General features: G+C 42.4%; 3 protein-coding genes and 1 long non-coding RNA gene across 5 annotated transcripts; all 4 read right to left on the reverse strand.

The window, feature by feature from the left end:
- Positions 1-22466: 22466 nt before the first annotated feature.
- On the reverse strand, positions 22467-43389 carry nat16l (N-acetyltransferase 16, like). 2 transcript variants are annotated; one of them, XM_014207188.3, is made up of 5 exons: positions 43295-43389; positions 37546-37744; positions 37263-37372; positions 36975-37098; positions 22467-23546 (listed from the first exon to the last, which is right to left on the reverse strand). In XM_014207188.3, the coding sequence occupies exons 2-5, from the start codon at positions 37732-37734 to the stop codon at positions 22965-22967; spliced, it is 1005 nt and encodes a 334-aa protein (XP_014062663.2). In that variant the 5' UTR covers positions 37735-37744; positions 43295-43389; the 3' UTR covers positions 22467-22964. The 2 variants fall into 2 exon arrangements, with proteins under 2 accessions (XP_014062663.2, XP_045577803.2); XM_045721847.2 differs by lacking the exon at positions 43295-43389 and adding an exon at positions 41307-41370.
- Positions 43390-50285: 6896 nt separating this feature from the next.
- On the reverse strand, positions 50286-58953 carry LOC106608944 (uncharacterized). The gene is made up of 7 exons (XM_014207187.3): positions 58619-58953; positions 56923-57096; positions 56549-56734; positions 56053-56209; positions 54220-54274; positions 51577-51801; positions 50286-51359 (listed from the first exon to the last, which is right to left on the reverse strand). Exons 1-7 carry the CDS (start codon positions 58683-58685, stop codon positions 51054-51056), a joined length of 1170 nt encoding a protein of 389 aa, XP_014062662.2. The 5' UTR covers positions 58686-58953; the 3' UTR covers positions 50286-51053.
- A 1037-nt stretch (positions 58954-59990) lies between these two features.
- On the reverse strand, positions 59991-65423 carry LOC145880024 (uncharacterized). Its single transcript, XR_014392905.1, has 2 exons — positions 64693-65423; positions 59991-60580 (listed from the first exon to the last, which is right to left on the reverse strand). It is a non-coding gene; the product is annotated as an uncharacterized LOC145880024 (long non-coding RNA).
- A 14556-nt stretch (positions 65424-79979) lies between these two features.
- nat16 (N-acetyltransferase 16) lies at positions 79980-110635 on the reverse strand. The gene is made up of 5 exons (XM_014207186.3): positions 110495-110635; positions 95153-95376; positions 92878-93102; positions 92341-92610; positions 79980-92033 (listed from the first exon to the last, which is right to left on the reverse strand). The coding sequence occupies exons 2-5, from the start codon at positions 95366-95368 to the stop codon at positions 91701-91703; spliced, it is 1044 nt and encodes a 347-aa protein (XP_014062661.1). The 5' UTR covers positions 95369-95376; positions 110495-110635; the 3' UTR covers positions 79980-91700.
- Between the last annotated feature and the right edge of the window lie 8532 nt (positions 110636-119167).

Genomic DNA, 119167 nt, shown 5'->3' on the forward strand with positions numbered 1-119167 from the left:
GAGAGGGAGGGAGACGGAGAGAGAATCAGATGGGTCAGACAGAGAGCTCTTATCACTTCTGACACATTTATCAGTAGCCTACTGTGTTTGTGTGTGTGTGTGCGTCAATACTCAGAATGAAAAAATGATTCATTATCTTGCTTCCATATCACTGTCAGTGTTTTGTTCCAGAATATATAACGTGATTGATTGCCCATCAATATATGTGTGTAATTTCTACATTAACATTTGTGCTTGTGTGCATGTCTGTCTGTTGTGCAGTTGTGTAAATAACCAGTATTTATGTGGATGACCACCTGTGTCCCTGTATCTATTTGATCTGATGAGTGTGTGTGTGAGTGTGTGTGTGTGTACACGCGCACATCTGTGTCCCCGTGTGTTATCTTCTCCTCCAGCCCAGCGCTGGTGACGCACGACACAGAGCTGCAGAGCTGTGAGTCATATTGCCCCCAGCAACCAGCCAGCTACACCCATCCCTCTCTCCCTCCTCTCTCTCACTCTCCCTTTCTCTCTCATTCTCTCCTTCCTTCTCCCTCCCTCTCTCTCTTTCCACTGTCTCTCTCGCTCTCCGCTATCCCTCTCTGTGTCTCACTCTCTCAATCTCTCTTTCACTCTCTCTCTGCTAGCTCTCCCTCCTTTTCTCTCTCATTCAATCACTCCTTTTGTTTCTCCCTCCCTTATTTCTATTGTGTCTGCCTTCATCCCTCTTTCATTTTATATCCTTCTCTGCATTTTCTCTCTCCTCCCCTACCAACATTTCCCTCCCTCCCTCCCTACCTCCCTCCCTCCCTCCATCTCCCAGTTTGAACACACAGCTACCTTTTCCAGATGGATTAACTAAGCTATTCCTTCAGGGTAGTATATCCCTCTTCCCCCTGAGAATAGGCTCTACAGATCCCCATTACTAGTACTAACATGTCTGTGTATGTGTGTGTGTGAGTGTGTATGCAGCCAGGTCATTCAAGAAGCAGGATGTCAGGAGATTACTTCAGAATTTGCCACTAGGGGCAGCGGTGAGCACTACTACCATCAAGTCGGCTTAGGTTTTGCTAGGGTTTTACTTGGGTTTTGCTAAACCGCGAGCTCCAGCTCAAAGGGTTGCGTGTTTAATACCACTTTTTTTTTATCCTATCCCAAACCTTATCCCTTAACCCCTTCCGCTTGTGGGAGTTGGCCTATATGGCTAGGGCTAAACTGAAATGTTTCTTATAGAAGAAATATGGAAAGCATATGTGTATGATAGACTATGGAGAATAAATATTAGTTCATCATAGGAGAAGTGTAGGTTCGCCCACCGGTGATATGGAGCAGAGCAAGCCAGGCAATCTCCAACTCTGAGAAGAAGTAACAAGAATAAAGTTAACTGCCAAAGGAGGCCAGATCAGACAGCCTTGAGCTTTTTCTCACCCAAGAGAAAGAGGATTCACCTGAGTCTACTCTCAGCTGGCACTGCCAGTCGGACACCTTGGGGAATAAGCATCGAGCCGTGGACGACGGAGTGCCGACCATGCGGAATGTGTACAAGGTTCTCGCTACCCAGTACGAGCCCCTTGGGTTCATTCTGCTGTATACCACTAGAGCCAAAGTGTTGGGGCAGCACCTCTGGGACTTGGATTTTTTAGAGAGAGCTACAGGTCCTGTCAAGCATCACCCTGTCTAGTTGCTACATACCTGCAGATGTCGACTATTCGAGTGTCACCAGAGAGGTCCATGTGTTCTGTGTCTGTTGCGTACCTGAGAACAGAAGATAGTCACGGCAAGACTTACCTGTCCTTCCTCAAGCCAGGTCCAGAGTTGTTCCTATGCGATACCTTCCATGCCAAGACTGGGGGTCTGTGCAGCCATCACTGGAGCCGAGCTTGCCAAGCTACTAGAGCTTACCTTGAAAATCGACCAGACCACCCTGTGGACACATTCCACAACCGTGCTGATGTGGCTGCAGTAGGAATCTTGCCGCTTCAAAGTTTTCGTGGACACCAGGGTACCCGAGATTCAAGAGCCTACAGACTTCCATGCATGGCGCTATGTGGACATGGCAAGGAATCCCACAGATTACATCAAGAGAGGCAAAAGTCTGCAAGACCTTGCAAACCCAACAGGTGAAGCCAGGGACTACCGTTCCTCCTTCAAAGTCCAGACGAGTGGCCAGCTAAGCCAAACACTTATCCTGAGGATGACGCGTCCGAATTCCAGAAGCTTACCTTCTGCGGTGGCAATGCAGTTGCTGGTCCCCAAGACCAAGATGTGAGCCAGTGTACACTTGGAAGGAGCTGCTAGAAGTCACTATGCAAGCGTTACACTGGGCTTCAGGTCAGGGTGGCGACCCTTCTGCCAAAGACTACCAGGAAGCTGGGACCGTCATCTTCAAGAGAGCCCAGCGAAGAGAGTTTCCCAGATGAGCTGCTTCTCCTGAAAGCTGGTAAGCCTGTCCCGTCCAGCAGTCGCCTACTTACCTTGTCTCCCAAGCTTGATTAGTCTTGAGAGCTCATCCAAGTTGGTGGAAGACTACGTCGAGCCGAAGATCTAGAACATACTACAGTTCATCCCAACGTCCTCGATCCTGTTCATCCATTCACTAGACTCCTGATCCAATATTTTGACAGCCGTCTGTGCATTCCTGGTCCTGAGAGGTTGTTCGCAGAGATCCGCCGCACATTTTGGATCCTCCGTGGGCGGGAACCTATCCCTCGCTTCCAACACACCTGCACAGAATGTCGTCGATGGAAATCCAGACCTAATGTCCCCAAGATGGCTGACCTGCCAGCTGCATGCCTGCGGCAATCCAAGCCAGCCTTCCACTCCACAGACATGGACTGCTTCGGGGCCTTCCAGGTCAAAATGAGGCAGCACGTAGAGAAGAGATGGGTGATAATCTCTCACCTCATTCTCTTCCTCCTTCTCCCTCCCTCTCCCCCTCTCTCTCCACTATGTCTCTCTCTCTCCGCTATCCATCTCTGTCTCTCTCTCTCACTCTCTCAATCGCTCTTTCTCTTTCTCTCTGCTAGCTCTCCCTCCTTTTCTCTCTCATTCAATCACTCCTTTTATTTCTCCCATCCTTCTTTTTATTGTGTCTGCTTTCATCCCCCTTTCATTTTATATCGTTCTCTGCATTCAATCTCTCCTCCCCTTCCATCACTTCACCTCCTTTCCTCCTTTCCTCCTTCCCTCCCTCCTTCCCTTCCTCGCTCCTTCCATCTACCTGCATGAACACACAAATAGACTGTAGCCTATTGCTGCTTTGATCACTTATGATTGGCCAACAAGCTACACGCTCCATGCTCCACTCTCGTGAAAAGTAAGAGCAGCATCATGAAAAATAAAATGTCTCTCTCTCTACTGCATGTCTCTCTCTCTCTGTACTGTTCAGATCTGTACAGGCCCTTCCAGACAGTTAAAATCAGTTAAAATTACACATACTTGAGACCCGTGACAATCATATACATCCAACCCAGACCTGTGACATTATTCAGAATTCTGGATCCGGACTCGCTCGGGTCCTGGATCGGGTCTCGGGTATTCAGGCACAGCTGGATCCGTGAAGACCTCTAATCCGGTGTTCCTCAGCAGACATCGATGAAGACGCTGCCAGATCCTGACAGATCAGCTACATCAGGCACTACCTACCCAGCTTGCAAGTCCGCCAGAAGTGGCATGCCATCTCTGCCGACCTCAAAGAAGACATGGTGGTTATGTTGGTGGACCCCCAGCTTCCAGGAGCCCTCTGGCCCATCGGACGGGTCATTAAAGTTTACCCAAGCGCAGATGGTCATGTGAGGTTTTCCGAGGTCAAGATCAAGTACAGAACCTACACCCGTCCTATCGTCCAGTTAATTGTCCTATCAGCTAACCCGGACAGAGAAGATGTAGCCCCTCCCAAGAGCCCTTAGCCTTTCTCAGGAGTCACAATTTGGGGGCGGCTGTACGAAAGGCTATGGAAAATAAATATTAGTTCATCATAGGAGCGCTGTAACTCCGCCCACCGGTGATGTGGAGTAGAGCCTGCTGGATGATCTAGAGAACTAAGTAGAGAAAAGTGAATTCAAGTGATAAGTTCCAGGCATCTCCTCTGATTTCCTTTAGTTAGCAATCTTTGTTTTAGCCAGTGTGCGTCCTTCAGAAATGTGAGTACATATTTCTTACTATTCATGTGTTTATGTTGTGGATGCCCTCGGCGACAATTATGTAATGAACTTATTTATGCTAATTAGCGTTAGTGTAATGTCCACTAGTGACTTGTAGCTATAGATATGTGTGCAGTATTGTTTATGTGGTTATTTTATTGTGGCTTCTGTAGAGATGCATTCAAATTCATGCAGTTGTGTGAGGATGATGGTGCTACTTTGTAGTGCTGTGTGGCTGCACCCCTCTGATATTTCATTATTGTAGTCACAGCCATGTCGTTAGGCTGTATTCTCCTGTGCAGCATAGCCATTTTTTTGTTTATAGCCTATGTAATTGGAGATTTGTTTGTGGTATGCCTTTTTTGCATGTTATTTTGGCATTAATACGTGTCACATATCATTTTTCAAACAATGTAATAAAACATTTAAAAAAATCATTGAGTTAATAAAGTCACATACAAACATGGTCTCTTTTTTGCTTTCTTGAGTAAGGCAGCTCCAAAATTATTACAGCCTAGCTCAGTGCTTTCTGTGGTGGTGGGGCAGCCAGCGGAAAATACGGAGCATAGGGGTTGGTAAAGTTCTCTAGCAGCACCGTGATTGGCTCAGTGTTCTGTCACTCATGAGGACATTACGTACCACAAAATCTATAGGTAGAGCTCTACAATTCAAGCCCTTTGGGTGCTGCCATAGAGTTACATTAGAAGTACCCATTCTAGAAGGCTCAAGGTCATTGGCCACAAATAAAATGACGTCAAATCACGTTATATCTACGGTAGCTTTGATTGGACTGATCATGTCAACATCATACTTTCAAAATATTAGCTAACAAGCTAGCAGTCATCATCATGAATCAAGTCGACAATCTACTGGCAAATCCTTTTCAATCCTTGTCATATGAAGAGAAATAATGAAGAGAAATTACAGATAAAACCTGTCAGTGCTTATCGGCCATAAACATTACACATCAAGTTGGAAATCGCAAATTCAACAATGAGTGTTTTGGAAGGAATTAGTGGCTAACTGCAAGCATTGCAAAGCCACCACTAGCCTGCTATTCAGTGGAGTGGGTGTGTGGTCCAAGTCTGGGTTTAAGGGTCTCTTTTCCAAGCTTAAAGGGATAAACATTCAACATTGGCCATGCTGTCAATCCAGCATGACTTCATCTGCGCTCAAGACAACTGGAAACTCAGAACGGGGAAATCTCAGACTCCAGTGAGTTCAAGACAACTGTGAAAATAAGTTTTGAATGGCCATCCAACTTGAAATTCCAAGTCAGGAGCTCTGGCCTCTTTCTAGAGCTCCGACCTGAAGATCACTGATGTTATGATTCAACTTTGTTTTTTTCAGAGTTCCCAGTTGTCTTGAAAGCACCATAGAATTCCAGAATTTGATGACAGTTTGATGACAAAATTTTCCCATGAAGGACTGCCGCGCCACTTTCCTGTTCAAGTGAGCACAGCACAAGGTGAATCCAAAAATGTTTTGTATGCTGCTGCATAAATGATGTCATATGCCAGGGAAATGTGTATACTGAAGCTAAGAAAGTAATACTAAGTGTATGTTGTGTAGTAAGCTGTTAGTAGCCCATGTGCCTCACCCAAATAATTTGGTCCCTTTTCCCCTCATAATTTTTCCTACCGTTCTGACTTGGTGCACATGTAGCCTGTGGCCTATTTTAGAGAAATGTAATCATCGGATATTGTAAGAGCTTTCATTGTCTGCTTATATGCCCCCTTTATTTATCGTACGGTTCTGACTTGGTGTACAGGGAGAATACTGTAAGAACGGCCCGTTTTCTGAATTCTGTCGCTGTACATTTCAAAGGTGCTGAACAAATAGTTGTATTGACTACGTCCGTCCATGCTCGCTCGTTAATGTCTTAATCGAAATTACAGATTGCGTCTTATCTGCTCGTCGTCTCCATATGCCGTAGTTTGTATATCTCAATTGTCAGTAGAAACCACATTTGTTAAAGCAAGTCAGCTATGTTTTGCATCTAACATTTTTGGGGGGGAGATTGCCCCACCAAGATTTACATGCTAAAATCGCCACTGCTTAGCCCATACATTGTGCTGTGCTGTACCATTCCTGCTCTAAGTGAATCAGCGTTATCAAACCACCTCAACTGGAATCCTATCTCTCTGTCATCTGTGTACCTGGGAGAGAACACATATGGCCCTCCTGGGCCATATGCAGTGTTCCTCAATGAGTTCCCTGAATTCCTATCGGATCTTGTAGTCATAGCAGATAATATTCTAATTTTTGGTGACTTTAACATTCACATGGAAAAGTCCACAGACCCACTCCAAAAGGCTTTTGGAGCCATCATCGACTCAGTGGGTTTTGTCCAACATGTCTCTGGACCTACTCACTGCCACAGTCATACTCTGGACCTAGTTTTGTCCCATGGAATAAATGTTGTGGATCTTAATGTTTTTCCTCATAATCCTGGACTATCGGACCACCATTTTATTACGTTTGCAATCGCAACAAATAATCTGCTCAGACCCCAACCAAGGAGCATTAAAAGTCGTGCTATAAATTCTCAGACAACCCAAAGATTCCTTGATGCCCTTCCAGACTGCCTCTGCCTACCCAAGGACGTCAGAGGACAAAAATCAGTTAACCACCTAACCGAGGAACTCAATTTAACCTTGCGCAATACCCTAGATGCAGTTGCACCCCTAAAAACTAAAAACATCTGTCATAAGAAACTCGCTCCCTGGTATACAGAAAATACACAAGCTCTGAAGCAAGCTTCCGAAAATTGGAATGGAAATGGCGCCACACCAAACTGGAAGTCTTCCGACTAGCTTGGAAAGACAGTACCGTGCAGTATCGAAGAGCCCTCACTGCTGCTCAATCATCCTATTTTTCCAACTTAATTGAGGAAAATAAGAACAATCCGAAATTTCTTTTTGATACTGTCGCAAAGCTAACTAAAAAGCAGCCTTCGCAAATGGAGGATGGCTTTCACTTCAGCAGTAATACATTTATGAACTTCTTTGAGGAAAAGATCATGATCATTAGAAAGCAAATTACAGACTCCTCTTTAAATCTGGGTATTCCTCCAAAGCTCCATTGTCCTGAGTCTACACAACTCTGCCAGGACCTAGGATCAAGGGAGATACTAAAGTGTTTTAGTACTATATCTCTTGACACAATGATGAAAATAATCATGGCCTCCAAACCCTCAAGCTGCATACTGGACCCTATTCCAACTAAACTACTGAAAGAGCTGCTTCCTGTGCTTGGCCCCCCTATGTTGAACATAATAAATGGCTCTCTATCCACCGGATGTGTACCAAGCTCACTAAAAGTGGCAGTAATAAAGCCTCTCTTGAAAAAGCCGAATCTTGATCCAGAAATTATAAAAAACTATCGGCCTATATCGAATCTTCCATTCCTCTCAAAAATTTTAGAAAAAGCTGTTGCACAGCAACTCACTGCCTTCCTGAAGACAAACAATGTATACGAAACGCTTCAGTCTGGTTTTAGACCCCATCATAGCACTGAGACTGCACTTGTGAAGGTGGTAAATGACCTTTTAATGACGTCAGACCGAGGCTCTGCATCTGTCCTCGTGCTCCTAGATCTTAGTGCCGCTTTTGATACCATCGATCACCACATTCTTTTGGAGAGATTGGAAACCCAAATTGGTCTACATGGACAAGTTCTGGCCTGGTTTAGATCTTATCTGTCAGAAAGATATCAGTTTGTCTCTGTGAATGGTTTGTCCTCTGACAAATCAATTGTACATTTCGGTGTTCCTCAAGGTTCCGTTTTAGGACCACTATTGTTTTCACTATATATTTTACCTCTTGGGGATGTCATTCGAAAACATAATGTTAAATTTCACTGCTATGCGGACGACACACAGCTGTACATTTCAATGAAACATGGTGAAGCCCCAAAATTGCCCTCGCTAGAAGCCTGTGTTTCAGATATAAAGAATTGGATGGCTGCAAACTTTATACTTTTAAACTCGGACAAAACAGCGATGCTTGTTCTAGGTCCCAAGAAACAAAGAGATCTTCTGTTGAATCTGACAATTAATCTGGATGGTTGTACAGTCGTCTCAAATAAAACTGTGAAGGACCTCGGCGTTACTCTGGACCCTGATCTCTCTTTTGAAGAACATATCAAGACTGTTTCAAGGACAGGTTTTTTCCATCTACGTAACATTGCAAAAATCAGAAACTTTCTGTCCAAAAATGACGCAGAAAAATTAATCCATGCTTTTGTTACTTCTAGGCTGGACTACTGCAATGCTCTACTTTCCGGCTACCCGGATAAAGCACTAAACAAACTTCAGTTAGTGCTAAATACGGCTGCTAGAATCCTGACTAGAACCAAAAAATTTGATCATATTACTCCAGTGCTAGCCTCCCTACACTGGCTTCCTGTTAAGGCAAGGGCTGATTTCAAGGTTTTACTGCTAACCTACAAAGCATTACATGGGCTTGCTCCTACCTATCTTTCCGATTTGGTCCTGCCGTACATACCTACACGTACGCTACGGTCACAAGACGCAGGCCTCCTAATTGTCCCTAGAATTTCTAAGCAAACGGCTGGAGGTAGGGCTTTCTCCTATAGAGCTCCATTTTTATGGAATGGTCTGCCTACCAATGTGAGAGACGCAGACTCAGTCTCAACCTTTAAGTCTTTACTGAAGACTTATCTCTTCAGTAGGTCCTATGATTAAGTATAGTCTGGCCCAGGAGTGTGAAGGTGAACGGAAAGGCTGGAGCAACGAACCGCCCTTGCTGTCTCTGCCTTGCCGGTTCCCCTCTTTCCACTGGGATTCTCTGCCTCTAACCCTTTTACAGGGGCTGAGTCACTGGCTTACTGGTGTTCTTCCATGCCGTCCATGGGAGGGGTGCGTCACTTGAGTGGGTTGAGTCACTGACGTGGTCTTCCTGTCTGGGTTGGCACCCCCCCTTGGGTTGTGCCATGGCGGTGATCGTTGTGGGCTATACTCGGCCTTGTCTTAGGACGGTAAGTTGGTGGTTGGAGACATCCCTCTAGTGGTGTGGGGGCTGTGCTTTGGCAAAGTGGGTGGGGTTATATCCTGCCTGTTTGGTCCTGTCCGGGGGTATCATCGGATGGGGCCACAGTGTCTTCTGATCCCTCCTGTCTCAGCCTCCAGTATTTATGCTGCAGTAGTTTATGTGTCGGGGGGCTAGGGTCAGTCTGTTACATCTGGAGTATTTCTCTTGTCTTATCCGGTGTCCTGTGTGAATTTAAATATGCTCTCTCTAATTCTCTCTTTCTCTCTTTCTGTCTTTCTCTCGGAGGACCTGAGCCCTAGGACCATGCCTCAGGACTACCTGGTATGATGACTCCTTGCTGTCCCCAGTCCACCTGGCCGTGCTGCTGCTCCAGTTTCAACTGTTCTGCCTGCGGCTATGGAACCCTGACCTGTTCACCGGACGTGCTTGTTGCACCCTCGACAACTACTATGATTATTATTATTTGACCATGCTGGTCATTTATGAACATTTTAACATCTTGACCATGTTCTGTTATAATATCCACCCTGCACAGCCAGAAGAGGACTGGCCACCCCTCATAGCCTGGTTCCTCTCTCGGTTTCTTCCTAGGTTTTTGGCCTTTCTAGGGAGTTTTTCCTAGGGAGTTTTTCCTAGCCACCGTGCTTCTTTCACATGCTTTGCATGCTGTTTGGGGTTTTAGGCTGGGTTTCTGTACAGCACTTTGAGATATCAGCTAATGTACGAAGGGCTATATAAATAAATTTGATTTGATTTGATTTGAACACATTAACTGCTAAGAAAACCCTAAGAATACACCGTCCGACAAGTCCTGCACTTCAATATGCATAACCATGGTAGCAATTAAAATAATAAAGGTGAAGACACAACAGTTCAACTGACACAATTCTGAATCCAAATATAACACTGTTGTTTTTCTGTGCATTTTATATTTACTATACTTTTTGCCACATTTGTTGATAACGAAATTTGAAAATACCCTGGATATATTCAGTAACATCATAATAATTTTGTTGGAAAATGTGAGGTAGATGCAACATAAAACAAAAAAATGAGAAGGGTTTGTGTGAGAGGTCTAACTGGTGTTTCCTTGTGGCCACACATCTCTCCTAAGTCATTTTAATGCACTTTTATGACTCAAAGAAGCATCTGCAACTATAAGGGGCTCTTTTGATCTCTCCGAGCTGTGCCATTGAAGAACTAGAGCAAACAAACTTGTAGTTGTTTTGTTTGGAACACAGCCCTGCATCCCCGCCTTTACACAATTACTGTTGTTGTTTACGCAATCCAAAAAACGGTCCATTATAAATCGCAATCTGGGTCAGGTGGGCATCATTTGAAAGCTGGTTCTATTGCCAAAATGACTAGCTAAATAATATAATACGATTTTACAGTGTTAGGCTTTCATAAGGCAATTCAAAGAAGCAGATTGTAATTTGGGAATGCATAGAATGTCATGAGTCCATTCAGATGTGTGGACTGCGGAAAATTGCCTTCACAATACAATAAACATAGACTCATTCTGTTCAGGACAACCCATGTCATCTTGCAACTGCACATACAACATAGTGATCATAAACTTTAACACTGTGTGTGTTTTAGTGTCTGTGCACTGTATGTGGGTGGGTGCCTGTAGGATATCCCTGTTCCCCAGAGACTAGCTCTCCATCTCCATTACTAACACCATGTCTCACTAAAGACTGGGATTCCCTGCCCCTGGCTAGCTTCAAGCAGACCTTTACACTCTGCTGGGGGGTATCCCCAGTATATTAACATAATAAGCTATAATGGTTAAGATGACAGGACGCACCTGCTAAAATCGGTTTCCTATCGAACATACTTCTTTCCGTACTAAATATTATAGTTTGATTACATTTTAGGGTATCTGAGGAGTAAATAGAAATGTATTTTGATTTGTTGAAACAAAAGTTTAGGGGTTTTAGATTAACGAGGGGGGAAAAAAATATTTAATCAATTTTAGAATAAGGCTGTATAACGTAACAAAATGCGGAAAAAGTCAAGGGGGTCTGAATACTTTGTGAATGCACTTTACTGGTATTCCCGTGCTGACTGGTTATTTTAAGTAAACACTTGAATAGACACCGGTTGGGGAAATCACCATTTGATACACATACTGTAGATAAATATAAATCCTCTCCCGGCTATGAGTCACTACCCTGCCTTTGGTACGTGTGGGAAACTAAGCAGCCTATATAAAATAATAATTTGCACTGAAGTAGGATAAGTTCCCTGCACCTGTCTCCTTACTCTAGAACCCATTGAATAAGACTGAAAACCACTGAGTGGAAAGCGTGTTCACGAAAGCAACTCTTTTCCCACTTCCAGCCTGTCTGCAAGCAAGCGCACGCATGCACACCAGCTGGGCGAGAGAAAAGGAGAGGAAGATGCAGAGTTTATTTACTTTCAAGAGGAATAGAAAAGGAAAACATGATGGTGGATGTGACAGCAGCTACAGAGCCAGACCAGGGGTGCACAGCTGTTGTCCATGTCAACTCAATCAGTCTGGTTCAATCATCAGTCTGGTTCAATCAGTCTGCACTCTTCATGTGGATAAAGTCTGTGTTCCCATTTCAAAATTCATCTGAAACAATTCAATTCAATTGAAAAGGGGCAATCTGCAGTTGCTGCATCTATTACTGGACTTCATGATAAATGAATGATATGTACCCTGATTCTTGAAGAATAGAACTTAGAAATGCCTCATGAGTTTAGTTCAACTGTCTTACCCCATCAGAACCCAAAATATAAGCTTATTTACTCCAATGTTTATAAACAAAGCAAATGTGAACAAGCACTATCTAGCCTCAAAACATGGTTAAAACAAACATTTGATATAATGGATGGTCAGTTCTTGCTTGCATCCATATACAGTTGAAGTCGGAAGTTTACATACACCTTAGCCAAATACATTTAAACTCAGTTTTTCACAATTCCTGACATTTAATCCTAGTAAAACTCCCCTGTCTTGGATCAGTTAGGATCACCACTATATTTTAAGAATGTGAAATGTTAGAACAATAGTAGAGAGAATGATTTATTTCAGCTTTTATTTCTTTCATCACATTCCCAGTGGGTCAGAAGTTTACATACACTCAATTAGTATTTGGTAGCATTGCCTTTAAATTGTTTAGCTTGGGTCAAATGTTTCGGGTAGCCTTCCACAAGCTTCCCACAATAAGTTGGGTGAATTTTGGCCCAATCCTCCTGACAGAGCTGGTGTAACTGAGTCAGGTTTGTAGGCCTCCTTGCTCGCACATGCTTTTTTGGTTCTGCCCACAAATGTTCTATAGGATTGAGGTCAGGGCTTTGTGATGGCCACTCCAATACCTTGACTTTGTTGTCCTTAAGCCATTTTGCCACAACTTTGGAAGTATTCTTTGGGGTCATTGTCCATTTGGAAGACCCATTTGCGACCAAGTTTTAACTTCCTGATGATGTCTTGAGATGTTGCTTCAATATATCCACATAATTTTACCTCCTCATGATGCCATCTATTTTGTTAAGTGCACCCCCACAGCAAAGCACCCCCAGAACATGATGCTGCCATCCCCGTGATTCACGGTTTTGATGGTGTTCTTTGGCTTACAAGCGTCCCCCTTTTTCCTCCAAACATAACGATGGTCATTATGGCCAAACAGTTCTATTTTTGTTTCATCAGACCAGAGGACATTTCTCCAAAAAGTACGATCTTTGTCCCCATGTGCAGTTGCAAACCGTAGTCTGGCTTTATTATGGCGGTTTTGGACCAGTGGCTTCTTCCTTGCTGAGCGGCCTTTCATGTTATGTCGATATAGGACTTGTTTTACTGTGGATATAGATACTTTTGTATCTGTTTCCTCCAGCATTTTCACAAGGTCCTTTGCTGTTGTTCTGGGATTGATTTGCACTTCTCGCACCAAAATACGTTAATCTCTAGGAGACAGAACGCGTCTCCTTCCTGAGCGGTATGACGGCTGCGTGGTCCCATTGTCACGACTTCCGCTGAAGTCGGATCCTCTCCTTGTTCGGGCGGCGTTCGGCAATCGACGTCACCGGCTTTCTAGCCATCGCCGCTCCATTTCTCATTTATCCATTTGTTTTGTCTTGTTCCATACACACCTGGTTTTCATTCCATAATCACTGCATGTATTTAGTCCTCTGTTCCCCTCCATGTCTTTGTGTGTAATTGTTTATTGTTATGTGGATATTGTCAGGCGCCATACTTTTGTTTTGTTCAGTGTTTTTGGCACGTTTATGTTTTTATGTGCTGTCGTTTTTGGACCGGAATTAAAGTGCGCCTGTTTACTACACTCTGCTCTCCTGTATCTGACTTCACCTCCCATACACACCCCTAACACCCATAGTGTTTATACTTGCATACTATTGTTTGTACAGATGAACGTGGTACCTTCAGGCGTTTGGAAATTGCTCCCAAGGATGAACCAGACTTGTGGAGGTCTACAATTGTTTTTCTGAGGTCTTTTCTGAGGTCGATTTCTTTTGATTTTCCCATGATGTCAAGCAAAGAGGCACTGAGTTTGAAGGTAGGCCTTGAAATACATCCACAGGTACACCTCCAATTGACTCAAATTATGTCAATTAGCCTAACAGAAGGTTCTAAAGCCATGACATCATTTTCTGGAATTTTCCAAGCTGTTTAAAGGCACAGTAAACTGAGTGTATGTAAACTTCTGACCTCCTGGAATTGTGATACAGTGAATTATAAGTGAAATAATCTGTCTGTAAATAATTGTTAGAAAAAGGACTTGTGTCATGCACAAAGTAGATGTCCTTACCGACTTGCCAAAACTATTGTTTGTTAACAAGAAATTTGTGGATTGGTTGAAAAACGAGTTTTAATGACTCCAACCTAAGTGTATGTAAATTCCAACTTCAACTGTATATATATTTGTAATGATGACAATTACAACAATACTGAATGAACAATGAACACTTATGTTTTAACTTACTATAAAACATAAATAAAATCTATTTAGTCTCAAATAAATAATGAAACATGCTCAAAAACACAGTGTTGGAGAAGAAAGTAGAAGTGCAATATGTGCCATGTAAAAAAAGCTAATGTTTAAGCTCCTTGCTCAGAACATGAGAACATATGAAAGCTGGTGGTTCAATATTCCCAGTTCTTCAATATTCCCAGTTAAGAAGTTTTAGGTTGTAGTTATTATAGGAATTATGACGCGTCGACTATTTCTCTCTATAACATTTGTATTTCATATACCTCTAATAGGTACTTTAGTATTGCCAGCCTAATCTCAGGAGTTGATAGGCTTGAAGTCATAAACAACGCTGTGAAGCAAGCATTGCGAAGAGCTGCTGGCAAACGCAGTAAACTTTGAATTAATGCTTACGATCCTGCTGCCGCCTACCACCGCTCAGTCAGACTGCTCTATCAAATCATAGACTTAATTATAATATAATAAACACAGATATACGAGCTGTTGGTCATTAATATGGTCAAATCCGGAAACTATAATTTCGAAAACAAAACATTTATTTTTTCAGTGAAATACGGAACCGTTCCGTATTTTATCAAACGGCGGCAACCCTAAGTCTAAATATTGCTGTTACATTGCACAACCTTCAATGTTATGTCAGAATTCTGTAAAATGCTTGCAAATTAGTTCGCAACGAGCCAGGCGGCCCAAACTGTTGCATATACCCTGACTCTGCGTGCAATGAACGCAAGAGAAGTGACAATTTCCCTAGTTAATATTGCCTAGCTAACATGAATTTCTTTTAACTAAATATGCAGGTTTTGTGTATTGATTTTAAGAAATGCATTGATGTTTATGATTAGGTACATTCGTGCAACGATTGTGCTTTTTTCGCGAATGCGCTTTTGTTAAATCATCCCCCGTTTGGCGAAGTAGGCTGTGATTCAATGATAAATTAACAGCCACGCATTGATTATATGCAACGCAGGACAAGCTAGTTAACTTAGTAATATCATCAACCATGTGTAGTTAACTAGTGACTATGTGAAGATTTAATGTTTTTTATAAGATAAGTTTAATGCTAGCTAGCAACTTACCTTGGCTCCTTTGTGCACTCGTGTAACAGGTGATCAGCCTGGCGCGCAGTTTCCTCGTGGAATGCAATGTAATCGGCCATGTTGATTACCGATTGTTATGAAAACTTGAAATTGGCCCTAATTAATCGGCCATTAATCGGTCGACCTCTAGCTGCAATAGCCTGTTTTAGGGCTTTAAAAGTCCAAGGGAAAATAATGAATGGAGAATGCAAAACAGAGAGCAGCGAGAGAAGAAGAAAATAGAGATTAGGATACAGAATCAATGCAAAGAATACATTTAATAGGAAATCTATACAATCATAGTTTAAACATCTGTCTAACCTCTCAACAAAACAAAAACAGGTACTTTAGGCTTCTGACTGACTGTGCGTTGGAAAGAGGGCCTGGTCAACACAGGGAAGGGGTGCAATGGAAAGAGTCCCCATCTCACAGCTGTTTCCTTCCAAATAAAGACGTGATGTGAACTGAGTTACATTTGAAGGTAAACTCTTTCCCGTCCTATAACCTTGGTTCTGTAGATTCTGAATTGAAGTGTTGACCTGTTTGCCCTCTCCTGCTGTCCTCTCCATCTCTCCTCTATCACCTCAATCTCATCTTTCTCCTCTTCATTTTCACCATTCTCTCTCTCTTTCTCCCTCGCTTCCCTCTATCATTTTCTCCTCTCCTTAATTTGACCACTCTTCCCTCCATCACCCCTCCTCACCCAAAATGTCCCCACCCTTCTCTCTACGCTCTCTCCATCTTCTTCTCCATCCATCTCTCCTTTCCTGTGACGCACATTTCACCTTGCTCACCCTCCATACCTACTCTCCTTAAATCTCTCCTCTAACCTCCTTTTTTCCTTCTTTTTTCTCCTCTCATCGCCCTCCACCTTTCATCTCCTATGACGCACACAAGTGATACATTTCGGTCTGCATCCCAAATGGCACCCTTTTCCCTTCATCGTGCACTACTTTTGACCATAGCCTTATGGACCCTTATGATCAAAAGTAGTGCACTATGGAATTTGGGACACAGACTCCGAGTCATCATAGAGCCACTTTAGTGTACCAGAAACTTTAAACTGTTTTTCGGGCGAGTTGACTCAGAGAGAGGATGGGAGCTAGAAGATAAGGTGTGTGTGTGTGTGTGTGTGTGTGTGTGTGTGTGTGTGTGTGTGTGTGTGTGTGTGTGTGTGTGTGTGTGTGTGTGTGTGTGTGTGTGTGTGTGTGTGTGTGTGTGTTAGAAGATAGATAAGGAGAAGATAATATGAGAGTGTAAGTAGGCGTGTTTGAGCTTCCTCGCCGTCCAAATTGATGATAATTTGCCACAGAGAGCAGTGTGTGTGGTGTCTGTGTGTGTTAGTGTGTGAGCAGCAACGGAAGTGTGTCATTACGTTCATCACCATCCTAAGTATCATGATTAGCTGAGGACCTGTCTCTCTCTCCCCGTCTTTCTCTCCCCCGCTCTCTAACCTCTCTCTCTCTCGCCTTCTCTCCCCATCCCCCCCTCCTCCTCTCTCGCTTTCTCTCTCCATCTAAGGGATGCGTCATTCTCAAACTGCCGGGTCAAGTGGGAAACCAGTGTAAAATTATAGCAGAGAGAATAAGGGGAAAAGACAGGAAGATTGGAGAGAGGACAGAGAGTTGATGAAGAGAAAGAAAGGGAGATGGGGAGGGAGAGAAAGAGTTGAAGAATTGAGAATGAAAGAGAGAGCGATAGAGAGAGAGAGAGGAGACAGCGAAAGAAAGGAAGAGATGAAGAGTTGAGAAAGAAACAAGAGAGAGAGAAGGGGAGATGGGGAGATAGAGAGAGGTAGAGAGAGGGGGGAGAGAGAGAGAGACAGTAAAAACAAATCAGCCCACCTCCTGCTACCCCTTTACATGCTCACGCTGCACCATCAACCCTCTGAAAGGCCAGAAGAATGAATCTGAAGAACCTGCTTCTGCTCACTTCCTTTCACTCTCACTCTCCATCTAAAACTATTCCCTTTCTCTTTCATTACTCCACTATACCTCCCTCCCTACCTTCCTCACCTCCGCCTCACTCCCCCCCCACCCCCTCTTCCTTTCTGTCTCACTTTACCGTTGAAAACCCTTTCCCTTTCATTACTCCCCCCTCGCCTACCTCTCCCCCTCGACTCCTACGCCCCCTCCGTCCCTTCCACCCTACCTCCATCCATCCATTCTGGCAGCTTACATTATCTCTCCCCACCAGCTATTATTTCTATGACTCACTACACTGCAACACCACCACACCAATACCGCCCTGACAAATTACTGTCAGACTCTCTGCTGCCCACTAGAGGACACACACACACACACACGCACACACACGCACATGCACACACACACAAGCATGCACACACGCACACACACAGACGCACACACGCACGCACACACGCACGCACACACACACACACACACACGCACGCACGCGTGCACACACAAACACACACGCACGCACACACACACACACACACACACGCACACACATGCACACGCACACTCACACACACAGACGCACACACGCACGCACACACGCACACGCATGCACACGCACACACACACAAGCATGCACTCACACACACACACACACGCGCACACACACACACGCATGCACGCACACACACGCACACACACAGACGCGCACACACACAGACGCACGCACGCACACACGCACACACACACACACACACGCACGCACACACGCACACGCACACACACAGACGCACACACACAGACGCACGCACGCACACACGCACACACACACACACACACACACACACACACACACACACGCACACACACAGACGCACACACACAGACGCACGCACGCACACACGCACACACACGCACACACACACACACACACACACACACACACACACACACACACACACACACACACACACACACACACCAATACCACCCTGACAGCTTTACTGACTGACTCTACTGCCCACTAGAGGTGGGGACTGCAGTCCATTCATAAAAACAGATGGGGGGAGGGAAGAAAATAATCAGAATCACCTAAATTCACCAAATACATTTGAATGTGCAAGAATTTGACTCTGTGAAATGGTGCTGCCACAATAAACAGAATACACAGACAGACAATAAATATGTGTGTGTATGTCATACATAAGATGAGGCCTCGCTCCGAGCCCCTATTAAACAATGCAGGCTTCCTACTCGTGGAAATTCTACGCTTGACCACTGCTACACGCCTTTTAGACACGGGTATAAGGCCGTCTCCCACCCTCCTTTCAGTAAATGACCATGATGACAATTTGCTGATCCCTGTCTACAAACAAAGACTCAAGAGGGAAGCTCCGGGGGTCAGGTCTGTACACCGTTGGTCCGACCAATCAGAATAGATGATGTGATACTGATAGTGTCTTTCAAAACAGACCCAGATCAAAACCCATGGATTGATAGCAGCCTTGTAGGGAAACTGCTACTTATAAACACGGCAAGGTGACCTGGGGACAATAGTATGGTTAAACAGTACAATTACGACGTGCGCAGATCGATAAAGATGGCGGAACACAAGTACAGGGAAAAAAGTAGAGGAGCAATTCAACGGTTCAGACACGAGGCGTACGTGGCAGGGTCTCCTAACGATCACGGATTGCAAAAAAGAAAGCCGTCCACGTCGCAGACATCCTACCGGACGAGCTTAACACTTTCTCCTCACGCTTCGAGGACAACGACGACTCTGAGCTGCCGAGAGCCCCCGAGGAAAACGAGGGCTATGTACTTCAGTAAGTCATTCAAACGTGTCAACCCTCGCAAGGCTGCCGAGTCAGACGGCATCTCTAGCTCAGGCCGCTATCCCCACCTGCTTCAAGGTGTCCACTGTCATCCCTGTGCCCAAGAAGTGCAAAGCAACTGAACTGACAACCGTCCCGTAGCACTCACCTCCGTCATCATGAACTGCTTCGAGAGGCTAGTCAAAGACCATATCACCTTGGTAGGCGGAATTGGAGACAAGCGGGTGTGGAGTTGCTGTGTGGGAGATAGAAAGATACAAGTTTTTTTTTTAAAGTCTAAATAAAACATAATAAAAAGTACATTTGAATGACACTGAGGGGCAGTGTTTTTACAACTAATGCCGGTTTGCCTGAGGCTGATGCCGTGCAGGTGATATGTACACATATACACACACTCTCATTCAAATAAACACATACAAGAACACACACATACATGTAATAGTGCCAGACATGCACACAAACATATACAGTAGGCATTGCTGTTATGATTTTAGTTGTCCTTGATGTCCTTTGTTTTAAATGTATTATTTTGTTTTATTATTTTCTTGCGTTGTTGTTTGCTGTTTTCTTCTGTCTTTTCCTTTTTTCTCTTTAGTTCATTCTCTTGGTTGTTGGTGCATTGGGGGGTTCTCGGGGGGGAATGGAATTAATTGTATTTTTTATTTTTCTTCTTGGGTGGGGGCTGTGGGAGGGGTCTCGAATGGTTGAGGGACAGCTATTGGGGAGCTGTGGGGGGGATCTTGGAGGCTTTGGGTTCATGTTTTTTGGCCTGGTGGTAGATCGGTCAACGTGCCATTGAGCAGGTCATTGACCTGGATGCTTCTGTGTGTCGCTCTGAATGGGAATCTGTTGGATGACTGGTAGGATGTAGTTGTTGAGCGGCTTCACTGCAAGTATATTGTATGTTTCGAATATTCACGAAATAAAATAAAAAAGACCATCATCACCTCGCCCACCCACGCTGACAAATCCACGGACTATGCAATCGCCATTGCACTGCACACTGCCCTCACCCACCTGGACAAAAGGAATGCACATGTGAGGATGCTGTTCATCGACTACAGCTCGGCCTTCAATACCACAGTGTCCTTGAAGCTCACTGCAAAGCTCACAGCCCTGGGACTGAACTTAGGTCTTGGACATCCTGATGGGCTGCCCCCAGGCGGTTAAGGTAGGCAACGTTACCTCCTCGACACTGATTCTCAACACGGGGGCCCCACAATGGTGCGTCCTCAGTCCCCTCTTGTACTCTCTGTATACCCATGACTGCGTGGCATCACACAGTACCAACTCCATCATCAAGTTTGCTGACGACACAACAGTAGTAGGCCTGATTGCCAACAATGATGAAAAGGCCGACAAGGAGGTAGACACTCTGACGGCGTGGTGCCAGGTAAACAACCACTCCCTCAACGTCAGCAACAACAAAAGAGCTGGGGGTTTGGTCGTGATTGACCTGAACAATTTTGCCAGCGGGGAGTCTTTGGAAGAGACCAGGGTAGAATGGAACAGCAATGATCTTTCCTGCACATTGACCTTTCCCTAGAGCTGTCCAGGACCTAAACGGAGGGCAGGTGGTAGCTGATAACCCTCTCAGCAGACCGGACAATCCTTTGCAGTTTGCCCTTGGACCGGGCAGACGTATTCCCTAACCAGACAGTGATCGAGGATGTGAGGATGGAATCTATTGCTGTGTTTACACAGGCAGCCCAATTCTGATCTTTTTTCCACTAATTAGTCTTTTGACCAATCACATCAGATCTTTTCAAATCAGATCTTTCTCAGAGCTGATCTGACGGTCAAAAGACCAACGAACGAAAAAAAGATCCGAATTGGGCTGCCTGTGTCGAACCATATCAGTATTGTCTGTGAGAGTTTGATAGCGATAGTCATAAGTTAAGACGTGCAGGTAGAGGATCTGACACACCAAGCTTATTCTGTAGACATGTATTAGAAATGATAAAGCTCTATCCTTTCCTATATTGCCTTAGCAAGGCTTTTACAATACACCAGGTATAATTGAAGAGGTAAGTCTAATATTATTGTTCCTCCTTTCCTTATATACTTTATTCTGTTTTATCCTTTGCTACTGTTTATGTTACCCCTGCCAGTACTTTATTTTGTTCCAAATAAAACCACATGAAAACACCACACAGCCCGTTGAGAGCTACACTGCCTAGGTTGCGCCTAATTGAACAACAATGTAACTAAATGTATGAACGCTATGTTACTCACAGAGCTATTTTGGATAGTAATGTTCTTTAATTCTCTTTGGGATCCAATTAGCCCTTCTAATTCGGTAAATACATATGTAAAGTGTTTTAGTATTCAGGAACAAGCACTCAACACACACACACACACACACACACACACACACACACACACACACAAACACACACGTTTTACCCTGGTTGAGAAGGAGGGAATGGAGTGTGTTTCTGATTGAACAGACAGACACCTAAACGCTGAAAGCTCTGTCCTCCAACCAAGGACCTTCCTTTTAACTACAATATATACTTTACTTTACTATACTATACACCATCCTGTTTCATTGGTAACTGTCAGATAACAACTGCCATTAAGATATACAGGTACTGTACAGTACATCTCAAATCAAATCAAATGTTATTGGTCACAGTCACGACTCCTACCGAAGGTGGCTTCCCTTCCTGTTCGGGTGGCACTCGGCGGTCGTCGTCACCGGCCTACTAGCTGCCACTGATTCCTTTCCCCCTTTCTGTTTATTGGTCTCACCTGTTTTGCTGATTAGTTGGGTTATTTTAGCCAGTTGGCCCCCCTGCTCTGTGTGCGGGATTGTTTGGGTGTGGCTACTGTGCACGCTTCAGTTTTTCATGTGTTCGGTCGTGGGCTTTTCTCCGGACTGTTTCAGTCCCCAGTGTTTGGGGCATTTGTTTTGTGAGCCTATTAAAGCACTACCCGGTACTCTCTGCTTCCTGCGCCTGACTTCGCACCCACTACACCCAGAGCCTTACAGTCACATACACATGCTTAGCAGATGTTATTGCGAGTGTAGCGAAATGCTTGTCTGGTCTGGTGTGACGTCAATTATGATTTCACACATATTGATATGCTACAGAAGTTACTGGCTGATAATGTATCATAAACTAAAGCCACTGGATACAATTGTATTATAAGATAATGAAGAGTCAGTAACCATGCATTCATTGTCTTACAGAGAAAGATCATTGAGTTTACTGGAGCCCCAATATCCAGCTCTTTTCTCTGTGAGATGTAGTGAGTCAGTAACCATGTTTTGTGAGAGCCACTGTACGGTAGTCTTCATTCAGTTCATTGAGTTCAATTATCTGAATCAACTTTTACCTACAGTACTGAATAACAGACATACTGTATCGATTAGACAGCAACTGGGACACATAGAAGTGCTTTTATTCATGTTTTCCATGGCCCTTTCATTGCAGCTGACACACGCACACGCAAGCACAAAAACACACACACACACACAGTTATAAATGGATACAGTAATGAGAGAGAGACAGAGAGAGAAAGAGAATGATCAGTGACATTCTATTCATTTATTCTTATTGATACTGATTTGCATTTCATAGTCATGATGAATCACAGTGATTTGGTAGACTTGTCTTTACAAAAATGTATAATGATTAAATAAGAAAACATTTATTCCTGTAATGCCCCATTATAAATTCTTGCATCATCCCAATCGTTTTTTAAAAATCATATTAACTTCTAAAGTGCTGGCTTTGTGCCAATCAATCAATTAAATCAATATAAAAAGTATGTTACATACTGTATGATATATTATGTATATTGATTACATGGTATGTTTAGGGGGGTATGTTTAGTCTTGTCCCTAGCACTACACAGCTGATTCAAATAATCTAAGCAAGATAATGTGGAAAACCCTTCTCTAAGTCTCGTGTGCGCACTTTCTCACTGTCCTCTCTTTTGCTATCCTCTGTTCATCTATCTCTCTCCCTCCATCTTTCTCTCCCTCTCTTTCTCATCCTCTCCACATCTCCTCACATCCCTCTCTCCAGAAACAGTTGTTCCCAGTACTCTCTACACCTCCTCACCCCTGTGTATCCCTCACAGAACTCCCTCAACCCCTCCCATAGCGACTTATTCAGATACACATGAACCATCACCCTCCCCTTCACCTCCCTCCTCTCACTCACTTTCTCAAAATGGCCGGCAAGTGCCCTCTTTGCTGAAACTAGATCAGTTCCAAACATATCGATATTGAATCTCAGCGATCCTCCCTTGTACGGGATTGGATAAGGCGGAGTGTAAAAGCTGAGGAAGGCAGGTCTTTCCGGCTTGTCGGCCAACCAGGTGAGGTTTCGCCTTGCTAAGATCTCAAGGTTTCCTTTGATTGGTTGTAAGGGCTGCCAGTCTTGGATAATGGCACCACCAGGAAGTTGAACCCTGGAGGGGAGTTCAGGATCAAGGAGGATGTTCTTCAGTTGTTGCTCATCCTCTATCAGAACCATTTGAGGGACGGACACACCTGGCTCACTTCCTGTGGTGGAATGTAGTTTGTTCCTCAGGTGTGAGATGAAACCCTCGAAACTGTCGGCCTCCCCGATGAATGAGAGAGCAGCCTAGAGAGAGAGAGAGAGACAGAGGGAGATTGAGAGGGGATGGGGTGGAGAGAGAGGGGGGGAGGGAGATAATGAGGGAGTGGGAGAGAGAAATTAAGAGAGAGAAAGAAAAAGAGTGGGTGAAAACAGTGCACAGCACTATAGACGAGGGGGATGAAGCGGAGGTAGATGTAAAAAGAAGAAAAAGAGGGGTGGTTTGATACCTGAATTACGAGTCCATTGTGGTGTTTGTCACCTTGTGAAAGGTGCAGCAATAGTTTGTGTGTGTGTGTGTGTGTGTATCTGTGTGTGCGTGCAAGTCTCTTAGCAATAGAAGCACAGCCTATCCCAAACAAGCTCCCTCAGAAACTCAATGAATAAATCATCCATTCAACTTTATTGGCCCATAGGCCTGAGGTCAAAAGTAGAGCACTATATGGAACAGGTTCCATTTGGGACGCACACTTTGACTCATTAGATATAACCTGTCTCCATGTGGTCCGCGGCCCTCAATGGGACTACTGCTGCAATAAACCAGTCTAAGTGTTTCCATTAGTACACAGCACTGTTTCGTATTGTATTCACCACACCAGTACCCATGTCACAGGCTACATCCCAAATGGCACCCTATTCGCACTGTAGTGCACTGGAGCCCTATGGGCCTAGGTCAAAAGTAGTGCACTATATAGGGGATAGGGTGCCATTTAGGACAGAGACACATGCTGTTTCTTCCATTAGTCAGGTGTTCTTTGAAAGGCAGTTGTATAGAGCACCACACAGCCACACGCTGAGACAGACTTTTAACCACTGTGTTTCCAGGTATGACATTTGGGCTGGTTTCTAGGAAGAAATAGGAAATGCAGACAGACCGTCTGCACATTTGCCTTTCAAAAGGCTTTGACACAGAAGTAAAAATTCTAAAAGAATTCAGAGAAATACAATTTACAGAAGTACTGACTATTTCAACCACTTTTATCAATAGAATAATATTGTCTGCACAGAAGGAGGAGCAGCAGGTATTCAAATACAATTCAGAGAAGTACTGTGAATCCACTTTGAGATTATGTAAGGCAATGTACACACTGTGTAATGTACACATTTTTTGACTGGGTGAACTCAGCAGAAGGTTGCTAGAAGATTATTATCCCAAAGGTGCATTTCGTCGATTAATTAATGTCACTAAGGTTAGGGTTGTGCCAGAAGGTGGACACTAGGGTTAGGGTTGAGCCAGAAGGTGGACACTAGGGTTAGGGTTGTGCCAGAAGGTGGACACTAGGGTTAGGGTTGTGCCAGAAGGTGGACACTAGGGTTAGGGTTGAGCCAGAAGGTGGACACTAGGGTTAGGGTTGTGCCAGAAGGTGGACACTAGGGTTAGGCTTGAGCCAGAAGGTGGACACTAGGGTTAGGGTTGAGCCAGAAGGTGGACACTAGGGTTAGGGTTGAGCCAGAAGGTGGACACTAGGGTTAGGGTTGAGCCAGAAGGTGGACACTAGGGTTAGGGTTGAGCCAGAAGGTGGACACTAGGGTTAGGGTTGAGCCAGAAGGTGGACACTAGGGTTAGGGTTGAGCCAGAAGGTGGACACTAGGGTTAGGGTTGAGCCAGAAGGTGGACACTAGGGTTAGGGTTGAGCCAGAAGGTGGACACTAGGGTTAGGGTTGAGCCAGAAGGTGGACACTAAGGTTAGGGTTGTGGTTAATGTTAGTATAAGAATATTTTGAAGATAAATGCACAACGCAGAGAATGAGAGGACTAGGATTAACGATCAATAGGAGTTGGTTTTCAGTTTAACATCGGTTTAGGATCTGTGGGATGTCAGTCTTGAACTCAGAGCTATGTGTGCTACATTCTGTAAATTGAGTCAGAGGCAGGATGCTTGATATTTGGTCATTGGCTCAATTGTCCTGCAAGGACTTCTGATTGGTCAACCCCAGCAACATCTTGATTTGTCCTCTCTGAATAAACCTATTTTTCTCCCCCTGATTTGCTTTGGAGTTTGTGTTATTGAAGAACAACATAAATTGCTAACACTTGGTGCCGTGACCCGGATGAATTGGTCTGAACAACAACAAGAAAAACGTATCAACTGTGTGTTGATCCAGAGGAAAGAGAAAAGACAGTGTGCAACCCACTTTGGGGAGTCAACTCTTAATCTCCTGATTGATGGCAGAGATGCTGGTTGAGTCTAGACCAATATCATTTTAAAAGAACAAAATCAGGTTAAAATAGTGCATGCAATAAGTAATATGTATCTGAGTTTAGTCCTTTGTTTACTCTATTAAAAGGTTTGAGGCCGTACTCTATTAAAAGGTTTGAGGCCTTACTCTATTAAAAGGTTTGAGGCCTTACTATTAAAAGGTTTGAGGTCTTACTCTATAAAAGGTTTGAGGCCTCTGTTTTTGTGAAACCTTCTTGTTGTACAGAAGTGAGTTGCTAGTGAAGTAGCAATTTTTACACATGTGGTAAATGTAAGCCTTGTAAGCATTCAACAAGGTTTGAGTGAACATAGGTTATGGGTAGCCAGGCCCTACAGAAACAATTTGTGTTCTAGAAGAGGTTTGGGTCCTCAAAAGGGGACCCACATGGGTTAAATAAATATATAAAAATAGAGATATATATTATACAACTTTTGAAGTTAATGTAATGTTATTGTTAATTGAGAAAACCACTCTGGAAAAGGGTGTAACAACTCTTTCTCTTGAGCATGAAAGAGATTTTAAATTCACTGTCTAGCCATTTCAAAGTAGAGCAGGAGACACGGGTGGAAAAAGTCCGACGTGACCTCTGTCCCCTCTATCTATTCTCGCACTGAATTGGGCAAGGCAGATCAGGTTTCAAGCAACTGGTCAGCACTGCCTGTCTTTGAGTCAACAGATTCTGACAGCAGTGACAAACGATGTCTTAGGCCAACCAGGACACAGGCTGTAAAAGGAAGTAAAGACAAACTTCTAGAGACAGTAATCACACATGAATCAGCATCTCCAAAACAGTTGGATGAATGGTCGAAAACTTTTAAGCATCCACGAGACGTGGTTATCAGAGTTGTGCAGGTTCCGAGTGAAACCAACAACATTATTCGTTCAGTAAAAGAGAAAGCTGGTGTATGTCATTGTTGCGGGATTTTTGGTCACTGGCAATGAGAATGTCGGAAAAGAAAATGTGATTTTATGAGAAGTGGCCAGGAGAAGAAGGGTCCGTCTTAGGGAAAATGGAATCAAGACAACAGCCCCAATAACACAATACTTGTGCAGAAATGTAAGAAGCTCTCTCTGGCTCAGCAGCACAGTTTGCTAGATGCTGTGGAGGTAAACTAATAGACTCCTTCTTATGTCCCATCTCAGCTGGTATATGAAATAGGATGGAATATATATGAACACGATGGTGTACTTTGCAACTTTGCAGTAGATTTTTTTGTAGATAAGGGTGCTGAAGCCACTGTATTTCCCATATCTTATGCAAAACATACAGTGGGGAGAACAAGTACTTGATACACTGCCGATTTGGCAGGTTTTCCTACTTACAAAGCATGTAGAGGTCTGTAATTGTTATCATAGGTACACTTCAACTGTGAGAGACAGAATCTAAAACAAAAATCCAGAAAATCACATTGTATGATTTTTAAGTAATTAATTTGCATTTTATTGCATGACATAAGTATTTGATCACCTACCAACCAGTAAGAATTCCGGCTCTCACAGACCTGTTAGTTTTTCTTTAAGAAGCCCTCCTGTTCTCCACTCATTACCTGTATTAACTGCACCTGTTTGAACTCGTTACCTGTATAAAAGACACCTGTCCACACACTCAATCAAACAGACTCCAACCTCTCCACAATGGCCAAGACCAGAGAGCTGTGTAAGGACATCAGGGATAAAATTGTAGACCTGCACAAGGCTGGGATGGGCTACAGGACAATAGGCAAGCAGCTTGGTGAGAAGGCAACAACTGTTGGCGCAATTATTAGAAAATGGAAGAAGTTCAGGATGACGGTCAATCACCCTCGGTCTGGGGCTCCATGCAAGATCTCACCTCGTGGGGCATCAATGATCATGAGGAAGGTGAGGGATCAGCCCAGAACTACACGGCAGGACCTGGTCAATGACCTGAAGAGAGCTGGGACCATAGTCTCAAAGAAAACCATTAGTAACACACAACGCCGTCATGGATTAAAATCCTGCAGCGCACGCAAGGTCCCCCTGCTCAAGCCAGCACATGTCCAGGCCCGTCAGAAGTTTGCCAATGACCATCTGGATGATCCAGAGGAGGAATGGGAGAAGGTCATGTGGTCTGATGAGACAAAAATAGAGCTTTTTGGTCTAAACTCCACTCGCCGTGTTTGGAGGAAGAAGAAGGATGAGTACAACCCCAAGAACACCATCCCAACCGTGAAGCATGGAGGTGGAAACATCATTCTTTTCTGCAAAGGGGACAAGACGACTGCACCGTATTGAGGGGAGGATGGATGGGGCCATGTATCGCGAAATCTTGGCCAACAACCTCCTTCCCTCAGTAAGAGCATTGAAGGTGGGTCGTGGCTGGGTCTTCCAGCATGACAACGATCCGAAACACACAGCCAGTGAGACAGATATGAAACAGACCAAACCATTATCAATTTCTATTGGTCCAATGAAGATTGATGCAGGAATCTACAGTTCAGAACCATGCTATTTGGACTATGAAGAAAAATGAGTGTGGAACTTTGGATATCGAATCAGTGTGCTTGACAGGTGTTGCCCCACCTTGCACAAAACAATATCCCATTAGCAAGGAAGCTATGGACGCTACTAAAGTAGTGAGTAAAGAACTATGGGACATGGGTATAGTTGATAAGACACCATGTAATCCAGCTACTCTGATGCTTCCTCCAGATACCACATTACTTGAACACGACTGTTGTGAGTCATTTTGGATCAGCTCTCTGATGGGTTTATAGAGTCATTCGTTGGAAAACCCTGAGTTTATCTTATACACAGACGGTTCAAGCATTGTGGGGGGAGGTGTGAGGCAGGCTGGGCATAGGTAGTTACTACAATGAACAATGTGATAATACAAGGCACGTTAGATTTGAGAATAGCAGATGTTCACTTTATGAGTGACACAATGCTTACCTATTGCATACAACTCATAGATCACAGATCACTGCACCTGTACATAGCTCATCTGTAATATAGCCCATCCAACTACCTCATCCCCATACTGCATTTATTTATTTATCTTGCTCCTTTGCACCACAGTATCTCTACTTGCACATTCATCTTCTGCACATCTACCATTCCATTGTTTACAGTTTTTCTCAATTGTTTACACACAAATACTGGTACTTGAGACACAATGACCACAACATGTAACTCATGCACCAACCCCCTGAACCAATTCTGCTAAACTACAAGCACAATTCCTGCTTTATACTCAAATTGCAGTTCTAAAACACACTTTTTTCTAAACACTACACACAATTCTTTGCATTTGGCACAATTTTCATGCAGAAAATCTCTTGTTTTCACAATGAACACACTGCCATTCAAATATGCACACTGACTCATCACATGGGCAAACACCTGTCACACAGTTTTACAATTAGCAATCAGAGCCTTAGCATAAAAGGGCAACAGGTGAGCTCTTCTGTTTTGGAGCAATGGATGCCAACATTGGAAACAGAGGCAGAGCCAGAGGAGTGAGAGTAAGAGGAGGAGGACGGGGAGGACAAGGACGAGGAAGGCCAAGGACCGTAATCTCTGATGAGATCCGAGCCACTTTGGTTGATCATGTGGTCAACCATGGTCTAACAATGAGGGAGGCTGGGCAAAGAGTACAGCCAAATTTGAGCAGGTACACTGTAGCATCCATCATCCGGACATTCCGAAATGAGAATAGGTAAGAAATCTACTCTCACTAGAAAATTGCAGTACTGCATATCAATACAGTACTCAATGAGTACAGTAGTACAGTATTGCCTGTAGACTGTTCTGTAGGACTGTAAAAATAAAGTATGTTTCAAGTATTTGGGAAATGTATTCCTACTTTGTATTTACAGTATTTTACTATTTGTTTGGCAGAACTGAAAGATTACCAACACAAGGTGGTCGGGAACGTGTTCTGTCTCCTGAACAGGAAACTGAAATCATGAACATGGTCCTAGAAAATAACGCCATAACATTACGGCAAATACAAAGAAAAATAATAGAAAACAATGATATATTTCAAAATATTGATAGGGTAAGCTTATCAACACTGGACCGTGTCTTGCGCAGAAATAATCTCAGGATGAAGCAGGTCTACAGGGTGCCATTTCAACGCAATTCAGAAAGAGTCAAAGAATTGCGATATAACTATGTGCAAGTGAGTCCTATACAATCCCACAATTGATGCATACTCTCAACACTGTATAAATTATACATATTTCAGTATTGTAATCATAATGATCGTGCTTCACAATAGTGACCACTCCATGTCTATTTCTGATATTGTCATGTGTGTTTCAGAGAGTCCTTGAGCTAGAGGTGGCTGCAGTGGAGCAACAGTTCATCTTCATTGATGAGGTTGGATTCAACCTCACAAAAAGACGAAAGAGGGGAAGGAATATCATCGGCCAGCGTGCCATTGTTCAAGTCCCTGAACAGCGCGGAGGGAACATCACAATGTGTGCAGCGATTACCCACCACGGCGTCATCCATCACCATGCTACCCTTGGCCCCTACAACACCGCCCATCTGATCACATTCCTGGACACCCTACACAACACACTCATTCCACCAGATCAGGTAGATGGCCCAGAGCAGCTCAGGTACGTTGTCATTTGGGACAAGGTAAGTTTCCACAGGGCTGCTCTGGTTCGTAACTGGTTCACTGCCCACCCACGCTTTTTAGTTGTTTACCTCCCTCCATATTCTCCATTCCTCAATCCTATTGAGGAATTTTTTTCTGCCTGGAGATGGAAAGTGTATGACCGAAATCCACAAACGCGTATACCTCTTCTCCAAGCTATGGAAGACGCATGTGGAGATATAGCAGCTGATGCTTTTCATGGCTGGAATCACCATGCTAGGCGATATTTCCCCCGCTGCTTGGCCAGGGAAAACATTGCTTGTGATGTGGATGAGGTGCTGTGGCCAGACCGCAACAGAAGAGAGGATGCAGCATATTTTTTTTTTTTTTTTTTTTTTTTACTGTAACTGTATACATTACATTCTTCTGTTTTGTATGTAGACCACTGTATGTGCAACTTGTATTGGTTGGGAATGGGATGTACACTGTGTACATTGTTTTTGTGGGAAAAATAATATATATTTGTTACCGTGTATTTGTGTGTTCTGAGTATTAAAAACAATATTCTCAAATATTTTACAACACACTTATGTATGTACTGTCTGTAGTAATGGCAACACTGAACCAAAACAAGGCCTAAGTCATTATGATGAATGGAGAAGAAGTGTTTTCCATTCATCATAGTGTTTTACATTGAGCACATCAGTGTTCAACTGGTTCTTATGTCTATTCATATGATGGTTTGTGTGTGTCATTTGAAAACAAAATACCATTTTGATAAGAAATAACATTGTTTTAAATGTAAAGTTTCATTTTGCTGGAGAATTGAGGGGTTTTGCCCATTGTGTGTGTGTGTTTTTTGATTTTGTGTGTAGAGTTCTGAGAATATGAGGCATGCTTTCAGAAAATGTGTGTAAACAATCGAGAAAAGCTGTAATTGCCACATTGTAATTACTTCACCACCATGGCCTATTTATTGCCTTACCTCCCTTATCCTACCTCATTTGCACACACTGTATCTAGACTTTTTCTACTGTATTATTGGCGGTATGCTTGTTTATTCCATGTGTAACTCTGTGTTGTTGTATGTGTCGAACTGCTTTTGTTTATCTTGGCCAGGTCGCAGTTGTAAATGAGAACTTGTTCTCAACTAACCTACCTGGTTAAATAAAGGTGAAATAAAATAAATACAAAATAAACAACTGTCTAATGGGGAATAACTCCCGAGGGGGGACATAACGTAGTGCCAGGACAGTGGGTGATGGTAAAGAAATACGTGACAGACACATTAGGGCCAAAATGGGAAGGTCCTTATTAAGTTTTGCTCGTAACGAGGTCAGCAGTAAAAGTTCAGGGAAAATCACGATGGATACATGTCATTCATTGCAAGGTTGTCCATATTCATTGCAAGGTTGTCCATTTTGATGACAAAGCGGAGCCTGGAGAATAAAGAACTGATTGATTAGCAATCGGGGGCCAATCTCGGGTGAAGAAGCATTGTAAGATGATCAGAACCTGATAAGCTTCTATGTTGTACACCGCAGTCGTCATATTAGGGATATCTAGGTGAAATGTCCAACGTTTTTCCCGAAAATTGGGACATGCTTACTTTGGGAAATCTATGTGAAATATCAATTTCTCTTAATAAAACCAGGACATGTTACTTTCACTTTTTTGTTTCCTTCGTTACAGGTTATGAGAATCTACAGTCTGAAGCAATATCCTTCGATTCAAGGACTGTACCTGAAACGATACAAGATCACCGGTGAAGTGCAGCCAGTGGAACGGAAGAAGAATTCCTCATTACCGGCAGACTGTCAGAACATCATTTTTAATAGTTATCTATGTGGGACTGATACCCGTGTGGAAGCGCTGGTCACTTTTAAAAGACTTTGTGAATGATTACCGGGACAATAGGACGATTAAATATTATCGTCTTGCAGACAAGTGAAAGATGTTTGAAATCATTTTTCTTGTGAGTTTTCTCCTAATACAGGATGTTTCCATTTCTAACACAGAGATGCATCAGCAGGATGAGGGACACTCGGGCGTCAATACGTTTCTAGCTCTCTCTCTACACTATGCCACAGTAGTCAATCAAAGTAGTTGTTGGGTTTGTACGTATGCTCCATTCACATCAAGGGCAGGTATTCCATTAAGGGTTATTCCTTTTAACCAGAGTGAAACGTTGGGTATATGGCGAGATGTTGATTGGTATAAGGCGATTGTTTGTACTAATTTGGGTGAGAATGTCGAGTATCAACATGCGAGAGTACCTAGTTCTGCAGTACCTTCCTTCATTTGAGATTACCAATGACACTAATCCTCGACCACCTTACCTAGTTATTACACATGCCCCTGTTGGGGGGATATGTTTTAATAGGTCACTCTCTCAGGACGCCTTCGTCAAAGTAAGACAGAGTAAGTGTGATCAGACAACAGATCTACCTATCTGCCTGTGACAGTACTAAGGCTCAGTAATGGCACTATGACTACTTTTTATGCCAATACCTTGGGTAATATCATCAATAATGGTATGATAGCTCCTAATGGGACTTACTTTATCTGTGGATCCTATGCCTATTCCTGGTTACCAAAGTTGTGGCAAGGGTCATGTTATTTGGGATATGTTGTACTGCATGTAAGACATTCAGCGAATTCTCCTTTTTCACACCGTCATAAACGTGTGATTCAGGAAACGGAGAGATTCTTTGCGATTGCTTTTCCATCTTATGGTATTTCTGAAATAGCACGGGAAGTTATTAAATATGGCTAGCTCTTTGGAAATCCTAGCTAATAGTACAGTTGAGAGTCTTGCGTTAATTACAGCTGAGATGGTTGCCATTCGGACTGTGGTGATGCAAAATCGTTTGGCCCTGGGCTATCTTCTGTCCGCACAAGGGGTTACATGTGCCGTTATTGGTGTTGAATGCTGTACTTACATTCCTGATAATTCTGAGGAAATAACTAACCTAATCCAAAAGATCAGGACTGAGGGCGCTAAAATACCATGATTACAATTCCAGATGATTTAGGCTTAGTCATGTGGTTGTCTTCCACATTTGGTACATGGGGAAGTTTTTAGGTGAGCATGATATTTCTAATAGTGGGAGTTGTGGTTATTTCTCTTATCCTCATCCAGATTATCAAGTGTGCTATTGCCCGATGTTTGGCTGCTAAAATCCGACGGTTACGTGATAGGGGATATCATAAGATTCATCAACCGTGTCCTTTTGGAGATGGGTGTCAGCGGTGTTCACAGGAATGTGGTGGGGATCATAAGGGTCTTCATCATCACACCAAGCCTCATGATTGTGGTCAACGTGCCTGTGGTAACTATCCTCGGTGCTGTAGTGAACCATGCACCTCTCAGCTGTGGTATCACAACTGTTCATACCTGTCTTCTACAACTTTGTGTGAAATCTATTTCTTATTGCAACGGCAAGTACAATATGCCCTTTGTGTTTTAACGTCAATGATTTTATGTTTACTGCTAATGTTTTTTATTCTGTCTATTTTTTCATGTTTTCTATGTTTTCTAAAAATACATTTTATCTAGATGTACTTTTTAAATGGTCTAGGGGGGAAATATAAGAATATTTTGAAGATAAATACACAAGGCAGAGGACGAGAGGAATTTTTGGTTTTCAGTTCAACATCTGTTTAGGATCTCTGGGATGTCAGTCTTGAACTCAGAGCTATGTGTGCTATGTTCTGTACATTGAGCCGGGGGCAGGATTCTTGTTATTTGATTATTGGCTCAGTTGTCCTGCAAGGACTTCTGATTGGTCAAGCCCAGGCTAGGGTGGGGGGTTATAAATGGCATCCTGTTCCTTTGTTCGGTGGGGAAAAGCTGAGGACAGGGGACACTGAACATCTGAACATCTACCTCCCAGCATAACACCTTGATTTGTCCTCTCTGAATAAATCTATTTGTCTCCCCCTGATTTGCTTTGGAGTTTGTGTTATTCAAGAATAACATAAATTGCTAACATTAGGGTTAGGGTTGAACCAGGATGTGGACATGAAGAAGATAGGGTTTGGGTTGTGGTTGAGGTTAGGGTAAGGTTTGAATCAGGATGTGGACATGAAGCTATAGGATTAGGTTTAAGAGGGTTTCTGTTTGTGCTGATATCAAAACTTGGGTTGCACGGGCCTATTGCAACTTCCTCCTCGGTCTGCATGTGTATATGGAAATTCAGTCTGGAGAGGGTGGGGGAACATGGGGCGGTAAGTTTTTATTCAACACTACTACAAAACATAAAACGCGCTTCTTTCTACGTCCACTTGCGTTGCAGCTGCAATGAATGAGTAGCCATGTGTATCGATAGCCCTGCATTTTTATTATTATTTGCAGCCCGTCGTGTGCGACTCGAGTTTCGCCATCAGGTGGAAGACTGTGTCCTCTCTCTCTGGTCAGTCTCACCGGAGGAAAGGAAGGAGAGAGTAGAGACCGTGAGAGGTGGACCTCTCTGCTGCTCTCTCCCTCCCTCCCATGAAACTAATGCCGTGTTAAAAAAAACTGGGAACTCGGAAGTCAGAAATCTTTGACTTCCGACTTCAGTGCATTCAAGACAACTGGGAACTGGATTAGACTGGGAAAAATCGTTTTGAACGGTTATTCAACTCGTAAACTCTAACCAAGTTCCCAGTTATCTTGAAAGCAACATGACCATCAGATGCAGGTATCATCAGTCCAGTAAAATTAAAAAGCAAATGATTAACAAATTATTCAAATTTTTTCCCAGCTATGCCTTGCAAGTGTTATTCAAACTGATCTATTTTGTTATCAAAACTCGAGTTTTGAAATATAATATGGTCTGAGAATAACAATATTGTCATATAGCCAATATGCTGTGATAATGTATTAGGCCTACTTCACAAACCTCATTCCTACAGAACTGTTTTCATTTGGTTAATGTTACATTTTTTAAGTCATCGTTTTTTTTCCGGAGTGGGAAATCTGCGATTTGATCTTGACTCAGAAAAGGTTGGTGACCACTGGGTTAGGGGGATCAAGTAATCTGTTCTGTGGCTGAATTCAAGTATTTTTGTTGTGTTATTAAACTATGTAACCCTTGTGTTACATAGTTTGTAACGAGAGCCCACGAGTTCTGTTAATAACAGTTCTGTTATTGACAGCGCCCCCTTTCAACCTATCACAAGACCAATAAACGGATCTCCCTTTACGACTCTGAATGGCCCTGAGGAGGTCAGGAGATAGAAGACAGATGCCTTTGGCAAGTCAGCAGACCATCTTATGATCTGTATGTGTTACTGGATAAACGAACAATCAGGATTTGAGTACTAAGAGATTGCAAGGGAGAGAAGTCAGGGACTTTTTATTCCTACTCTTTGTCACAAAGAGAAAATGGCACCAATAGCGCAAATTACATGTAAACACGTTTTATAAACACTGTATTAAACTGAAGGACTCATGACATGTTGTTATAACTTCAAATATAATGTAATATTTCTCTTCTTATCCTCCTATGTCATAAAATAAGTATAACGGACATTTTGCCGTAACATGAATGTATGCACTTTTACACAAGGAGTGTTGTGTACCTACAGGCTACGCATATCATGTTAGAGATTGTGAAACTGACTTCTGTTCAAGAAAAACATGCTATGAACACGTATGAGTAAGTCTTATACCCTGACCACACCGCTCGCACTCGCGACGCGAACGTTGCAAAATAAATGTCGAAATCTATGTTATTCAATTATTGCGTCAACGAGCGTCTGTGTTGCCAAGGGCTAAAATAGAAATCAGTTCTATTTCTGACGCAGATCGCGCTGCAAGTTCTGCCTCTCCCATCTCCTCATTGGTTTATAGAAGACGAACTGTGTTGCCGGTCGTCGTGGTAATACTATGAAAGTTAAGATGCCAATCACCATATAAGTTCAAAGATGAAAAAGCCTGGAAGGAGGAGAAATGACTAGAAACGATTCGGTTGACCGTTTTATGTGTGGGTTAAATGTCGGAGTAGAGGACCTTGTGCATTTCAGGTAAAATAACAACTCAATGTTTATATCCCAGGACAAATTAGCTAGCAAGTGCAAGCTAAGTAGCTAAATTGCCATACATGTTTAATGCTTTTCGACCTGTCCCCAAATTAATGTCATTGGTTCAGAGTTTGTTTTGATATTTTAACCTGCATGTCGTGATCGCGTTTGGTGTAGGGGGACAAAATAAATGTATGCACAATGGCGCACGATGGTGCATGCGCACATCCGGTTTGGGTTCCGTGTCAGGTTTATCTCAGGCTGGGGATGTTGTGGTGGATTGTCTTGGTGAAGGTAAGCAGGAGTCTCACAATGGGCTCTGGGAAACAAACTGAGTGGGGTGGGTAGGAGGTAGGTGGAGAGGTTAGTATTGGGGAGGGTTCAGAAGGGAAACTGTTTGGTTTTCCCTTTGTTTTGTCCGATCATCACAACTTTCTCCACCTTTACTCCTTTCTCCATAGTCACCACCTCAGAGAGGTCTTGGGGTGTATTGGGTTGGGTCCCTGTGTTGGGTTGTGGTTGAGGGTATGGGTTAGGGTTGTGGTTGAGGGTTACGGTAAACAAAACCCTTCAAACAGTTTTCTACACCACTCAGATAAAAAAGTTGAAGGTTTGTATAGTATAGTAAATTATACAGAAGTATAGTATATATTAGTATAGTATGAATTATAACTCACCCGTCTCCCTAGCTCTGTGAACTTGGATAATGTCTGTGTGGGCCAAGCTGAAGGGTCGTCAGCTTTGGTTTGTCTCTTGGTCCTGACGCTGGGATACAGCTGCTGGATGTACTGGTCAGCAAATCTGTATATGTATACATTCCGTACATTTGAATATAATTTACAATGGACTTGAGCTGTGTATGTGACGTTATTTGGTGTTTACTATGTTTGTTGCTGTTCTTTTTTGCTGTTGTGTGTAAAAAAAAAAATCAATAAACAAATAAATCCTAAAAAAGATCAGCGAACCTCTGGATAACCCCAGCCACGCCGCGACCCCTCTCGCTGGGGCACACCCTCAACCCCTCCACCACCACTGTGCACCCCTCGTCAACGATTAGACCAGACTCCAGTGCCACCTGGGGGAGAGGGGAGGGATGACGATGGATTTAGGGATGGATGGAGGAGGCAGAGGGAGGGAGGGATGGATGGTAGAGAGGGAGGGATGGAGGGAGAGATAAAGAAGGAAGAAATACGGATGGATGGAAGTAGAGAGAGAGAGTGAGAGAGAGCGAGAGCACTGCACACTGACCAATTTGCCGTCTCTGCGTCCCAGTATAACCACTCTGTCAGGCTCAGTCATCCAACTGGCATATCGATGAGGCAGGTAGTCGTTCCCTCCGTAGATTTGAACAGAAATGGACATGACGTCATCGTAGTCCTTTTGTTCAGCCACCCAGAATGTCAGGCCGTCGCTCTCCCCAACACAGCTACCTGCCATGGTTTCTGTCCTGTAAAAGTTGTTGTTTACAAAGAATGGAGTAAAGAATTATTGGCAATATATCAGTGGTCACCAACTGGTCAATCGTGATCGACTGGTTGATCTCCAAGGCATTCCTAGTCAATCGGCAAACATTTCTGTAAAAAAATAAAAAATGAAGCCTTGCATTTGTTTTTATTTGTTTTTGCTTTTTTGTTGTTGTTGTTGTTGTTTTTAGGGGGTGTTGGTGGTAAGTGCAGCCGATTCAGCTGCCCTGCGCACTGGATAGGCCAAGTGTTCCCATTTTTTCCCCCGGAGGGTCCAGCGAGCAACTCAACTGCACTACAGGCCTACTGCTGGCCAATCGGATGGCTCAGATTACCGTGTCTGCAGTAACGCAGCAGGTGTAAAAGAAAGGTACAGCAAAGTTGATATTGTGAGATTTCAAAACGTTTAAAACCATGACTAGAGAGAGACTATCAATGAATACAGCAAAGAGCTGCTGTTTTTATGAGTGAGTTCATGTTTAACATCCAGCTCAGCACTGTCAACACTTTTTATTCAACACTTTTATGAGCAATAAAAGGCAAGCTCTTCCTAATTCCACTTGCGCTACAGCCAGCACTGCAGCTGTAATGAATGAGTAGGAAACTGTATCGATAGGCTTGCGTTGTTATTATTAGTGGCAGGGGTCTTTTTTAATATCGAGGAATATTTCACTCTCTGTTCATAGGAGTAACAACATTACAGCCCTTGCTGTCTCTGCCTGGCCTGTTCCCCTCTCTCCACTGGGATTCTCTGCCTCTAACCCTATTACAGGGGCTGAGTCACTGGCTTACTGGTGCTCTTCCTTGCCGTCCCGAGGAGGGGTGCGTCACTTGAGTGGGTTGAGTCGCTGACGTGGTCTTCCTGTGTGGGTTGGCGCCCCCCCCTTCGGTTGTGCCGTGGCGGAGATCTTTGTGGGCTATACTCGGTCTTGTCTCAGGATGGTAAGTTGGTGGTTGAAGGTATCCCTCTATTGGTGTGGGGGCTGTGCTTTGGCAAAGTGGGTGGGGTTATATCCTGCCTGTTTGGCCCTGTCCGGGGGTATCATCGGATGGGGCCACAGTGTCTCCTGACCCCTCCTGTCTCAGCCTCCAGTATTTATGCTGCAGTAGTTTATGTGTCGGAGGGCTAGGGTCAGTCTGTTATATCTGGAGTATTTCTCCTGTCTTATTCGGTGTCCTGTGTGAATTTAAGTATACTCTCTCTTTCTTTCTTTCTCTCTCTCGAAGGACCTGAGCCCTAGGACCATGCCTCAGGACTACCTGGCATGATGACTCCTTGCTGTCCCCAGTACACCTGGCCGTGCTGCTGCTCCAGTTTAAACTGTTCTGCCTGCGGCTATGGAACCCTGACCTGTTCACCGGACGTGCTACCTGTCCCAGACCTGCCGTTTTCAACTCTCTAGAGACAGCAGGAGCGGTAGAGATAGTCTCAATGATCGGCTATGAAAAGCCAACTGACATGTACTCCTGAGGTGCTGACCTGTTGCACCCTCGACAACTACTGTGACTATTATTATTTGACCATGCTGGTCATTTATGAATATTTGAACATCTTGGCCATGTTCTGTTATAATCTCCACCTGGCACAGCCAGAAGAAGACTGGCCACCCCTCATAGCCTGGTTCCTCTCTAGGTTTCTTCCTAGGTTTTGGCCTTTCTAGGGAGTTTTTCCTAGCCACCATGCTTCTACACCTGCATTGCTTGCTGTTTGGGGTTTTAGGCTGGGTTTCTGTACAGCACTTTGATATATCAGCTGATGTAAGAAGGGCTATATAAATACATTTGATTTGATTTAATTTGTGCACGAGGCAGAAATAATGCGGTGCCACTTGAGTTTTGCCATCAGCTGGAAGACGGTAGAGGTGTGCAGTTCGCAAACGATTCATTCTTTTTGAACAACGCTTTTGACCTGCTAGTGACTCGTTCATTTTAGTCGTTATTTTGGCCTGTTAGTGCTGGCCGCAATGAGTCCTTCAGCAGGATTAATGCACCCTCCTCTGGCTCCAGAGACGTGCTCCGACCACCAACTGTCTGTCATATGCGAGCAGGAAAATAGATCATGAAGATAGAAGAAAAACACATGTTTAGAACTGATAATTGATCGCATGGTGCAAGAATGACTGCAATTAATTGATTATTGAATGTTTTGTAGAACCAAAACATACATTACACAGCCTCTGCTCAACAAACTCAAACTCGAGAACGAATTGTTTTGGGGTTGCAGTTCGCGAATGACTGTGCTTATCATCTTGCCTGGCTACCCATACTCCTTGCTCTGGCCAACGCCCACGGATGTTAGTTTCTTCTCCACAATGAGAAGTATGTAGCGAATAACAGAGCAGCGGAATCATTTTGTGTGTCGTCAGGCTAATTATCATCCTCACGGCAGTCAAACAATGCATTCCGCCAAGAGTCATTCATAATCTAGTCTAGTTACGGCCACAACTAGACCTCATTTCAAATGTATCAAGAAATAATCGTGTTGGTATGCCTAGCAATCAACAAAGTATTCACACCCCATTACTTTTTCCACATTTTGTTGTGTTACAGCCTCAATTTAAAATGGACGAAATGTAGATGTTTTTGTCACTGGCCTACACATAATACCCCTAAATAAGTTCTAGAGTAAAAATTTGCTTAACAAGTCACACAGCGGACTCATGGACATGGACACATGGACTCACTGTGTGCAAAATTAGTGTTTAACATGATTTTTGAATGACTACCTCATCTCTGTACCCCACACATGCAATTATCTGTAAGGTCCCTCAATCGAGGAGTGAATTTTAAACACAGATTCAACCACAAAGACCAAGGAGGTTTGCCAATGCCTCGCAAAGAAGGGCACCTATTGGTATATTGGTAAAACAACTGAAGACATTGAATATCCCTTTGACCATGGTGAAGTAATTAATTACTCTTTGGATGGTTTATCAAAACACCCAGTCTCTACAATGATACAGCTGTCCTTCCTAATTCAGTTGCCGGAGAGGAAGGAAACCGCTCAGGGATTTCACCATGAGGCCAATGATGCCTTTAAAACACTTACAGTTTATTTGCTGTGATAGGAGAAAACTGAGGATGGATCAACAACATTGTAATTACGCCACAATAATATCAACCTAATTGACAGAGTGAAAAGAAGGAAGCTTGTACAGAATTCAAATATTCCTAAAAATGCATCCTGTTTGCAACAAGGCACTAAAGTTATAATGCAAAAAAAAAAATGTGGCCAAGCAATTAACTTATGGTCCTGAATAGAAAGCATTATGTTTGGTGCAAATCCAATACAACACATTACTAAGTACCACTCTCCATATTTTCAAGCATAGTGGTGGCTGCATCATGTTATGGGTATGCTTGTTATCGTTAAGAGATGGGGATTTTTTCAAGATAAAAATGTAATGGAATAGAGCTAAGCACAGGCAAAATCCTAGAGGAAAACTCAGTTCAGTCTGCTTTCCACCAGACACTGGGAGCTGAATTCACCTTTCAGCAGGACAATAACCTAAAACACAAGGCCAAATCTACACTGGAGTTGCTTACCAAGAAGACAGTGAATGTTCCTGAGTGGCCGAGTTACAGTTTTGACTTAAATCTTCTTGAAAATCTATGACAAGACATGAAAATGGTTGTCGAGCAATGATCAACAATCAATTTGACAGAGCTTGAAGAATTTTGAAAAGAATAATGGGCAAATATTGTACAATCCAGATGTGCAAAGGTCTTAGAAACTTACACAGAAAGACTCATAGCTGTAATTCCTGCCAACAGTGATTCTAACATGTATTGACTCAGAGGTGTGAAAACTTATGTAAATTAGATGTTTCTGTTTTTCATTTTCAATAAATTTGTAAAAATGTCTAAAAACATGTTTTCACTTTGTCGTTATGGGTATTGTGTGTAGGATGAGTGAGATAAAAACATATTTAATCCAATTTGAATAATGAATAGAAAAATGGTCTGAACAACAATGCATTGGCAGGGCAATTCAAGCAAAGCCAATATGCGGTGATAATATATTGGGCCTATAGTCTACTGCACAAACATCACTGCTACAGTACTGTTTTTAGGGTAATGTTGCATAGGCTTACATTTTTTAAGTCATTTACAAAAAAATCTGAGCAATAGATCTCGGCTTGCATTTTGACTCAGAAAGTGATCTTGACTCAGAAAAGGTTGGTGACCACTGCTATATATCATTAATTTAAAGTAAAAAAAAAATGAAATGAGAATGTTAAGTATTGCCGCTTGTTATGATCTAGTTAAATAAACGTATTTCCGGCATCTGTATGCTTGTCGATTTCTGACTTTATGCTTATGTGTCAGTGAAAGTGTTGAGGAGTAGTGAACTACATATAGTTCAACTGGTAATTTAACAACATTTTGCAGTAGCTTCCCACTGGGCAAAAACTGGTTGAATCAACATTGTTTCCACATCATTTCAACCCCCCAAAAAATATGTGATGACGTTGAATCAACGTAGAAAACGTATTCGATTTGCAAAAAGTTATCAACATAAGGGCATTTCGTCTTTTTACACCCAACTTTTAGCCTAAATCCAGTGGCATAGTGATTTTTTTGTTGTTGCTTTCATGTTGAATTCACATTAGTTGACAACTCAACCACATGTAAACCTGTGCCCAGGGGGTTGGTGGTAGTTGAACTAAATTAAAATCTAGGAAGTGTTTTCAGTAGTGAATAAAAAAAAAAAAATGTAATAAAACAAAGTATTGGTGAATTAGGCAATCATTTCCTTTCTTTTTCAGCTTCACACTGGCCTATTTCTCACTTGAAACATCGTTTTTGTGTTTAATAGTTAATAGGCTAAATTACAATGTAGTGAACTACTTTTTCAAAGTAACTTAAGTTAAGTCATAGTTAAGTTGGATATCATAAGGTGAATGCACAATTTTGTAAGTCGCTCTGGATAAAAGCGTCTGCTAAATGACTTAAATGTAAATGTAAGTCAACAGTATTTTTCTTATAGGTAGATTTAGTGTAGTTTAACTTCTTCCAGTGTGAAGTAATTGCTAACTTGGTAAACTGTATTTTCAGAGTAGCTTCCCTAACACTGATCAGTGTCCCACGTCGGTTCTAAAGCCATTCAGTGTCCTAGCTGTTACATTGCAACATCACCATCCTCAACAAGCCAAGGGTTTGCTAATTTATTGTAGGCTTGTAATCGCAGACAGCAGCCAGACAGACAGACAGACAGACAGACAGAGAGACAGACAGACAGACAGGTGTAGTTAGACATTCAACACAGGACAATACACGCAAGGCTATGTCAGCCAATATCGAAAACTAATCAATTTTAGGCTATATAGGGATCCGTTATCAATGCACCCCAATTGTTGTTGCAATGTTCCAATAAGAAGTTGTTAAACATAGGGCTAGACTTGCAAACACTGAACATTATCACAATAGCATTCGTTTTCTCATTGCAACTTTATCCGAAAAATAATATGATAAAAAAATATTAACTTTATGTGTAAAGAATCTATATACAGAGACTGAACAACGTTTCATACCCCGTGACTTGCTTTGAGTCGCCTGGAAATCCGTCAGTTCCGTGAGTTTACAAGAATTCTGCTAGCAGCACCAAAAACAACGTCATATTTATATCGTAATGAGAAACCTTCAAAATAAAAGCCCGCATTTCAAATAAAAGCCCGCAATATCGTTAAATCGTTCAAAAGATGTTTAATTTTCATCAATGGCCACTTTTATTGTCCCAACAATAAAAGGCAATTTGTCTCAGATAATGTGGGGTGGAAAATATTCAGTAGAGTCTCTACTAACCAAATATGGTTAGTTTTTGAGGGGGATTATGTCACACGGCCTGCTGCTGGCTTTTCACTCTATCCCCTCTATAGCCTCCAATGCAAAACACTGTTATTGTCACGTCCTGACCAGCAGAGGGAGTAATTGTATTAGTTTTGGTCAGGACGTGGCAGAGGGTTTGTGTTTTGTATGTATTTCTACGTTCTGTCTAGTTTAGTTATTTTATGTTTCTGTTGAGTGTTTTGCACCTGACAGGACTGATTGGCTGTCAGTTTTCTTATTTTTGTGTAGTGTTCTCTTTTGATCTAATTAAAATCATGATGAACACTAACTCCGCTGCGCCTTGGTCCACTCTCTCTCCCGACAGCCCTTACAGTTATAGACTGTACATGGGATACATATTGGCTTGTAAGAGATAACTTTTCTACCTGTCTCAGCTAAAGTGAGGTGAAAAATACTTAGTAGGGTCTCTACTAACCCGATATGGTTAGTTCTGGATGGGGATCGTGTCATACATATCCAGCAACACAGCTTCAAATGACGTAGCACTATCCATGGTCCTGAACTCAATACCCACTCAACAACAACAAAAAGAATCACAAAAGCTAAATGGTTTTTTTATCAAAATGAAAATTGAATTTATTTACAAGTTAAATGTAATGAATATTAACCAGGCTATTAGGAGACAGTATCATTTTTTATACTTTTTACCCCACGATATCCAATTGATAGTTACAGTCTTGTCCCATCGCTGCAACTCCCCTACGGACTCGGGGGAGGTGAAGGACGAGAGCCATGCGTCCTCCGAAACACGACCCTGCCAAGCCGCACTGCTTCTTGACACACTACTTGCTTAACCTGGAAGCCAGCCGCACCAATGTGTCAGAGGCAACACCGTCCAACTGGCGATCGAAGTCAGCATGCAGGCGCCCGGCCAGCCACAATGAGTCACTAGAGCACGATGGGACAAGGAAATCCTGGCAGGGCCAATTGTACGCTGCCTCATGGGTCTTCCGGTCATGGCCGGCTGTGACACAGCCTGGGATCGAACCCGGGACTGTAGTGCCTTAGACCGCTGGGTCACTCAGGAGGCCATAAGACAGGACTTCTAATAAGGCCAAGTAACAATAATTTGTATGCTTTGTAAAAGAGTTGTACTGCACCATAGTCCGATATATATATATATATATATATATATATATACTGCTCAAAAAAATAAAGGGAACACTTAAACAACACATCCTAGATCTGAATGAAAGAAATAATCTTATTAAATACTTTTTTCTTTACATAGTTGAATGTGCTGACAACAAAATCACACAAAAATAATCAATGGAAATCCAATTTATCAACCCATGGAGGTCTGGATTTGGAGTCACACTCAAAATTAAAGTGGAAAACCACACTACAGGCTGATCCAACTTTGATGTCATGTCCTTAAAACAAGTCAAAATGAGGCTCAGTAGTGTGTGTGGCCTCCACATGCCTGTATGACCTCCCTACAATGCCTGGGCATGCTCCTGATGAGGTGATGGATGGTCTCCTGAGGGATCTCCTCCCAGACCTGGACTAAAGCATCCGCCAACTCCTGGACAGTCTGTGGTGCAACGTGGCGTTGGTGGATGGAGCGAGACATGATGTCCCAGATGTGCTCAATTGGATTCAGGTCTGGGGAACGGGCGGGCCGGTCCATAGCATCAATGCCTTCCTCTTGCAGGAACTGCTGACACACTCCAGCCACATGAGGTCTAGCATTGTCTTGCATTAGGAGGAACCTAGGGCCAACCGCACCAGCATATGGTCTCACAAGGGGTCTGAGGATCTCATCTCGGTACCTAATGGCAGTCAGGCTACCTCTGGCGAGCACATGGAGGGCTGTGCGGCCCCCCAAAGAAATGCCACCCCACACCATGACTGACCCACCGCCAAACCGGTCATGCTGGAGGATGTTGCAGGCAGCAGAACGTTCTCCATGGCGTCTCCAGACTCTGTCACGTCTGTCACGTGCTCAGTGTGAACCTGCTTTCATCTGTGAAGAGCACAGGGCACCAGTGGCGAATTTGCCAATCTTGGTGTTCTCTGGCAAATGCCAAACGTCCTGCACGGTGTTGGGCTGTAAGCACAACCCCCACCTGTGGACGTCGGGCCCTCATACCACCCTCATGGAGTCTGTTTCTGACCGTTTGAGCAGACACATGCACATTTGTGGCCTGCTGGAGGTCATTTTGCAGGGCTCTGGCAGTGCTTCTCCTGCTCCTCCTTGCACAAAGGCAGAGGTAGCGATCCTGCTGCTGGGTTGTTGCCCTCCTACGGCCTCCTCCACGTCTCCTGATGTACTGGCCTGTCTCCTGGTAGCGCATCCATGCTCTGGACACTACGCTGACAGACACAGCAAACCTTCTTGCCACAGCTCGCATTGATGTGCCATCCTGAATGAGCTGCACTACCTGAGCCACTTGTGTGGGTTGTAGACTCCGTCTCATGCTACCACTAGAGTGAAAGCACCGCCAGCATTCAAAAGTGACCAAAACATCAGCCAGGAAGCATAGGAACTCAGAAGTGGTCTGTGGTCCCCACCTGCAGAACCACTCCTTTATTGGGGGTGTCTTGCTAATTGCCTATCATTTCCACCTTTTGCCTATTCCATTTGCACAACAGCATGTGAAATTTATTGTCAATCAGTGTTGCTTCCTAAGTGGACAGTTTGATTTCACAGAAGTGTGATTGACTTGGAGTTACATTGTGTTGTTTAAGTGTTCCCTTTATTTTTTTGAGCAGTGTATATATATATATATATTTTATTTTTATTTTTTTCTCCAAAGTTTAACACATCTTTGCAGGAGGACTATTATTTATTTTTTTAACTGCACTCCCCTGCTGCCAGCATAATGTCCTGCTGCTAAGAGAACAGTAATTGTGAGTTTGAAGCCTTTCCCTTTCCCCTGCTGCAACCTGGACTCAGGGGTAGATGTAACATAATATAAGCAACCATAGGAACTCAATGAGTACGGTATTTTACATTTGTAATGGTATGTTTTAATTTGTGGAAGTCCATCATCCATTACGTGTGATACAGTTGAAGTCGGAAGTTTACATAGACCTTAGCCAAATACATTTAAACTCAGTTTTTCACAAATCCTAGTAAAAATTCCCTGTCTTTGGTCAGTTAGGATCACAACTTTATTTTATGAATGTGAAATGTCAGAATAATAGTAGAGAGAATGATTGTTTTCAACTTTTATTTCTTTCATCACATTCCCAGTGGGTCAGAAGTTTACATACATTCAATTAGTATTTGGTAGCATTGCCTTTAAATTGTTTAACTTGGGTCAAACGTTTTGGGTAGCCTTCCACAAGCTTCCCGCAATAAGTTGGGTGAATTTTGGCCCATTCCTCCTGACAGAACTGGTGTAACTGAGTCAGGTTTGTAGGCCTCCTTGCTCGCACACACTTTTTCAGTTCTGCCGACAAATTTTCCATAGGATTGAGGTCAGGGCTTTGTGATGGCCACACCAATACCTTGACTTTGTTGTCCTTAAGCCATTTTGCCACAACTTTGGAAGTATGCTTGGGGTCATTGTCCATTTGGAAGACCCATTTGCAACCAAGCTTTAACTTCCTGACAAATGTCTTGAGATGTTGCTTCAATATATCCACATAATGTTCCTCTCTCATGATGCCATCTCTTTTGTGAAGTGCACCAGTCCCTCCTGCAGCAAAGCACCCCCACAACATGATGCTGACACCCCCGTGGTTCACGGTTGGGATGGTGTTCTTCAGCTTGCAAGCATCCCCCTTTTTCCTCCAAACATAACGATGGTCATTATGGCCAAACAGTTCTATTTTTGTTTTATCAGACCAGAGGACATTTCTCCAAAAATATGATATTTGTCCCCATGTGCAGTTGCAAACCGTAGTCTGGCTTTTTTATGGCGGTTTTGGAGCAGTGGCTTCTTCCTTGCTGAGCGGCCTTTCAGGTTATGTCGATATAGGACTCGTTTTACTGTGGATGAAGATACTTTTGTACCTGTTTCCTCCAGCATCTTCACAAGGTCCTTTGCTGTTGTTCTGGGATTGATTTGCTCTTTTCGCACCAAAGTACGTTAATCCCTAGGAGACAGAACGCATATCCTTCCTGAGTGGTAGGCCGGCTGCGTGGTCCCATGGTGTTTATACTTGCGTACTATTGTTTGTACAGATGAACGTGGTACCTTCAGGCGTTTGGAAATTGCTCCCAAGGATGAACCAGACTTTTTTTTGAGAGGTCTTTGCTGATTTCTTTTGATTTTCCCATGATGTCAAGAAAAGAGGCACTGAGTTTGAAGGTAGGCCTTGAAATACATCCACGGTTACACCTCCAATTGACTCAAATAATGTCAATTAGCCTATCAGAAGGTTCTAAAGCCATGACAGAATTTTCTGGAATTTTCCAAGCTGTTTAAAGGCACAGTCAACTTAGTGTATGTAAACTTCTGACCCACTGGAATTGAGATACAGTGAATTATTAATGAAATAATCTGTCTGTAAACAATTGTTGGGAAAATGACTTGTGTCATGCACAAAGTAGATGTCCTAACCGACTTTCCAAAACTATAGTTTGTTAACAAGAAATTTGTGGGGTGGTTGAAAAACGAGTTTTAATGACTCCAACCTAAGTGTATGTAAACTTCAGACTTCAACTGTATGTTACGAATAACAATTTATATGATTTGTTCTGAATTATGATTCGTATAATATGTTACGAATAGCAATTCGTACAATACGTTACGAATTTGCCATTCATATGATATGTTACAAATTCCAATTTGTTGTTGCTAATGTTAGCTAGGTGGCTAGGTGCCTAACACTAACGTTAGCTAAGTACTAACGTAAGCTGGGCTATGGGTTAGGGTTTGAAGTTAGGGTTAGGTTAGGGTTAGGGGTTAAGGTTAGGGCTGAGGTTAGGGTTAATGTTAAGCTTAGGAGTTAGGTTAACTAGATACAGCCGCCGGCTGATTTTTTTCTTGAGTGGATGGTCAGGGTGCCGGACCGTTATTACAAATAATAAATAAACTGCAAATTTACCGCAATGAGCCCAAACAGGCATAATATTTGACTAAAACATAATCATTTCCAACCTTGCTTACATTTGTGTACAATCACATACAGTACAAGTCAAAAGTTTGGATACCGACTCATTCCAGGATTCTTTTCTATTTTTACTATTTTCTACATTGTATAATAATAGTGAAGGCCCACCTGTTAATTGAAATGTTTTCCAGGTGATTACCTCGTAAAGCTGGTTGAGAGAATGCCAAGAGTGTGCAAAGCTGTCATCAAGGCAAAGATTGGCTACTTTGAAGAATATAAAATATAAAATATACTTTGATTTGTTTAACACTTTTTTGGTTGATACATGATTCCATGTGTTATTTGATATTTGTGATGTCTTCACTATTATTCTACAATGTAGAAAATAGTACAAATAAAAAAAAAACATTGAATGAGTAGGTGTGTCCAAACTTTTGACTTGTACTGTATAGCTCTCTATGCGTGGGAATGCTTCCTAATTTGAAATCACTTGGAGCTGATTTGCTGGTGTTTTTACATCTTTGCTGGTGTTTTTAAGCCTTTGGCAGGCCACCAGTTTTGGAACTCTGGGTTAAAGGGATTTATGGTTAGGGTTAGGGGGTTAGCTAAACTAGGCATTGGGGTTAAGGTTAAGGTTATGAGTTAGGTTAAAGGGTTAAGGTTAGGGTTAGGGGAAGGGTTAGCTAACATGCAAAATTATTGCAAAGTAGCTAAAAAGTAGTAAGTAATTGCAAAGTTGCTAATTAGCTAAAATGCTCAAGTTTTCCGTGAAGAGAGTTGAACACCCAACATTTGGGTTGCTTGACATTCGCGTTACTTGCCTTAAGTAACCATCTGTCTTATGTAACCATACCAAATGTAACATCTCATCGGCCCCTAGTAGTTTGAGTGTCCCAGCTTTTCATTTAGTATGTTATGTCTTGTCTGTGAGACCAGGCTGCCTAATAACACCAGGAAGAGATTGAACTTTAGTCCCATTTGGGGCCTTCTGTGTAACAGTTATAAAAGTTGACTTTTCACCTGGACTTGGACTGGAAATGTCAGAAACCTGTACTGCAATATAGGTCATTGTAACAAGCGCCACATATGCCATTGTAGCCTACTGCTATTCCCAATTTAGGCTAGCCTATTTGTTTGACTTATTTTCAAACGGTTTGTGGAAGAGCTACTGTATCTAGTATCCATAATTAATATTCTTTGCCTCATAGCACATTATTTTACATTCATTAGTCTGTTAGAACTACATGAGCCTGCTGAGGGGAGAAAAACGTATAATAATGTCTGGAACAGTGCGAATGGAATGGTATCAAACACCTGGAGACAATGTTTGATGTATTTGATACCATTCCACTGATTCCGCTCCAGCCATTACCACAAGCCTGTTCTCCCCAATTAAGGTACCACTAACCCCCTGTGGTAAGAACTATCCAAACTTTACCCAGTTAGGGATATCAGTTGATGTAAGAAGGGCTATATAAATACATTTGATTAGGTCACTCCCATAGAATTCTATGGTCACTCCCACTAAGGCCAACTTTGAATCATTGATGTGCGCACTGTGCTAAATTTCCTGGGAACGAGGTTAGTGAATAAATGGTCTTGTGTCGTCCCCCAGTGGCCAAAAAAATAAGCTGGCATATTCTAGATGTCAAGTGAAGGACTCAAACACTTTTGCAAGTCCGATTTTTAATTGAAACAAAAGTATAAACATTATTATAGACCTATATTATATACAGAAATTGCAATCACAAAACCAGATACACAAAATAAAAATCCCTCACTGTCTTGCTCCTTACAATAACAGATCAGTTGGCTATAACAGCTCTTCTTAGAATCTAAAGGTCATGCAACCCATTACTATATTTAAACGCAAAGTGTTCTATTCACATCTCACACTAAATTTGACCATACAGGAAATGTTATAAAAAAGCTCTGCTTGAAAGACATTCCCCTGCTTCTTCTGTCTGTTAACAGTATACCAGTAACTGTATGCCACACTGTTGTGAGCTCAAATGTGAGAAACAGCTGAGCGATGGCCGAGACGTCAAACCCCATTTACCAGTCTGTCTGTCTGTCTGTCTGTCTGTCTGTCTGTCTGTCTGTCTGTCTGTCTGTCTTCTGTCTGTCTGTCTGTGTGTGAGAGAGAGAAACGTCTGAGTGATGGCCGAGACGTCTAACCACATGTACGTTGTTCACAGTGAACAAAAAACCATGGCGATTACCTGTGAGTTTAAATTTCACTCTAAATTTCCCACTGGGGCAATAAGTATTAATCGTATTGATTGACAGCTAACCTTAGGAGGTCAGGGTTATTCACCCAATGTCAACAGTACATTATTCCTCCCAACACACACGTACACACGCACGGTCCGCACACACACAGACACACACAACAACACAACACACCCTCCCTTCATGAACCTCCTCGCTGAAGGGTTAGTCTCTGGTTTCTTCAGTTTCCTCCTTCTCTGTTCCCATGTCTGGTTCCAGTTCCTTCCTCTGTGCAGGAAGGGTTAATGGGAAGTTGGGTTCTAGTTCTAAATGACATTCTGGTTCTTGAACCTCCATCTGTGTTCCAGGTTCCAGGGCTAATGGATGGATAGGTTCAAGCTCAGTCTGTGGTTCCACGGTTCCTTCAAGGGTTGGTTGAGGGTCTTGTTCTTGTTCTAGATTAGGTTCTAGTTCCGGTTCTTCTGGTTCCTCTCTCTGTGACGCCCGATGATCCCCCAGAAGAAAATAGACCTGATGACGATAATGACTTTATCAAATACTCTACAGTATGTGTGAGTTCTGTGTTATTTCGCATGACCCACAGGCTTCAACAAACATTATTTTTGCTTTGTATTCACGTTGTATCATCTTTTTCAATTTCTTTCTTTTCAATTGACTGTTTTGTAAGGCAAGGTTTCCTTATGCATAGACATACTAATAAAAAAAATATATCTAAAGAAAGACATACCTTTTGTGGCCCTAGTTCTGCCCCTTGTTGTGGCCCTTGCTGCTGTGGTCCCTGCTGTGTTGTGGGGCCCCAGGCCTTAGCCGTCCCCTGGTAGGCCTTCCACAGCCGTCCATACAGCAGGTCCTGCTTGATCTTAGTGTACAGCTTAGAGGGGTCAAAACCCTGGAGCTGGTGGTTTGGGGGTGAGGGAAGGGTGGGTTGATGGGGTGGCTCCTCTGTGACCCCCTGGATGGTATAGAGAGAGAGGAGGTGGGGCAAGAGAGACTAGGTGATATGCATGTTGTTTTGAAAATAATTGGTAACTAATGTTTCAGTTGTCCTTTTATCCTATTCTATCATGTGTAAACACTATTCAAAATAATTGGTAACTAAATGATACTCTATGTAATGGAGCTTGTATCAGTTGTTGGATCATCATGTAGGCCGAATCATGTTCTATCATATAAATATCATTTCAATGTAATAGAAGTGTAATTAATGCAAATCTCTCAACCGTACAACTCTCTCGATAAGTCAATTTATCAAACAGATCACCGAACATTTCGAATCCCACCGTACCTTCTCCACTATGCAATCTGGTTTCCGAGCTGGTCATGGGTGCACCTCAGCCATGCTCAAGGCCTTAAACGATATCATAACCTCCATCGACAAAAGACAATACAATACTGGCCAAGGCTTTCGACTCTGTCAATCACCGCATTCTTATCGGCAGACTCAACAGTCTTGGTTTCTCAAATGACTGCCTCGCTTGATTCACCAACTACTTCTCAGACAGAGTTCAGTGTGTCAAATCGGGGGGCCTGTTGTCCGGACCTCTGGCAGTCTCTATGGGGGTGCCACAGGGTTCAATTCTCGGGCCGACTCTTTTCTCTGTATACATCAATGATGTCGCTCTTGCGGCTGGTGATTCTCTGATCCACCTCTACGCAGACGACACCGTTCTGTATACTTCTGGCCCTTCTTTGGACACTGTGTTAATTAACTAAACTCCAGACGAGCTTCAATGCCATACAACACTCCTTCCATGGCCTCCAACTGCTCTTAAATGCAAGTAAAACTAAATGCACGCTCTTCAACCGATCGCTGCCCGCACATGCCCGCCTACCTAGCATCAATACTCTGGACGGTTCTGACTTAGAATATGTGGACAACTACAAATACCTAGGTGTCTGGTTAGACTGTAAACTCTCCTTCCAGACTCATATTAAGCATCTCCAATCCAAAATTAAATCTAGAATTGGCTTCCTATTTCACAACAAAGCATCCTTCACTCATGCTGCCATACATACCCTCGTAAAACTGACTATCCTACCGATCCTTGACTTCGGCGATGCCATTTACAAAATAGCCTCCAACACTCTACTCAGAAAATTGGATGCAGTCTATCACAGTGCCATCCGTTTCGTCACGAAAGCCCCATATACTACCCACCACTGCGACCTGTATGCTCTCATTGGCTGGCCCTCGCTTCATATTCATCGCCAAACCTACTGGCTCCAGGTCATCTATAAGTCTTTGCTAGGTAAAGCCCCGCCTTATCTCAGCTCACTGGTCACGATAGCAGCACCCACCCGTAGCACGCGCTCCAGCAGGTATATTTCACTGGTCACCCCCAAAGCCAATTCGTCCTTTTGCCGACTTTCCTTCCAGTTCTCTGCTGCCAATGACTGGAACCATTTGCAAAAATCACTGAAGCTGGAGACTCATATCTCCCTCACTAACTTTAAGCATCAGCTATCAGAGCAGCTTACAGATCATTGCACCTGTACATAGCCCATCTGTAAATAGCCAATCTAACTACCTCATCCCCATATTGTTATTTATTTTATTTAGATATATTTTATTTTCTCCTTTGGACCCCAGTATCTCTACTTGCACATTCATCTTCTGCACATCTATCACTCCAGTGTTTATTTGCTAAATTGTAATTATTTTGCCACTACGGCCTATTTATTGCCTACCTCCCTAATCTTACTTCCTTTGCACACACTGTATATAGACTTTTCTATTGTGTTATTGACTGTATGTTTGTTTATACCATGTGTAACTCTGTGTTGTTGTTTGTGTCGCACTGCTTTGCTTTATCTTGACCAGGTCGCAGTTGTAAATGAGAACTTGTTCTCAACTGGCTTGCCTTGTTAAATAAAGGTGAAAAAATAGAAAGTGTGAGAAACTTATGAGCAATGGCTGAGACATCAAACCGCATTTACCAGTGTGTATTTGTATGTGTGTGTGTGAGAGAGAGAAACGGCTGAGCGATGACCGAGACGTCTAACCACATGTACGTCATTCACAGTGAACAACAGGAAACCATGGCGATAACCGTGGTGACAGTGCCCTGTGGGTTTTCATGGTAACGTAGGTTGCTATAGTTACAGAGGTCACTCTAGCCATAGAGAGAGGAAATGCTTCTCTTATCTCTATGACTCTGGAAAGGCTTGTGATTAGGGAGCCTACATTAGATGAAGTTAGGCCAATGTATTTTGGCAATGGTCCAAGGTAGCCTACTTTCAGTGACATCAATGACGTTTTCAGTGGGCTTTAGGTTAGAATTGCCTTGCAATACTTCATTTATTTTCCATTGTGTCAAAAATGTATGTAGGGGATGTTGTGCTGGAAGAATAGCTGACAGAATAACTTTACCTCCGAGTCTGTGTGTTGATCTGTCAGATAAGTCTCCACCTCGAACACTCGCCTCCTGGAAAGATATATAACAGCAGATAGCTGAGAGCTGATGACTTTTGGTGTTATAGTCAGTGCTACTGGAAACTTTACTGATAGAGAGAGAGAGGCCCGTCTTTCCATGTGAGTGTGAGAGAAATGAAAGCGAAAAAGAAGATAGAGAGGAAGATAAAGCAAAGAGTGCAGAAAGAGGGAGTGAGATAGAGATTTTTTTGAAAGGAAAAGAGAGAGATGGATTGCGAGAGAGTTATAATGATAAAGAGACACAAAGAGGAGAGAGATACAGAGATGAACGATATTGATATATATATATATATATATATATATATATATATTATATATATATATATATATATACACACTGAGTGTACAAAACTAATATTGAGTTGCCGCCCCCTTTTGCCCTCAGAACAGCCTCAATTCGTAAAGGCATGGACTCTACAAGGTGTCAAAAGCGTTCCACAGGAATGCTGGCCCATGCTGACTCCAATGCTTCCCACAGTTGTGTCAAGTTGACAGGATGTCCTTTGGGTGGTGGACCATTCTTGATACACACAGGAAACTGTTGAGTGTGAAAAACCCAGCAGGGTTGCAGTTCTTGACGCACTCAAACCTGTGCGCCTGGCACTTACTACCATACCCCATTCAAAGCCACTTCAAGCAATAAGGGATCATAGCTTTCACCTGGATTCACCTGGTCATTCTGTGTCATGAAAATAGTATGTTTTTCACCTAATGTTTTGTACACTCAGTGTATATATTTATATACCAATCAAAAGTTTGGTCACACCTACTTATATAAGGGTTTTTCTTTATTGGTACTATTTGCTACATTGTGGAATAATAGTGAAGACATCAAAACGATGAAATAGCACATATGCAATCATAAAGTAACCAAAAAAGTGTTAAGCAAATCAAAATATATTTTATATTCTGAAAAGTAGCCACCCTTTGCCTTGATGACAGCTTTGCACACTCTTGGCATTCTCTCAACCAGCTTCACCTGGAATGCTTTTCCAACAGCCTTGAAGGAGTTCCCACATCTGCTGAGCACTTTTTGGCTGCTTTTCCTTCACTCTGTAGTCCAACTCATCCCAAACCATCTCAATTGAGTTGAGGTCGGATGATTGTGGAGGCCAGGTCATCTGATGCAGCGCTCCATCACTCTCCTTCTTGGTCAAATAGCCCTTACACAGCCTAGAGGTGTGCAGAGGAAACTCTGGGTCTTCAGTTTCCTGTGGCGGTCCTCATGAGAGCCAGTTTCATCATAGCGCTTGATGGTTTTTGCGACTGCACTTAAAGACACTTTCAAAGTTCTTGAAATGTTCAGTATTGACTGACCTTCATGTCTTAAAGTAATGATGGACTGCTGTTTCTCATTGCTTATTTGAGCTGTTCTTGCCATAATGTGGACTTGGGTCTTTTACCAAATATGGCTGTCTTCTGTATACCACCCCTACCTTGTCACAACACAAATGATAGACTCAAACGCATTAAGAAGGAAAGAAATTCCGCAAATTACCTTTTAACAAGGCACGCCTGGAATGAGTAGGTGTGTCCAAACTTTTGAGAGAGAGAGAGAGAGCTAGAGAGAGAGAGAGAGAGAGAGAGAGAGAGAGAGAGAGAGAGAGAGAGAGAGAAAGAGAGAGAGAGAGAGCTAGAGAGAGAGAGTGACAGAGATGGGGAGAGAGAGAGAGAGAGAGAAGAGAGAGAGAGAGAGAGAGAGAGAGAGAGAGAGAGAGAGAGAGAGAGAGAGAGAGAGAGAGAGAATGGGTTTGGTTGACGAGTAGGTACCTGCGGCAGCAGTGTCTGCAGCAATACTTCCAGCAGTAGTAGAGAGAGATGGCGACACTGAGGAGACAGATGGTAGACCCCACTACTAGCAGAGCCCACTGTTCCACTTGTCTCTCCCCTAGTAAACCCTGTGGGCCTTCTGACTCCTGGGCCTCCTCTGTGAGTAGACCATAGATAGACACACATTTAAACATACTCACATAAATTCACACACAATTGTGCATACAAGCACTACCTAACCCAAGTGGGTTGTAATGGCAAGTTTGAACTTGTGTTTTGGTGAATGTTGTGAAATAACATTATTTTAATGTTTTTTTTTTTGTGGATAGTTGTGATCAATAAAGAACAGGAAGCAGAGAGGGGAGAGGAAATGAAAGAGGGGAAATACCAGGATGTGTGGGATAGGAGAGAGAGAAACAGAGAGAGACAGACAAACAAGATAAAGGTAGAGAGAGAGAGAGAGAGAGAGAGAGAGAGAGAGAGAGAGAGGGAGTACCTGGGCTTTCATTAATCCTGGTATATGTACACTGCTCCAGCACTCCAGAGGGAAAGGTAATGAATTTACAGCAGAACTGACTCTCCTCCAACACAGTGCTACGTCTCAGCCTGAGCGTGTAATTACCGCTGGAGGCGTTACCCTGGATCTCCACAGTATCGTTGTACTCCGGGACCACGTACGTACCTTAATGGCATATGTTATATTATTCATATATATTATATTATATATCTAAGTGTGTTATTCTTACGGCATTTTGTGTTATGTAAATTCTGCCTTTCTTCAGTTTTTTTAATAAACTGGGACCAATAATCAATAGTCAAAGTAAAAAATATGTATTATAATGTATTAATATGTATTATTATATTAAGTACCGAACACGGGATGGAAGGTGCCCAGCTTCAATCTGGTGGTGGTGTGGTTTGAACTGCTGGTCATCTCCCAGTTGATCTGAGAAACAGTGTTGTTGTCCCCCATGAGACGACAGGTGATAGATAGGTGATCTCCATCCCATTTGTGAGATACAGAAATCCCACTGTCTGTCATGCCTGTGGGAAGTAACAAAGTAGACGTTTTGGCGGCAAAGTTGTGTAGGTGCTAGTAAAAACGACAGCCACTTCCAGTGAAATAATGCTGAAACCATGTTTTTGTGGATCGTACACCAAAGACACTAGAACACGTATTCAGACAGTGGTGTAAAGTACTTAGGTAAAAATACTTAAGTACTGCTTAAGTCGTTTTTTGGGGTATCTGTACTTTACTATTTATATTTTTGACAACTTTTACCTTTACTCCACTACTTTCCCAAAAATACACTGAGTATACAAAACATTAAGAACACCTTCATAATATTGAAAGCGTGCCACAGGGAGGCTAGCCCATGTTGATTCCAATGCTTTCCATGGTTGTGTCAAGTTGGCTGGATGTCCTTTGGGTGGTGGACCGTTCTTGATACACACGGGAAACTGTTGAACTGCAGTGTTGCAGTTGTTGACACAAACCGGTGTGCCTACCACCTACTACAATATCCTGTTCAAAGGCACTTCAATCTTTTGTCTTGCCCATTCACCCTCTGAATGGCACACATACACAATTCATGTCTCAATTGTCTCAAGGCTTAAAAATCCTTCTTTAACCTGTCTCCTCCCCTTCATCTACACTGATTGAAGTGGATTTAACAAGTGACATAAATAAGGGATCATAGCTTTCACCTGGATTTGCCTGGCCAGTCTACAGTATGTCATGTAAAGAGTATGTATCCATAATGTTTTGTACACTCAGTGTATGTACTTTTTACTTCCATACATTTTCCTTGGCACCCAAAAGTACTTGTTACATTTCGAATGCTCAGGCAGGACAGCAATATGGCCCAATTCACACACCTATCAGTTTAACGCGTTGTTATCCATAATGCCACTGATCTGGCGGACTCAATAAACACAAATGCTGCGTTTGTAAATTATGTCTGAGTGTTGGTGTGTCTGTAAATAAAATAAAACATTTGTAGAAAAGTGTGCCGTCTGGTTAGCGTAATATAAGGAATTTGATGTATAGCATTTACTTTTACTTTGTACTTTTACTCAATTATGACAGTTGAGTACTTTCTCCACCTCTGTACTTAACTACATTTAAAACTAGATACTTTTAGACTTTTACTCAAGTAGTATTTTATTGGGTGACTTTCATTTTTACTTGAGTCATTTTCTATTAAGGTATCTTTACTTTTACTCAAGTATGACAATTGAGTGCTTTTTCCACAACTGCATTCAGACATGCATGCACACACACACACAAACGCACACACACAAAGGTCAAAACCTGCAACATACTTTTCTTTTTGTCGAAACCTTGCACTTTTTTAAATCAGCTGGATGTGTATTACCCTACATTCAACTGTTAAAATAGGTTTTAGTACTGCATAACCATAACAATGCAATGTAATGAAACCTTGGGTTTTTGAAGACCACAACGGAAATATGTATTTTTTTTTACATCCTCAATTATTATATTAATTCAGTTTTCGCTAAACTAAAACTTGAATCTTATTCTAGATGAGTTAGTCTAACCAACCTGTCTGTATCAGCATGAGGACCAGAAGAGTGCAGACACAGCGTTTTCTCATATCTGACTCTGTCATCTGTCACAATGTTCAGTCTTCTCTTTTCCTCTTCACTTGCTGTCTTTTTGTTGTGTTTTCCAGTTCAGCGTCATCCGTGTTTTTTTAGTTTTTTTACCGACGTCCTTTTTTCCACTCCACCATACTTATTCTAATTTGTTCATTCCTTGTTTCTCTGAGTGTATCTCTGTCTTCACACCAATTTTTTGTCTCTGACCCCCAACTCTCAACTTCCTCTTTCCGAACACTTCCGGCCTTAGCACCTTTCATATGATTTCACTGTATGTATCTCTGTATCTCTCTCACTCACTCACTCACTTGAAAGGAAGAGGAAGTGAAGTGAACAGAGTCACGATACAGCTTCTGACATGTTCATGGGTTCGGTTTTCCCATTCTGCTTTCATTTTAACTACACACACACACGTGCACACTCGCACACACTGACTCAATGAAGCCTGAAACACAGACATTATAGAACCATGAGGTTTGTGTGGCTAAAAAGACAGTATCCTAAAAAAAAACGAAACCAATAACATATCCTATCACTAATATTAGGATGCAGCTTGGGATCTCTTGATGTGGTTTGGACAGCAGTTATAAGGCCCAATCTGGGATATTTCCTGTTCATGGTCATTTCAATTATGATACATACAGGGCCAGTTCCAAGCATAAACAACATCATTTTGGGGGGGGAACTCAGTCGGGGTTTCAACTTTCTATTCAGAGTAAGAATATTAGAATTCACCAGGTACAATTTTGAAATTGGGTTGTGCATCAGCAGTTTTTCTCTTGTTATGTCTGTCACTGACAGTCACTCAATAAAACAGGCCAGCTAATCATTTTTATATTGTGACCTCGAAGAAATAGAGAACGAAACTCATTTTATCCTCTATTGCCCTTTCTACCGCGATATACGCTTGCTCTTATTCCAGAGAGCACACCAGATATACCCTGGCATTATGTGGCTTAGTGATGAGGAGAAGTTGAAATGTTTTTTTGTCCATTGTATATTTACGTTTGCGGAATATTTACATAAAGCATGGAATAAAAGAAAAAGGGCTTCCTATAATTAAATAGTAAAAATATTTATCTTCTTTCTGGTAAATGGTGTGTGTATATAGATTGTGTGCAGGCTTGTCTGCACACAATTGTGTCAGACTGGGCTCAAATGACTTCTGTCAAAAAAAAAAAAAAATCATTTATTATTTTCTTGTGTCTTTATTTATTTAATTTGTATTTATACATTTTTTTCTGTATTTATTTGTCTGTTTATGTGTAAAGCGTCTGTGTGTAGCTGGTGAGATGAGTCAGGCGCAGGACAGCAGATATGGGTAATGAAAGCAATTTTACTCAAATAATTCACAATACACGTCGTATAAATACAAGGCCTCACATACGGACCGCAATACAATAAACAATTACTCACAAACAAACATGGGGGAACAGAGGGTTAAATAATGAACAAGTAATTGGGGGATTGAAACCAGGTGTGTAAGACAAAGACAAAACAAATGGAAAATGAAAAGTGGATCGGCGATGGCTAGAAGGCCGGTGACGTCGACCGCCGAACGCCGCCCGAACAAGGAGAGGGACTGACTTCGGAGGAAGTCGTGACAGTACCCCCGCCTTGACGACACCGACCTCGGGGATGACCCGGAGGACGAGGCGCAGGGCGATGCGGATGGAGACGGTGGAACTCCCGCAGCAACGAAGGGTCCAAGACGTCCTCCACCGGCACCAAGCATCTCTCCTCCGGACCGTACCCCTCCCACTCCACGAGGTACTGAAGGCCCCTCGCCCGACACCTCGAGTCCAGGATGGCTCGAACAGCATATGCCGGGGCCCCGTCGATATCCAGAGGGGGCGGAGGAACCTCCCGCACCTCAGACTCCTGGAGTGGACCAGCCACCACCGGCCTGAGGAGAGACACATGGAACGAGGGATTAATACGGTAATCTGGGGGAAGCTGTAACCTGTAGCATACCTCGTTCAGTCTCCTCAGGACTTTGAATGGCCCCACAAACCGTGGACCCAGCTTCCGGCAGGGCAGGCGGAGGGGCAGGTTTTGGGTCGAGAGCCAGAGCCAGTCCCCCGGTGCGAACACCGGGGCCTCATTGCGGTGGCGGTCGGCGCTCGCCTTCTGCTGCCTCAGGTGCACATGGGCAGCGTCCCAGGTCTCCTCCGAGCGCTTAAACCATTCGTCCACCGCAGGAGCTTTGATCTGGCTCTGATGCCAAGGTGCCAGAACCGGCTGATACCCCAGTACGCACTGGAAGGGAGAGAGGTTAGTGGAGGAGTGGCGGAGTGAGTTTTGGGCCATCTCTGCCCAGGGGATGAACGCCGCCCACTCCCTCGGCCGGTCCTGGCAATATGACTGCAGAAACCTACCCACATCCTGTTTTACTCTCTCCACCTGCCCGTTACTCTTGGGGTGAAAACCTGAGGTGAGGCTGACCGAGACCCCCAGACGTTCCATGAACGCTCCCCAGACCCTGGACGTGAACTGGGGACCCCGATCAGAGACTATTTTCTCAGACACCCCGTAGTGCCAGAATACGTGAGTGAACAGGGCCTCAAATAATTCACAATACACGTTGTATAAATACAAGGCCTCACATACGGACCGCAATACAATAAACAATTACTCACAAACAAACATGGGGGAACAGAGGGTTAAATAATGAACAAGTAATTGGGGGATTGAAACCAGGTGTGTAAGACAAAGACAAAACAAATGGAAAATAAAAAGTGGATCGGCGATGGCTAGAAGGCCGGTGACGTCGCCCGCCGAACTGCGCCCGAACAAGGAGAGGGACCGACTTCGGCAGAAGTCGTGACATTATGGTATGTATGTATGTACGTATGTACGTGTGTACGTGTGTACGTATGTACGTATGTATACTACCGTTCAAAAGTTTGGGGTCACTTAGAAAGGTCCTTGTTTTTGAAAGAAAAGAAAATAATAAATAAATTGTGTCCATTAAAATAATATCAAATTGATCAGAAATACAGACATTGTTAATGTTGTAATGTTGTAAATGACTATTGTAGCTGGAAATGGCTGATTTTTTATGGAGTATCTACATAGGCGTACAGATGCCCTTATCAGCAACCATCACTCCTGTGTTCCAATGGCACGTTGTGTTAGCTAATCCAAGTTTATAATTTTAAAAGGCTAATTGATCATTAGAAAAACCTTTTGCAATTATGTTAGCACAGCTGAAAACTGTTGTTCTGATTAAAGAAGCAGTAAAACTGGCCTTCTTTAGACTAGTTGAGTATCTGGAGCATCAGCATTTGTGGGTTCGATTACAGGCTCAAAATGGCCAGAAACAAAGATATTTTTCTGAAACTCATCAGTCTATTCTTGTTCTGAGAAATGATGGCTATTCCATGCGAGAAATTGCCAAGAAACTGAAGATCTTGTACAACGCTGTGTACTACTCCCTTCACAGAACAGCACAAACTGGCTCTAACCAGAATAGAAAGAGGAGTGGGAGGCCCCGGTGCACAACTGAGAAAGAGGACAAGTACAGTAGAGTGTCTAGTTTGAGAAACAGATGCCTCACAAGTCCTCAACTGGCAGCTTCATTAAATTCATTAAAACACCAGTCTCAACGTCAACAGTGAAGAGGCGACTCTGCTGGCCTACTTGGTAGAGTTGCAAAGAAAAAGCCATATCTCAGACTGGTCAATAAAAATAAAAGATTAAGATGGGCTAAGGAACACAGACACTGGACAGAGGAAATTGGAAAAAAGTGTTATGGACAGACAAATCTAAGTTTGTGGTGTTCGGATCACAAAGAAGAACATCATGAGTCGCAGAAAAAATGAAAAGATGCTGGAGGAGTGTATGATGCCATCTGTCAAGCATGGTGGAGACAATGTGATGGTCTCGGGGTGCTTTGGTGGTGGTAAAGTGGGAGATTTATACAAGGTGAAAGGGATCTTGAAGAAGGAAGACTATCACTCCATTTTGCAACGTCATTCCATACCCTGTGGACGACGCTTAATTGGAGCTAATTTTCTCCTACAACAGGACAATGACCCTAAGAACAGCTCCAAACTATGCAAGAACTATTTAGGGAAGAAACAGTCAGCTGGCATTTTGTCTATAATGGTGTGGCCAGCACAGTCACTGGATCTCAACCCTATTGAGCTGTTGTGGGAGCAGCTTGACTGTATGGTACGTAAGACGTGCCCATCAAGCCAATCCAACTTGTGGGAGGTGCTTCAGGAAGCATGGGGTGAAATCTCTTCAGATTACCTCAACAAATTGCCAACTAGAATGCCAAAGGTCTGCAAGGCTGTAATTTCTGCAAATGGAGGATTCTTTGACGAAAGCAAAGTTTGAAGGACACAATTGTTATTTCAATTATAAATCAATATTTATAACCTTGTCAAGGTCTTGACTATGTTTCCTATTCATTTTGCAACTCATTTCATGTATGTTTTCATGGAAAACAAGGACATTTCTCAGTGACCGCAAACTTTTGAACGGTAGTGTATGTATGTATTTGTATATATGCAGTGTGTATGTATGTGTATATATGCAGTGTGTATGTATGTATACATGTATGTGTATTATTGTACTGCTTTAGGGATGTAATTATTGTTTGGATAACCTTATTGACTATTATGTAATGATGTATTGAATTTTTTTCACTCTTTATGTGATGCGCAATGCAGAGAACGCCGGAAGAATTATTATCATTTAATTACCATAGTGAATTATTGTAATGTTTGTTAATGAGTCAATTAATCCCATAAGGGATGGGTTGCCAATTGTCAATTTGACACGAAAATATAAGTTCATTCATTCATTCAAATTTCATTCGGTAGCTAGTCTATCCAGCTTTCTAAACTTTTAGTAATCATGGTTGAATACCGACCGGGCACGTGCCCAGTCGGTATTCAAAAAATGACAAAAAATAAACAAAAATAGCTTCTTTGCAAAGAGCAATTTCTCAAGCAAGAATTCTGCTAGGACTGTCTTAGAATGGTCTGAGTGGGGAGGGGGAAAAATGAGAATTAGTTGTTATTGCTCGGAACTCTCTTTCTTATTGGTCTATTACAGGACACACAAAAGAGTATAAATGAGTCAACAGTTGAGTCATCTAATTCATGAAATTACAGCCTGATGCGCTGGCATCTGTGAATTCAACTTCAATTGCACTGCTTCCGTGTTCCCGCGGCAGTGGAGGGAAAGTGTATAGACACATGCCACAGTCCTAGCTAGGCTACTAAAATGTTGCAGTCTGGCTTCGATTTTTAAAGCTTGACAATGAATAACCAAAAAACTAAACCTGCAACAAAACACCATGTAAAGGAGAAACATGTAGGCCTATCAAAGTCATATTTGAGCAGTGGCCTAGGCTGGCTACTCAACTACAATGCATTTTGAGTACACCATACAGCAATACTGCGTTCACCTGCATCAGTGCAAAAAAAGTTTAAGAGGTTCAGTATTACAACAACACGTAGCTACGTCTTTGTTATTTCGAGTTATTAAATACTTTTTAATTAGGGTCGCAGCATATTATGCACATCTGCGAGCAGCAAAGGCTGGACACATTGTTTATCTCTTCTTTTGTTTTAATATGTTAACATGTTAATATACAGCATCCTATGTACATAAGTGTACATTATGAAGGGCCATATTTTTTCTAACTTTTTACGGACTTTTTACCCTCACATCGTTTTTTCGGTAGCTACAGCTAGAGATGCAGGTGTCATTTGGTTAGCTAGCAAGAAATGTCAATCATTTTGCTAGCTAGCTTGTTCCCCTTCAGTTGTCGAAACGTGGGTTGGGAAAAGCATGCATTGGCAGGCAAGCTGCAGAAGGACACGCAGGCTACCATTCCCCATTGTTTATCAGTGCAATTTTAATATCCAACTAGCTGGAAAAGTTTATCTAGGGTTTATCTAATGTTCCCTCGTTAGATTTTTAGCTCATCTCACTCTGGCTAGCATTAGTTATTGACCTTGTTGTCGATGTGCATAGGCAATTGAGGGAGAGATAGTCTACCTTTTCATGGTTATTTGATCAATAGGACTCTGAAGTTCCCAAATGTAAGATGACTCCCGTGGTATTAACATATTTGCAGAAATCCATTTCGTGGCTTTTGGCGAATGCGTTCTAATGATCTAAAGTCGCGCTGTTGCTACTGCCTGTAAACACACAGTTCTGTTCAAAGTGAATGGTGGCAGGCCAGTGTGGCAAATAGCTTAGTAGCATATAGGCTTACTGTAGCTCTGATTTTCTATGGCGCGCCGGTCTGCGTAGACTCTGGTCCTGAACAAGACAGATGTTTATGTTAGGTTTTATTTACTGCAGTGTCTACTACTTTACCAAACGCACGGCCACTTTCCCACTCCATATTGCTATGCCTTACATTCTATGAATTGGTGAAAACTTGAAAATAACCATATCTAAGTGCTTGCTTGTCAGAAAATGTAAAAATAATAAATTTAAAAAAGTAACATTCTTCCTGGGGATGTATATGAACAGATTTGAATAAGATTTCATGTTCCACTTCATGTCACCATGGTGTGTGTAGTGTGTGCCTATTCGTGTTCTCCCACCGGGTTCTTCTATTAAATACTAATCCTATGGAAACGTCAAACACGAACGTTACAGCTCTCACCACCAGAGAGCAGACTGAGCTGCACCAGCACCACCACCAGCAGCAGCATGCAGTATGTTTCCTCCATAGAGATAGATAGAGGACTCCAACAGGGTCACCAGGAGGGATCAGCCAATGAAGTTGGAAGTCTCACCCAGTTGACTACATTAAAATGGTGGAAGCACTCAATGGCGCTGCCCATGCTCATACAGCTTTTTGGCCACTAGAGGCCTCTATCACTCTTTATGGTTTCACCACACCAGACCTGAGACCAAATAGTATTTGTCATCTTTCAAATATGTTTAGCTTTTGGTCTATCCTGCCTGGAGTGACAGATGGGAGGGGTTTGTAGTTTTGGGATATTTGATTGGTTCCATTAAGCCAGGCAAGTTTAGTCAAACACAGATAAATTCATTTAAAATGATTTAGAATAGTATTTGAACCCTGGTTTTGGCCACAGCTGTGAAATTTGTTTAAATTCACGTGGAGGAGTATTTTTATCTCTGCACAGCACACTGCAGATTGATGATAGATATAGATGTAGCCTTCCTACACACTGGAAGCTATGTAGGCCCTGGTCAAAAGTAGTGCACTATATAGGACATAGGGTGCTATTTGAGACGTAGCCCCAGTGGCTTTGGCCTTCATCTCCTAGATGACTCTTTGCCTTCCTATGTTCTGTAGATTGATCTGAGCTCTGTGTCTGTGTGTGTGTCTGTGTGTGTGTGTGTGTGTGTGTGTGTGTGTGTGTGTGTGTGCGTGCGTGTGCATGAGCGTGCGTGTGCGTACGTGGGATTCATCAGTCCATTACAGACAGAGGGGAGATTCTGTGTGTCGCTGCCCACCGTTGTCCTCCAGGATCACAGCAGCTAATCAGATCGCAGGGCCGGGAAGCAGCAGCCAATCAGATCGCAGGGCTGGCATGTCAAGGTTACGTAACAATGGGGTGGAATTTTGAGCTGAGTGCTGTGCTGTCTGCAGTGAGAAAGGTGCCGGAACCTGTTCTAGAGCGCCGTCAAGGTTCTATCTAGAAGCTAAAAGGGATCTTCGGCTGTCCAAAGAGCACTTTAAAGAACCCTTTTTGGTTCCAGGTAGAGCTATTTTACGTTCCATGTAGAATCCTTTCCATTGAGGGTTCTACATGGAACCAAAAAGGGTTCTACCTGAAACTGAAAGGGTTCTCCTATGGGGACAGCCAAAGAACCCTTTTGGAATCCTTTTTTCTAAGAGTGTAGGATTGCTGTCCTAGAATCAGTTTTGCCTCATAAATCATAGTGAATTAGAGGGGGGACCTGATCTTAGATCAGACTCTTCGTAAATACAGACTCAGGTCTGTGGGAAACTGTCTCTGCACAACTAGACAACCTACTGATAGATCTGTATCTGAAAAGCCCTTAGGAATGTGTGCCCATAAATAGGTCACTAATACACAGCCAAACCCAATGCTTTTTCGCTTTCTCTTTTTTTATCCTCTTATTGTTGCTCTGAGTATTCCCAAACTCTACAAGAGATTTTGGAAACACAAAACACAAGAAAATATAGAAGGATTGTTAAAAGCAGAACCATATGCACAATGACTACTCATAATTTATCAATAAGCACTCACACTAATCCTATACAACCTTCTCCCGTCGCCCTACCCCCTTCTTAACCCTTTCACCCACAACCCCTCCTCGTTGTGCCCCTAACCCCCTTTTATGCCTCTCTTCACGCCACCCTCCAGTTCGTCCACACACACACATGATATTTCTCTGTAAACAAATTAACAACAGACGACTTTCAGCATGCTTATAGAAAAAGGCACTCAACATGTTCTGCATTGACACAAATGACTGATGATTGGTTGAAAGAAATTGATCATAAGAAGACTGTGGGAGCTGTACTGTTAGATTTCAGTGTGGTTTTTGATATTGTTGACCATAATCTGTTGTTGAAAAAAACATATGTGTTATGGCTTTTCAACCTTTGCCATATCGTGGATTCAGAACTACACTACATGACCAAAAGTATGTGGACACCTGCTCATCGAACATCTCATTCCAAAATTATGGGCATTAATATAGAGTTGGTCCCCCCTTTGCTGCTATAACAGCCTCCAATCTTCTGGGAAGGCCTTCCACTGTTGGAACATTGCTGCGGGGACTTGCTTTCAATCAGCCACAAGAGCATTAGTGAGGTCAGGCACTGATGTTGGGCGATTAGACCTAGCTCGCAGTCGGCATTTCAATTCATCCCAAAGGTGTTCGATGGGGTTGTCACAGGGCTCTGTGCAGGCCAGTCAAGTTCTTCCACACTGATCTCAGCAAACCATTTCTGTATCGACCTCACTTTGTGCACAGGGGCATTGTCATGCTGAAACAGGAAAGTGCCTTCCCAAACTGTTGCCACAAAGTTGTCATTGTATGCTGTAGCATTAAAATAACACTTCAATGGAACTGGGGCCTAGTCCGAACCACGAAAAACAGACACAGACCATTATTCCTCCTCCACCAAACTTTACAGTTGGCACTATGCATTGGGGCAGGTAGCATTCTCCTGGCATCCACCAAATGCAGATTCATCTGCTGGACTGCCAGATGGTGAAGCGTAATTCATCACGCCAGAGAACGCGTTTCCACTGCTCCAGAGTCCAATGGCGGCGAGCTTTACACTACTCCTGCCATTGCTTGACATTGCGCATGGTGATCTTAGGCTTGTGTGTGGCTGCTCAGCCATGGAAATCCATTTCATGAAGCTCCCGGTGAACAATTATTGTACTGACGTTGCTTCCAGAGGCAGTTTGGAGCTAGGTAGTGAGTGATGCAACTGAGGACAGACGATGTTCACGCACTATGTACTCGGCTGTCCTGTTCTGTGAGCTTGTGTGGCCTACCACTTCACGGCTGAGCCGTTGTTGCTCCTAGATGTTTACACTTCACAATAACATCCCTTACAGTTGACCAGGGCAGCTCTAGCAGGGCAGAAATTTGACGAACTGACTTGGAAAGGCATCCTATGACGGTGCCATGTTGAAAGTCATTGAAATTTTCAGTAAGGCCATTCTACTGCCAAAGTTTGTCTATGGAGATTGCATGGCAGTGTGCTCGATTTTATATACCTGTCAGCAATGGGTGTGGCTGAAATAGCCGGAACCACTAATTTGAAGGGGTGTCCACATACACTATATATACAAAAGTATCTATCTAATAGCTGGAAGCTTCTTTAATGTTAAACATGTAAAGTGTTGTGTATGCAGGGCAGCTCTCTTGGTCCTCTAATCTTTTCTGTTTTTTTACCAATGACTTGCCACTGGCATTAAATAAAGTCTGTGTGTCCATGTACAGTTGAAATCTGAAGTTTACATACATTTAGGATGGTGTCAATAAAACTCGTTTTTAAACCACTCCACAAATGTCTTGTTAACAAACTATATTTTTGGCATCTACTTTGTGCAAGACACGAGTAATTTTTCCAATAATTGTTTATAGACAGATTATTTCACTTATAATTCACTGTATCACAATTCCAGTGGGTCAGAATTTTACATACACTAAGTTGACTGTGCCTTTAAACAGCTTGGAAAATTCCAGAAAATTATGTCATGGCTTTAGAAGCTTCTGATAGGCTAATTGACATCATTTGAGTCAATTGGAGGTGTAACCGTGAATGTATTTCAAGGCCTACCTTCAAACTCAGTGCATATTCTCTTGACATCATGGGAAAATCAAAAGAAAATAGCCAAGACCCCAGAAAAAAAATTGTAGACCTCAACAAGTCTGGTTCATCCTTGGGAGCAATTTCCAAATGCCTGAAGGTAACACATTAATCTGTACAACCAATAGTACGCAAGTTTAAACACCATGGGACCACGCAGCCATCATACCGCTCAGGAAGGAAACACGTTCTGTCTCCTAGAGATTAATGTACTTTGGTTGCGAAAAGTGCAAATCAATCCCAGAACAACAGCTAAGGACCTTGTGAAGATGCTGGAGGAAACAGATACAAAAGTATCTATATCCACAGTTAAAAGCGTCCTATATCGACATAACCTGAAAGGCCGCTCAGCAAGGAAGAAGCCACTGCTCCAAAACAGCCATAAAAAAAACTGACTACGGTCTGCAACTGCACATGTGGACAAAGACTGTACTTTTTGGAGAAATGTCCTCTGGTCTGATGAAACAAAAATAGAACTGTTTGGCCATAATTTTCTCCCTCTTTATCCTCCAAACATAGCGATGGTCATTATGGCCAAACAAGCCGAAGGACACCATCCCCAAAGGACAATGACCCCAAGCATACTTCCAAAGTTGTGGCAAAATGGCCTAAGGACAACAAAGTAAAGGTATTGGAGTGGCCATCACAAAGCCCTGACCTCAATCCTATAGAAAATTTGTGGGCAGAACTGAAAAAGCGTGTGCGAGCAAGGAGGCCTACAAACCGAACTCAGTTACACCAGCTCTGTCAGGGGGAATGGGCCAAAATTCACCCAACTTATTGTTGGAAGCTTGTGGAAGGCTACCCAAAACATTTGACCCAAGTTAAACAATTTGAAGGCATTGCTACCAAATACTAATTGAGTGTATGTAAACTTCTGACCTACTGGGAATGTGATGAAAGAAATGAAAGCTGAAATAAATAATTCTCTCTACTATTATTCTGACATTTCACATTCTTAAAATGAAGTGGTAATCCTAACTGACCTAAAACAGAGAATTTTTACAAGGATTAAATGTCAGGAATTGTGAAAAACTGAGTTTAAATGTATTTGGCTAAGGTGTATGTAAACTTCCAACTTCAACTGTATGCTGATGATTCAACCCTACACACGTCAGCAACCACAGCTAGTGAAATCACTGCAACCCTAAACAAAGAGTTTCAGTCAGTTTTAGAATGGTTGGCCAGTATTAAACTGGTTCTGAATATCTCTAAAACTAAGAGCATTGTATTTGGTACATATCATGTCCTAAGTTCTAGACCTCAGCTGAATCTGGTAATATATGGTGTTGCTCTTGAGCAAGTTGAGGAGTCTAAATGACTTAGTGTTACCTTAGATTGTAAACTGTCATGGTCCAAACATATTGTCAAGACTGGGAAAGGTCTGTCCATGCTTTTTTGACGCCACACTCCACAAAGAAAGTCCTGCAGGTTCTAGCTGTATCTTATTTTGATTATTGTCCAGTCATATGGTCTCTGTACTTTGCTCCGTTTATCTTTCCGTCGATCCTGAGTAGTCCCTGTTGCTGAAAAACATCCCCACAGCATGATGCTGCCACCACCATGCTTCACCGTAGGGATGGTGCCAGGTTTCCTCCAGATGTAACGTTTGGAATTCAGGCCAAGGAGTTCAATCTTGGTTTCATCAGACCAGAGAATCTTGTTTCTCATGGTCTGAGAGTTTTTTAGGTGCCTTTTGGCAAACTCCAAGTGGGCTGTCATGTGCCTTTTACTGAGGAGTGACTTCCGTCTGGCCACTCTACCATAAAGGCCTGCTTGGTGGAGTGCTGCAGAGATGGTTGTCCTTCTGGAAGGTTCTCCTATCTCCACAGAGGAACTCTGGAGCTCTGTCAGAGTGACCATCGGGTTCTTGGTCAACTCCCTAACCAAGGCCCTTCTCCCCGTTCTCCACTTCTCCACTCAGTTTGGCCTGGCGGCCAGCTCTAGGAAGAGTCTTGGTTGTTTCAAATGTCTTCCATTTAAGAATGATGGAGACCACTGTGTTCTTTGGGACCGTCAATGCTGCAGAAATATTTTGGTACTCTTCCCCCAGATCTGTGCCTCAACACAATCCTGTCTCGGAGCTCTACGGACAATTCCTTCGACCTCATAGCTTGGTTTTTGCTCTGCATTGCACTGTCACCTGTGGGACCTTATATAGTGTCTCGTCTCCGACTGATTAAATTGTGACAGGCTATTTTATCAAACCGATTACCTAACGTTTGATTGATTACATGATTGAATTAAATCATGCAACAATTAACTCGTTTATAACCTGGGGCCCCACGGAAGAGTGTTCATAGAGCTCCTGTCTTCCGAATATACTCTTAAAGATCTGAAGATCTTTTATATCAATAGCAGTCAATTATTAATTGTAACCTTATTCAGTCTCATCTGAACGTCGTAAAAGTCTTGGTTATCTTCACGAACCCTGGCTAACAAGTTGAATCAGCAATACAACATTTTCTAAATTATTTATTTACTAAATACCTAATTAATCACACAGAATTACATATACACAGGATGGATCATACGTCAATTACTAATCATGTCATAAAAGAAAAAGTCCCTAGCGGACGAAACCGATATGACGGCTGGTTACACAAAGAAAGAGGGTTGGGTTTGAATGAAAAAGTGGGAAGACTGTGGTACAAAGGATATTGGTTCTCTATCGGACCTTGAAAAGCTATGCTAATGTAAATACAGAATCTTATGCATTCTAATAAACGCCCATTCGGAAAAGGAAAATGCAAGATATATATTTACCCTGAGCTGCGCTTCGATAGATGGGTCGAAGATGGAAGACTGGTTTGCCCAGCAGAGATCGGCCTTGTACTTTGTAGAATCTGTCTGGTCGTAGTGTTGTATGGCGGATACATTGTAGTACCCTGTCTTCTCAGGAGATTGTCTGTCCTTTCCTAGGCCACGTACGTTTACAGCTGCTGCTGATTATTCGACGTCTAGGATGTATCACTTCTTTAGCGAATAAGAGTTCAAAGTTCATACCAAGTTGCCATACTCAGCTCGTGCTGTATTCTGGCTGGTCTAGTCGAAATTCACCATTTCAGCGTGGTGATCGTCACCTCCATGTTGAAATTAGCCCTTTTAAACGTATGGACACCAGTCCTTACGTCATCGGGAACTAAATGTTAATTTCGCTAGGTTGTAGTTGAAATTAGCCCTTATAAACGCAAGGACACTAGTCCTCACGTCATCGGGAACTAAGGTTTGACTCCTGTCAACAGGCTTTTGTAGTGGGGGAGAGAAGGGCGTGTTTCATAGTGCTCAACCAATGTCTGTTCACTTGGGCGTGGCCACTGAGTGAGCATGGTTTACTTTATGAAAACAATTCTCTCATTTAGAAGTTAAAATTACATTTAATCTTTTCACAAATAGTTTCATATTTAAACATTTAAATTGCACAACAATTCCATGTGAATCTGATAACTAGAATGTGTAGACTTTCCAAGATACAATTTATGTTGTGCTATCAGATATAATGTCCTAGCCACCAACTGATCTGACGTCATATTCTTGAAGTACCAACTGGTTGGATTACAGAAATATTGTTATTTTTCCCAACCTTCTTATGTTACCATACTCTCTCTATGTTAACAAAGGGCTTTCCAAGAGTCCATTCTGTAGAGTGGAGAGAAAAGGGGGAAAGGTATTTACGAGGGTCATAAATTGCCCCAACAGGGCAACGTCATGACAATAGACAGGTGTGTGCCTTTCAAAATCATGTTCAATTAATTGAATTTACCACAGATGGACTCCAATCAAGTTGTAGAAACATCTCAAGGATGATCAATGGAAAAAGGATGCACCTCAGCTCAATTTCGAGTCTCATAGCGAAGGTTCTGAATATTTATGTAAATAAGGTATTTCTGTTTTTTTAAAACTTGTTTTTGCTTTGTCATTATGGAGTATTGTGTGTAGATTGATGAGGGGAAAAAAAACACAATGTGGAAAAAGGGAAGGGGTCTGAATACTTTCTGAATGCACTTTTTATATTCTGGACTCTGACATTGCTCGTTCTAATATTTCTATATTTCTTAATTCCTTTCTTTTTCTTTTTTGGATTTTCCTGTATTGTTTTGTATTGTTAGGCATTAATGTACTGTTGGAGCCAGGAACATAAGCATTTTGTTTAACATCTGAAAATGATTTAGAATTGTATTTTATTTTTTCAATAATATGCATGCCAGTCTCTCTTGGCTAAGCGTTGGAGAAAGACTGACTGTATCACTTCTTGTTGTTTGCACAGTCAACATAAACACAGCACTGACACACACTTACCCCAACAGACATACCACCAGGGGTCTTTTCACAGTCCCCAGGTCCAGAACAAATTCAAGGAAACGTTCAGTATTATACAGAGCCATGATCGCATGGAACTCCTTTCTATCTCACATAGCTCAAGTGAACAGCAAACCTGGTTTCAAAAATAAATGGCACAACGCCTTTCCCCCACGTGACCTACTTTTTGTGTGTATGTACTGTCATGGATCTGTAACTGATAGATGCAAACACACACTACATGTTCATGTTTTTAAATGTATGTCAACTGTAAACTCTTTTTTCTGTAATGTCTTTTTCGTTATGTGTCGGACCCCAGTAAGACTAGCTGTCGCCATTGGCGTCGGCCAATGGGGATCCTAATAAAATAAAATCAATCACATACACACATAAGCACGCACCCAAGACAAGGGTAAAGCCCTAAATCTTATTCTCATTATTACATCGTGATTTCCCTTCTAAACACTTTGATCTGTTCTAGGTGACTGCCCGTACATATATTCATCTCACTTCCGTTATTATTACTTAGTGTTGATGTTCATCCAAAATGTTCCAGGTTCTATTTAATCCTCCCTCTCCATCTGTCTGGTCCCCCCTCTCCACTACCTCTCATTCTCTCTCCATCCCTCTCTCCCACTTCCTCTTCTCTCTGTCTACATCCCTTCCTCCTTCCTTCCATCCCTCTCGTATCTCCATCTCTGTCCCGCCCTCTATCCCCCCCTCCCCCCTCACCCATCTGTCCATCCTGGTTCTATCCTCCGGTCTGGGAGGGAATATCATGCTTGAAGAGACTTCAGTTTCAGCGTCATGACACACACACACACACACATTCAGCTTCATGACTGTGGGGACAGTCCTCTGCGGTGCTGTACAAACGCACATGGTTCTCACATTGAAGTAGTGAAGCAGTGATACACTCACACATATACATACACACACAAGCACTTAGTAATGCATGCATACATGGACATAGTCACGCAGGCACACATGCACACACACACGCACACACACTGTGACCTCAGTTGGCACAGCATGACCATGTGTATTATAAACTATCTTGTTGCAGGAACTTATATATGTGTTTATTTAGCTTTGTTGTTATCGCTAAGATTACAAAGGACAATTAATTCTCTATGGCTGTGTGTGTGTGTGTGTGGGTGCAGCTAGGCTTCTCCCTCCCAACACCCACATGCTTGCATAGCACTGCAATGGTGACAGACACAGATTGGGATATATATACTGTATACCTGCAGGTCTTATGAAGTAATTAGCCACTAATATCTAATACTTACTCAAATTGATTCCCAACCCTAGATCATAGATATTCTACATAGATATGGCACCCCTTAGTAAAGACTATGTAGGTGGATGGTGTAATCCCGTGTCCCTCCCTATATGTTCTCTCTGCTTCGCCTACAGTCTGCTCATAATGATTAAAGAGGTATATGTGTGTGTGTGTGTGTATCAGGGGGGATGAGGAGAGGGGAGGCTCGATGCGCTGCAGGGCCGTTTGTTACATCAGCCTGTAGTCCTACAGTATCCCCCATCCCCTCCTCCTTCTCCCCCTCTCCTCTTTTCCTCCCCTCTCCTCCTTTTCCGCTCCTCTTCTCTGATGCTGAGCCATGAGCTTGGCATGGACGCCCAGGGGCACAGAGAGACACTGCCAGCTGGGATAACTGTGCCAGCGTGCCTCGTGCACACACACACACTACATGCACGCGCACACACACACAACTTCCCTCCCACATTTGCCCCAACTCTGTCCAATCAGAATTCCGCCCCTCCCCCACAGTGCAATTGGGGGGGAGGGGGGGGGGGGGGGGGGTCATAGAGGGGGAGGGAGGGGGAGGAGGAGAGGAAAATTCCACTGCGTTATTGTCTGGTCCACTTGCATTATATACACACACACAGTGGCATTCAACCTTGGGGTGTCAGTGCCATGGAGGGATTATTGTGCGTTCGATGTCATCCGGGGTTTGCAGCAGCTAGGGGGCTGTAAATTCATGTGACACATTACTCACTCAGTGTGTATGGATGTGTGTGTGTGTCTTTGCATACACATGATGTGTTACTGTCTGTGCAGAGCAGGGCTTCAATATGGCCATGGATCGAAAAATACAACATGTATGATACATGAATTAGATATAAATGAAATGTAATATTGTTGGTAGACCATTTCAATTAGTTATTGACTATGGCTATGAGGTATTCATACTATATCCTAAATTGATGTGCAAAATCAAAATAATAATGATAGGAGTGTGTGTGTGCATAAACACTATATCTTACTACTATTTATAAACCCTATATGCGCTACAGTATAATGCATGGAAATAAGTAAATCATATAAGACCATATCCTGATAATATATATATACAGCAGCATAGAACAACACTCATCCCATTGCAGAGCACTCATGGTCATAATTGTGTCTGTCTGTATTGTGTCCACCCACAGTGCATGTGACTACTGTGTACCTACAGTACATTATACATAAATGAACGTTATTTGTAGCCTATAGGGTATCTCATACACAAAATGCAGCTCAAAGTGAAAACTGTTGTTGTTAACTGTGCGTGTGTGTGTGTGGATGTGTTTAACAAGAAAAGTAAATAAACACAAATTTGACCAACTGGGGTCAAATGCTATTTCTAGGGAGTTTAGGGTTAAGGTTAGAATAAGTGTTAGAATTAGGTTTAGGGTAAGGAGCTAGGGTTAGGGTTAAGGTTAGGTTTTGGAGTTAGGGTCTGAATTGTGAGTCCCCAGAAGGTTAGTTATACAAGACTGCGTGCGTGTGTGTGTGTGTGTGTGTGTGTGTTAACAGCACGTTACTGGACCTGCCACCTTGTAAAGTGATTAGATCGTCACCTAAGATATTCATTGAGTGTAACTCTGTAAGAGTAACTGTCTGTGTGGTGTTGCTATGGCCAGGGGTTAGAACACTGTACAGTAGGTAGACCGTGGTGTTGTGTATCTTGAAGAAAGACATGTCCATGCTAAATCAATAAAAACAATGAAAAACCAAACAAATAAAAGAGCAAGGTAGCTTGAAGACTCAAAAGGATTTTTTTAAAAAAGCATTTTAAAATAAAGTTCCGCTAAATCAATTGGGAAAGATTACAACTATTCCCTGTCTTAACCACCCCTGGTCAATCTCATTCCCCCTCTTTAGGGCCCCAAATGTCCCAAAATGTCCTTGATTCTCTTCCCAGTCTAAGTGCAGCTCTGAGTCTATCTATCTGTGTGTGTGTGTGTTTGTTTGTTTGTGCCTATCAGTGTCTCCTGTGTGGTCTGGCCCAATTAAAACCTCAAAAAGAATACTGAATGGCCGTTGCTAATTGCGGGCAGAAAACAACACACTCAACCAACACAAACCCCCCCCCCCCCCCCCCTTCTATACACATACCAAATGGATCCATTTGTCCATCTGTCTGTCCCCAGTGTGAGTGTTAGCCGCACCATGGTAGGTGGTTGGGTTTAGGTTCAGGGTTGTGGGAGGGTGCTGTCTGTCTGTCTCTCCCAGTGAGGGGGCCACCATATGGGGTCATGGAGCATGTGGGGTCAGCTGGCACTGGTGGATCATCCCCGTCTAACCCCACCTGTCAAACATGGACACCATTTGTTGCTACCAGAAATAAACCCTATGTCACATCCTGACCATAGAAAGCTTTTATTTTCCTATGGTAGAGGAGGTCAGGGCGTGACAGAGGGTTTTGTCTAGTTTATTTATGTCTATGTTGGTTCTAGTGTCTTTTTTCTATGTTGGGGGTTTTGTCTAGTTTATGTATTTCTATGTGGGATTCTAGTTGTTGTATTTCTATGTTTTTTTGGGGGGGATGATCTCCAATTAGAGGCAGCTGGTCATCGTTGTCTCTAATTGGGGATCATATTTAAGTGGTTGTTTTTCCCACCTGGGTTGGTGGGAGATTGTGTTTTGAGTAAGTGTATGTTGCACCTCTTCGTCACGGTTTGTTGTTTTGTTCATTCGTGTATTTGTATGTCTTGCATAGTTTCACAGTAAATAAAATGTGGAACGATACACACGCTGCGCTTTGGTCCCATTCTTCAGACAGCCGTGACACCCTAGTGGTGTTTATCCGCGACCGTAATAAAAGCCTTTGGCCTCTCTCTTTCTGTTTACTGTTCTCTGTTCCTATTTGTTGCCCAAAATAAACCATAGGGCTAGATTCAACCCGGATCGAGGAAAATCTGCGTTATAGCGCGACTGAAATTAGGTCATTTCCGATTGAGCCAACATACGGCATGCAGCGTTTAAAGTAAATGCAGTCTCACGCCATAGCGGGACTCTTCCAAGATCCAAATTTAATCTAGCCCTAAACCCTAATTTGGTGGTTAGCCCTAAACCCTAATCTGCTGGTTAGCCCTAAACCCTAATCTGGTGATTAGCCCTAAACCCTAATCTGGTGGTTAGCCCTAAACCCTAATCTGGTGGTTAGCCCTAAACCCTAATCTGGTGATTAGCCCTAAACCCTAATCTGGTGATTAGCCCTAAACCCTAATCTGGTGATTAGCCCTAAACCCTAATCTGGTGGTTAGCCCTAAACCCTAATCTGGTGGTTAGCCCTAAACCCTAATCTGGTGATTAGCCCTAAACCCTAATCTGGTGGTTAGCCCTAAACCCTAATCTGGTGATTAGCCCTAAACCCTAATCTGGTGATTAGCCCTAAACCCTAATCTGGTGATTAGCCCTAAACCCTAATCTGGTGATTAGCCCTAAACCCTAATCTGGTGATTAGCCCTAAACCCTAATCTGGTGATTAGCCCTAAACTCTACTGTCTGATGTTTAAAAAAAAAAAAAAAAAAGCTAGTTTGGCCCCCTCTCTTTCTGTTTCTAGCTTTTTTTCCTAATTTTTCTGTCGGTATTCCTCCCTTTCTTTCACTCGTTCTCCATCTCCCTCTCCAGGGAGTGTGATCTGGCTATTGCAGGTTGTCATTTACAGCCATTTGTTGTCCCCCCCTAAATTAACCCACAACCATGTCAGAGCAGATGAGAGACCATAGACACCATTGGAATCTTATACATTTCTATTACCGTTTGCAGTTAAAGTTGTTAAAGTGTTTTTAAAAACGGGTGCTGTGTTATTTAAAAGTGTTATACAGCCGATACCTTTTGATGGGTTGGTGTGTTTTAAATACAAAAAGACAGAGAGGAATGGATAGAGAGAGAGAGAGAGAGAGAGAGAGAGAGAGAGAGAGAGAGAGAGAGAGAGAAATATCCATGTGTCATGTCACAGACGCATTGGTAAGAGCTCCCGCTCGCACGCGTGCGCGCACACACACACACACTGGGCACCTGAAAAAAAACAACAACAAAAAACAGAGGAGCAAATGCAGTCCTCTTTCTACCCACAAAACTAGATTATCTCTGTGCTTTGTTTTTTGAGTGGGGGAGGGTGGAGGGGTTATTTGTTTATTTTCTTGGTCGCAGAGAGCACAACATACACACACACACACACACAGCCACGTACTCCCTCACTGATTTACTGTCGTATTCAAACCATCCACCCATCAAGCCTTCATGCCTAACAAAAGCTGGTCAAAATGTAAATACCCAAAGTAGGCTACTGTCAATTATTTTCCGACAAATACTTTTACAACCCACCGAGAAACAACAGCCTTGACTCTTATAAATCCCTGATATTTAGTGGGCTAATGTGTCATTTCAAACCATAATGACATGGAAAATCTGGTAACCTTTTATAACCTCTATATAGCCATCCTTTTGACCTCTATGGTAACAATTGACACAAGTTCCTTTTGACCTCTATGGTAAGTGTGTCATTGTATTGTTGTGTATTGAAAAACATAATGACATGAAAAATCATGTAACCTCTATATAACCTTTTATAACGTGTTATAAACTTTGAGATAAGTTCCAGCTTGTCCTATATTCCATTGTATTGTTGTGTATTGACCAAGTCTTATTTTGCATATGCATTAAACATTGAGTTCCAACAGAATGTATCCCTGCTTGGCTATAGTGTTGAGTTGTTTAGTAATGGCTCCATCAAACCCAGTGTTGGGGCCAAGGCCATAACCCAAAAGTGTGTGTGTGTGTGTGTGTGTGTGTGTGTGTGTGTGTGTGTGTGTGTGTGTGTGTGTGACCCAAAACTCCTTCTAATGGATGCCATCTTTATGGACAATTTAAAACTTAGATTGATTTTCCATGCTGACTCTCTCTCTCTCTCTCTGTGCCCTGCCACACATCAACTACTTAAGTAACATTGCCTATACCACTGAAATATAAATACAGTAAATTTGAGAAAAGGATCGTTCTGATACTGTGGTGCCATTGAAAATGTCATAGTTATGTTGGTTGTTGAGTTAATGCTATAAACAGATAATTGTTTGTTGTTTTTAAATCTTCCACCCATCAAGCCTTGTTCGGCATCACCATTTCAGACAATGCTTACAAATGTTTTTACCAAAATGTCAACTTAACGTCAATCTTTTTTTTAACCTACACTACATTCTACTGTGTGTTTGTATATTTAAGAGTGTGCGTGAAAGAAAGGAAGAAAGAATTAAAGAAAGAAAATGGTAAATGTAGCCCGAAGCCTACACATGTGCCTTTTTTTGTGATTTATGTTCAATGGGTATGCTATCTGTTTTGTTTTTTTTATGTTTGTGTGTTTGTACATTGTGGTGCATAATAACACTTGTGTTACACTCTCACATTGTCGTGGCGTTTTGTTTGTTCGTTGTTTGTGCCCCTGTAAAACACACACATCTCACCACCCCACCTTTATTTTTCTTGTTTTCTTTTCTTTTTTTTGTCCTTGTAAATTTCTGTAAGTCTAACACAAAAAGTGAGCTCTTTTAATATATAGAAAGAGCCTAACATTCTGGCATGCACTTGTTGTTTTCTCTTTTTTTTTCGTGTTTCTTTTCTTTTTACCTAACAACACCTAACAAAGGCAAATATCAAAACAGAGAAAGTTGAGGAGAAAAAAAACTAAGGAACAAAAAAAATCATAAAGAAACAATCAACAAAGAACTTCTGAAAACGTCAGAGTCTGTAGTGCTCTGTTTCATTTTCTAACATTTTGCATCTCTTCCCTGTTGGTCTTGCATTGTTCGTTTATCCTATAAGAAAAAAATACCACTACAGATATACTACTTAAATACTACTCAAATATTACTCAAATACTACTACACACATAAGCAGCCTGGACTTCAGTTTGCTGTTATCATCACAATGTTAGAATGGCTTCACAATGTTTCTACAGTTACACAAAGTTTCTGTGTTTTGCTGCTGTTCTGTCTTTAACAATGTCACAATATCTACTGTTGCATTATACATGTAATAAGGTTTATATGTTTGTAGATGTTAAAACGTCCTTGGTTAAACTACCTATCCTAACAATGGAGAGAAAGGGAGGTATGTTGAAATGCACAATTTTCTTTACAGATTACTACTACTACTACAACAATATTATATAAACGCAAGCAAAATTAAAAAGGAAAGAAATGTTACCAGTGAATACTACTTCCCCTTTTGTAGCCATCACTTTAAGATTATACAGCGTTAAAAAAAAATGGTATTACATGTAAGTATATGGCTAGGTTTACACCGAAAAATCATTTTGTGAGTGTGTGTGTGTAAAGCCATTAAACTTTAACTTCTACCTCTGTGTCCCATATCTAAGCATATACTCTCCCCCCAAATAATACTAGCTTCCCTCCTTAGTAAAAAGTAACGTGTTAAAAGAATGCATAACTCAATCATTTGGTCAATACAGAAAAATACTGCCGTAGACAAAGTCAAAATGCATATCTAAAGTAGTATCTTAAGTATTGTCCTAAGAGGTTTCTAAAGTATTATGTTGTATGTTTGAACTTAGTCATTTTGCTCAGTGTAAACCTAGCCACGTTTCTGCGCCAAACCCATCGTCACTCCTCAACATTCACACATTTTGCATTCGAGGTGGAGGAAAACAACACGTCCAATAGACCTCTCGTAGATTGTAAAGGTTTTTTCAAAAAATGATTGTATTTAAAATAGTTTTGCATCTGTCAGTCTCACAAATGGTTTTCTCTTCTGAAAACGGAATAATAATAATAATAATAATCAATAATAATAATAATAAATAAAAAATCTAAATCGTTTTTTTTCAATCCGTTTTTTTCTCCAAATCACCGCTTGAGAATAAGCAGGGAAAGTTGGGTATAAAAAAAACGATTAATAAGAGAGAAAAAAAAGGAATACATTTTTTTCAAATAACCAACTTGGCTTGATTATTGTATGTACCCCTCGGCAGACACACAGCTGTAAATCCAATAAGAAGTCTCACTAAAATGACTTAAAACTGTAAAGTTATTAGACTAATAAATATACAGTATATCCTGACTTTTATCACTCAGGATCCTATAATACTAGCATGAATTGATCAGTATAACCTGATTGCAGGTTATAACCTGTTATAACTGTTGAGTCAGTGGCATATAGGCTTCAACGCACAATATATTCCACACTATACTGTGCATCCGTATATAATCGTGAGACTCTAGGTGAAACTCGACAGCTGCAGCCATATCAAGGAAAAAAAGGGCTAAATGAAAACTCCAGCACCTTAACCTTTGCTCTATGACCTTTGACCTTAGGACCTTGGTGGTTTCGAGCAGGGGTCAAGGTCTTGGCACTTTCATCTAACCCAAGTCTATATAACATATGTATTTGTATGTTCATTCAGACATTGGTCATTTAGTTGGACCCCTATAGGGAAAGCTTGGCAAGGTACGTGTGAATATTTTGCCGCTTTTTGTTTTTTGATGTTGAAAAATAAAAACAATCATGAACAGCAATGGCCATGTCTTTGACCAAAGCTATCTATTTGTTAACATTAAAGGCGTCTCCAGATACATCTAATCTTGGAATCTCCAAATATCTCTTGTTATTTCTAATAAAGGAGATTGTTAAGTCACTTTCAGGCACAGCAGTAATTGCCATCATTCAATTTCTGTACAGGTACATTTACAGTGATTTTTTTTTATTTCGATTTTTACAGTAGGTCATACAGAGAAGCTGTGTTTCGACCTTAATATTATAGATAATCAATTCTGATTGTGACGTTATAACAATAGTATAGTTTGACAGATGGGGCTGTGTTGTGTTGCCTGGGAGACCATCTGAGAAGACTTTGGTTTGACTTTAACTGACATTTGGACCCAGAACACCCCAGTATTCGGGTTTATTATTCCACTTAATAGGGAGAATAATATCATAGTATGCTGTTTCTTTGCTTTACATCTTTGGATGTAAATAAGAAACAAAGAAAGAAAGGGAGTAAGTAAGAGTATTCACTCAAGATTACCTGAGGAATGAATGTGGTGGTGGACCAATTGATCAGGAAGCTCTGAGACCTTTGAAGTGAATTGAATGAAACCCCACTGAATGACCACGTCAGGTGTTACACAGAAATCCCCCCCCCCCCCACCCTGGTCTGGTGTTACAGAAAAATAAATCCCACTTAACATTTTTCCAGAATTTGGGTATGGATACGCAACCGGAGACTGTTTTCATGTTTGTTTTGATCTTAAAGTGCATATAGCATCTAAAACCTCTTTTAAACTGTTCAAACATACAAAACTACAATATGATGTGTCTTGTCTTCGTCTAAAAGTCCATATTCAGACTTCCTTTCAGATAGATCGATTTTTAGGCTATTTACAATGTACACATGAAAGTATGCAACAAGGGTACATACTGTATATCATATGCAGGACAGTCAGTGCTACTTTGGGTTGGATAACATGCACATAGCACGGTTAGCACGATTAGTTATCACAACACAAGAGGCTATATGCATGGTCACAGACAGATAGGGTAGAGGGTCCAGTTGCATTTCACCCCTAGAGATAGAATTCCTAGAATGGCCATCCCCATTCAAATCAATGGTAACAGCCGCCATGTTTCTATTCCTAGGGTTTCTTCCACTCCCATGTTCTTTACAGTATTTTTCATCAACAGTCATAACATATAAATGCACAAAAGCACAATACAGTAGTTGTTCACAGTTCAAAGAGACATTGGCATGGGGCAGTATGGTCAAGTAGTCACATTATATAATTTTCTTTTATCCCCCCCTCGGAAAGGAAATTAAGAGGAAAAGACTTGAAACATCTTAGTTCTGCTTGTGGTTTCAGTTGAAAGTGTGTTGTTTTAATGACCGTTTTAGTTTAATTTATCATTTGCAAACATTAAGCTTTCATTTGTGCTTCTCTTCTTAATTCCTTTTCACAGGTTTGGACAACATTTTGACACAAAATTACCCTGCATTTCTGTCTTTGACCTAGATTAAGATTTGTCTTAAATGAACCTTTAGTTGAATAAGGAGATTTAAGACTCTTTTAGGGTTCAGAGAAAGAGAAATAAACGTAAAGAAGGGATGAAAAAAACAAAAAACAAAGGAAAACAAAACAAATGTAAAACCACTTTCCCAGGACAGGGCGATGATCAAACATGCATTATAGGTAGGCGCTTTCATTCATTTAGAAAACATAGAAAAATGGGATTATGATCAATTTGACATGTTACAGTATGTGTGTGAATACATGTGCTTGTGTGTGTATTACATAAGTTACATGTGTGTATTACATGTGTATGTCTGTGTACAACTACACTACTCCTGGCTACTCGATATCAATGGCAGCACTGTCTGAATCCATTCCAAGCCTAGCTATAATTGACCCATTAATGACCATTATCCTGTACCCTCTACACAGAGTCCATTCCAACATCCAGAGCTTCACGCATTGAGCCAAAACCACATCCACCAGTAGCAGCTTCCAACAGCCATAAAAGTAGACAGTAGGTATCCGTCCGCCTCTCTCCAAAACCATGACAAGCATCTGAAAAACTCTCTCTCTCTTCCTAACCTCTCACCTCGTTCCCTCTTCTCCACTTCCAAGCTCGAGATAACTCGAGACAAGCATCTGAAAAACCCTACACATCTCTCTTTCCTAACCTCTCCCCCCCCCTTCTCCTCTTCTTCCCCTTCTCCTGTTCTCTCTTTATAGAGTCATTGTCCCAAATGGAACCACATTCCCTACATAGTGCACTACTTTTGATCAGAGCCCGATGGGCCCTGGTCAAAAGTAGTGCACCGCAGAGGGAATAGGGTGCCAATTGGGACGGAGGAGGAGTCTTTCCATTCACAACCCGCTGAGACAGTAGAGGATCAGGTGGTTTGGTAAGGAGACCATTGCCCTATTTGACTGAAAAGGGTCTCTGTCTCTCTCCCCGTGCAACCAGACACTGTGACACGTCGACCGATTACGCACACACGCAGGCATGCACGCACACACGCGGGGAGAAAGTCTGGCTGAAACTCTAGCTAACTGTCGCGTAGCCTCTTCAGTGTCGCTGGGTAAGCAGTAAGCAGTTTAGGAGAGGAATAGACACTCCTGCCTGTGTTCATGTCGACGCATGTAAAGTGTGTGTGTGTGTGTATGAATGTATGTGTGTGTTTAGGGCCCCTTACTGTATCATTTATCCTGCCATCAGCAGGCGATGGGCCTTCAACCCCATCTCATGTGGAGTTAGTCTATATATATATAAATACAAACCTTGCTGGTTCTCACCTCCCCATAGGGGATTAAATGTATTTTAGTTTTGAAAGGAAACCCTGATCGTGTGTCTGAAACGGCACCCTATTCCCTATATCAGGGATGGGCAACTTTGATGGGGGTGGGGGACCCAAAAAAATCTGAACTCATCTTGAGGGACCACAGTTACTCGCGGGTCTGCGTACCCATATGTGCATACCCCCCACCACATTGGCAGCAAATTATTTTAACAGCCCCCCCTTGACAGCTGAGAGAACATTTTAGAATCTTTAGAGGTACTTCTGTGCAATTTTACACATTTTGCCATGGAGTGTAGAGAAAATGTAGCTGTTTTAAAGCAAGTTTTCTACAATTCTCCACATTTTTCCATGGGGCAGAGAGATTTACCAATTTTATAACTCATTTCCTGCAATTCTACACATTTTGCTATAAGGTGGAGAGAAATGTTTGCATAGCCGCGGGAAGTAGGGGTGCTGAGGGTACTTCAACACCCCATGATAAATCACATTTTTATTTTTATATATTAAAATATAAAAATACATTTTCTCCATCAAATTAGTACACTAGCCCTTTATTACTTGCGTATGAGCGGAGATAAATACTGGCCAGCAGAGCAGAGAACCTTGTGTATTCTACTATTCTAACCTGCAACAGTAAGTTGAGATCCCAACTGAATTGATCCGAGGGCCATCAAAAGGGGGCGGCCCATGGGCCAGTTGCCCATCCTTGCCCTATATAGTGCACTACTTTTGATAAGAGCTCTGGTCAAAAGTAGTGCACTATGTAGGGAATAGAGTGTCATTCCGGACACAGCCTCTGCATACAGAACAGCATTGAGCGTTTACTTGACTTCCTGGTTCTCTAGTTACCCTGGATAGCAGATGTAAAGACAACACTGGTTATGTGAAAAATGTAACCCAGTCGAAATAACTGGTGACCAGAAAAGACAATCTATCACTCACAACACTGCCAATGAGACACAGGCTGTAGACCTGTTCCTGGAGAGCTACCGTCCTGTGGGTTTTCACTCCAACCCTAAAATAGCGCACCTGATTCTAATCACTGGTTGATAAGCCGAATCAGGTTAGTTACAACTGGGGTTGGAGCGAAAACCTACATGAGGATAGCTCTTCAGGAACAGGGTTGGAGAGCCCTGCTGTAGTGTCTACAAGGACACATACTGTGGATACATATCAATGGTAGTATGTATAAATAGTTTGACCGGCCTCGTCCTCAGTTGTCATTCACCTCTTCCTCTCTGTTGCTATCTCTGTCTCCCCCCACGTTTTTGCCTGAACTTTTACCCACAAACGTGGGTAAAAGCAGAGACTCTACAGTATGGAACTTCATAGAGCGGTTATAAAGCATCTTAGTGTGGCTACAAAGCTTCACAGAATGTTTCAGGGTGCCTGGGGTACAGTAGAGTCTACAGTTCCTACTGTAACCATCCTCCCCTGGTTTTTCCAACCTCTTATGACCTTTAATTACCAAAGTGGTAATGCAATAATAGAGAGAGAGAGCGACTCCTGTTACTCTACTCTAATCTCCTCTTCTCCACAACCCCCACACCATCCCTCCTTCCCCTCCAACTCTCCTGCTCTCCCTGACCTCACCTTCCCTCAACCCCATATCCTCTATGACCTCCCTCCATCTCTCCCTCCCTCGTCTGTCTTTGCGACCAGGCCCAGAAAAAAAAAGTGAAAAGCCATTTCCTAAAGGAGGGATGAGGGGTTCGTTTTACTCTCTCCTTCTCCACCACCAAGCATAGCTACCACTAGCCACTAGACTGGTCCCAGATCAGTATGTGTTTTAATCAACTTTCTCTGACTATCAAAGACAGAGGAGATGGCTGAAACGCATACAGATCTGGGACCAAGCAATGTTACCAATACAAGTTCGAGACAATACATCTTCCCTGTGTTTGAAACCCATCCCATGGCACCTTTCATGCTCCCTATCAGACAAAATGCTAACAACTGTAACACGTCTCTGCTCTATCTACTTCATGACAGCTCAGGCTTTTAATAATAACCGTCTCTGCTCAAAAATGCCAAATCTAGATTTAAAGAGATTAAATGTTGAGAGGTTTTAAGAACAAGGTGAACATGGGTGAGGAATTAAACTGAAAAAAAATGGGATGGTGGAAAAATACAGAGTAGATAAGAGGAAATAATTAGTATAAGATAAAATAATTGTAAAAAAAAAACGAAAGAATCTCAGACAAAATTAACAATTTGTACAATTGGAGAACACAAACCCACAGCAAGATGATAACCAGCCATCGACAGTCACCGAAATTGTAAATCAAAGCACTGTTTGTACATCAAATGTGATCAATAATGAGTATGTATGATTATTATGTTTAATCAACCAATTAAGCATCCAATCAGATTCATAACGAGAAAGAATTCATTCACAACGGAGATCTTATCTTTGCTCTGAGTCGCGTAACCGAGGCGATTGTAACCATGGCTGATTAACATCGCCGTTGACGAGACAGAAAACATTAGAACACTATCGAGTGTTCCGTCCATCTTTCCATTCCATTCCCAACACTCCATCAATCATTTTGAACAGACCCCCGTTTCATTCGCTGCCCTGCTGCCCTCCCCAACAGAATCACAGCGGCAGAGGGCGAATGAATCGGCTGAACAAAATGCTTACTTTACCATCATTAGACCGAGATCAGACTCAGTGGTAGCACAGTAACAGTAACCTCATTGTATAATAAAAAATAAAAAAACGAATCAAAACCAGCGCTATCAGGGATGGTTAGAGTATGAAGTACCCTCCTCTTGGTTTAGTACATATCCATACAGTAGCTTTCACATGTAAAGTGCATGTCACATACTACTACACAGTGCTTTAGGAAACCCTAAAAAGATAGACCATATCTATTTCCAAGGCTGTTGGTTAAAACACCATTCATTCTCTTTGCTGTGATTGTGTGCTCTGGGGGACAAGGGAGGGAGGAGAGTTTGTTTAGAATCTTTCAGAACAGTGGATGACTTGTACTTCTCTAGAGAATATCTCTGAGTACAAGGATAAATCAGAGTGCTTGGACTATCTGCTATAGTCTTTTGATCAATCTGAATTTTCTGATGGTAGACAAATTAATTTTGAAGCAGTGTAGAACCAATCCAGTCTCTTTGGATCTCTACCAAACGTTGTCTTCGAGCTTTCCCTCAAACACACAACCCAACATACCTTTACAAATAATCAAATAAGTACCAAGACAAAATATACCTACTGAATCCCACATCCTCTCGGAAATACTGTGCACATGTCTGTAGGTCAAATATATAGAAATATACTAGACGACACAGACAAACCACCAATTCACCAGACAACTGTTTGTATAGTCTAAGCGGAGATGGAGAACATGGATATAGACAGTCTTTCCTGGGTGGGTATGTTGGGGACGGAGGCAGTTTGTATGACAACAACCTTGTCCCTGTGGTAGTAGATACAACATAGATAAGGACATGTTGTCGTGGGGGTAAGTGGGCATTTGGGCAATAGATTGCATGGGTGTGATGGGGGGCTGAGGGGGTCGTTTTTGGGAAGGTGACATTTCCTTTCGTGTGGATCTGATGCGTGTATGTGTGCGTGCGTGCGTGTGTATCATATCAGATACAGTAAGTTTACCTAGCGCGTTCACCCTCCAACCAAATACATCCTTCCCTGTCGTATCCTCGGACCGTGCTGTAGTATCCATTTTAGCTACGTGGTCTTGGAAAGCCATTGGATCAGTGGGTCTGTGGACTTTGCAGGGTATATAGGCTATACAATACAACACGGTCTATCTGAGACCATGCAACGTCCACCACCGTCAAACTACCATGACACTGTGTTATTATAAGATAGCTATATCGCACTCCTCACTAACACTCGGATGACTTTTTAAGAACTGAGAGCTCCGTTACTACGGAGACCAGGAAGGAACGGTAGGACTGCTTTCCATTTGCCAGTTGTGCAGACAGACCGACAGGCAGACTATGGGGTGTGGACTGGACTGGAGAGAAAAGAGGATCCTTTTCAAAGGTCAAACAGGGATATACTATTCTGTCTTATCAGAGAGACATATTAGCTCCTCTGCTCCCATCTCAATGACTTTCCTGTAAATACACTGATCTCTATTCATGAATGTCCAACACCAACTAAAAAGTATTACTCGCTTGTGTGTCCTACGAAGCCACAATTAACTAGGCGGTTTTCTGAATAGGTTTTTATGAACCAGACGCCAAGTAAGGTTTATATTAGGTTAATAACGTTTTTACTTAAGTTTCATGAACAGTTAAACCCCCCCCATCATCTGGTCCTCTGTTCACACACTAGCAGCAGGAAAGCAGGCTCTCCAAGACCATTTACATACACCAGATGGCCAGCATGGATATGACAGTACAACCAGGGCCCCTTACCTTTGACCAGCCAAGAGCTGGAGATAATCTACATACTTATGTTTTAAACTCAGTGGCTTTAAATTGGTCTTGAATCTATTCATGAAGAGCGAGAGAATGAGAGAGGGGTTGTTCTTGATTGTGAGGAAAAGCTCTACCTTCCCATATCATGGAGAATTTCTCAGAAATTATTTGTCTGGGGGGGGGGGGGGGGGGGTCATGTGGGGTTTCGTATGTGTGGTAGGGGTAAGACTTTAGAGACGGGTGGGGGTGGAGTGTATGAATTGGGTAGATGTAAATGGGCTAGAATGTGAATGCCAATCTTGTTAAAAATACATCTATGTAGGATTGCTTGTGTACTACTTCTCTTCTTCTCTTCCCCACTGGATTCAGGTTGCTAAAATCTTTATCTTCCTCTTCCTCACAACTAGCTGCAGAAAAAAAGGGGAGTCAGTCCAGCTTTGCCTCTTCAATGGGTGAAAAAAATAGAAAGTGCTTCTCAAAGAACTGAGAAAATCATCATCAGCCTTTACAAAGTATTGTTTTGTTGTTTCTGTTTTTCTTTGACGAATATGGAATCCGGTATGACATTTGCTTCATTCTTCATTCCACTTTCTCCAGGCATCTTGTCCATCTATCGTCCGATATCGATCCAGTCCAATCCTTCATTCATCATGTGTGAGTGCGTTTAACCTTTCGTTTCGGGAAGACAGGAGGATGACAGATGGGGTGTCCAGACAAGGGTCAATGTACCAAAAAAATGGAAAAAGATATTCTCTTCCGCCGTCCAATTCGTCCCTTACAACAATGTCCCTTTTACAACGAGGGCAGGTTGGAGAGTCCATAGAATGGCCAGTCTCTCTTCTGTAGTGGTTTTAGATGGCTTCAGTCTCAATTTGGGGGTTGCAATGTAGGCTCGTTCAGTGCTACGTCATGTCAAAAGCATCACTTCTTAAAGGGAACGTTCAAGAGCAAAGAGCCAAAAGCTTATAAAGCTTAGTAGAGTGGCTATGAAGCTTTGTCGAGTGGTTATGAGGCCTTTGAGAGCAAACGGTGTCCCATTTGCTTTGCTGAGCTCTTACCACGTGCCAAAGCTTATGAAGCTTCTTAGGGTGGCTATGGAGCTTCGGAGAGTGGATATGAAGTGTCTTAGAGTGACTGTAGCATCTATGTTGATGTTTTCAACAACCATGAGGGACTAGAATTCAACCTTTACAAAGGTTGTCAGATAATATTTGTGATGGCGACATTTACCGTTGAAATATTTCTCTAGCTACTGAACAATGTTGTTAATGTTAAGTCAATCTCAACTATATTAGTTCAATTGTTTGAGTCTTTGCGGAATACTGTATAGTACATCTACCTTTTTCACACTGTTAGCAATCTACTATAGCGTGAGCTTAGATTGCACATTGTTATAAGAAAGCCTCCAGAAAGCTTCTGCTGTTAATATATTACCTCTTTACATACTACTGATGCATTCAAGTACATGTGGAAAAGTAGCAATAAATTAGCAATATGGTGAAGTGCTTAGAAACAAAACAACTGAGTGACTGTTAAAAAAACAACGAAGACAACTAAATTGTTTTACAAATGAACTGGCCATGTTTTAGTGTTATGAGCTAAGTGTGTTTCTAGCTGCTCCGTTTCAGCCATTTAGTGTGAATTATAAGCGTGCAAATGCTCTGTAAGATTCACTGAAGGGCTATTGTTTGTTCGACAGTATTTGGGGATTCGGTGTTAGATAGAATAAGTCCAAAAGGATTTCTACCATTACTATGGATGGGAGTGATGCGTTCTAAATCAGTTAAATTCAGTTATCTCTAAAAGTAACCCAACTCCTCTCTTCCTCACTTCATCACTCGCACTTTAGCACAACAGCTCATATGGTTTAATAAAGTGCCTCAAGAGTTGTGCAGACTTATTTGCAATTCAGAATGTGTACATATTTATACTTTATATTTACAAAAAAAAGGGTTAAACGGCATGACATACCCTAAACTAGCTTGCATTTTCTATTTTTTTAAAGGAGTAACGTTAGCATAAAGTTACTCCTGTTGTTAAGAGTTAGATTTTTGCGATGACTGAATGGTAAAAGACTGAGAAATTAATTGAAACTAATTTGTCAAAGGTATTTTGAATAACTGCCTTTTTTCCTAAACTATTTTTGTTAGCGGTAGTGTTAATATCAAACATATTGCAAATCTAATGCTGCTTCTAAGTTGTTTCACTATAGACTTGCTTAGGGAGGTTGTTGCTAATTGTTCCGAAGTTTCTTTGGGAACAATTCCATTTCATTTTCTGAAGAGAACGTGGTTTGTTCATTCGTTGGGTCGCTGAAACATTTTCTGAATTTGTCAACTTTTCCTGTTTTTTTTTTCCTTCATATTGTTTCTCCTCTTCCTCTTCCTCCTTCCTCTTCTGCCAGCTACATGACATCCGACTCGACCACGCACTGCTCTGTGTATTCCTTAACCAGCTCCACCTTCAGTGTCTGGCGACAGAATTCGACCATGGGTTTCCACATGGGAGGATACAGAAACATCTGGCACATGACGTACCCCTTCAGGGTGGCTGTGTGGCGCCGGAGGTGACTCAGGAACTGCTGGAGCACCAGGCCTATGTCCTTGCCGAACACGTCGATGTTGAGGTAGTACGTGTCGTCACCAACTCGGTAAGGACCTCCGGGCACCCGGAAGGGGTGGGTGCAGAGGCTGGCCACGGCGGGGACGTCGCGGTCGTCCACCATCCAGTCGATGTCCTTGAATGAACGAATGAATTCATTTTATTTGAGAGAGGTGAAATACGTATAGAGTTGCTTCAGCCATGGGAGTAGTGCAATACATTGAAAATATTCAAGGATTTTAAAAACGTTTGGGTTTCAAAATTAGGGTAACTTTCCCAAGTTATACAGATGCTTATTTTCTCCTGATTCCGAGAGTCTTCCAACCGAGATTTCTGGGAAACATTGGAATTTGGAGAAAGTTACAGGAATTTTGCAACCCTAAACACGATAAAGTCAACCAACTTATTTCCATTGAGGTCCTCATTATGATATAATATTTTACCTTCTTGAGAAGAATGGCCATGTTGCTGGGTAGGGGCTTGAACGGCTGCCAGTCCTGGACGATGGTAGCGTTAGGGAGTACGTCAGACATCAGGCCAGAGTTGAGGAACATCTGGTGGGCCTCGTTGAGGTCCAGAAGGACCGGGGGAACCAGGGGGGTGTCAGAACCCTGGGGGGTACCCTCAGAGGAGGGAGGGAGGGTCACATGCAGCCCCAGTTCGGAGAGCCGGAGCTTGAGGTCTTCGGCATTGAAGCGAACTAGCAGGATGCCCTTTCGGAGAGAGGCGGTGGTGAAAGGACGTAGGGTAAAGAGAAGGTTGTATGGTTGGTTAATAGACTGTTGTGAAAGGGGAAATCTGTAATTTTGGTAGAACATGATTTCCTGACACAAGTGGACTACAGTTATAATGGTTTCTAGTCAGAAATAGGACGACTAGAAATAACTTGGAAAATGTTGGAAATTTGGAAGGCTTACAATACGAATCAATCAATTAACCAATCAAGCAAGCAACAAATTAACCAATTAACCAATACCTACCTGTTTGGTGATGAGGCGGTACTTCTGAAAGTCCTTGGGCCCCAGCTGATCGTCGCGGGTCAGCCTGGTCACCTTCACCTCAGGCCACTTGGACTTGACCAGCTGAGAGCAGAACCGCAGAAGCACCCCTGCCACGCCCTTCCCCCTCTCCTGGGGGGCCACACGTAACCCCTCCACCAGCATGGTGTCACCGTCATCTATCACACACACTGACTCCAGGGCAATCTGGTGGGGGGGAGGGGAGGAACGGCGGGATAAAGGATATCTGTAATTTTCTTGTTATTTCTAGGTAATATACAGTTGAAGTCTGAACTTTACATACACCTTAGCCAAATACATTTAAACTCAGTTTCACAATTCCTGACATTTAACCCTAGTAGAAATTCCGTTTTAGGTCAGTTAGGATTATTTTAAGAATGTGAAATGTCAAAATAATAGTAGAGAGAATTATTTATTTCAGCTTTTATTTAGTTCATCACATTCCCATTGGGTCAGAAGTTTACATACACTCAATTAGAATTTGGTTGCATTGCCTTTAAATTGTTTAACTTGGGTCAAACGTTTTGGGTAGCCTTCCACAAGCTTCCCACAATAAGTTGGGTGAATTTTGGTCCATTCCTCCTGACAGAGCTGGTGTAACTGAGTCAGGTTTGTAGGCCTCCTTGCTCACACACGCTTTTTCAGTTCTGCCCACACATTTTCTATAGGATTGAGGTGAGGGCTTTGTGATGGCCACTCCAATACCTTGACTTTGTTGTCCTTAAGCCATTTTGCCACAACTTTGGAAGTATGATTGGGGTCATTGCCCATTTGGAAGATCCATTTGCGACCAAGCTTTAACTTCCTGACTGATGTATTGAGATGTTGCTTCAATATATCCAAATAATTTTCCTTCCCACATGATGCCATCTATTTTGTGAAGTGCATCAGTCCCTCCTGCAGCAAAGCACCCCCAAAACATGATGCTGACACCCCCGTGCTTCACGGTTGGGATGGTGCTCTTTGGCTTACAAGCCTCCCCCTTTTTCCTCCAAACATAACAATGGTCATTATGGCCAAACAGTTCTATTTTTGTTTCATCAGACCAGAGGACATTTTGGAGCAGTGGCTTCTTCCTTGCGGAGCGACCTTTCAGATTATATCGATATAGGACTCGTTTTACTGTGGATATAAATACTTTTGTACCTGTTTCCTCCAGCATCTTCACAAGGTCCTTTGCTGTTGTTCTGGGATTGATTTGCACTTTTCGCACCAAAGTATGTTTATCTCTAGGAGACAGAACGTGTCTCCTTCCTGAGCGGTATGACGGCTATGTGGTCCCATGGTGTTGATACTTGCGTACTATCGTTTGTACTGATGAACCGTCAGGCGTTTGAAAATTGCTCCCAAGGATGAACCAGACTTGTGGAGGTCTACAATTTTCTTTCTGAGGTCTTGGCTGATTTCTTTTGATTTTCCCATGATGTCAAGAAAAGAGGCACTGAGTTTGGAGGTAGGCCTTGAAATACATCCACAGGTACACCTCCAATTGACTCAAACGATGTCAATTAGCCTATCAGAAGCTTATACAGCCATGACATAATTTTCTGGAATTTTCCAAGCTGTTTAAAGGCACAGTCAACTTAGTGTATGTAAACTTCTGACCCACTGGAATTGTGATACAGTGAATTATAAGTGAAATAATTTGTCTGTAAACAATTGTTGGAAAAATTACTTGTGTCATGCACAAAGTAGATGTCCTAACCGACTTTCCAAAACTATAGTTTGTTAACAAGACATTTGTAGAGTGATTGAAAAACAAGTTTTAATGACTCCAACCTAAGTGTATGTAAACTTCTGACTTCAACTGTAACTCTCAATGGTTCCAAAGTAGGCCACTCCTAATCTCCAGGGTTCCTTTAAGACTCTTGTAACTCCTCACACCACTTTGCCCTGCTTGTTTGCAAAGCATCAGTATGACAGTGTGGTTGGTCTCGAACAGCCAGGCAGTGTAGTGCGTGGGCAGGTACTGGTAGTTCCTTATACGGTCCTTTTTACAGCTTAATAACCCCCTTATAAACAAGCTATGACATGTTTATATTACCCTTATGACAGCTTATAACACCATTTATAGCATTTTCTCACCATTTTGCCCTGTTTGCACTCCAGTACAACGGTACAGTTGGTCTCCTGTTGCCAGGCCTGGTAGCATTCCTAACACTCTTACAACACCTTAATAACATCTTTATAAACATGCTACAACATGCTTATGACACACTTTATAACCTTTTCTCACCACTTTTCCCTGCTTGCGGGCCAGTATGACGGTGCGGTTGGACTCGGACAGCCAGGCGGTGTAGCGGGTCGGCAGGTAGTCCAGCCCTCCATAGATGTCCTGGCTCATCGCCATGATCTCTTCAAAGTCCTCCTCTGTTGCCACGGTGAACTGGAGGCCCGTCTGGGGAGGGGTCTCGGGGAGCTGGGGGCGGGGCAGGCTGTTCTCAATCTTCATCTTTACAGCTGGAGACAGGAAGAAGGGATGGAGGGGGAGAGATGGGATGGAGAGGGAGGAAGGCCAGAGGAAGGGAGTGATAAAGGGGGAATGGAGGAGAGGAAAAAATATTGGAGAAAGTAGAGAGGAAGAGAAGAAGAAGAGGAAGGTGAGTAGGAGAGTGAGAGAGAAGGGTGGAAAAGATCAAAGAGAGAGAGGAATAGACAAATGAAGAGATCGGGTAGAAATAGTGAAGGAGTGAAAGAGAAGGGATTGGAGGGAGATAGATTGATATAAAGAAAATGAGAGGAGGGAGTGAGGGAGAGAGATCAATAGAGATCAGGAAGAGGGAGAAAGAGAAAGGGCGAGAGAGTGCAAAAATCGAATTAGGGACCAGGAGCAGGCCTATAAAGCAAATGGACAGGAAGCACATCCGTTGCTGTAATTGAGAATGTGATCTGATTTAACTCCAGTAAAGTAAAGCTGCAGTATATACTCTAGAGATAAATAGATAAATTACATCCAATCTTAAAGGGCCAGTGCAGTCAAAATTCTGTTTTGTATCATATTGTACAACAGCTTATGAAACTTACACTGTAAAAGTGTGAGTCTGTGTTATTTCCTGATTGTTGCTGGTTGAAAATACAATCTACACATGACCTTCTAATCCGCAGGTTTTGCATGGGTGGAGTTTCGGCTTGCCTGATGACATCATCAGGTGATAAATTAGCTAATAGGCCAATAAAATCGCTAAAAAGCGATTTTGTGTTTCTTTTTGACAATTTTAATGGAAAACTATTATAGTAAGGTACTTAATTGTTACCCAAAAATAATTTGATATTGCTATAAAAATAGCTGCATTGGGCCTTTAAGGAGAAATACTGAACAGCAGGTTCGACAGAAGGGAAATATGCTGCAGAACTCACATCCAGCATTTCTCCAAAGCTGCTAGGTACACAAAGTATCCTTCAAAAAGTAAGATGACAAATACCCAATTTAATGGGGAAATGTTGTTTAGAGTGAATAACACAATGTTTAGCATATTTATTCACTCAGTGGTTCGCTCCTACAGACAGTGAGTCACGTGGCCGTGGCTTTCTATATAAAGCAGGCAGACAGGCATAGACGCATTTAGTTACCGTTCGATTGAACGTTAGAATGGGCAAAACGAGTGACCTTAAGTGACTTTAAGAGTGGTAAGATCGTCGGTGCCAGGCGTGCCGGTTCCAGAATCTCAGAAATGGACTGGGCTTTTCTGGGCTTTTCACGCACAACAGTGTCTTTCTAGGGTTTACCGAGAATGGTGCGACAAACAAAAAACATCCAGTCAGTGGCAATCCTTTGGGTGAAAACAGCTCGTTGATGAGAGGTCGAAGGAGAATGGCAAGAATCGTGCAATCTACAGTAACAGCGGGGCCACAAACAGGCAAATAACGGCACAGTACAACAGTGGTGTGCAGAATGGCATCTTGGAACCCACAATTTGTCTGTCATTGTCACGGATGGGCTATTGCAGCAGACGACCACAACGGGTTGTGCCATGCTGATGGCAGAGTCAGGATTTGGCAAAAGCAGCATGAGTCTATGGCTCCATCCTGCCTAGTGTCAATGGTACAGGCGGTGTAATGGTTTCCTGGCACACGTTAGGTCCCTTGATACCAATTGAGCAACATTTCCATTCCCTGAAGAATTCAGGCTGTTCTGGAGGCTGACCCAGTACTAGATGGGTGTACCTAATAAACTGTATATTTTCCATTTAACCTTTACTTAAGTAGGCAAGTCAGTTAAGAACAAATTCTTATTTCCAATGACGGCCTAGGAATAGTGGGTCAACTGCCTTGTTCAGGGGCAGAACGACAGATTTTTACCTTGTCAGCTTGGGGATTCAATCTAGCAACCTTTCGGTTACAGGCCCAATGCTCTAACCACTAGGCTACCTGTCACCCCAATGTAATACACATGATTTCCAGTGTTCTGTTTGTGACACTCAAGGTGCTGGATGATGGTCACTAGACTTGATACTGAATGTTATGGATTATTCTCATGTCTGGTGATAGTGATTGATGCCAGACTGGAGGTACAAGGACCGAGGACACACTGATTATTCACTGTTGTATTCGCAGTCTGGCGTCAATCACTATCAACAGATATTAAAATAATCCATAACATTCAGTGTGAAGTCTAGTGACCATCAACCCGCACCTTGAGTGTCACAAATAGAACACTGGAAATCATGTGTAGTACATCATATATGAATATGCTAAACATTGTGTTAATCACTCTAAACTAAATATTATTATTATTGTTTTTTTTACCTTTTTATTTTTGTACCTTTTTTTGACCTTTTTTGACCTTCATGTTATTGAGACCTAGGTCTCTTTTCCAAATGCGCCCTGTATAATACTATATAAATATATGCATATATGCAAATACATGCAACTTTAGTGATCTTACATTTCCCCATTACAGTCCTGGCAATTCCTATTACACCCATACACTGTTTAGATGCCTGTATACTTTATGCTTCACAACACTTCAACCATATCCCTGTAATTCACATCAATGGGTCAACTTTAACATCAATGGGCATTGGTCAGACAGAGTAAGTAGCTTCAAAACACATCAACCTCAAAGGGTCTTGGTCAGGAAAAACACAGACAACACAACCCCTAACCACACAGACGGCACTAATGTGATTTCTGGTCATCGCCAGGACCCCAGCCCAGTTTGCCCGTCCAGTTTGGCAACAGTTTGTATGTGGCACAGAGAGAGGCGACTGGCATCCGTCCCTGTGGCGCGCCCCCCTCTGCCAACCCCCTATCCCCCTAATCCCTTCGGTAATTCCCCCTCACCCGCTTCCCTGGATTCCTCGGAAAACACTGGCTCACTCGGAAAACAATCACATTTTTCTGAGCTTGGGAAAAGAATGGGGCGAAACGAGCGAGAGAAGAGGAGGGCTCAGGTCGTTGGAAAGGGATTCCGGAAAGGTGCAGAGGTTATTGAGTGGTTAAAGCCTGTGTGTGTGTCCATGTGTGTATGTATCCGTGTGTGTGTGTGTGTCCATGTGTGTGTGTTTCTCCGTCCGTGTGTAATATGTGTGTACATTTTACATTTACGTTTTAGTCATTTAGCAGACACTCGTATCGAGAGTGACTTACAGTAGTGAGTGCATACATTTTCATACCATTTTTTTGGTGTATTTCTATGTGTAAGAGTGTATCTCTGTCTCCATCTGTGTGTGTGTTCTCTGTCCCATGCATGCATGGACAGTTAGTGTTAGTTGGCCCCAGGGGGAATGAGGCTTCTAGCTAAAGCAGTGAAGCAGGGCCAGACATTTCCGATAATCTGTCGATGGGAGATGTGTCTGGGCTTGGGGAGGGGAGGGAGGGAAGCCGCCTGCCTGGGACAGAGAAAACACTGTCTGGCCCCACCAGACCTAACACTCTCCCTGTCTCTAACTGGTACTTTTCCATCAACTGGCATGCATAGGCATGGTGCCATAAACTCACTGGGGGAGGAGGGGGGGGGGGGGGCAGTGACAGTGTCACGCACACAAACCACACACACAATGAATCACTAACTGCCGCGTGAACTTTAGCATGACATCAATAAACACCTCAGCAGCGCCCTTCCAATCAATCAACCGTCCACACACCTCTGTCTACGACCCGCGTTAAATCTTCACTCGTTTTTCTGTCTGTCAACCTCCTCAGTGAAATTAGATATCACATCAGAAAGATAATTACTACACAGATACACTCTTAGAACAAAATGTACTATCTAGAACCTAAAAGGGTTCTTCCAGCTGTCCCCATGGGAGAACCCTTTTTGGTTCCAGGTAGAACCCTTTTGGGTTCCATATAAAACCCTTTCCACATAGGGTTCTACATGGAACCCGAACCAAACCTGGAACCAAAAACGGTTCTCCTATGGGGACAGCCGAAGAACCCTTATGGAACCCTTTTTTCTAAGAGTGTTAACAGACACCTGTCCATTACAGAAACACAAAAGCCTGTCAGAGTTGCATGGTGTAAGGAGGAGAAGAGAGGATAGGAAGGTTGTTTCTGCATGATGTTCTTGCTGACGTTTGGTTGGCAGGCAAGCAAACATACTGAAACAAAGAGGAACCAAGTGACACACTACATGACCAAAAGTATGTGGACACCTGCTTGTTGAACGTCTCATTCCAAAATCATGGGCATTAATATGGAGTTGGTCCCCCCTTTGCCACTACAACAGACTCCACTCTTCTGGGAAGGATTTCCACTAGATGTTGGAACAATGCTGTGGGGACTTGCTTCCGTTCTGCCACAACAGCATTAATGAGGTTGGTCACTGATGTTGGGCAATTATGGCCTGGCTTGAGGCCGGCGTTCCAATTCATCCCAAAGGTGTTCGATGGGGTTGAGGTCAGGGCTCTGCACAAGCCAGTCAAGTTCTTCCACACCGATCTCGACAAACCATTTCCGTATGGACCTCGCTTTGTGAACGGGGGCATTGTCATGCTGAAACAGGAAAGGGCCTTCCCCAAACTGTTACCACAAAATTGGAAGCACAGAATCGTCTAGAATGTAATTAATTGTATGTTGTAGTGTTAAGATTTCCCTTCACTGGAACTAAGGGGCCTAGCCCGAACCATGAAAAACAGCCCCAGACCATTATTCCTCCTCCATCAAACTTTACAGTTGGAACTATGCATTCGGATAGGTAGCGTTCTCCTGGCATCCGCCGAACCCAGATATGTCCGTTGGACTGCCAGATGGTGCAGCGTGATTCATCACTCCAGAGAACGTGTTTCCACTGCTCCAGAGTCCAATGGTGGTGAAATTTACAACACTCCAGCCGACGCTTGGCACTGCGTATGGTGATCTTAGGCTTGTTGCTTCCAGAGGCAGTTTGGAACTCGGTAGTGAGTATTGCAACCAAGAACCGTCAATTTTTACGCGCTTCAGCACTCGGCGGTCCCTTTCTGTGAGCTTGTGTGGCTGAGCCGTTGTTGCTCCACTTCACAATAACAGCACTTACAGTTGACCGGGGCAGCTCTAGCAGGGCAGAAATTTGATGAACTGACTTGTTGGAAAGGTGGCATCCTATGACAGTGCCACGTTGAAAGTGAGCTCTTCAACTGAGCTCTTCAGTAAGGCCATTCTACTGCCAATGTTTGTCTATGGAGATTGCATGACTATGTGCTCAATTGTATACACCTGTCAGCAACGGGTGTGGCTGAAATTGCCAAATTCACTCATTTGAAGGGGTGTCCACATACTTTTGTATATTTAGTGTATGTTTAAACCACGTCATGTATACAGTAAGCCTATATGCAATAAATGAAATAGATTGGAATCCATTTCTTCTTCCTTCCCATCTCTTAGAAACAGTGTGTCAAATCAAATCAAATTGTATTTGTCACATACACGTGTTTAGCAGACGTTACTTCAGGTGTAGTGAAATGCTTGTGTTTCTAGCTCTAACAGTGCAGTAATATCTAACAGTGATATCTAACAATTTCACAACAATATAGAATAAAATAGGATAGAATAGAATAGGATAGAATAGGGTGAAATAGAATAGGATGGAATAGGAAAGGAAAGAATAGGATATAATGGAATAGGACAGAATAGGATGGAATGGGATAGAATATGATGGAATAGGATGGAATAGCATAGGATAGGATAGGATAGGATAGGATAGGATAGGATAGGATAGGATAGGATAGGATAGGATAGGATAGGATAGAAAATAATAGGATGGAATAGGACAATAGAATGGAATAGAATAGGATAGAATAGGATGGGATAGGATAGAATAGGATAGAAAAGGATGGAATAGGATAGAATAGAATAGGATGAATAGAATAGGATGGAATATGATAGAATTGGATAGGATAGAATAGGATGGAAAATGATAGGATAGAATAGAATAGGATAGAAAAGGATGGAATAGCATAGAATAGAATAGGGTAGGATAGAATGGAATATGATAGGATAGAATAGAATAGAATAGAATAGGATAGAAAAGGATGGAATAGGATAGAATAGAATAGGATAGGATGGAATATGATAGGATAGAATAGAATAGGATAGAAAAGGATGGAATAGGATAGAATAGAATAAAAAGCATAGAATAAAGTAAAATCCATTTGCCCTGAAAATCTCTTTCTTCCTATCCATTTGAAACAGCAGTGACACTGACTAAACTGGATCACATGTCAACAGAGGATGACAGCGAAGAGGAGGATTTAGGCTATACAGTGCTGCTGTCACAGTGTTGTGATGATGATGCTCTTGACTACACACACACACACACACACACACACACACACACACACACACACACACACACACACACACACACACACACAAGCACATACTTGCACACATGCACACACACACACACACACACACACACACATGCACATGCACACACTGTCAGACACACCATCACACACACACGCGCTACTGTCCTCACTCTTTTACTAAACACAGAGGATTGGAGCGACAGGCCTGCAGGCCAAGTTATTACGAGTTTTAGAGAGCCAAAACAAAACAAAGAGTAGTATGCAATAAGTGTGACCTCAGTACTTCATGCTATTGCAGTGTAAGTCCAATATCAACACAATAACCTATCCTATAACTCAGGTGCGTGGTGTGTGTGTGACTGTGTGTGTGTGACTGTGTGTGTTCGTGTGTGGGGGAGTTTGAGATTTCCATTTGATTTTGTCAATTTTATCCCGTGGGCCACACAAGGGACAAAGAAACGACAGATCCCACCTTTAGGGGACAAAGAAATTACAGATCACACCTTTAATTAACCTATTACACATAACACTCTTCACATCATCTATTTCTGGATGAAATACTCACCTATGACTTTCCTTGTTCTCTATCTTGAAGACCTTACGGGGTAAGATAGAGGATTCTCTACACACTTCTAATCTTGGATGATTTATTCAGCGAGCAGTGTCTGCCGATCCGTGTGAGGTAAAATGCCACGTCGATACGTCCCATCATCGTCTAGCACACGAGACGTGCGCGTGCGCGTGATAATTTTGCAAAGGCGCGATACAGTTCTCCGTCCTCTCATCTGAATAGGGAGAACACATCAACACAATCTACAACTGGAGATTACGTTTCATTTTCACAAAGCAGATACTGAACATCAGTCGCGGTTCCTGAATTAGGCTACATTAAAGAAGGCTCTTTGCTGCAGTGTTTCAAGGTGATTGTAAAAGGGTAACCCCCTGGTGTCAGTTCGGTTTTGTCTTTGTAAATACGTCACGATAGGCAGTGCAACGTGAGGGTAGTAGCCTCTATCTCTTTCTATCATTCTTTGTCACGAACACATACACACACACACAACAAACGCACGTGGCAGCAGCCTCATCCCCTCTCCCTCCCTCTCTCTCTCCCTTTCTCTCCCTCGCTCTTTGTCTCTTTCCTCTGACTCCTTCCCTCTGGATCTAGTCCATGTGCTTATGCTTGTGTGTTTACATAACTTTCTGTGGTAAAATCCCATGACGTATTTATACACTGTATTTCCCCTGTACAGTATTTCCTACCCAGAGCAGCTGATCTGAAGTCGGTTTTGTCATTGCCCGTATAATGGTTAGGGTTAGGATTGGGATTGCCTGAGCTGATCCTAGATATGTGCCTATGGGCAGCTTCTAATCAGTCTAAATTAGATGATTTTTCCGCTAGAGGACGTCACACACGCTATGGAACATGACGTTTACATGTAATCAAAATGCCATTGGTGGCCTGTTTTAACAGTTGTCTGAGGGCATCGTCATCAAGCATGAGTACAGTACCTCCTCTCGTTTGTATAAATCTCCCACTCGCCCTCTTTTTACTCCCATCTTCATCAGCCCATCATTTTACAGAACGTCTCCTTGTTTATATAAATGTCTCATTCTCTAATGTCCTGCTCTCTTTCTCTGTCTCTTTCTTTCTCTCTCTTTCTCTCTCTCTCTCTTTATCTCTCTCTCTCTCTCTCTGTCTCTCTATCTGTCTCTCATCCTACAATTTTTGTCAAAATCCCAAACTTCCTATCCTGATATATGGCAGTTTTACATTGCATAATTTCAAAAGGCTAATTTCCTCTTCCCTTCTCTCTGGTTATATATACTGCTCAAAAAAATAAAGGGAACACTTAAACAACACATCCTAGATCTGAATGAAAGAAATAATCTTATTAAATACTTTTTTCTTTACATAGTTGAATGTGCTGACAACAAAATCACACAAAAATAATCAATGGAAATCCAATTTATCAACCCATGGAGGTATGGATTTGGAGTCACACTCAAAATTAAAGTGGAAAACCACACTACAGGCTGATCCAACTTTGATGTAATGTCCTTAAAACAAGTCAAAATGAGGCTCAGTAGTGTGTGTGGCCTCCATGTGCCTGTATGACCTCCCTACAACGCCTGGGCATGATCCTGATGAGGTGGCAGATGGTCTTCTGAGGGATCTCCTCCCAGACCTGGACTAAAGCATCCGCCAACTCCTGGACAGTCTGTGGTGCAATGTGGCGTTGGTGGATGGAGCGAGACATGATGTCCCAGATGTGCTCAATTGGATTCAGGTCTGGGGAACGGGCGGGCCAGTCCATAGCATCAATGCCTTCCTCTTGCAGGAACTGCTGACACACTCCAGCCACATGAGGTCTAGCATTGTCTTGCATTAGGAGGAACCCAGGGCCAACCGCACCAGCATATGGTCTCACAAGGGGACTGAGGATCTCATCCCGGTACCTAATGGCAGTCAGGCTACCTCTGGCGAGCACATGGAGGGCTGTGCGGCCCCCCAAAGAAATGCCACCCCACACCATGACTGACCCACCGCCAAACCGGTTATGCTGGAGGATGTTGCAGGCAGCAGAACGTTCTCCACGGCGTCTCCAGACTCTGTCACGTCTGTCACATGCTCAGTGTGAATCTGCTTTCATCTGTGAAGAGCACAGGGCGCCAGTGGCGAATTTGACAATCTTGGTATTCTCTGGCAAATGCCAAACATCCTGCACGGTGTTGGGCTGTAAGCACAACCCCCACCTGTGGACGTCGGGCCCTCATACCACCCTCATGGAGTCTGTTTCTGACCGTTTGAGCAGACACATGCACATTTGTGGCCTGCTGGAGGTCATTTTGCAGGGCTCTGGCAGTGCTCCTCCTGCTCCTCCTTGCACAAAGGCGGAGGTAGCGGTCCTGCTGCTGGGTTGTTTCCCTCCTACGGCCTCCTCCACATCTCCTGATGTACTGGCCTGTCTCCTGGTAGCGCCTCCATGCTCTGGACACTACGCTGACAGACACAGCAAACCTTCTTGCAACAGCTCGCATTGATGTGCCATCCTGGATGAGCTGCACTACCTGAGCCACTTGTGTGGGTTGTAGACTCCGTCTCATGCTACCACTAGAGTGAAAGCACCGCCAGCATTCAAAAGTGACCAAAACATCAGCCAGGAAGCATAGGAACTGAGAAGTGGTCTGTGGTCCCAACCTGCAGAATCACTCCTTTATTGGGGGTGTCTTGCTAATTGCCTATAATTTCCACCTGTTGTCTATTCCATTTGCACAACAGCATGTGAAATGTATTGTCAATCAGTGTTGCTTCCTAAGTGGACAGTTTGATTTCACAGAAGTGTGATTGACTTGGAGTTACATTGTGTTGTTTAAGTGTTCCCTTTATTTTTTTGAGAAGTGTACATTTTGAAAAGGAGAATTACATGCAATATCCTTGGGTTAGGTTTGGAAATCCTTCTAGAGCTGCGAAAATAGAAATGTACATCCTGCAGAAAATATATATGTATTAGATCATACTTAGAACAGTGCTTTTTCTACACATGGTCCTGAGTACTGCAGCTGGTCTGTAAATTCTTTTATATATATTTTGTATATATCTAAAAAAAAAAAAACATCCAAAAACAATAATATTTGGGAGTATTAATGGCATTGTAAGCAATTTTACATTATTTTTCACAATATAAATTGTTTATAATAATAATAGGCCTTTCATTTGTTACATTCAATGCTGAAATTGACAAAATTTGTTCGCAAATATATTTAATGCTTAAAAGATTGTGCGTCTCCGTGGATGGTGGTCCTCAACAGCTTTTGAAGGTTTTTGGTGGTCCCCGGAACAGAAAAGGTTGGGAACCACTGATATAGACATATTAGATCATACTAGCAGAACTGCAGTAATATGGACATACAGATAACTGCCAAAATAAAGGAAACACTAACATAAAGGGTCTTAATAGGGAATTGAGCCACCACCAGCCGCCAGAACAGCTTCAATGCGCCTTGTCTGGAACTCTTTTGGAGGGATACGACACCATTCTTCCACGATAAATTCTATAATTTGGTGGATTTCTCAGGTGCCACTCCAGAATCTCCCATAAGTGTTCAATTGGGTTGAGACCTGGTGACTGAGACACACACTCACACACCCTTTAAACCCTCTATGCTCCTTTGAGACCGATCTTCCAAAGTCACTGAGATCTCTTCTTCTAGCCATGGTACGACGAATAATGAGCAACTGGGCATTTTCTTACATGACCCTAAGCATGATGGGATGTTTTAATTGCTTAATTAACTCAGGAACCACACCTGTGTGAAAGCACCTACTTTAAACATACCTTGTATTTCTCATTTACTCAAGTGTTTCCTTTATTTTGGCAGTTACCTGTACATCATACTAGAACTGCAGAAATGTAGACGCACATAATTCTAGAGCTGCAGAAATATAGACATCCATCATACTAGAGCTTCAGAAATATAGCCATACATTTTACTGGAGCTGCGCTGGACCAAGCAAACACTAACACACTAACATGTGACAAATAACATTTGATTTGATAAACCTAAACAAAAATGGGCATCCATTTGATGCAATGCGCTGGGGATGGGATAGTAGAAAATTAGAGAGTGCGAACAAAACATTACCCTTTTTCATATCTCTATGTTAAAGAAAACATCTTAGAAAACACTTATGAAACAAACATGCTATTCTTATCCAGCTGTGAATGATGAAGGCATGAGTCTGTTTCCCTTGAGGTCCATTATACTGATGTGGGTGACACAGGACAAATGCCCTGGCATGCATCACCATGATCATTAGGACACGCAATGAAAATGAAATGAACATCTCATATTGGAAAAGTACAGGTCCCTACCTGTTTCAGTCTGTTTTCTTCCGTTTTGTGCCGAATGAACAAGACCCAGATCGGCATCACAATAATGCCAGCATCACAAGCAAGCAAATGCAGCAACAGACTTTTAAGACTGAATAGCTGATGATGACGCTGTTGCACTGAACTCATCAACACTCTTACCTTTCCATAACTCTATCTGTCACTCACTCCGGTAAGAGAGTTAGCCAATCCACACAGATCTAGGATCAGCTTAACCTCCCTCACTCCTAACCTTAACCGTTAGGGTGGAAAAATACAGAACTTATCTCAGATCAGTGTGTAGGCAATACATGAGGAACTTCAACCAACTACTTTTTTTATTTAACTAGGCAAGTCAGTTAAGAACAAATTCTTATTTACAGTGACAGCCTACCGGGGAACAGTGGGTTAACTGCCTTGTTCAGGTGCAGAACGACAGATTTTTTCCTTATCAGCTCGGGGATTCGATCTAGCAACCTTTCGGTTACTGGCCCAACACTCTAACCACTAGACTACCTGCCGCCCCAAAATGTATGTGTGTGTGTGTGGGTGTGGGTGTGGGTGTGGGCGTGTACGTGTGTGTGCGTGCGTGCGTGCGTGCGTGCGTGCGTGCGTGCGGTTGTGTTGTTAAGCCTTTATAAACTGCATGGTCGGTACTCAGTCCTGTGTGGGTATAGAGGGCACCTCAGTGAGTCTGAATAAATTAACTTCACCAGAATTGCTTTCGGGTTAAGAGGGACGGGAGGGAGGGGAGGGAGGGAGGAGGGTTGGGGGGGTTGATGAATGTGTTGGGGGAGGGGGGGGGGGATCAAATGAGTGTGTATAGAGCGTATAGGGTGTGTGTGTGCTCTGGCCACGTGTGTGTGCATGTGTGTGTATAGAAGGAAAGAGGGGTGAATGGATAGAAAGGAGAGCGGATGCAGAGGGGTGGGGGGGTGTTTGTTTGTGTGTGTGCGTGGGTGGGGGGGCTCTAACTTTTCATAGTACCTCCTAAGTGTGTAATTTTTTTATGGGCCTGATAGTAAATGACATGAAATTTAAAGGCAAAAAAGAATGACCTTTTAATGTGGCATGAACACAACCAGTCATGATGTTTTCATAGGATTGTCAAACAAATCACTTCAAAAAGCAGGCTACCTGTGCATATTCATCCACTCCAAAATAATTCCAACATCCAAACAGCCAATAAATGGTTTAAACCATAACAGATAGGTGGGGGTCTTCGTTTCATTTAGAATAAGCTTTCATTTTCATGCCCAGGTAAATTGCATTTCAAACAAAAAGGAGAATGGTTAAATTAGCATTATTTAGAGACCCCCCAAAGTTTGACTGTTGTTGCATTTAGGGAAGAGACCACCCCCACCCCCCTGTAATTCGTACACTGAGCCCTGTGATAGAAAAATTACATACGTACCTGATTTGTTGGATATTTAACAATTATTTACTTAACTAATAGTAGGACATTTCTGTCCTAGTAGTGTCTGTTAGTTATGGTCTCCACTCTAGTTCCCTGCAGCTAATCTGGGCGTATGGTCACTAGAGATGGCTTGAGCTGACAGATGAGTTAAAGACTGCATTACATAGACAAGATGTGGTGGGTGTAACCGAGATAGAGATAGCCAGGAGTTTAGAACAATTCCTCATCGTCTCTAAATCATCCTTGCATCTGGGAAACTAAGCCAGGGTGGGGTTAAGACCACTCCCCCGTGCGGATAATGACAGGATGAACCCAGAGTGGCTTATGATGCTCCTTGGTCTGCATGAAGTGGTTGAACCAACCACAATGAAGCATTCTTAGTGTCAGCTATATACAGGACTCTGCATTTGTGTAAGGGTTAGGTTACTCAGTCCAACACTCAAGAGTGGGGGGTCGACCAGCCTCATTATTGCAATATTTAATCGATATTAAATAAAGTGGATTGTTTGAAAAAAATGACCAAGTTTCTCTCAGTACTGAATTTCCACGACAGTCCTTCATGATAAAACATATAACTAACTGCTCAAGCGGGACAATGGTGCAACCCCCCCGCACAGGCTATGTCCCAAATGGCAACCTTTTCCTTATGTATTTCCCTCCTTTTGACCAGAACCCTACAGACCCTAGTCAAAAGTAGTGCACTACATAGGGAACAGGGTGTCATGTGGGACGCAGCGCAAGTCCTTCCAGCATGTCCTTTGAAAATGCTGCGACACTCACTTCACTCCATCCCAAATCTATCTAGAGTGAGAAGAGTGAGAGACACAGAGAGACAGTGAAAGAGAGAGGGAACGCATGAGAGCGAGAGACAGACAGACCAGAAATCAAAGAGTAGGATAAAAAAGAGAGAACTGTCTGTATATCTATAAAAGGTTAAACCGTTTGCAGGCCATGATGTCCTGAATCTGCTCTACTCAATGTCGTGCTTTCCCATCTTTCTCCCTCTTCAACTGTCTCTTGATACATCTAATCATGAGTACACTGTCATGTCTCCCCTCTTTCATTCCAAACTGCCAAGTGGAATCAGATCACAAAGTATGCATGCATTCCCTCTTCATTCCCAAAGAGAGGAGCAAAAACACGAGCGCACGCACACGCGCTCTTTGGCGCACGGCACGCGCACTGTATGGGCAGGTTGGTTAGAAGTCTCTCTCCCACAGCTCCTCGTGCCGAATGTGAGCGAGTTTCCCAACCCAGACGGAATGTGGAGAAATAGAACAGGCTTTGAATAAATCACGAACTAACTGCACACACGGATCACGGTGGAACTGTCACCGGCTGGGAAATAACCATTGCCTAGAATGCACGCATAGCATGTGTGCTTATACATGCTGTATTTGCTTTACATGTTAAGTTAAACCTATACCTAGAATTACAGGAATTGCTGTTATAGCTAAATTCGGAGAAATAGACTATAACCTAAATTGCGCCACACGTGCACCAACGTATAGAGAACATAAGAATTCTAGCTGTCACGACTCTATCCAAGCACGTGCTGTACGTACACATACCGGAGGCGCGCGCACCGCTCAGCAGCTCCCTCACAGCTGCCATAGCATTGCGGCCGCAGATGCGTATTTATGCAACATAGCCTATGTTGTGAATAAAGGAATTATTCATCGTAGCTTGCCATCTCCTGCCCCCTAAATCCCCCGCTTCCACCCGCTCATCTATCTGTCCTTTATGCCTAAATGTATGCGACTCCTTTTCCAGGGGCTTTCAGCATTCCATACTGACTGCAACTGCATAGCCGATCTTTGGATATAGCCTAACAAATGAATATATCGCAAAAGTGATGCCGAAAGGTGATATCTGATAAACATATGTTTGTTATCTTTATTGTTTCATATTACTATATTCATTTATTATATTCGGCTGAGGGGGATGGTGGTGACAGCGCCAGGATTGCATCCTCAACGGTGATTGGATGAATCTTTGATCATGTCCATATTCGATTAGATAGGCTATCGGCATCATTCATCCGCATTACCTATACTATAGTACATACAGACAGACACACAATTCCATAATGCTATAGGCCCACAGTAGACTATAAAACCTGCATTGTAGCCTATGGACTAGTTTCGGGGTAGTCTACACATCGTTTCATTGCTTTATCATTACCATCCCCTCCGCTGTAACTCAGTCTCTCGGGTAAATTCCTTAAATTTGGCCACACAAAATGGCCGGTAAGAATAGGATGGGGATAGTGGAATAATCGGGTCGGGAATATGAGAAAAGGTTTAGGTAGGCTACAGAGACAAGATAGAAAGGCAATGCAGAATATCCGATCACACGTAGCCTATACGTTGCCTTCTATGAAAACATAATTTGGCCTAGAAATAAAATATTATTTAAAATATGACAACAAATATTACAAAATCATAATGATCGATCATGGATGGATACCGTTATCGTGAGTGATCGATAAACTTGACTATGCTCACCGATGTGCTCCAAATGTCTGCCACTGCCGGTGAAATGTATTAATTCCCTCTTACCGTTAGTGAAGCCCGGAGGTCTCGTGCAAGTGTTGTCGGTAACGGCAGGTGTATTGCCAGGTGCAAGAGGTGGATGGGTGGTCACAGCGGCTACTGTTCAAATTCAGGATAAAATACGAATTCTCCCAGCCACCGGCTCGAGTTTTCAATATAAGAGATGACCGTTTAGGCCCCTCCTACAAACCCTGCATGCTCGGCTCTCTCTCCTCGTAGTAGGCTAGGCTATCCTAACCCCTGCCTACCATCATCACCAAAATATCCCCCACCCAACCACCCATCAATATCTCTCTCTCTCTCTCTCTCTCTCTCTCTCTCTCTTTATTGGCATGGGAAACAAGTTTACATTGTCAAACCAAGTGGAATACATAATAAACAAAAGTGAAATAAACAATCGGAAATTAAAAGTAAATAGCTTATTACACTCACAAAAGTTTCAAAAGAATAGAGACATTTCAAATGTTATATTACCGGCTGTGTACAGTGTTATAAAAAATATGCAAATAGTTGAAGTATGAAAGGCAACATGTCACAAATCTTGCTGCTGTGATGGTACACTGTGGTGTTTCACAAAATAGATATGGGAGTTTATCAAAATTGGATTTGTTTTCAAATGATTTGTGGTTCTGTGCAGTGGCGAGTTTACCATGTAAATCTGGGTGGGCCAAACAAAAACTTCTTTTTAGATGCATGCCAGCAAAGCCACTACACAACACAACACTACAGTAAATAATACATTAATGGCATTATAACGGTGACAAACTGTGCCCACAAGTTGTCCCAACAGCAGAGTCCCAACAGCAGTACCATCACCTTACCACTGCTACACCTGGCTATCAGCGGAGCCTTGTCTGGCAGCGAAACTGTTCATTCAGCCTCATTTACTGTCTTTAAAAAAAAATTGCTGTGTTCCGTTCAAATTGGACCGATTTACAGGTTTTCTCTCTGAAAAATTTAGTTAATTTAATCTGATTGATAAAAAGACAATCACCCGCTATTTAAACAGCATTCGTGACAGGAGGAGGGACAAAGGATGGAGAAACCTGCTTCTCTCCTCAGGTGCTGCCTTTCGGGGAGGGTGTACTGAGTGAAAACAATTGTTGGACATACGCCTGATACTCAGACAATAGATTGTGTTGAGTCACTGCACCCTTTTCATGGATCCGATTTCTTATATTCCCTTGCGTATTAAATATGCTTGGAAACTATATTGCAAAGAAAAGGAAATAAGAATAATATCATGAAGTTAGATACAATAGATACAATCTAGGCCTAAATCCAACTCCAGATAACAATTTAATTGCATTTTTGCTGATTCAAGTTCAAAACTTGTAATGTTCACAATAACTTAAGTTGATAAAAAAAGATCTAACACAACATTAGGTGATAATATATGTATTATTATGGATTTATAATCGGTTATAATGGGGTGGTCATTTTGGACCGGGAACACAGAATTAATTATTATGAAACGAACACAACAGGAGGGTTAAACAAATCTGGTTTCTACTGACAATTGAGATATACAAACTATGACATAAGGGGACGACGAGCCGATAAGAGGCAATCCGTAATTTCGATTAAGACATTAATGAGCAAGCTAGGATGGACTTAGTCAATATAACTATTTGTTCAGCACTTTTTAAATGTACAGCGACAGAATTCAGAACATGGGCCATTTTTACAGTATTCTCCCAGTACGCCAAGTCAGAACCGTAAGATTAATAAAGAGAGCATATAAGCAGACAATGAAAGCTCTTACAATATCCGATGATTACATTTCTCTAAAACGGGCTATATAGGCTACATGTGCACCACCAAGTCAGAACAGTAGGCAAAATGATGAGGGGGGAAAGGGACCAAATTATTAGGATGAGGCACATTGGCTACTAACAGCTTACTACACAACATACACTTAATATTACTTTCTTAGCTACAGCATTCATATCGCCCTGGCTTATGACATGACTTATGAAGCAGCATACAAGGCATTATTGGACTCACCTTCTTGTGTTGTGCTCACTTGAACAGGAAGGTGGCACGATGGTCCTGTGTGGGAAAAGTTTGTCTTCAAACTTTGTCATTGTCACGTCCTGACCATAGAAAGCTTTTATTTTCTATGGTAGAGTAGGTCAGGGCATGACTGGGGTGTTGTTCTTGTTTATATTTTCTATGTGGGGTTCTAGGTTCATTTTCTATGTTGGTGATTTGTATGATTCCCAATTAGAGGCAGCTGGTTATCGTTGTCTCTAATTGGGGATCATACTTAAGTAGCATTTTTTCCACCTGTGGGTTATGGGATATTGTTTTTGTGTAGGTGCCTATTTGCACTTCACTGTCTTCACGTTTCGTTTGTTCATTTATTGTTTTGTATTTTGCTTAAGTTTCACATTATAATAAAGATGTGGAACGCTACTCACACTGCGCCTTGGTCCAATCATTACGACGAACGTGACAGTCATCAAAGTCTGGAATTCTCTGGATTTAAGGTGCTTTCAAGACAACTGGGAACTCGGGGAAAAAAACAAGGTCGAATCATGATGATGTCAGTGATCTTCAGGTCGGAGCTCTAGAATGAGGCCTGAGTTCCGGACTTGTAATTCAAAGTTCGATGACCGTTTAAAACGTATTTTCCCAGTCGGAGCTCATTTTCCTCAGAGTTCCCAGTTGTCTCGAACTCACTGAAGTCTGAGATTTCCCAGTTCCGAGTTTCCCGTTGTTTTGAGTATGCCAGATTGGCAGCATAGCCAATGTTGAATGTTTATCCTTTTAAGCTTGGTAAAGAGACCCTTAAACCCAGACCACACACCCACTCCACTGAAAAGCAGGCTAGTGATTGCTTTGCAATGCTTTGCAACTCACTGATTGACAAACTCACTGACTGACAAACACATTATCATAGTGTACAAAACATTATGAACACCTGCTCGTTCTATGACATAGCAATCCAGTTTAAAGCTATGATTCCTTATAGATGTCACTTGTTAAATCCACTTCAATCAGTGTAGACTTTACCTTTATTTAACTAGGTAAGTCAGTTAATAACAAATTCTTATTTTAAATGACAACCTAGGAACAGAACAACAGCTTTTAACCTTGTCAGCTCGGGATTTGATCTTGCAACCTTTCGGTTACTAGTCCAACACTCTAACCAGTAGGCTATCTGCCGCCCCAGATGAAGGAGAGGAGACAGGTTAAGAAGGATTTTTAAGCCTTGAGACAATTTAGACATTGATTGTTTATGTGCTTGCAGTTAGCCACTGATTCCTTCCAAACCACTCATTGTTGAATTTGCGATTTCCAACTTGTGTAATGTTTATGTCCAATGGCCGATGAGCACCGATACGTTTTATCAATCACCCGCTATTTAAACAGCATTCGCGAGGGGAGGAGGGACAAAGGATGGAGAAACCTGCTTCTCTCCTCAGGTGCTGCCTTTCTGGGAGGGTGTACTGAGTGAAAACAGTTGTTGGACATAGGCCTGATACTCAGACAATAGATTGTGTTGAGTCACTGCACCCTTTTCATGGATGTGATTTCTTCTATTCCCTTGCGTATTAAATATGCTGGGAAATTATATTGCAAAGAAAAGGAAATAAGAATAATATCATGAAGTTAGATACAATAGATACAATCTAGGCCTAAATATAATCCAACTCCAGATAACATTTTAATTGTATTTTTGCTGATTCTATGATTCCAGGTAAATAACTGTGTCATTCAGATCTGGCTCAGTTTGATTGAGCATTCAACATTACACAGTGGAGGGCAGTCTTTTGAGTACAGTCTTGATTGTGTCAAGTGGCCAAAAGGGTTAGACACCAGTTTTGGTGAAGCAAAAAAACATATGCTGGCTTTAGTTTCAATGTCCCAAATGAATACATTTAATTTGTCTGAAGATGCCAGAAGTTTATGTATGGGACCACCCATACATAAAATGTATGCACGCTTAGGATAAAAGGGTCTGCTAAATGACATATATTAAAGCCAGATAAAGAAAGTGCAATATTGTGAACTTAGTTATGTGTGTATTATAAAATAACCTACTTGTTTCAAATATACAGTGCCTTCGGAAAGTATTCAGACCCCTTGACTTTTTCCACATTTAGTTACATTACAGTCTTATTCTAAACTGGACTAAATATTATTATTTTCTCAGCAATCTACACACAATACCCCATAATGACAAAGCGAAAACAGGTTTTTAGAATTTTTGCAAATGTATTAAAACTAGATCTGGGAAAGGGTACCAAAACATTTCTGCAGCATTGAAGGTCCCCAAGAACACAGTAGCCTCCATCATTCTTAAATGGAAGAAGTTTGGAACCCCAAAGACTCTTCCTAGAGCTGGCCACCCCGCCAAAATGAGCAATCGGGGGAGAAGGGCCTTGGTGAGGGAGGTGACCAAGAACCCAATGGTCACTCTGACAGTACTCTAGAGTTCTTATGTGGAGATGGGAGAACCTTCCAGAAGGACAACCATCTCTGCAGCACTTCACCAAGCAGGCATTTATAGTAAAGTGGCCAGACTGAAGCCATTCCTCAGTAAGAGGCATATGACAGCCTGCTTGGAGTTTGCCAAAAGGCACCTGAAGATTCTCAGACCATGATATACAAGATTTTCTGGTCTGATGAAACCAAGATTGAACGCTTTGGCCTGAATGCCAAGCATCACGTCTGGAGGAAACCTGGCACCATCCCTACAGTGAAGCATGTTGGCAGCATCATGCTGTGGGGATGTTTTCAGCGGCAGGGACAGGGAGACTACACACACATAGTTAGGATCGAGGCAAAGGTGAACGGAGCAAAGTACAGATCCTTGACGAAAACATGCTCCAGAGCACTCAGGACCTCAGACTGTGGCAAAGGTTCACCTTCCAACAGGACAACGACCCTAAGCACACAGCCAAGACAATGCAGGAGTGGCTTCGGGACAAGTCTCTGAATATCCTTGAGTGGCCCAGACAGAGCCCGGATTGAACATCTCTAGTGAAACATGAAAATAGCTGTGCAGCGACGCTCCCCATTCAACCTGACAGAGCTTGAGAGGATTTGCAAAGAAGAATGGGAGAAACTCCTCAAATACAGGTGTGCCAAGCTTGCGGCGTCATACCCAAGAAGACTCGAGGCTGTAATCGCTGCCAAAGGTGCTTCAACAAAGTACTGAGTAAAGGGTCTGACTACTTATGTAAATGTGATATTTCAGTTCTTTATTTTTAATACATTTGCAAAAATGTATAAAACCCCTCATCAATCTGTAGATTTGATGAGGGAATCTTTTTTTTAAATCCCATTTCAGAATAAGACCGTAATATAACAAAATGTGGAAAAAGTCAAGGGGTCTGAATACTTTCCGAATGCACTGTATTTAGTATTAGTTGTTGACACTGCCATGGATTATATTGTCCAACCATTCTGCAGTCACTTTGTGTGTTTGACAAGACAAATGTCATGTTAGACACACGCACTAACACACACACTTACTGGTCCATCCACTGGAAAACGCCCAATCGATCTCCTAGCTGCATTGTCTGAACTTCACTGTTGTGTTATTTGGTAGCTCCTCCTCACAACCCCCCAACTAAGCTATAATTACTGTATTTAACTGTCATTAGAGTAGAAGAATGGGCATGGTAAATTGAAAGGTTCAAGGTGTTCTTGTATCTACCAAAAGACAGAGACATTAGATTACACAGACCAGACAGCCAGAGAGGGCATACTATAACTTTAAAGAACTTGAATTACATTTGGTCTCTTATGTTATTACATCATCATACATGACTCATTGCTCAATATCACTTCATTCTCCAAAACGTCTCATATCAACATCTTATCTAAAGTGAACTGGAATGTCACATCAGTAGCGTGCATACCTACCTAAGATATGCATTGTGTCTCTCATTTGTCATTTCCTATAAACAGGTGATTCCCTCACTTGACAATCTGATGTGAGTGAAAGTGAGTAGTTGTGCAAGCGTTGTAATATAAAGAAAGTTAAGTTATTTCAATGCTATTAAGAACGAAAGAACACTGTTACAGACAACAGAGGCAATCACAGGAAGTGTCAGTAATTCACTGTAAGTAGCGTTAAGAAATCTTTCCACACACATACTGTACTATTCCAGTTCTATTTCAGCTAGCATGGCAAAATGGTACTGTGGTGACTTTTATTCTGCTATTGTGACATCCACAAACTGAACAGTAGTCACGTACACTGACATGTGATACAGTACGTACATGCTTACAAACAAACTAATGTGCACACAAGAATGTAGACTTTTAATCTGCTATTGCACCATTAGTTGTGTTATGTGTACAGGCGCACAAACTCACTGATTGACAAACACATTATCATAGTGTACAAACACTTAACAAAGACCACGCACATACACTGAGTGTACAAAACATTATGAACACCTGCTCGTTCCATGACATAGCAATCCAGGTTAAAGCTATGATTCCTTATTAATGTCACTTGTTAAATCCACTTCAATCAGTGTACACTTTACCTTTATTTAACTAGGCAAGTCAGTTAAAACCCCTCTTGGGTAGGGGGCAGTATTTTGACGTCCGGATGAAAAGCGTGCCCAAAGTAAACGGCCTGCTACTCAGGCCCAAAAGTTATAATATGCATATAATTAGTACATTTGGATAGAAAACACTCTGAACTTTCTAAAACTGTTTGAATGATGTCTGTGAGTATAACAGAACTCATATGGCAGGCAAAAATGTGAGAAAAATCCAACCAGGAAGTGTGGAAATCTGAGGTTTGTCGTTTTTCAATTGATTGCCTATCCAATATACAGTGTCTATGGGGTCATATTGCACTTCCTAAGGCTTCCACTAGATGTCAACAGTCTTTAGAACGTTGTTTCAGGCTTCTACTGTGAATGGGAAGAGAATAAGAGCTGATTGAGTCAGGTGTCTGCCAGTCGGCCATTATTTTAGTTACGTGCGCAGCCATGAGCTCGAGCTCAGTTCTCTTTCCTTTATGAAGACAAAGGAATTGTCCGGTTGGAATATCTTTGAAGATTTATGATAAAAACATCCTAAAGATTGATTCTACACATCGTTTGACATGTTTCTACAAACTGTAATATAAATTTTTTGACTTTTCGTCTGGACTTTAGTGCGTGCACCTTCTGCATTTGGAATAGTGAACCTAACGCACAAACAAAATGGAGGCATTTGGACATAAAGATGAACTTCATCGAACAAAACAAACATTTATTGTGGAACTGGGATTCCTGGGAGTGCATTCCGATGAAGATCATCAACAGTAAGTGAAAATGTATAATGCTATTTCTGATTCTTGTTGACTCCAACATGGCGGATATCTGTATGGCTTGTTGTTGTCAGAGCACTGTACTCAGATTATTGCAAAGTGTGCTTTCGCCGAAAACCTTTTTTGAAATCTGACACAGCGGTTGCATTAAGGAGAAGTTTATCTATAATTCTGTGCATAACACTTGTATCTTTTATCAAAGTTTATGATGAGTATTTCTGTAAATTGATGTGCTCGTTCACTGGGAGTTTTGGAGGCAAAACATTTCTGAACATTACACGCCAATGTAAAATGTTGTTTTTTTTATATAAATATGAACTTTATCAAGCAAAACATACATGTATTGTGTAACATGAAGTGCTATGAGTGCCATCTGATGAAGATCATCAAAGGTTAGTGATTCATTTTAGCTGTATTTCTGTTTTTCGTGACGCCTCTCCTTGCTTGGAAAATGGCTGTGGTTTTTCTTGTCTAGGTGCTGTGCTAACATAATCTAATGCTATACTTTTGCCATAAAGCCTTTTTGAAATCGGACACTGTGGTTGGATTAACGAGAAGATTATCTTTAAAATGGTGTATAATACTTGTATGTGTGAGAAATTTGAATTATGAGATTTTTGTTGCTTTGAATTTGGCGCGCTGCTATTTTTCTGGCTGTTGGCAAGGTGGGACACTACTGTCCCACATACCCCAGAGAAGTTTAAGAACAGATTCTTATTTTCAATGACAACCTAGGAACAGAACAACAACTTTTAACCTTGTCAGCTGAGGACTTGATCTTGCAACCTTTTGGTTACTAGTCCAACGCTCTAACCACTAGGCTACCTGCTGCCCCAGATGAAGGAGAGGAGACAGGTTAACTTGTTATGGATAGGGGGCAGTATTTTCACGGCCGGATAAAAAACGTACCCGATTTCATCTGATTATTACTCCTGCCCAGAAACTAGAATATGCATATAATTATTAGCTTTGGATAGAAAACACTCCAAAGTTTCTAAAACTGTTTGAATGGTGTCTGTGGGTATAACAGAACTCATTTGGCAGGCCAAAACCTGAGAAGATTCCAAACAGGAAGCGCCGTCTCTGACCATTTCTTGGCCTTCTTGATCATCTCTATCCAAAACAGGGGATCTCTGCTGTAACGTGACATTTTCTAACGCTCCCATAGGCTCTCAGAAGGCGGCAGAACGTTGAATGATGACTTTGCAGGCCATGGCGCATTTGGTAAGTGGACGATCTGAGAACAATGAGACTGTTGCGCGCGTGCACGAGACGACTCCATGTTTTTATTTTCAGTCTTTGAACGAAAACAACGACTCCCTGTCGGAATATTATCACTTTTTTACGAGAAAAATCGCATAAAAATTGATTTTAAACAGCGTTTGACATGC

Source organism: Salmo salar, chromosome 07 (genome assembly GCF_965601325.2).
Source record: "Salmo salar chromosome 07, fSalSal1, whole genome shotgun sequence".
Classification (NCBI taxonomy): domain Eukaryota; kingdom Metazoa; phylum Chordata; class Actinopteri; order Salmoniformes; family Salmonidae; genus Salmo; species Salmo salar.

Excerpts from the sequence above, each read along its gene's own strand:
- nat16l (XM_014207188.3), bottom strand. The coding sequence starts at position 37,734 with ATGGCAGGTAGCTGTGTTGGGGAGAGCGACGGCCTGACATTCTGGGTG. Across the intron at positions 37,099-37,262 it reads GTGGCTGGGGTTATCCAGAG|ATTTGCTGACCAGTACATCC; the intron begins GTTCGCTGATCT and ends ATACATATACAG. Across the intron at positions 23,547-36,974 it reads TCACAGAGCTAGGGAGACGG|GCTGCTCTCTCATTCATCGG; the intron begins GTGAGTTATAAT and ends CTCTCTCTCTAG.
- LOC106608944 (XM_014207187.3), bottom strand. The coding sequence starts at position 58,685 with ATGACAGAGTCAGATATGAGAAAACGCTGTGTCTGCACTCTTCTGGTC. Across the intron at positions 54,275-56,052 it reads TGCAGACACTGCTGCCGCAG|GAGGCGAGTGTTCGAGGTGG; the intron begins GTACCTACTCGT and ends ATATCTTTCCAG. Across the intron at positions 51,802-54,219 it reads ATCAACACACAGACTCGGAG|GGGGTCACAGAGGAGCCACC; the intron begins GTAAAGTTATTC and ends TATACCATCCAG.
- nat16 (XM_014207186.3), bottom strand. The coding sequence starts at position 95,368 with ATGAAGATTGAGAACAGCCTGCCCCGCCCCCAGCTCCCCGAGACCCCT. Across the intron at positions 93,103-95,152 it reads CCCGCAAGCAGGGAAAAGTG|ATTGCCCTGGAGTCAGTGTG; the intron begins GTGAGAAAAGGT and ends CCCCCCCACCAG. Across the intron at positions 92,034-92,340 it reads TGGCCATTCTTCTCAAGAAG|GACATCGACTGGATGGTGGA; the intron begins GTAAAATATTAT and ends CGTTCATTCAAG.